General features: G+C 38.6%; 1 protein-coding gene across 3 annotated transcripts; it reads right to left on the bottom strand.

Annotated features, from left to right (window-relative positions):
- Positions 1 to 38,964: 38,964 nt before the first annotated feature.
- Positions 38,965 to 134,330, bottom strand: PELI1 (pellino E3 ubiquitin protein ligase 1). Of its 3 annotated transcripts, XM_044918537.1 has the most exons (8): positions 134,309 to 134,330; positions 118,706 to 118,873; positions 52,919 to 53,058; positions 49,762 to 49,891; positions 46,195 to 46,296; positions 42,238 to 42,435; positions 41,955 to 42,143; positions 38,965 to 41,395 (listed from the first exon to the last, which is right to left on the bottom strand). In XM_044918537.1, the coding sequence occupies exons 3-8, from the start codon at positions 52,987 to 52,989 to the stop codon at positions 40,829 to 40,831; spliced, it is 1,257 nt and encodes a 418-aa protein (XP_044774472.1). In that variant the 5' UTR covers positions 52,990 to 53,058; positions 118,706 to 118,873; positions 134,309 to 134,330; the 3' UTR covers positions 38,965 to 40,828. The 3 variants fall into 3 exon arrangements, with proteins under 3 accessions (XP_044774472.1, XP_021554730.1, XP_021554731.1); XM_021699055.2 differs by lacking the exons at positions 118,706 to 118,873; positions 134,309 to 134,330 and adding an exon at positions 96,998 to 97,316; XM_021699056.2 differs by lacking the exons at positions 118,706 to 118,873; positions 134,309 to 134,330 and adding an exon at positions 69,342 to 69,414.
- Between the last annotated feature and the right edge of the window lie 9,849 nt (positions 134,331 to 144,179).

The raw sequence follows: 144,179 nt of genomic DNA, 5'->3' as shown, positions 1-144,179 counted from the left end.
ATCTCAGGCTTCAAGGGGTGACAGGTGATAGGAAAATGGCTGCTAGCAGCTCCTAGGCTGCAACTTCCCATGTTCAAGCCAGTAGAAGCCCAGGCATATTTATGGGCTCAGCAAAAATCCCAGATTGCCTCTCTCTGGCTCTGATCAAGTGATGGTGCATCCATTCAGTCACTGTGACCTGTGTGAGGCTCTAACTGGCTGGGCCTGAATCATAGCCAACCCTGAAACCAGAATGAAATGGAGTCCATTCAACCAGAATATATAAAATAAGGATGAGGAAAGATTGGGTTCTCCAGAAAAAGAAACAAAACTGGGGCCCCATTTCAGAAGAGGAAATAAATGTAGGGTGAAAACCCAGCAAATGTCCACCACCAGTCTCCTGCAAGTGAAAACCCTGATTTGCTACTTTGTGCTACGTCAACTTCCTTTTAATCTCTTTCATTTTACCACACATGCTTCAGGGATTTGGCTTGTTTCTTGCACTGCTAATGTAATGGCAAATGGACTCTGTCTTTCCCTTTTGTCAGCTGAGAAATAGGGTACTCTTTCTCACCACATCTCTGTTTCTCTGGCTTTGAAATAAGCCCAAAAGGTGTATCCCTTGGAGTCCCTGTTTTTGTATTTTGGGGGTAAATACCCTATGTTTATAGCAACATTATTTACAATAGCCAAATTATGGAAGTAGCCCAAGTGTCCATTGACAGATGCATGGATGAAGAAGACGTGGTTGGGGTGCCTGGGTGGTGCAGTAAGTTGAGCATCCGACTCTTGATCTCAGCTCAGGTCTTGATCTCAGGGTGATGAGTTTAAACCCCACATTGGGCTCCACAGAGGGCATGGAGCCTACTTTAAATACAAAAACAAACAAAAGCAATGTGATATATATACATATCATTGTATTATATATATGTATTATATAATCATATATATGTGATATATATATCATTGTGTATATGTATGTATACACACACACACACACACACACTGGAATATTATCCAGCCATAAAAATGAATGCAATCTTGTCATTTGCAACAACATGGATGGAGCTAGAGAGTATAATGTTAAGTGAAATAAGTCAGCCAGAGAAAGACAAATATTATATTATTTCACTCATATGTGGTATTTAAGAAACAAAACAAAATGAGCAAAGGAAAAGATTTTCCTAATTGGATCCTACCTGCCTTCCTAAGCCTTTCTGTCATTATTGACATTCATACGTCTTTCCTCACTACCCCGAAACAGACCTGGGTTTTCCTTATCCCTTCTTCAAGAAGAGCTCAGATATCATCATCTCTTTTACTAAATGTTCTGTTATCACTTAATCAGAAGTGACAACTTCCTTTTCCTCTCAACTGTCATTTATTTCCTGAACCGTGGATGTGGCATTTATGACATACCTGCTCCTGTTCAAACTATTAGTGGACCTCTTAGTTTCCATAATAGCCTACTCCACCATGGCTTGTCTTCTTGGCCCTAGTACAGTGACTTGCACATGGTAAACAAAATGAAACAGAAAACTGCTTGTTGACTTAATGCTGGAAGTGGTGCCTTTTTGCTATGCTACCCATTTTCCTTGCTGTCTAGGGCTTATGACTGTGCAAATCACTGCTAAATCTGCCCTCATATCCTGTATCATCCTCATCTCCCACACCCTGGGTTCTCTCTTGATACTCAAAGGGGTCTTATGCATCAGAACCACCAGCTATTAAGTTGGCAAACTGAAGCATAAAAGGGCTTTTGATAGCTGTTAACAACATGGTTTCACAAATATATTGAAGATATGGCTTGTGAACAATATTTAGTTTAGAAGGACTATTGACTAAGAAAAGAAAAATAAGGGAATTTATTTTGGGTGTTTCTAGAGCTGAGGTAATTTGGTCTGCTAAGAGTAAAACCTCAAATTAACCAGACCCAATTAACTGGCATTAACTGCCATTTCCAGTCACACACACACACACACACACACACAGCAGAGCAGGGGGGGGGGGGGGGGAGGATTTGTCCTTATAGAAAGAGACAAATGACAAGTGACAACAGTAACAAAATGTTGTCAAAGGAGCATTCAAAACAGCAACTAGCATGTGTCTTCCTCTCAATAGCAGTATCATTTCCAAAAGTGAAGCAACTCAAAATTCTGAATTGTGCCATGAGAAAGATACAAGGGTTTCACCAGAAAATTCATTTACCCAGCATGTGTCCTTTTCCACAAATTATGTATACTTAAGCAGTGTTATATCATAAGATACAGTGAGCTACCTAGGAGTTTTAAGTATAATATTCCTTAAAATACAACAACTTTACAAACTTGTTTAAGGAAAGGATTATAACAACGAAACTAACTAGACATTTCAGGGCATTTTCAAAAAGAGACCAGAATCCTCAAGGTGCAGCTGAAGTGAAAGATCCTGGTGTACCTTGTTTTCTGCTGAATTGCAAGCTTCTTCAATGATCAGGTTTCAAGTTGCACTGTAGCAACTGACTCAATGTGATTATTTAGCCTGTAAAAATGAAAAGAATATAAAGGGACATGATTGAAGTACTGAAAATTGCAATTACAGAGGGCACGTGAAAATTGATCTGTTCATCTTTTTATCTGGTTGAACAATACAGGAATGAGAGAATTTAAAATGAAGTTTAATATTAATGGAAATACCAGAGAAATAAATGATTTCATGCGGCATTTTTAAAGTGGAACTATTCACAATGGTGAAGGGGGGCATGGAGAAAAAGACTGGAATAAGATGTATTTTTTTAACTGAGTGATCACACATATTAGCACTGAATGACAAACTCAACAAAATCAAGTTTCCAGTGATTAGAACACAAGAACTTGCAGGCAAACACTGGAGAGCCTGATGGAAGAACAGAATAATAGCTATTATAATAAGTAAGGTTGGCAGCAAATTAGTGTGGTGAGCAAAGCAGTCAATATGACAAATCTGCTCAGATGATGATGATGAGAGCTGGTGTGTTCACAGCTATTTCCCATATTTGTGGGGGGAAAAAAAGCTGAGTTTCTTTTTGTTTTGTTTTGTTTTTCTCTGTTCCTTGGTCTACCTTCCCTGGGCCCTTTCCAACTCTCCCTAGCCCCAACTCTACATATCCAAATTCCAGAAGTGATCTCCGACCTCCCTACTAAGTAAAAGCAAGGCTTTACCCTTCATCCCTCTTCCATACCTCAGGCCACCCTGTCATATTTTGCTTTGTAATATAGGTATATATTATGTGGTTCATTTCCCCTACTAGAACTGAAGCATAAGATTCATGATTTATCTCTGTATTTTCTACATTATCATTTCTTTCTTATAAATAGTAAGCAACCAACAAATATTTGTAAATAATTATAAACATGTGTTTCATGAATGAGATAGTAGGGATGAAGCTGCATTGATGTCTTTGACCAATGTCTCATCTTTTCAAAGATTAAAGATGCAATTCTTATGACTTCATGGACTAAGAATTGCCTGTGTTCAGACAGCATACAATAGATATATTCCAAAATCTTCACATGAATTGATTTTCTAAATTTAATTATATTTCAATGCCATAGAAGTCTTGCTCTCTGGAGGAACCATGTTTAGGATCCTTTTGAAATACTTAGCTCCTCCTAATTTAAGTATTTTGTTATGATTTTAAAACAAAGGGATAGTTTAATATTTTTATTTACACACAATAAAAGTCACTCTTTTGGTGCATAGCATTATAAATTTTGACAAATGCATAATCACATAATCAAGAGACAGAACAGTGCCATCATTCAGAAAACTCTCTCATGCTGTCCCTTTGTTAGCCCATTCCCTCAACCCAAATCCTTGGCAACCACCAATCTATTCTCTGTTCCTATAGTTTTGCCTTTTCCAGAATGTCATATAAATGGAATCAGATAATACATAGCCTTTTGAGTCTGGCATCTTTCACTTAGCATAATGCATTTGAGATTCATCCATATTGTTGATGTATCAATAGTTCATTTCTTTTAATTGCTGAGTTGTATTCCATGGTATAGAGGTATTACAGTTGAAGGATATTTGGGTTGTTTCCAGGTTTGGGCTATTATGAATAAATCTGTTATAAATACTCGCATACAGGTTTTTGTGTGAACATATACTTTCATTTCTCTTGGATAAATATATGGAAGTGGGATTACTTGGTCATATGGTAAGTGCATAACTTCATAAAAACTGCCAAACTGTTTCCCAAAGTTGCTGTCTTTTGTTTTGTTTTAAAGATTTTATTTATTTGTCAGAGAGAGAGACAGAGACAGAGACCACAAGCAGGGGGAAGGGCAGGCAGAGAGAGAAGCAAACTCCCCGCCAAGCAAGGAGCCCGACGTGGGACTCAATCCCAGGACCCTGGGATCATGACTGAGCCAAAGGCAGAGGTTTAACCAACTGAGCCACCCAGGCGTCCCTGAGGTTGTTGCATTTGCATCCCCATTTACAATGTATGAGAATTGCTCTGCATCCTAACCAGCACTAGTTATTGTAGCTTTGTTTTTTATTTTTATTTATTTATTTTAAAGATTATATTTATTTATTGTTAAGGTAAACTCTACACCCAACATGGGGCTCAACCTCAGGACCCCGATACCAAGAATCGCATACTCTACTGAGTCAGCCAGGCACCCCTATAAGCTTTGTTTTTAAAAGCCATTCTAGTGAGTGTGTAGTGGTATCTCATTGTGGTTTTAATCTGTATTTCTCTAATGACCAAATACGTGCCTCTTTGCAGGTACTTATTTGCTATCTGTATATCTTCTTTGATGAAATATCTGTTGAAATTTTTTGTCCATTAAGAAAATTGGCTTGTTTGTTTCTCATGGTTTGCTTTTACTAAATAATCTTGAAAATTACATATTAATTTTATAGAAAAAAGAAGAAAATTTAAATCACCCATGAATCCCCACTAACAGATAATGATTTTCAAATTTTGGTATGTGTATTTCCAGACTATTTTTTCATGTGGGTATACATGTTACAGACATGTAACCTGAATTTCCTTGGTTGCAACAGCCTAAATATACAAACAAGGTCAGTACATAGTAATAACTCAAATGTTACTCACATCCTTTTCTACACCTTGATCACAAAACATTTAAGAAAGGGGAATGGAGAATTCTTCAAAGGAAAAACTAAATACTCTTAGAAAAAAATATTTTCCTACACTGGCATTTTATAATCAGCCAATAAAAAGGCCAGTGTACCAAATGATCACCCTAAGAGAATCCCACCATTTGACCTGCTCCCTTCACCCCAGCAAGGGCTTTCAATTTGCTTTCTTAGTTGATTTTTCCCACTTACAAAAAGAATAGAGACAAGACAATTAAGAAAACCCCACAATATCAAAGGTAACAAACATGATGCAGGATGCAGAAAAAAAAAACCTTTCTAAAAAAGCATTTGAAAATTAAAAATGGGGCACTTGGGTGGTTCAGTCAATTAAGCATCTGCCTTCTGCTCGGGTCATAATCCCGGAGTCCTGGGATTAAGCCTCACATCGGGCTCCCTGCTCAATGGGGAGTCTGCTTCTCCCTCTGCCCTTCCCCCCGCTTGTGCTCGCTCTCTCTCTCTCTCTCTCACTCGCTCTCTCTCTCAAATAAATAAAGTCTTTAAAAAAAAAAAGAAAATTAAAAATACAGGGCACCTGGCTGGCTCAGTTGGTGGAGTATGCGACTCTTGATCTCAGGCCATGAGTTCAAGATCCACATTGGGCACAGAGATTACTAAAAAAAGAAGAAGAAGAAGAAAATTAAAAATATAATCACTGAAACAAAAAATCCAAAAAAGGATCAGGAGAACATTGAAGATACCTCCCAGAACATCAAACAAGAAGACAAAGAGATGGAAAACTGGGGGAAAGGTAGGAAACTTAACAATCAGAAATCCATTTCAGCTAGAGTGCCAGAGACTATAGAACAAAAATGAAGGAGAAAAAGTTATAGACAAAATCCAAGAACGTTTATCTGATCTGAAGAATATAAATCTCCAGGTTGAACTATCCAGCCCAATGAATGAAAAAACGCCTATAACAAGGACATGATTATGAAACAGAGCACTGAGAATAAAGATCATAAAAGCAGGGCACCTGGGTGGCTCGGATGGTTAAGCGTCTGTCTTTGGCTCAGGTCATGATCCCGGGGTCCTGGGATCGAGCCCCACGTCTGGCTCTTGGCTCGGCAGGGAGCCTGCTTCTCCCTCTCCCTCTGCCTCTCCCCTGCTCATGCTCTCTCTCTCTCTCTGTATCTCTCTGTCTCAAATGAATAAATAAAATCTTAAAAAAAAAAAAAAAGATCATAAAAGATTCCAAAGAGGAGAAAACTGATTGCATCAAAATGAAGGGGAAACAAGCAAACCATTAAAAAGGGGGGGGCGGTGAACAATAACTTAAGGCTTTTCAACAGCATCACTCAATTCTAGAATGCAATGGAATATTACCTCCAACATTCTGAAGTGAAATTGTGTTTCACTAAGAATTTTATATCCAACCATCAATACAGTGTGAGGGTAGAATAAAGACATTTTCAGAGATTCAAGGTCTCAAAAATTTACATCTTATGTACCCTTTCTGAGGAAATTACTATTTCAGAGATACGAGAGTCAACCGAGAAAGAAGACAAAGAACCTGGGAAATGGGAGAGCTAAGCTAGAGGATGGGAGGAAGTCCTAGAGTGACAACCATGCCTCAAAGCTTAGGGAGCAGCCAGTCCTGATTAGATCAAGGGGCAGAGGGACAGAGGGTGGTTACACTTGTGGTAAGCATAGTATAATGGATAGACTTTTCAAATCACCCTGCTTTATACCTGACATAACACTGTGTGTCAACTATACTTCAGTATGAAAAGAAAAAAGAGGACAGGGATTTTTTTGAGAAAAAACCAGAACTGATAAATTGTTTCATGGTTTTGTGTTTGTAGGTTTGAAAAAATATATTGCTAGCCATTTGACATTTGAAAATCTTTATATTCATAATTATCTAATTATTGACTAATGAATTAATCAAAACATTTTGCCTTATGATGTTTTTGCCAAAAAGTCTTGCTACGTGACCTTTAAAGATTTTGATAAAACCATAGTGGGAGGAGGTGAGGAAGTGGAGGAGGTGGTAGTTGAATGAAAAGCTAAATCCTCAACTACCATAACAGGATGCCAATAGACTATGTTTTCAGTTGATAAATCAAAAAAGAGCTGAATGACAAAGACGTAAATGAGAGAACTGAAACCATAAAAATCCTAGGAAAGAACACAGGCAGTAATTTCTCTGACACTGGCCATAGCAACATTTTTCTAGATATGTCTCCTAAGGCAAGGGAAACAAAATAAAAAATAAACTAGTGAGACTACATCAGAATAAAATGCTTTTGCACAACAAAGGAAACCATCAACAAAACAAAAAGCTCTCAAAAATGGGAGAATGGGAGAAGATATTTGCAAGTGATATATCTGATAAGGGGTTAATATCCAAAATATATAAAGAACTTATACATCTCAACACCAAAAAAACAAACAATCCAATTAAAAAGTGGGCAGAGAACCTGAACAGACATTTTTTCAAAGAAGACACCCAGATGGCCAACAGACACATGAAAAGATGCTCAACATAACTAGTCATCAGGGAAATACAAATCAAAACCACAACAGCACATCACCTTACACCTGTCAGAGTGGCTAAAATAAAAAACACAAGAAACAACAAGTGTTGACGAGCAAGTGGAGAAATAGGAACCCTCTGGCACTTTTGGTGAGAATGTGAATTGGTGCAGCCACTGTGGAAAAGAGTATGGAGTTTCCTCAAAAAATTAAAAATAGAAATACCATACAATGCAGGGCGCCTCGGTGGCTCAGTTGGTTGGGCGACTGCCTTCGGCTCGGGTCATGATCCTGGAGTCCCGGCATCGAGTCCCGCATCGGGCTCCCTGCTCGGCGGGGAGTCTGCTTCTCCCTCCGACCCTCCTCCCTCTCATGCTCTCTGTCTCTCATTCTCTCTGTCTCAAATAAATAAATAAAATCTTTAAAAAAAAAAAAAGAAAAGAAAAGAAATACCATACAATGCAATAATACCATTCCTTTGGTATTTACCCAAAGGAAATAAAAGCACTAATTAGAAAAGATATATGCACCCCTATATTTATTGTAGCAGTATTTACGGTAGCCAAGATATGGAAGCAACTTAAGGAAGATGTGGTGTATATATATATATACACCTTAAAAGGATGAGATTGTGCCGTTTGGGACAGCAAGGAATGGCCCTAGCAGGTCTTATGCTAAGTGAAATAGGTCATACTGAGAAAGACAAATACCATGTGATTTCACTCAAAATGGAATCTAAAAAAACCAAACAAATGAATAAACAAAAGCAGAATCAGACCTATAAATACAGAGAAAAAACTGATGGTAACCAAGGGGAGTGGGAGATACAGGCTTCCGGTTATGGAATGAACAAGCCACGGGAATAAAAGGCACAACATAAGGAATATAGTCGATGATACTGTCATGGCTTGTATGGTGACAGATGGCAGCTACACTTGTGAGCATAGCATAATGTATAAATTTGTTGGATCACTATGTTATACATCTGAAACTAATGTAACATTGTGTGCCAGCTATACTCAAAAGAAGAGAAGAAATAGTTGAATGAACAAATTATTTAAACACAAAGAGGTAAATAATAGATAAAACAGCTAGATGTTGAAAGTGGTGACCTCTCAAGAGCAGTATGGGTAGGAGATAGAGGAGAGGTCATTCTGTATCCTTATGTGTCTTCTGGAATACTTTATTTTTTAGTACCATGTACCTATATGACTTCCATGGAAAACAATTAAATAAAAAATATTTACATACATTCTTCAGGTAGAATTGGAATTGATGGCTCAAAAGGCCTAACGCTTTTAAGGTTTTGCTATATACTGTAAAATTGTCTTCCAGAAGTTGTAATCACTTATATGGACTCCAGCCTATATGACAAGTATCCATTTCTCTAGATCTTCGCCAAATTAAATTATTTTTAAAAAATCTTTGCCATTTGGGCAGGAGAAAAAGAAAGTCTAGCCATTGTTTGAAGTACATTTTCTTTAAGTGGGTCCTACTTACAGTTGAGGCTAAATGGCATTCTCTCAGTTCGCCTTCTGGTGAGTTCCTGGATTATTACTTAATGAAATTATTAATCTGCTATATGAGCATTTATCTTAACATCTAGACTCTAGATCTAGAGGGACAACAAAAGCTATCTTTGTTGTGAAAGTATCGGAAAACATAACATATTCCAAACTGAATTATTTATCTGCTTGTCCAAACAAATGCCTCCCCGTGATTCCCTATTTCCGTTAACGTCCTTAGTAATTTTGGAGCCTTTTCTCCATATTTAGTCAGTCATACAATTAATCAACTTTGACACTACATAGACTCTTCTACCTGCTGCCTCCTTTCCATACCCACACTCTTTTGAAAACATGTTTTTTTATTTTAAGTTTTTATTTTAATTCCAGTTAGCTAACATACAGTGTTGTATCAGTTTCAGGTATACAATATAGAGATTCAAGACTTCCATACGTCACCCAGTGCTCACCATGGCAAGTCCATGCCCACTCTTGCCACTTAAATGTTGCTTTTGCTTTCAGGAGAATTTTGATAGATATTTCCAAATTACTCTTCCAAAATATTTTATATAAACGTAGGTTTCCACCAGTAGTAGAAAAGAACAACTGTGTCCTCAAAATGTCAACATTTGGTGTTAACAAACTCTTTGATCTTTATCAATCCAACAGGTGAAAAATAGGTGATACCTCACTGTTATTTTGATTTATATTATTTATGTATGTGGTTATAATGTATGATTTCTGCCTAGACCTTCATTACTAGCATTAGGTCAGTCACATAGATGGGCTCAGTGCCAGAGGGCTAGCAAAGCCCGGATTTTACTTTATAGCCTTTATGATGGAAGGAAGGAGCTGGAGTGGATGTGGAAGCCTCATTTCTTTTTCTTTTTGACTTTTGGGTTTTATGTTGTCCTCTTTGCTCAGATTAAAATTTCACCCATGATTTTTTAAAAACTTTTTATTATAAAAGCATTCAAATATACAAAGGTAGGGAGAATAGAATAATGGACTTTCATGTATCTATCCTACAGCTTAACATTATTAAATTCTATATTTTTGTCTCATCTATCCATACCTAATTATTTTTCTGAAGTTTTCTGAAAAAAAAAAAAAAAACCTCAGGTATCATATTATTTTACTCATGAATATTTAGTTTCTCGAACAAGGATTTTTTATTGATGTATATCATGTATACCTTAAAATTCATGGCTCAACTAATTTTCACAAAGTGAAAACACATAACTACATCTCCTGTCAAGAAATAGAACATTACCAGTACTCCAGAAGCCCCTTTTTTTCCTTTCCAGATTACTGCTGTAGGTGAAGAAAAGGTTTTCCTCGACCCTCTTAGGGACCCTAAAACTTACAAAGGCAGATTAACAGGAGAAAGGCATACACATTTATTTAATATAAGTTTTGCATAAGAACCTTCATCAGGAAGTGAAGACCCCCCCCCCAAAAAAACAGAGCTGTGTATTTTTATGCTAGGTTTGATGACGAGTGGACAGTTATGGAGGAGTATGATATAGGTTAAAGAGTGTGAGGTAATTACAGTAAACTGGGGAAACTTAGCAAGGCCTGTTTGTTAGGATTCCTCCTGACATCTCTTTGTCTTCCAAGATAAGGATGAGTCTTTCCTCTGGGTATATAGGGAGGGCACCTCTCACGGGAGTATTATGACCCATTTCAGAGAAGAAGGGGGAATGATGAGGAAGGGAGGTCAGAGTGACCCTCGTGCTCTGTCTTTTCTCAAACTCTTTCAGCTTAAAATATTCAACATGCCAAGATGCCATCTTTGGGGATAGTGTGTCCTAAACCCCACCACTACTGCACCCCTGTAGTTAACCACTATCAGCTTCATTGTGTTTTGCCTGTTTTTGAACTTTATAGACACAGAATTACATTACAAACTTTATATCTGTAAATAGTATATTGTTTGGCATCTGGCTTACTTCCCTCAACATCATGCTTCTAAGATTCAACCATGTCTCCAATAGCAGCAGTCGGTGCTCATCACTACAGAATATTTCATTTAGTTTTAGGATTTTTGAAGAAAGTCAGAGTGCAAGGCTCAAGGATGCTACCTTGTAAACCATCAGTTTTTATTCTCTTCTCATCCTTTCTCCTACCAAATACTTGCCAGGACTGTGAAGAATAGATCAAGATACATAGAGCTGGAAGGATCGAGGAAATAATCAGTCTCTTAACAACGGAGATTTTATGTAGGTCGCTATGAGCTAACTTGAAAAAATAGTGCTGCTGAGTGGTGAAGAATAAATGCTCTTCTAATCAGAGATGCATGCCAACTCCTTCTGGGCACCATTCACATGGATGAGTTTGCTTTGGTGCCCTCCAGCTTGGAATGTCTACTGGTTTTCCTCCTTGCACTCCTGACACATTGAGGGGAAGGTGGGTGGGGCTGTGCACACACTCGTTCAGGGGCCTTGGAAAAGCCCAATGCCAATGTATTACAGCAGGTGGCAGCCTTTCCCCAGGAGACGGAAGAGCTAGGCTTCCCCACGGAAACTTCGTTTTGGTTTTATAGCTTTTCTTTGATATGAGGGTCAGGTGATTTATCTAGAACCTGAAGTTCAGATTGGCTTTATAACAGAGAAGAGAAGCAGGGACCCTGGAACCTGGAAAAGGCGTTGTGAGTTCACCTCTGGGCGAGCCACTGGCTTCGAGTTAGTCGGTGGCTGCCCTCTGGGAGCCAACTCAAGTTCTGACTCAACCCAGGGATGGGAGAAGGCTGTCAGCCTGAGGCCCAGAAGGGGCCTATGAGCCAGAGTCCACAGGGAAGCACAGAACTGACCCAACGACACAGAATCAGAGCAGATCAGGAATAACCCTGCTGTGGACTGTGAGGGAGAGTAGCTGACAGCAGAGATAACCCCTTTTCATTCCAGATCTGTAAAGCAGCTATTCATTCATTCCTTCATTTTATTTTTTTAAATATTTTATTTATTTGACAGAGAGAGGTGCAGCAAGAGAGGGAACACAAGCAGAGGGAGTGGGAGAGGGAGAAGCAGGCTCCCCGCCAAGCAGGGAGCCCGATGCGGGGCTCGATCCCAGGACCCTGGCATCATGACCTGAGCCGAAGGCAGACGCTTAACGACTGAGCCACCCAGGCGCCCCCATTCCTTCATTTTAAAGTAAGCTCTATGCTCAGCGTGGGGCTTGATGAAACAGCCTTTTAAACTGCCAAATTTTTTTTTTTAAAAAAAGGTTATTGAGTTCTTCTCATGCAAGTTTACAAAATACATATGGAAGGGCGCCTGGGTGGCTCAGTTGGTTGGGCTTTGGAATCTTGATTTCAGCCTGGGTTCTGGTCTTGGGGCGGGTGGAATTGGCCTGCCTCAGGCTCCGAGCTTGGCGGGGAATCTGCTTTTCTCCCTCTCCCTGTGCCCCTCCCCTCCGTCCATGCTCTCGCTCTAAAATAAATAAATAACTCTTTAAAACAAAAACAAAAACAAAAAACCCAAAGTGCTTATAGAAGCCAGACTTGGTGGAGAAGCTTGACACTGGAAATATATCCAGTTTGTTTTTACTTTTTTAACTGTAATTTATCTATCAAGAACGTACCATGTAGAAAATGATGTTATTCAAAACTTAATGTGAATGGGGAGATATATGCCTAACTAAAGGCAATTGAAGCGATCAGACAGGAGTAGGAACACATAGAAATCATGGGACTAGCTGTGACTATTTAAATTAATTAAAACTAAATAAAATTAAAACTAAAAATTCAACCCCTCAGTTGCACTAGCCACATTTCAAGAGCTCAACAGCTACATTTGGCTGATGGCTACCATACTGGCCAGCACAGATTATGGACCATTTCTGTGATCACAGAAAGTTCTACCAAACGGCACTGGACTAGAGTCAAAAACCGAGGAGTGCTGCCAAAGGAAAATGTGGGTGGTTAAAAACAAACCCTCCCTGTAATACTAGGTATTGTGATAATAATTCCAAAATGTGGCAGGAGTTTCAAATAGAGCATTTCATATAATCCCCACGGCAATCCACAACCACAACAGTAATGCTACCGACATTTGTTGAAATCTTAGAGCAGGCCAGGCACTAAGGACTCTGTTGTAAGCTCACTGGTCTTTACAAGAACCCGGTGAAGTTGGTATTCTTGTCCCTATTTAACAGATGAAGAAACTGTGGCAAAGGGCCTTTGTAACTTACCCACTGTTACCTGGCTTGTAAGGACCAGCTGGGATTCAAACTCAAGTTTTTCTGGGTTGTAATAATTAGAAAGAAGGCATGGAAAGTACCTAACATACTCCATATATGAGTAAAATTTGCCTTTAAGCCACTTTCTCCTAAGGCAGGTCTAACTCTTGGATTCTGTCATGTAATTGTCTTTCTGGCTGAAGAAGGCGCTATGCCAGTTCTGAAAGAGAAACAATGATCCCCTGTCAGCCAGGATATGAGCCACTTCCTTCCCTCCAGAGCAGAATCTGCTGTCTGCACAAAGGAAATTGTTTCTCAGAAGCTCACCTTTGTAGACACAAGTCTATTTGGGTGAAAATTTTGAAGTAAAATATTCTTGCTTAAGACAAAAATGAACACTAGCAGTATATATAGGAAAATGCTATTTTCTGTAGGTAGTGAGATTATGAAAAATTGTCTCTGTTCAGCTGTATTTTGCAACTTTTCTACATGAATATGTGATAAAATTTTTAAAAATCCAAAAACCAGATACTGGCTTTTGAAAAATCAGTCAGATACTGTATTGTAAAAATCGTTACTTGATTAACAATATTTCAGGCTGTTTATTTTTTAAAATTTGTTTTTTTTTTAAGATCTTATTTATTTGACAGAGAGAGACACAGCGAGAGGGAACACAAGCAGGGGGAGTGGGAGAGGGAGAAGCAGGCTTCCCGCAGAGCAGGGAGCCTGATGCGGGGCTCCATCCCAGGACCTTGGGATCATGACCTGAGCCGAAGGCAGACGCTTAATGACTGAGCCACCCAGGCGCCCCTGTTTATTTTTAAGTACTCTCGACACCCAACCTGGGGCTTGAACTTACAACACCAAGATCAAAAGTCCCATGCTCCACACCGATTGAACCAGCCAGGCACCCCATTAGGCTTTTGATAATATAGCAAATACTTTAATACTAATAGCCAATAGAAGCCTTTTGGTTGAATGCTAAACACTTGAATCAATAGCAGAGGCGGTGTGGCATTTAATTGTAGGGTTAAAAAGGGCAGTAAACGGGGTGCCTGGGTGGCTCAGTTGGTTAAGCGACTGCCTTCGGCTCAGGTCATGATCCTGGAGTCCCTGGATCGAGTCCCGCATCGGGCTCCCTGCTCAGCGGGGAGTCTGCTTCTCCCTCTCCCACTCCCCCCTCTTGTGCTCTCTAATAAATAAATAAAATCTTAAAAAAAAAAAAGGGCCACAGGTACTCACAGCCGGTCGGCAGGGGGGGACTCGTTTTGTATTCCAGGGCCCTGTAGACGGCTGCCTTATGTCCTCCAGTTCAAGACAAAGCAATAGTCTGGGCAATAAAACAAGAAAAGTCTATAAATTACACTAAAGCTTTTATCATCCTTGGCATCAAATGGTCTCTAAACATGAATAAGTTTGGTGTGAAGAAAGAAAGAGAAAGGGGAGCTTTCCAAGCTACGGTATAGATGTTTGTCCTTCTCAGGTGGGACTCCTTATGCCGAAACGTTGTTATTGAGTGTGTTGCAGGGGAAGCAGAAAAGAAAGAAGCTGAGGTCATTAATTGCTAAGGTTCTTTTCTCCTATAATGTGCTAAGAATTTGTGATAGTTTTTAGTAGTATATCGATACATAGTTTTAAAAAGTTATATTCATTCATGCATACATACATTTTAGTTTTCTTTAATTAAACTTGGCTTGCTGCTGAAGGCTATCTTGGTGTACTTTCAATGAAAGCTGCAGGTGAGTCTACTGTGTAAGGATAGCCAAATAAAATGATAGGCAAAAAATGTTTTCAAATAACTAAGTATCCTGATGGAATACATTTTATAGACTTACTCCTTCTAATGGCAAAGAAAGGGGCTTTTAAGTACAAAGATAACTCAGGCAGGATCAAGTGATCATGTAGCACTAAAGAATCAAGAATGCACTGTGGACTCTGAGAAACAGGGTTTTAGAGGGGAGGGGGGAGGGGGATGGGTTAGCCCGGTGATGGGTATTAAAGAGGGCACGTACTGCATGGAGCACTGGGTGTTATACGAAAACAGTGGATCATGGATCACCACATCAAAAACCAATGATGTATGGTGACTAACATAACAAACAAAAAAAGAATCAAGAATTCACTCCTCATTCCCTCACTTCCCCACCCCTCAGGCTTTTACTGGAAAGCAGAATCTGCTAACTTTAGAGTGTCATTTAAGTTAGGTGGCTACAGTTTTAAAGCTAACCAAAAAACCAAAAAAAAACAAAACCCAAAAAAACCCCACCAAAACCCCAAAGACATGTGAATTCCCAGCAATCCACTGTCTAGGCAGGCAGTTGAAAATGAGAAAGAATGAACTGAAAAAGGGCAAACTGATTCATTCTGCAGGTGGTGTATGCAGTCCTCAGAAACAGAGAAATATCTCAGGCTCGTTCGCTCTTGTTCCCTTCAAGAGGACAGACCTGGCAGGTTTAAAAAGGTTCAGGAGACTAAGTAGTTTGGTCAAGCAAAGAATTTTGTCAAAACCTCAACAGAACCAGGGCTGTTTCCTATTTGATTGCAGGCATTTTGAAGCAAACAGAATCCTGAGGTCAATTCACTTTAAAAAATTTTATAGAGGGTGCCTGGGTGGCTCAGATGGTTAAGCGTCTGCCTTCGGCTCAGGTCATGATCCCAGGGTTCTGGGATCGAGCCCCACATCGGGCTCCCGGCTTAGCGGGGAGCCTGCTTCTCCCTCTGACCCTCTCCCCTCTCATGCTGTTTCTCTCTCGCTCGCTCTCTAAAAAATAAATAAATAAAATCTTTAATAAATAAATAATAAAAAATTTTATAGACACAGGCATACATGTAAATGCATTTTTATAGTGCCTACTGATGCCACATTAACCCCCTTTGCCAACTGAACTGTCTTTGCAGATGTCTGGGAGCTACCTGTTTGTCTCCTCTATTCTGTTTTTCATAGCTAAATAACATCTCAAATAATTTTTCTCTTTGCTGGATGGAAATAACCAAGTCGGGTCACTGATTTGCTACTACAGTGTGTTCACTATGGGTTTTGCACTGTGCCTCTAGTTTCATAAATAAGGCTGCATTTAGGCTTCAGTTTCTAGAATTCAGTTTACAGGTATATCCTCCACACTGTTCTCACCCACTGGCTTTTCAGGGATGTCTGCTTTGCTCAAATGTGCCCTGAGACCTGGGAAGCCTGGCTAGATGGATGAGCTATTCACACAGCTGTTAACATGGATTACCTAAAAAAGCAAACATCACATCTCATTTGTGAAATGAAAAAACTTCAAGAAATATAGGATTTAGATTTTTTTTTCTTTTGGACTTCACAAAGACTTGAGTTAATCACCCTCTGGAGCTCATGGTACACAATCATCCATGGGAGGCCTTTTCTTGTTTTACTTTACTATTTTCTTGTTTTATTTTTTCATTTCCCCACTTCATCTCCAGCATCAGCAGCCATTCTGTGCTTGGAAATACATGTATCCCCGAGTTGGATTTTATAATGTTGTTTTATGAATGTATGTGTTTTCAGTCTGTATTGTTCAATGGCTCTTACTCTGTTTATGGCTTTTTTTCTGGAGGGGGGGCAGAAAGAGAGGGAGAGAGAGAATCTTAAGCAGACTCCATGCTCAGCAGGGAACCCAACGTGGGGCTTGATCTCACTGCCCTAAGATCATGACCTGACCAGAAATCAAGAGTTGGACACTTAACCAACTGAGCCACCCAGGCGCCTGTGTTTATTGCTTTTTTTTACACAATGCTGTTTCTAAGTTCTTTCTATGTTCCTTTATGCACATGTAGCTAATTTCTTTGAACTGCTGCATAAGGTTCCAAATTAGGTGTTCAATACTTTTAACATATCCACTCCTCTAGTGATAGATACCCAGACTGCCTCCAACTCCCTTGTATCACAAACAACCCTGTGATAAACACCTTCATGCACATCTCCTTATGAACCTGCCTGAAGAGGGATTCCCGAGTCATCCATTGCATGTGCACATGTATGCAAGCATGTGTGCACACAGAATGCTCATATCTAATTACAGTCATGCCGGCAGCACATGAAGGTTCTTGCTTCCCCACATCTTTGCCAAGACTGCCAAGTCATTGTCCAACTTTCTAATTTTTACAAATCTGTTGGGTGTGAGAGTAATTAGTCTTAATATGCAGTTCTCTGTTTACCTGTAACATTGAACGTCTCTTCAATTCTTCCGGGTCATTCGGCTTTCCACTTCTGAGAACTGGCTATTCATGGGCTCTGTTGATGTTTTGACAAAATTCTTTGCTTGACCAAACTACTCAGTCTCCTGAACCTTCTCCTAGGCCCATTATATGCACTTCCTCGTAAAATCCAGTTTTAGCAAGGCCCCCACTGATCAGGTTCCTCATGCTCCACTGCCCCCAGGTGATGTCTGTCTCCCTGGCCTGCCTTCAGCAAGAATCTTGGGACCTGGGGTTAGCCAGATGCCCCCTTACCCCTGATGTTTCCTCTTAGTAACTTTCCACCCACTGACCCCACCCCCCTCCTGGGTTACGAATTCCCACTTGGCCATGCTGTATTCCGAGTTGAGCCCAATTCCCCCTACTGTACAACCCCACTGCGGTCGTCCTCAATAAAGTCTGCCTTACTGTTTTTAACAAGTGTCACTGAGTACTTTTATTCTTTAACGGTTTCTATTGGGTACTTTATTTGATTTGCCAGAGCTCCTTATATATGCTAGGTTTTTATTTAAATTCCAGTTGGTTAACAGTGTAATAGTAGTTTCAGGTGTACAATATAGTGATTCAACACTTCCATACAACACACGGTGCTCATCACAGGTGCACTCCATAATCCCCATCACCTACTTAACCCACCCCCCACCCACCTTCCCCTCTGGTTGCCATCAATTTGTTCTCTAGAGTTAAGGATCTGTTTCTTGGTCTGCCTCTCTCTTTCTTCCCCTTTGCTCATTTGTTTTGTTTCTTAAATTCCACATATGGGTGAAATAATATATATGCTAGGTTTTGAAATAATATATATGCTAGGTTTTAATTCTGTTGGTTTGAAATATCTCCTAAATATTTTCTTTCTGTCTGTCCTCTGTCTGCATAAGCTTGTCTACAACAGCCTTCACTGAACAGAAATCCTTAATTTTGGTGTGGTCAAATCTGCCAAAATTTTGTTATGGCTTGTGCTTTTTGGGTCTGATTTACAGAGTTCTTCCCCATCCCAAAGTCTCAGATATATTCTACATGTCCTTCTATTAGTGTCATTATTTTATAGATTTCTAAGGAGTCACAAGGTACTGAGGAACGTGTGGTCATTATTAGAGAGTACCCTTAACTTTGGGTAACATAGTAGTGGTCACCTGGTAGGAGCTTACCAAAGAAAGACTTTTCTATCTCCATCTTTTCTTTCTTTCTATCTCCATCTCCAGTCCTGCTCATCTGGTGGTGGTTAACCGAACGATTGCTCTGGTGCAGACTAGAGTGCCCGTTCTGCTCTGGGCACGGTGATGCAGCTGCCTGCCCCCTATCTCCCATGTCCTGGCCACGGTCACCTCATGCCGGGACTTCTGTGGCAGTTTCCTAACTGACCTCCTTGCTTGTAGGCTGAGCTTTTTCCTAGCCATTCTCAGCCCTCTTGTCAGAGTGACGGAGCTTAGTATGTACCCAGTGAATGCCGGCTCTCATTACTATTACTATCATCGTCATTGTTACAGAGTTTGGCACTTAAGAAAATAGTCATAAGTGAGAAACGCGTTCAGCAGCGATGGTATGTTTGGTACCCAGTTAAGTGCTATCCAGAAAACCCGTGTTGCTTCAACCGTAGTTTTTACCAATCTTTTTGCTTTACCAAGTTCAGACTAACAGCCTGTCTTTGCTCATTGTGTATCTGTTAGGGTCCCAAGATCAGCATCCTGAACATATATCCCTGCTGTACAAAATATGAGTAGCTGGAGATTAATCTGCAGGTTCTAGAAAATGTCTTGAAAATTTTTTTTAGTTCAGCCTCCGATTTGCCTTTTTTTTCATAGAAATCAAGTGCACTGTATCAAACTCGTTAGATGACAGAAACCATACAATAATTGGAACAGGGAAAGTTTAATATAAATTAACTAAAAATGGGATTAACTACTATGGAGTAAAGAGGATTCTAAAGAATGCAGGGATAGCGGGTATGGGGAGCCGTTGATGCTTTTGGGCACTGTTCCCTAGCTCTTTTTTTCATTATTGCTCCCCTCAGGAGATCTTCTAGACTTTTTTTTTCCTTTGTGCCTCCCTTCCATTAAATTTTAATACTGCAGATGCACTGTATCTGCACACACCATGGTTAATACCTGAGATTATTTCACACTCCCCCCCCGCCCCCCGCCCCCAGAAGCACTTTTCAACCCCCGCCCCCGGAGGATGCCTGCTCTGGGGCTAGGGCTGCAGGCCCAAGGAAGGAACACATTTAGAAGAGCCCTTCCCCCCTAACTCAAGCCTGAGATGCTGAGACCTCACTGGAGAGGGTGTAGCGAGGTGCTGGAAGGCAGGTGGGGAAGCAGGAGATCACCTACTGGGGGTGCCTGTGAGACTTGCTGGAGGGCTGAGCACACCTGGAATTCTGGTGCCCGTGGCTGCCACGCACCACAGGGGAAGGAAAGCCACCTCAGGACAGGGAAGAAAAGCACTTTCCCCCTGCAGTGGCCCTCCAGTGCTCTTTACTCACAAACCATCAGGCCAGCTACACAGGAGAAATGTTTACAATTTCAGCTGCAGCATCACAAAGCAGGGCAGTGAAGGGTGGATTTGGAGCTGAGAAGAAATAGTTAACTAGAATATATATCAAAAGAAATTCTTTAAAAAAAACCAAAACCTTTAATTTATTACATAATCTCTACCTCCAACGTGGGACTCGAACTCACAACCCCAATATCAAGCGTTGCATGTTCGACCGACTGAGCCAGCCAGGTGTTCCCAAAAGAAATCCTTTTAAATTAAGGGTTCTAATTAAGTTCTGGCTAGTCAAAGTTTTATGATGCCAGGGTTTTACCACGTCATCATATATACACATAAAAAACACCCAGGAGGGGCGCCTGGGTGGCTCAGATGGTTAAGCGTCTGCCTTCGGCTCAGGTCATGATCCCAGTGTCCTGGGATCGAGTCCTGCATCGGGCTCCCTGCTAGGAAGGGAGCCTGCTTCTCCCTCTGCCTCTCTCTCATTAATAAATAAATAAAACATTAAAAAAAAGTTGTAAAAATAAAAAAACACCCAGGAATTTGTAAAAATGCAGGGCATATCATCAGTAAAGCAATTTATTAATAGTTTTATTTATTTATTATTTATTTAATTTATTAATAATAAATGTTGTCATTTACATGTGAATTTATGTCTTTGACCCACCATCAGTGGTATTTACAATTTGAGTTATTTTCTTGAGAATGAGAGTGAATGTCTGATCTATGTTCTTTCTCCAAACAATTCAGCCACAGAATGTTGACCAGCTGACACCAGCCTTGTCTGTTTGACAGTAACACTTCTCAGGCTAATTCAATGGACATTTTGATTTAAACCTGTAGAGAGGTTGGCAAATGCATCAATTCATCAGGACCTGATTACTCTTAGGTGAACAGATGAATGGAGTTTCTGAATCACAAAACTAAGGTCTAAACCTCAGAGCAGAGGTACAAATCATTGAAACAAGGAAGGCTGGCCTAGCCAGTGAGACTTCCCTCCTCACCATATACTGCACCATCTAAGGATAATGCCTGCAGCCAAAAGACAGCAAAGATAGCAAATTAATGTCTTTGACCTTGTTTGAAATTTGCCCCCGCCCTAACTGCCTATGTAAGCCTGTACCTGCATATCCTATAGATGCCTTAAGTCATACTTCTAGTTGGGATTTGGCTGTGAAATGGCTTGCCGAAACAGAGTATGGCAATCAAGCTCTCTGGCATGCGGTTTCATTACCTATAAAAGGAAAATGTTGGTAAAGATGATGTGAGTGGCATGTTGAATAAGCACAAATTTCTGACCTAACCAAAATGCAACCTTATTTATTTTGGTCCCCACTGACTTTACATATATATAAAGTCAGGTGGTGGTCCAGGGGGAGAGCAAGGTCCTCTTTCTCTGCTCTGGGATGAAAATTCTGGTAAGCCCTTAAATTTTCCGGCCACTCTGATGTCACGGACTATCAATTTCCATTATAAACACAGTCTCCATGCAGAAATTAGGTAAGTCTGAGCTATTAATCAAAACTCCAAATCTGATTTTAAGGACACATCCTTTCCTCCAGCCCCCCGGCAGCTTCACTCTGAAAGATCACAGTGGGAAAAGGGAGGGATGTTGGCTGGCTCTTTCTCAGAACTACTTGTCAAGTGAATGGAAGCCTCATTATGCTGGATGTCTTCTACATGCTCCCGAGACCCTCTCTCTACCATGGCCTGCCTTCCTCTCTGCCCAGGGAGGCGGGCCCTGTAGGATTGTGTTTCCTTCCCTTGAGCTTCCAGTTGGGTTTGGCTAATGGGGAGCCCTGGGGGAAGACCAGAGGAAGGGAGAAGGGAGAAGAGGTGTTCATCGTTAGCTTTTTCCCAATGGGCTTGCCTCTGGCCGGCTGTGTCAAGGTCATTACTCCTCTTACTGTGGTCTGCTCCGAATAGCTCTCCCTTTCCAAGTTCTGAAAATCACTCCTTTAGGGCCAAAGGGTGTCAACCATGCTGCAGCTTCTAACTCCTACTTCCTAGACTATCCGGTGGGTTTCCACTGTACCCCAGCAGCCCTTTGTAAATGTCTCTTTGAAAAGAAACTCTCCTCAAATTATCCTAATTTAAGTGTGCCATCTGTTTCCTGTTGGGACCCTAACTAGAAAAAAACCCATCAAAATTCATATTGCATAGCAACACTTAAAGTCTAAAAAATCCATTTTCTCAGATGAGCTCCCATCACAAAACTCACTCTCAAATCATTTGCCCCACAATATTATCCTCCAAAGTAGTTCAACAGCTACTGTACTGGGTCCATTCTCTGTTCAGAAAAGCTGGAGTCGGTGCGTCTAGTGTCTGCATCATGCATCTCTGCCCTTCTCTTTCAGGCTCTCTTACTGGTATCTCGCCCAGTGGAAGGAACATGGATCTGATTAGTTCCAGGATCTTCATGAATCAGTCTCCTGTATTTCCAGGAATACATGCATTTTAAAAGCGAAACCCAGGATAAAAACAGAAGCTCTGAAGGTAGACATTTCAGACTTTGACACCAGGGTAGGAAAAGGATTTTGACCTCCTCCATTCTGACGAAGAGAAGGCCCAATTTTCTCCTATCTTTGTTCTAACACGTGTCACCTGGAGCCGAACTTTAAAGTCCCTGCTTCAGTTTCGTTGCAGCTCTTCCAAGACTTTCCAGTATACCCGTTTTTCAAAATTCGTAGCCTGTATCAAGGAGAGCCTAGTGTTCAGTTCTGAAAGTACAAGAAATACCTAAAGATTGTTGGTCATTGTTTCATAGTGGCTGAGAAATCATTCATGTTGCCACTTTTCTCACATCTTGCCTCTGATCAGCCCTGCCTCTTCAGCTGTACTTAAAATGAAAGAAATCAAGTCAACAACGTTCAGCAATCAGCGACCCTAAAATAGCAGGCCACCACCAGCAGGTTAAGCACACACCCGCACATAGGCAATCATTCAAATTTTGTACCTGGCAAATAAGGCTAACAATTTATACTTTGATCTGACTTGATTATTTGGAAAAATCTGCTTTTCTGTGGCATAAATACAGATGCCAGTTCTGTCTTGCAGCCACATTTCTCACTAGAAAGTCACATTAATTGTAGGATTCCCTTACAAAGAAACTAGTAGAATGATTTCTTGTAAATGGTAAACTAACGAAAAGGTATCCACTAGTGCCTGTGGAGTTTAAAAAAAATATATTGTCTTCCTTCTTTGCCCTTCTGATTGAAATTAGATGGTTTCAGTCCATAAGTATTTACTGAATGTTCACTATGTGCCAGTCACTGTTTGCTGCAAAAAATAACAGTACTGAAAAAGGCAAACTGAGTCCCTGTCCACGGTGGTTGCATTCCAAGTGAGAGGGAGATAGGTAATAAACATGTAAATAAATAAATACAATTTCAGGAACTAAGTGCTATGAAGAAGATTAAATAGGGTAATATGGCAGATGGAACCTGAGGTGTGATGTGGTTACTTGGTGATATCTGAGTTGAGACCTGAAGGCTGAGGAAAGGGCAGCAGTGTGGCCTTCTAGGGAGGAGCTCTGCTAGCAAAGAAAGAGTAAGTGCAAAGGATCTGGGGTAGAAATGAACCTGGTATGGGGCACCTGTGTGGCTCAGTCAGTTAAGCGTCTGCCTTTGGCTCAGGTCATGATCTCGGGGTCCTGGGATCGAGTTCCACGCTGGGCTCCCTGCTCAGCGGGGAGTCTGCTTCTCCTTTTCCTTTTGCCGCCCACCCCCTTGTGCTCTCTTTGTCTCTCTCTCTCTCAAATAAATAAATAAGATCTTTAAAAAAAAAAGAAATGTATCTGGTGTATTTGAGGGCAGAAAGATGGGCAGTGGGGCTGGAGCAGAGCAAGAGGTCGGCTTAGAAGGGGATGAGGAGATGAGGCTGAAGAGGGAGGCCCAGCCAGGTCAAAGACTGACAGGAAATTTATGGAGGATTTAAAGCAGGGAAGCTGGGAAGTGATGTAATCTAACTGATATTTTAAAAAGATAAGTCTGCTACTTTGTAGAGAATGGACTGTAGGAGGTTAAACATAGAAGTGGGGAGACAATGGCCAGGAGGAGACAATGGCAGGCGCTGGTGGCTTGGCCTAAGGTTTCAGCAAAGAGGACATACTGGCCCATACAGTGCTTATGAGAAGATGAGAAAGTCTCCCCTTCCCTTTAGTGGCCCCCAAATACCAGGTGGATTAAATGGGGTGTGGAGAAAAGAGGAGGCCAGATGACTGAGGCTTGCACCTGCATAATGGGGTGGACTGTGTTGAAATCACTAGCTCAGTTTTGATCACGCTCACTTAGAACACCATGAAATGGGTGTACCCAGTTCCCAACATGGAAACATTTATCACACTGACAAAGTCAAGTAGTTTGGCTATGGAGGGAAGTTACCACTTCAACCAGCACTGGAAACCTTATGCTGATGTCATGGAAATAGCATTTGTGAGATATCCAACCAACTTATGTTGCCTTCCCAGTAAACTCTTGTGCCCATGCCCCGCCCCCCCATTGAGTCAATGGCATGTATTGAGTCACAGAAAGAGAGAAAAAAAAAAAAACAACAAACAAACAGCCAAGAATAGGTAAGTCATCATTTAGCTTTGAGTTTCAAAGTAGGATTTTAAAAAAAAATTCATGGCAAGACAACAGTTTGAAATCAAGTGCTTTTGACTAGCAAAAGCCAGACTGTGTTGAAAGAAAAAAAAATGTAATTGTATCTACCAATGAGGCAGAGTTTGGAGAACTGCCCCTGAGCAGATCGTAGATAGTGCCAGGAAGAACACAGGATATGACGTCAGAGTCATTTTCCCATGAGAGGAAAGAAAGATCAAGTTTAAGCAGCAGACAGGAAGTTGGAAGATTCAGAGGGTATCTAAGCACAGGCTTGCCCCAGGTGAGTGGTGGGGGAGTCTTAAAGCTGAAGAGGTGTGTACCCTGCTTTCCATTTGGAACCAGGCCAACTACAGAGAAGTGGAAAGGCCGTGGTTAGGCAACAAGAGGCCTTGTGATCATGCTTCCAGTTCCTGGGGCCTGTTGTGTTTTCCCTGGGAGAGAATGGTGGAAGGCTGACAGGATGAATGGGCTGGAGGAGGCCTGGCTTGGGCCAAGAAGGTGCGACGGTCTTTAGCCCCGTGGGCTGTGGCAGGGACTGTGGCGGTCGGTAGAATGTGGAATCAATGTAGGCCCAAAGCCTGGAGAGACTGATCTGACCAAAGGAAGCTGGGACGGCCTGGATACTGGCAGACAGAATTTCCCTGCAACTTTCCTACAGCTTCCCTTCTACCTGGGAAGGGGATAAGAGAAGCCTGGGATGAAGGACAAACCCTGAGGAAGGACTGAGTGGTTTGCCAAGGGGGACTGTTTTAAACCTAAAGGGACTGAGCTGTGCTTAAGCAGCATCAAGTGCTTTCCACCTACACCAGGAACGGGGGTTTTTAGCAAGAAGTCATTATAGACAATAAAGTGGTTTTGTTTTGTTTTGTTTTGTTGGTATATCTAAGTTTTAGTGCATACATTTCAAGATTGCTACATTAGGAAAGTCTGTATCTTTTTACTGAATAAGGAGAGCTCAGCTTGATGTACCTCAGCCCATAATGGGGAGAAGGGGAGACAGGAAAGAAGAGGGCAAGGGTTGACTGTCAACACTGGTTGCCTCCAGGGAAGGTAACTGGGGGACAGAGGAGGGAAAAAGACATATTTTTTTACTGTATACTTTTTGTACCTTTTGCATTTGTACCAGGCATGAGCATTAACTTTCAAAAAGTAAATTAAAATGGGAAAAAGAAAAGTTTCTGAAATGGAAAAAAAAAAAAAATGCAGGGGCACCTGGCTGGCTCTGTCGGTAAAGCATGCAACTCCTGATCTCAGGGTTGTGAGTTTGAGCCCCATGTTGGATGTAGAGCTTACTAAAAAAAATAAATAAATAAACCAAAAAATGCAGATGCACAGAATCTGATAGTGAATGCTTGACAGCTGACATTAAGTATTTTTTAGCTTGCCAAGAATCTTCTCCATGCACCGTGTGGTTGTTCCTTTCATTTGCACTGATGCTGGTTTTGTAAGCTGTCCATCTTGCCTCTCCAGCTTGCCTGTGCCGTCCGTGCCTTGTACCCCAAACACATACCATACATCCAGTAGAGAGGCCATCACTTCTAAAAGGGAGAACAATCCTACTGACTCAGTCTTGCCTGCCATCCTGGATTGAGGCATGGGAAGGATTGATGAGGGGTATTTGTCCCCATGCTGCTGGACATTTCTTTCCTTTGGCATCAAATAGCAGTGTGGAAGCAGCAGAAAGAATTTGGGCACTGGAGTCAAACTCACCAGGACTGAGCCCTGCCAGCTTCGGTTTCTTGGGTGAGTCTTAAGTTTCTTCTTCCACACAGTAGAGTTGATACAAACCTCATTGGGCTATCTTAACACAATGCTAGAAACCATTCTGATTACTCCCAACCCCCAGTCCAAGAGAACAGAGATTAATATTTGAAAGATCTTGCATCTGACCAGACTCTGCATACCTCTTCTTCCTACCCCCATTCTGTTGTCCCTACCTTGATAAACCCTATTAGTATCTCCTATGGTCTGGGCTCAGGGCTTTAATTTAAAATGAACTGGGCTATAATAAAGTCTGTTTGTCAGTGTCCCCTGCAACTAGACATTCCATGTTCTACGGCCAATGGATTTAAGTATCAGTAGCATATGAGCTTCTCCTGATCCTTCTTTCTTCCTGCTGACTGGAACGCAAACAAAAAGGCTGGAATTGGAGAAACTGCTGGACCAGGATATGGAAGTCAAATCCTGAGGAGAGTAAAACTAGGAGCTAGAAAGAATCTTGGTTCTTGACACCTTGGTGCTCTATTCTAGCCTTATTAGTCTACCTGGATTTTTATGTAAGAGAGCAATCAACCTGTTTCATGTTTACTGTTACTTGGACTTTTCCATCATTTGCAACCTAATCTAACGAATATAACAAAGTTAGATCATTCTAACTTCTTCCCCATACCAATCCTGGGAGCTTTAAATGCTGGTGGTCAAATTACATGACTAAGCAGATCACAGCCAATACCTACTACCTTCTCCAACCTCACCTGGGCCCTCAGTGCTGCTTAGCAGTGTGTCCAATTCTCTCCAGTAGCCACTTCAAATCTTCGTGCTCTTCAAACTTTTCTCGCTTCCTTTTCCCATTTCCCTCTCAGCAGTTGACCTCTCCTTATTTCAGAGGGAAAAATACAAAAATCCATTAGATAAGACTTCCCCCCTCAATCACCCACCTCCAAGGTTACTCATATCCGCACCCATTTTTTTTTTTCCTTTCTTCCAGTTATCATGAGATTAGCTTCTGAAGGCTAATTCCTCCCCTGAGCTAGGGATCCAGTCTCTTCCATCCTCCTCAGACACTACCCTGCTACTGTCCATGATCTTCCTCCTTTATTCCACTGGCACCTTCCTTTCAGTTTCAAACATCCTTAAGTAGTTCTCCTCTGCAAAACAAACACACAAAAACTTTCCTTCAGACTTGCATTCCTGTCCAGTTTTCTCTGCTTTCCTGCTCCCCTCCCTCTTCCCTCTCTAACTCCCTTCCTTCACTTCTCTCCCTCTCCCTTCCTATCTCCTCCCCTCCACAGCCAAACTACTTGACGTTTCAAGGTCTCCACCTCTTCCTCCCTCAGGATCTTCTCAAACCTCCAGAGCATGGTCTCTGCTCCCACCACTCCATAAAAATGCTATTGTCAAGGTCACCAACACCTTCCTTGTAGTCAAATCCATGGATATTTCTCAGTCCTCAACTTGCTTTGCTCCTCAGTAATGTGACTCGGTAGACCACCCTTCCTTAATGCATTCTCTTCTCTTGGCTTCCATATCATTCATCTTTTTTTCCCCCAATGACATCTCTTTCTCAGTCTTTGTTATGGTTTTTTTTCTTTTACTCTACCCCATAAATGTTAATCTTCCTGTCTGTCTAGGTCACGGCTTCCTGGGAAGTTTCATTAACTTATTGGACCTCAGGCTGGTGATCCCCAAATCTTCATTACTCTCTCCAAGGTGGATCTCATTTTGGGGCTTCAGAGTCATACATTCAACAAGCCACAGAGCAGCATCATGGATATCTTATAGTGATCTCAAACTACCTTCATCCCCCACCCCCAGACCTGCTCTTCTGTTATTCCAATTCGGTAAACAAACAACCATCTGTCTAGCTGCCCAAGACAGTCATGGGTCCTCTTTAATCAATCATAAAGGCTTGCCAAGTTTACTCTTCAATGTGTTAAATATGTTTCAGATGCATCCACTTCTCTCCATTCTCACTGCTAATTCTCTCATGCATTTCTCCATCATCTCTCCCTGGGGCTATATTCTAAAACTTTCCCTCTGCTTCCAGTCTTGCACACCCATTCTCTACAGTACAGCTGAGTGTTCTTTCAAAAGTACAGATGTGCTCTTGGCATTCCCCGATTCCCTATGGCCATTAGGATAAAGCTTAATATCTTGGCTTTCTTACGAAAGCTGTCTGATATGTCTCCAGCCTGTGGCTTTGGCCTCTTCTCTTGCCATTGCCCTCCTTTTATTCTCCATTCGGCCACATTTCAACTTCAGTTCCTCAAATACGTGCTACTCTCTATCGGTGCTGAGCCTCTGAACAAGCTAAGCTGTTCCCTCTGCTGGGAATCCTATTCCCACTGCCCTCACCTGTCACCCTCCCTCATCCTTGTCTACCTCCCCCTTCTTTCAGGTCCCTGATTGTTATCACTTTCATCTAGAGAGCCTTCTCTGACCTCCCAAGTTTGGTTCAGTACCCCTCCTATGTGCTCTCTGCCAACCACAAAGACTTAGATCTTATTTCTGTCATAGCACTTACACATCACATTGTAATTGTTTATTTATCCACTTCCTTTTACTAGATTTTCGGCATTGTGAAGGTAGGGACTATGTCTATTTTACTCATCTTTATATCCCCAGTGTTTCTCGCTGACTAGATGCTCAATACATTTTTAGTGAATACATGAATCCAAAGTAGGTATCTGGTATTCAATACATGTGTCCCTTTCTCAGTGGCTAAACTCATCTGACTAGTTAGGCAATTAAGAGATCTTCAGTGAAACAACTCTCATGGTGAGTGAAAAGAAAGAATCCCTCTCTTCAGACATTTTTATAATTACTAAGTTTAACAAAGCTCTGTAAATTGTGATGCTCATTCAGAGAAAAAGATCAAATTAAAATCAGCTCTTGCTTTCCAATTAAGCTGTCAACAGGCTTCCTTCTTTGAGGTTTCCCCAGGAGTCCCACAGAGTAAGGAGAGAGAAAAGGTGTATCTTAACTGTCAGCATAGACCCTTATTACTTTCCTACTCCACTCAGGAGTGGAGTTCCTATCTCCTGTCTTGTGATCTTAAGTTGCTAGAAAATTAAAAATAGCTCTCCATCATTCATGAAGGATGAAGCGTCCACTTCTGCTCAAATATTCAATGAATATTTAACTGCATGCTGACTATATGCAAGACACCCTCTTATTTGTCACAATCTCAGGTTTTATGAAGGATCAAACTTTTGTCTCCTGCAAGTATTTTATTCTCTCGCAGACCTCCCTTCAAGAGGGGAGCCCTTACTCTATTACCAAAGGCCCCCTGGCCTTCAAGAAGCAGAATGAAATCAGAGACATAGTTTCAGTCACAGTCATCCAAGTCCAAACCACATTACAGAGTTAAGACACCAGAAAGAATTTTGCTCTGAGCTGTTTTTCTAATCATATTGATCATGATGCATTGCACTACTTACACACTCTGATCCAGTCATTCCAGATGGTCCCTAACTTAGTGGTTTGACTTAACAATTTTTTGACTTTATGATAGTTCAAAAGTGATATGCATTCAGTAGAAACTGTACTTTGAATTTTAAGTTTGGATCTTATTCCAGTCTATTGATGGACAGTTTGATCTCTTGTGATGCTGGGCAACAGCATCCCAGTCAGCCATGCAATTAAGAGGGTAAACAACCAATATACTTACAACCATTCTGTACCCATTCAACCATTCTATTTTTCACCTTTACTATAGTATAGTATAGTATTCAATAAATAAAAGATATTCAAGACTTTATTATAAAATAAGGTTTGTTTCACCCAACTGTAGGCTCATGTAAGTGTTCTGAGCACATTTAAGGTAGGCTAGGCTAGGCCTATGATGTTCAGTAGTATTCAATGCATTTTCAACTTAAGATATTTTCAACTTATGATGGGTTTATTGGAATGCAACTCCATCGTAAATCAAGGAAGATCTGTATATATTAGCCCCTGATACATGTTTGCTGGTCCTAAAATAGTTTTCTCCATGAGAAGATAATTGGTTCAGAAAGGATCAGAAATTTAGAGCTATTAAAAAACTAATTCCACTATCTCCAACTTTACTTAGAGAACTCATCTCCTGGAATTCTCCAAAAACATGGCATTACTTTGCAGGCACCCATATAAGTTGAGTTTGCTTAGACACAATACCAGAAAACAAAAAGCCAATGTAGACATTTCAGAAATGCTGTGTTAGCTGGAAATAAAGCATGCAAACAAGTAAATGAAAGAGGGCCTTAAAAGTCACGGAGTGTTTGCCAGCCAGGAAGATGATGTCACTGCATAAGATTCCATTTTGTTTATTTATACCTAGTTCTCCAAATAAATAAAGACTTCTATCACCTTTCTACATAAAGAGAAACTGTAAAAAAAAAAAAAAAGCAAAGTCACAAAACAGATTTTCTGGAAATGTTCTCACTTGTTTGTGTGTAAATCTCAGTGAATGCTGGGTCCTGTGATTACTGGTGTACTTACAAATCAGACCAAGGGTATTTCAGAATCCAGCAGGTTGACTTATAGCTCAAAGTATCAGCCATTATGAGCGACGATAATGCATACATCAAATTAATGTAATATTCTTAGTAAAAATTTAAACTACTACATGTCCTGCCCATTCTCTCATTCATGTCTCTCCCATTTTATAGTATATTTCATGGGTGAGCAGGCTTAATTCATCATAATGAAGAAATAAATAAAAAGGTTAAGATCAACTGTCTTCAAATTCCCAGCACAACCAAACATTTTGCAGATCAAAAAGATATTCAAACTGGTGTCATAGATCAACATACAACTAAATTGCAATACAGGCTAATAGGGATAGTTCCTTGGAATCTGTTAGGGGATTTCAAATGTTGCATCACTGCACTGAACTCTGGCCCCTCAAACTACATAGACCCTTTCAGAAGTGTTTCAGCTATGAATAATTTGGAATATCTTTTTCGTTAGCCATTGAATGACTTAAAAAATACTTAAACTGAAGATAATTTCAGAATTTCTTCAAGATTCTCTGGTTCTGTTATATTTCCAAGAGGCTACTGAGCTCTTCAACTGAAGTTTATTAGTCTGGGACCATCTGCTCTGACAAGTCTCATTCCACACAAAGGACCGCACCAAAGTCCTAAGGGATTAAGATGAAGTAGAATGAGTATTAATTCATTGATGCCAAAGAGTCGGATTATCTTGTTCCAATAGGTTAGCAGGTAATGAGATTCTTAACCACAGTAGAGCCAAGGAGCTAAACATAAAAGCATGTTGCAAAATTGCAGGAAATGCTGGCTTCAGTATAAATGGGATCCTCTCCAAAAGGGGACGTCTTATCTCAGTATTTTTGAACTCCCCTCACTCAGTCTCCAGTTTATTTACAGCGAATAACTGCTCATTGTTACCTACTCTGATAAAAGAACATCTAAGGACTGGTATCTGGGGCCAGACTGGATTAAGGCTTGGACTCATGCCTTGTCTGAAGAATTCCTTGTGTTTGTGAAATTCCACCCAGGCATTTTCAATGGTCCTTTTGTACTTAAAGAGGAATTAAAACACTCTGGTAAATAAATATGGCCATATTTGAAGTCAGTAGTAATAATGAAACCATAAAAGCACCTTTAAACAAACTCTTGATTATAAACTCTCAAACTTTTAAACTCCTATAGCACATGCCAAAGCAGTAAACGTTCTTTTAGTGCTTGTCTGCAAAAGGCCATGTCTCAAGAGCAGTGTCTGACTTTCGTTTCATCACATCACAGATATCATTTCATAGTTATATTTGTTACCTCTGCAACAAGATACCGACTTTGCATAGTACACCTCATTCAGGAATTCCTGCCGTAGTTGAGTTCTTTGAATAAAATCAAACAAAAATACAATTAACATTTGCATTCATGCAGTGTGACTAATATAAAAATTACACTAACAAACTTGTTAGAATTTACACACTCAACTGAACACTGTTTCTTTCAAAACATCATCGGAAGCAGCTTGGGGTGTGTGTGTGTGTGTGTGTGTGTGTGTGTGTTTGAGACAGAGGGACAGAGAGCTCCAAGAAACTGCCAATGTGTGTGTGTGTGTGTGTGTGTGTGTGTGTGTGTGTGTGTCAGAGACAGAGGGACAGAGAGCTCCAAGAAACTGCCAATCTCTTGATGTTGTGATTCCTTCCTATAGTTTCCACACCTGGACATGTGGATAATTACTATGACTTCTCATGAGGGATGCACAATAAATTCTGATGCCCCACCCCATCCCCAACCCTTATTTACACTCAACTCTGGAAGTAATTACTTTAGGGATCCTAACATGTTACTAAGACCCCTCCTATCATGTTACTAAGATCTTAACATGTTACTAAGAATTCCTCCCCTTACCCCTTCTCACCTGTACCCGAGCCCATCCCTGCCGTGGGAGCTCTTACCTGCTGTAGATCTTTGATAGCCATTTTGCGGGAAATTCCTTCTTTTGTCCTTGTACAGCTAGGTACTACTGTCAACTCCTGTTTCTCTACCTAGGGATCTCTCCTTTGTGATTCAAGCGTTGGACAACTTTATGGGCACTTAGAGTTTAGGTTACCTCGTGGATTAAAAAAGATTTTGAGTTGCTTGGCAATATAGTAATTTTAACATTTTAATGAGATATTACAATCACCATTTCAACTCATTTTCCAAAGGTCATTTGACAAAGAAGCCAACTGAAAATGAGGAGTATCTGAACGTGCTGCATTCCCGCAGACGTGTGGTATGCAAAACAACTGTGCTAACTTCACAATAAACAGAAAAAGTGACAGAAAAGCCTTGTCATTGAGTGAGCACTCCCGTTAGCTGCATGATTTCATGCAGAGTACCAAAGGGCTATTAGTGAAACTATGGCACAAAGCTTTGATTCTCACTTCCTCCTCTTGTCTTTCATTTCCAAACTAGGCAGCCTTTTATTGGAAAGAATTCTGAAGCAGATCATCCCCTACAGTTGGGACTCATTGTTTAGAACACAATGATAGTTGATGTTCTGACTCTATTGCCACTTGTAATTTAAAAATAGAAACTATTAAAGTGCAACATCGTTATCTCTGCTTCAACAAACAAAACTTGGGAATTTAACTGAATCTTGGTGACTTAAGTCCCTGAATTATGTGGACATAGGAAACAGAGGTTCTAGTATCAGATTTATCAGTCAGGAGCCACTTTGCCTGACTGATAAAGGCTTTGGTTTCTCAACTGTAACTTGATTGCCAAGATCCCTTCTAGTTTCATGTTCTGTATTTTTATTAATAGTTACACAGTAACATGATAGAGTGGAACTTCAGGAAATTCTAAGGTGGACAGATCTTAATTTTCCCTTTCAATCTTCAATTGCTTTTTGCGCCCTTCCTACCAATGACAGGCGCTCAAGTCTGGATGACATACTTTTGGGCTGTAATTGATACTCCTTCTCTTTTCTCCAGGAGAATCCTTTTTGTTCTCTTCTGGCATCATCCCTGGGTTTCTTCTTGTTGCCCAGTCACCTACTTATTGTCACTTTTTGTGATGTCTCCACGTTTTCCATTTTTATCTTTTCAGCCAATAAGAACCATTTTCTGATCAAATAGCTTCTGTAACCTTCATTCTTTTGACTGTTTTTTTAATGCTCCTACTTAGAGACCGTCTTGGTAGCTTAATGGTTCAGAGTTCTGTTTCCTACAATTACCTAAGAAATAGTTTTTGAGCATCTACCACAGACCAGGCACCATGATAGCTCATCAACTTGGGAAAGAATTCTTTCAGTGTGTTCTATCATTACAGTGGGGAAGGAGCAGATAGGACACCAAGAGCACAGGCAACAAAAGCAAAAATAAACAAGTGGGACTTTTGCACAGCAAGGGAAAAAAATTAACAGAATGAAAAGGCAACCTGTGGAATGGGAGAATTTATTTGCAAACCATATCTGATAAGGGCTTAATTTCCAAAATACATAAGAAACTCGTATGATTCAATAGTTAAAAAAACAACAACTAATAAGTCAATTAGAAAATGGGCTAAGGACTTTGAATAGCTATTTCTCTTAAGAAGATATACAAATGGCCAACAAGTATATGAAAAATGCTCAATGTCACTAATCATCAGGGAAATGCAAATCAAAACCACAGGGAGATGTCATTTCACATCTGTCAGTTTGGCTCTTTCTTTTTTTTAAGATGTTTCATTTGTTTGAGAGCGATAGAGTGAGCAAGAGCACAGCAGTGGGGAGGGACAGAGGGAGAGGGAGAAGACGAGTCCCCGCTGAGCAGGGAGCCCAACACAGGGTTCGATCCCGTGACCCTGAGATCGTGATCTGAGCCAAAGGCAGACGCTTAACCGACTGATCCAGCCAGGATCTCCAGTCAGGTTGGCTAGTTTCAAAAAACAAAAGACAACAAAGCACTGGCAAGGATGTAGAGAAACTGGAACCCTTGCACACTGTTGGTGGGAATGCAAAATGGTGCAGCCACTATGGAACACAAAAAATTTTTTAAAAATTCCTCAAGAAATTAAAAATATAACTACTGTTTGATCCCGCAATCCCATTTCTGGGTATTTACCCAAGAGAATTGAAATCAGGGTCTTGAAGAGATATCAGCACTCCCATGTTCACTTCGGCACTATTCATAAGAGCCAAGATGTGGAAACAATCTGAAAGTCCAACAGGTGAATAAAGAAAATATGGTATATACATACTCTGGAATACAATTCAGCCTTAAAAAGGGAAATTTTGCAATATGCAATATGGATGAACCTTAAAGACATTACGTTAAGTGAAATAAGCCAGTCACAGAAAGACAATCCTGCATGAATCCACCAGTATGAAGGAATGGTTCTATTTCCTGGATGTGAACTTCTCTGGTTGCAGGACTAGAAATGATCATGAGTTTTTGCATCAGTGAATTTGCTGCTGCTACCTTCTAAGCAGCTGCCTGGAACTTATAACTGCTCATGTTTCCCTTACTGAATAACCTGCTAAACATCTTTGTGCTAAACTGATTTATGACTCACATTTAGCAAGTTTACAGGTCTTCATTAAATCCATTCATGTATTCACACCACTTCTGGTTCTATCTTACTTTGTTATAATACCAAACCCTTGTTTTGTTGTTGTTCATTTAAAAAATTTTGCTATTGATGTTTTAATCTTTTTTTTTTTTTAAAGATTTTATTTATTTATTTGAGAGAGAGAATGAGATAGAGAGAGCATGAGAGGAGGGAGGGTCAGAGGGAGAAGCAGACTCCCTGCTGAGCAGGGAGCCCGATGTGGGACTCGATCCCAGGACTCCAGGATCATGACCTGAGCCGAAGGCAGTCGCTTAACCAACTGAGCCACCCAGGCGCCCCTGATGTTTTAATCTTAATTATAATTTTGGTTAGCTACCTTAAATCATTTTTTTAAAATTATGAAAGAAATAGACTCCAAATCCCACTCAATAAAAAAGGAGGAAGGAGCAAACATGGTGGCTGCGTACACAGGAATGGAGCAAGACTTCCAAGGTTCAAATTCTACCTCCTGGAGTCGTGAGCCATGTGAACCTTGGGCAAGTTACCAGATAACACTGTACCTGGTTTTTGTCGTGAAACGGAGGCAAGAATTCCTACCTCACAGAGCTGTTTTCAGCTTTAAATAATATACTTAAAATTGTGCATTTATAACAGTGCCTGACACATAACAAATAGTCATATGTTAGCTGTGAGGAATTTATCTTATGCTTTGGTTTAACTTTAACATACATAGCTGAGTTTACAATCTAATGTCAACCAAAACAGACCAGCATTCCCATCGTATCATCTAACAGAATGTTTGGACATGATGCTTTACAACAATTCCTAGGAAAACTCTGATACTCTGAGATCTTATTTACTCCATTTTCTGCTGACAATATTATCAAAAATACAGGCATATTTCTTTAAGGGAAGCTGAATATTGAAATCTGGACTTACAGGTTCAAGAATTCTTTGTTTTCTGTAAACATCTGAATATTCAAAAAATTTTTAAAAACAAAACACAACTTGTGCTTTACCACTGCCAGAAAGAATTTGAAGCAGCAAAATATTAAAATTCACAGGACTTTTTTTTTTTTAAAAGGCAAGAGCTACAGAAAAAGATGTACATTAAGGGAGAAAAACAGTATCAGAATACATTGGTTAAAGGAAATTACTGTAGTTGAAAACAGAACTTGATTTCCTCAGAGGGCAGCCAAAGCAAAGAGCGAAACATGAGAGGTGTCCCAACTCTCTATTTAATGACAGGGAGTTTGCCATTCATCAAGGAGAAACACTTCTTGTTTCTAAGCTAACAGAGCGTGTATGGAGAACTTTGTTCATGATGGTCAAGAACTTTGACAGCAGCTTAAACAAAAGTGGAGACAGCTTACCTTTGGCAAGTACCTTGTCTAATAGGGGAGTCTCAACCTAATGTCCAAGGCTACGTTCCTGATTCCACAAGCAGTGCTCCCTCCCCCCCAATTTTTCCTCTCATAATCTCCACTTTAAATGGCAATTCTATTCTTCCAGTTGCTCAGGCCAAGTCATGCTTGACTCCTCTCCTTTTATGCCCTACATCTGATCTGCCAGCAATAATTGTCAGCTCTGTCTTCAAATATATCTAGGTTCTGGTCACTTTTCAAACCAGCTCCACCACCACCACTTTGACCCATGCTGCCATCATTTCCTTCTAGGGTTACTGCAAGGGTCTAACTGGTCCCCCCATTATCACTTCAGTCTATTTGCATCTATAAAAACGTGAGTTGGATCATGTCACTTCCCTGCTCAAAATCCTCCTATAGCTCCCATCTCACTCAGAATAAAAGTCAAGCCTCAGGAGGCACTCCATGATCTAGTTTCATTCCTTTTCCTCTCTGCTCTTACCTATGAACTCCTCCCTTTCACACTACAGAGCTACACTGCCGTTTTGCCATTACAGCAATATTCCAAGCACACTTTTCCTTCAAGACTATTGCAATTGCTATTCCCTCTGCCTAAATGCTCTTCTCCTAAGTGTGGCTTTCCCTTGCCCTCCTCTTTAATATTGCAAACATTCCACACACATCACCCATGACATTTTGTATCTCCCTTTCCTGCTTTATTTGAACCTTCAGCACTGTTCACTATCCATCATGCTGTGTCTTTTATTTTTCTTATTCACTTCTATCTTCCCCACTAAAACATAAGCTCCATGAGGGCAAGGATTTTTTTCCTGTTAAATCACCCAGTGTGGCTTGGTGTGTAGCAGATATTCAAATACCTGTTGCAAGAATGTGTAGATAAAATTTGAGGGCATGGTCTTAAAGTATACTTATTTCTGAAAGTGGGAGTGGGAGACAGAATAATATAGTTCACTAAGCAGTACTTTGGTGATCTGATATGCCACAGGGTTAATGCTTGGAACATAAATATGAAAGAATAGATCATAGATCTCTTAGCCAGTGGTCTCTAAAGTGGGATAGCACAAGATGATCCATCAGGATGAGGGGCCCAAGTGTTTAAATTGATATGTTAAATATAGTTCTAAGAAATAACGGATGGATTTTCACTGGTGCCCTCACTCACTCAGTCTACGTGTCAGAAGATCATGCATCACCCATGGTTCTTGAGGTATCCTGAGGGAAGACTAGAGTAGGAGTACTCATGTTAGATGTAATTATATACTTATTTACATTATTATATATTCCTATCCTGTTTTACATATACCAGAATATTTTTAAAGTGGTAGAAGTAAGCAATGACAGCTTCAAGAAGATAGTCTGGTAAAAGACTCCTCCTTCTGGATATGTACCCTGTCTCACTTCATGACCCTAACATGTTTGATGAAGGGAAATTCCCTATACAAATTAAGGAACATTTAGATGGTAAAATCACTTTGATATAAGAGTTAAGCCGTAAAGATGATCTTTCTTTCGAGTACATTTGGGAGACCTAAATACAACTTTTTCTCCTTGGCCAGAATACTGATATTCCCTTAATACAACTGAGTAACTAAAAGTGTTCCATTAGGCATCAACAAAATGACAGAACCAATATTCAAAATGCTTGAACAGAAAAACACCTAATGATTTAAATTACCTGAGTTTTCAAAACTTGAATTTGATAGGGGCGCCTGGGTGGCTCAGTTGGTTGAGCGACTGCCTTTGGCTCAGGTCATGATCCTGGAGTCCTGGGATCGAGTCCTGCATCGGGCTCCCTGCTCGGCAGGGAGCCTGCTTCTCCCTCTGACCCTCCTCCCTCTCATGCTCTCTATCATTCTCTCTCTCAATAAATAAATAAATATCCTTAAAAAAATTATTAAAAACAAACAAACAAACTTGAATTTGATAGAAAATGAACCAGACTTTTCATAGTTGGGAGGAAGGGGGAACCGAGGCACTCTGGGAAGAACATGAACCTTTCATGGTCAGTGAAGCACTGTTTCAAAGGTCTAGTATCCCACTCTTGCAGACAGCCAACTCCCTAGCAGGACTTTACCAAAGCTTCAATTATTCAACCACTAAACAAAGTTCCTTTATTAATAAGTCAGAGATGCTTTCCCAAGAGAACCAGAGATTTAAAGTGTTACATTAAATGCAAATTCTTCATCTATTTCAAGTGAATATTTTTGAAGTGGGGGGTAGATTTGTCCAAGAGTTTTCATTTCTGGTTTCCCACTCTCAGTTATGCAAAAACGAACTCACGGAGACAAATTCAAGTATCTATTTTGAAAAGTATTTACTTAGTTTGAATAAATTAATTGCAAATAAAAATTAGCTACAATATATAGCCTGAATAGAAATGACTAGAACAAATACAACACTGGACTTGATTTCCTTGCATTAGTCACAAAGCATGTGACTATCTAGAAAACTTCAAAATCAATTACATTTCTTTGAAAAGGGGGTAACAGCAGTTACTGATACATCACAACTAGTAAACTTATAATACAAGTTTCCTGACATGCATTTCCTGAGTGAACCCAAATGACCGTTTTTAAAAACAAGGAAATTTTGACAAGTTGAATTAAAGTAAAATAGTTCATGGCTTCTAAGCAACAGTTTTTTTTTTTTAAACCAAAAGAAAATTCAGAACAGTATAGTAATAGTTATGATAAATTAAAGCTATACTACCACATACGAAAATTTGCTAGAGTCAATTATTACACAACTTGCGAACTGAAGGAAAAACAAATCAAAAGATTAAAAAAAAAAAGATTCTGTCTAATCTAAAAGTGTACTGATTTCTACAAGTGTCACAAAGGGTTTGATGTAGTGCAACTGTCTATACTTCCTTTGTGGTGCATTAAAAAAAGGGGAGGGGAGGGAGTGAAGAAACGTCTTCTTGCTTCTTTAAGCAAAGAACTTACTGGAATTAGAGAATAAACATACCATGCAAGTATGTTCCCCTACTCAGCTGTCACTGGTGCTCATCTGCCAACCAAACATTTCCTTGAGTCACATGGTGGCAACTCTCCTTAGGATTCAAAGCCCACAAAGTTAAGGCTGGTCTGCTAGGTTAAAAAAAGGGGGGGGGGGCACTACTGTCATTGAACCCTTTATATCTCTCTACATTTCTTAATGCCTGGATAAGACCACAAACAGAATAATCAATTAAGTATTTCTTTTTCTAAAAGCAAATCAAGTCACTCTCCTCCTTGTTAATTTATGCTTTTTCTCATGAGAATGATTTTTTTTTCTAGAAACAGTGAACAGATGAACCACAGTTTATATCTAAAAAATAAACTTGCCAAATGTTGCTGATACTAAAAACAGATTAGTTATCATGGGAGAAAAATAGATAATCTAGATTAAATTGCATATTCAAAGGAGCATATAAAATGTTTCTTAGCATTAAGTTTTGTTATATACTACACTTGAGAGAAACATTAAGAAAAAAACTTTCCTGATTATATTCAATGTGGTTAAAAACAAACACCTCTTACACAATAATAATTAATATGAATTTGGTTTTACAAAGTATTTTAATTTACCAAATTCCATATTTAGAAGGGGGCAGGGAGAGAGGCTCTCTTGTCCTTCTTTCTAAGCTTGTAAATCCTTGAGCTATGCTCGCTAAACTACCATTCACACCGAAAGTGTGACACCATCGTTACCATGCTACTCTATCGAGAACATTCTAAGATGTTTTCTATAATAAAGATAAATAGAAAAAAGTTAATATACATGTTGCTGTATTTTACAATGTTTGCAACAAACTGTAAACTAACATAGTTTGAACCAACAGTACCCTCAGTTATATAAAACAATTTTCCAACACTGAGGATGGGTGATTCAAAAACACTAAAAGGAAGGCAACAAATTAGATTGCATCTTTTTATCCTCAAAATATATTTTCAAAACTCAGAATTCAAAGTCTGATACTTTCAGAAATTCTTTTTCTTGAGTTTCCCAGATTTTTTGATCAGAAATTGTTACTACTTATTATAAATGTTTAAAAAAATTCTTCATTTTAATGCAAATGACCAGAGCAGAGAAACTGTGACATGGACAACAGGTTGGAAAACCCAACTCACTTAGCTTATAAATTTTATAATATAGTCCTGGAGGACAACTGTCTGTTAATCTAGAGGTCCTTGGAAAATAAGTCTGATGTAGCCTTGTTCACCAGCCAACTGATGTGCACAAAAGGGGCAGGCTGCATGAAAAGTATGAGTACCATGAGGAAGCGGGATCTGGGACCAATAGGCAGTTGTCTTTTCTGAACACACATGCCCACATGGGCTGAATGCATGGGTTGGAGGGCCGGCGTCCACATAAAATCCAGCTTCACATCCAAGCCACAGAGGGACATAGGGACCAACAGACCTACACATGGGACATTCACGATCTTTTCCATCACGTTCTTCTTTGTTTCCCCAGTTATGATAGCCATGTACATGGCCGCAGTTTAGATACACCCATGGTTGTTTTTCATCGACAACATCTTTCCTCTTCATACTAGGAAATGCTAGTGTGTTGAACCCTACAGGGCACTGAGGTCGTGCTGCATTGATTTCCTGTCTTAAAGCTTCTAAATGCTTCACTGTAGGAGTGTGGGAAAGGCCTTCTGCAGTACGCCACAGCAATGTTGCACCACAGAGGTCAATTAATGAGCCATCTTGTAACTGATTGGTTTCAATTTCCACCTAGAAGAAACAAGAATCAAAAAACATTCAACACTGTGTTTTCAATTTTTACATGAGAGTTTTGGTCTTACATGCTCCTTACTCAAGAATCGAGATTTCCTAGGATTGTTACTAAATGTAAGAAACTCTAATGGCAGTCATGAAAAATATAAGTTTGAAAATCAAGGATAAAATGTGCAGCAGGAACATATTTCTTTTCAGCCTGATAGTGAAGACTACTTATGATTAAAACATCTGGCTACTCAGTAAGTCTAATATTTCCCATATACATCATGGTCAAAGAGATATAAATAGAAACTACACAGTGCTATTTAATTTAGGAAAGCTTAGGTTTTAAAATATATTAACGTAATATGAAAGAACAAATTTTTAAAGTGTCCTGATTGAAACATTAAGATATTACCCTCTAGTATAATATTTAGTGGTCAGTGTTTCTGATAGTCAGACTTAAGCACTCTGTGTCAGCATTTGAGAGTTTTGGGAATTATGTAATACATTCAGTCCAACTCACCCAATGTGTTTACTGGAGCTAAATAAGAGGCTACACCTCAATACTTACCATTTTTCCTCTCTGCTGAGCTGATCTGGTTTCCCGCAGGCTGAATACATTTCCACACACTGATATTTCTCTCCATATTCCAGGCTTGGAGTCTTCTGTGAACCCATTGCGTGGATGCATAACAAGAACGCCATTAGTGGTCAAACCATCCATCTGCCCATCTGATGTCTTCCACTTGGCAGCCTTCTCCTAGTAGCAATAAGAACAGTGAGCTTCCAGTTCTTTGTAATTTGGAAACAGAAGTGGTTAAAAATAATGCACCATTTAGGAAAAAGCTTTTTACCCCAAGAAAGATGTTTTTTGATGAGTCAAATCCTGCAGCATAAATCCGTGCTGTAAAGGGCGGATTCCGTTCACAGATGATTCTACAGGCAAATCTTGATATAGTGCTTTGCACTGACTGTGTATCAGAATTACTTTGGCTTCCAGGAACTGTGTCAGTTACTACAAAATCAATGGGACTTTCAGTCGACCGACCAATCTAAGGGAAAAAGAAATATCTATAAACCTACTGAAAGGAACACAGTGGAAAATCCATTCAAGAAAGGTACAAGAAGATGAAATCATTAAGCCTCTGAAATTTCTAAAGCTCAAACTTATACTTAACTCTGAGGGCATCTATACCCTAGAAAACTAATCTGTCAAACTTGTTCTGACACAGTAATTATTTAGAGCATAGGAGTAAAAGGGAACTTACCATCCAGAATATATGAAACCCTCAGGGAATGCAGAGTTTAGGATGGCTGAGATTCCTAGATGGCTGCAGATTTTAATTTTAACCCCTTTGGATGGAAATATGCCTACCATGTATTATTCTGCCTTCTTTAACAGAATATAGTGAACATACAAGTAAATCTTTTATGATGTCTCCAGGACATTAAACTATAAATACCATTTATATTACACTGAATGCAGTGATGTCTTCAGGTGCTATAAAGGTGTACAAGAAGGCTGATCCTTATGTTATGGGCTTACATAGCTTTCTTTGAGGTCTTATATATACTTTATATTCTCATGTGTTCTGTCAGGTTGTCAGCTATCACTTCTTGCTGTTGGGCATACTTGACTCTGGCAGCATACCCCTCCTCTAACTAGTCACTATTATTCTGCTGTGGGCTGAGAAATCAAAAAAACTAAACTTTAAAGGATAGCATTTCAAAAGGTTCTTGGTAAGTTCCTAAAGGATTCTCCAGGGAGCAAAGAAAAGGAATTTTAGTGCATGGCCTTTTGTGGCCTTTATTTTATAGGCCTAGATGTCCTTTTTATTTTCTTCCTGGTTCTTGGCCATATTTAAGAGAGACAAGGTTCCCAGATAAGAGTTCTGGTGGATGGGTTGGCAAATTAAAACATCTTCAGAGGTACTAGCTAGGAAATATATTAATTTTCATTTTGAAAGATGAAAGTTGAGAAGAAAAAAGGAAATAGATGACAGAACTGATTGTCACAGGGTTTTAAAGTAAACATTTAAAAATGAAAAGAAAAAAGGAAATCTGTGGAAGAGATGACAGACCTGACAAGTGTCACAGGGTTTTAAAGTAAACATTTAAAAATGATGAGTTCATTCATGTATTTGTTATAAAGTAGTATAAAATTGAAGGAAGTGGATACTGAGAAAAAACACTGACCCTCTACAATGATGATGACACTTCAAAGTCATTCTTTGCATAGTTGAGCCTCAAGAATTCCTCATAAGCACACACTTTCGGATAAAATCCTTTTAGCATTTTTGTCCTATCAAGTATAAGTCTTTCTTTAGTTTGGATAGTTTTAGAAGAAAACTGGCTGGTTAGAAAACTGGATGTCCCTTTTCCTGCTTTTTAAGATAATGATATACAAAGAAAATGGTCTCAGACTTTTGAAACTAAAAATATTTCTAAGAATAAAAGGCTATTTTAGATCTAAAAGATGTAGGCCCAGGAATGGATTGAGGATTGATTTTTTGAATCAAGATATTCAGAAGTGGCATTTATTTGGGAGGAGAGATTGTTCCAAGAGAGTTGAGATTTGCTCTGGGTCTTAGAGGAGATTTAAGACATCAAAGCAATACTGGTCAAGACAGGTAAGAAGGAAGAAATCTTAAGTATCTATAAAGAGCAAAAACCTATGTGATCATGATCAGATGCCAAAAAAATAACTGTGCGTTCAGATAAATTTTAGTAATTCCTCTTCTAACTGCTACTATTAGCTTTAAAAATATAGATCTTATCATGTCATTCCCTCCCACTCTCATTAAAAGCCCTAATGGTTCCTTACAGACTATCCAAACTTCTTAGTTTATTTCTGTAATAATTAGAAACTGACCTCACAATTTGCTTCCCACTGATCCAGCTTAATTTCCTATCATTGCTAATCACACGAAAAGTATATTCTAGCTACAAGCAGCTCACTTGTCAATCTTCTACCACACTGTGTACTTTGCCATCTCTTTTGTCAGAATGCCTTTCTACTGGCTGGACTGACAAAATCCTACTCAACTTGATTAAAAAAAAAAAAAAGTCTGGATAAAAAGGCACTGCTATGAAGTCTTTCCCTCACCCTTCTTCAACCCAATCAGAAGCTTGTACTTCACATTCAGACTGCCAGTGTAGCATCTATGAATACAATCAACATGTAATGTCTTTATTTACTTCATAGTGTTAACCAATGCAGAGTTGGAGTTTGAACAGCTGATAAATTGAACAATAAACATTCTTGTTCAGTTTGGAAGGCAGGCAATCCCAGAATGATTATAAAACCAGTTCCTCAAAGACTGGCTAATTTATCAGGGTAGTTTTGGATATATCTCTGGTTTTTAATGTAGAAATGTTTGGATTTTCCATTGGTATAATGCTTTGTAGAAGGAGCATCATGACTACTACTTAGGAAAAACTCTCTATTCCTTTATGAAAAGGAAGAAAACAAAAATGGTGCAACTTATTTAAGGACCTTCATAAGATGGTAAAGACACTGTTCTAGAAATCAGAATGCCTGGTTTAACCCCAATTCTGCCCCCAACTAACTTTGTAACCTTTAACTCACAAGATTTCAGTAACTTTACTGACAAAAAATAAGGGATAAACAAATTAATTCAAGGTATTTTCTGAAACTAAAATTCTAGTCTGGGGTCAAACATCTAGGTAGCATCTTGATTTTTAAAAAAGCTAATTAGGCATATTTATTTTAACTGGTTGTCAGCGAAATAAAATGTGGAAAATCATCCTAAAGCTTGTGTTAGGTTCTCATTAAGATCCCAACCTTCATCTTCATTAAGGGTGTTATTTATCTTAAATTTTTTTGGCAATAGCAAGAAAGATAAACATACACCCATATTCTGATATCAGAGACACTATTCTAAAAAATTCAGTATTCTACTAGAAGGGCTGGGGCGGGGGGATAAGTGACCTCAATGAGAAATACTTTGCTATTGGTTATAATTAAAGACATCTCCAGGCCTTTAGATTTCAATCTTGATAAAAATAAAGAAAAATTGAAAAGTCATTGGGACAGTAATTGTAAGAGCAACATTATCAGGTACTTTATGTCCTATTTGTTTCCAAAAAATCCAGGGCTTTACAAAACCAAACAAGGGAGAAGACAGCATGGATTCTGTTTACATCTTTGGGTTTCACTGTTCTATCATCTATCAAGTTTATAAAAACATCAGCACTGGACTGGTACAAAAAGGAGAGAAAAAAAAACAAACCTTTTACCGCATTAGTAGCTTGGAGCAAATGTGTGCTGAAAAACAAGTCTGATCACAAACGTGATATGGACAATTAGAGACTGCCTGTACATTTTCCTACCTAGAGAGGAAGGTGGGAAATAGTGGCAAAAACGGTCATAAATATGTGCAGAATATTTCTTGGTTCTTTTTTTTTTGGATAATAGCTAACTGAGCTATTATTATAACCACTATTATTAATAGCTAAGTGTTTACCAGCTCCCTGGCCCAGCTTTGAGCACTTTACATGTACTAACAACACATTTAAGCCTCCTAAATGTCATATGAAGGAAGCTCTATTATCTGCACTTCATAGGAGGAAAGTGAGCCATAGAGTGGTTAAGTAATGTTTACCAGAGCCCATTTCTTAACCATGCTATGCTGACTTCTATATATGAGATTTAGAAATCAATATATATTTTAATGTAATACATGACTAAAATAGGATAATCATGAAACTGACCACAGCAAAAGTCACTGAAAATAGGTTTTCAACTTTTTTTTTTTTTTAAGACAAAAATAATTCAGATGTTATAGTACCTGAAACATATCAGTGTTGCTGTCATGAGTATATTCAACCACCACTGTCTGGGCCCGAGATAAGGTATATGATATGCTGTGCTGGTCCTTGTTGCTTATTGCCTAAGAAAGAAAAGATTAATAGCAAAAATTAGCTGGTAGGCCAGTCAAATCAAATTCAAAAAAGAAAAGTAAGCTATCACATGTTTGACATATTTTCCTCCCAAAATTTAAGGTAGAAATTAATAACTCTTCTGTAACCTCAGCTGTGACAGTAGTTACTCAGGTTGAGTGGGGTTTCAAGAATACCTTGAAGATGTTATACAATAAGAACATTAATTTCATTGTATAAAAACACTGTAAAATCTAGGTCTCCCTTATAAATATTTTAAATTATAAAGTAATCAAAATCAAAGCCCATGCAGAAACTGAAAATAATACTCGATCATGCTCTAATAAGGAGGAAATACAGAATTTTGCAAGATAAGAAGATTCTTATTTTTAAAGTAACTCAAAGAGTTATAAACAAGTTACCAACAAGCAGAGTTAAATGGTTTTCTTAATCATTCTGGGACTCTACAGGTGACAAACATTTGCCATATGCTGGGCAAATACAGAAAAATTCATCGGATGATTAAATATTACCAAAGGAAATGGACACAATGCTTACGACTGTATTTTTGACTTATCCCAAACTAAAACTAAAGACATTGCTAAAAAGAACTTTTCGGTTTTGTTTTCAGGCGTTTTCTATGTATATCAGTTGAAGATAATATCAGAAAGGGGGAAAACCTGAACAAAGGAAGTGGAAATAGGTTACGTAAAAGGAAAACAGATACAAAACAGATACAAAGACACAAAAGAATGATTATACAAAGCAAAGAAGCTAAATTCAAAAAATGTTTTTTTTTTTAAAGATTTTATTTATTTGAGAGAGAGAATGAGAGAGAGAGAGCACATGAGAGGGGGGAGGGTCAGAGGGAGAAGCAGACTCCCTGCTGAGCAGGGAGCCCAGTGCGGGACTCGATCCTGGGACTCCAGGATCATGACCTGAGCTGAAGGCAGTCGCTTAACCAACTGAGCCACCCAGGGGCCCTGTTTTTTTTTTTAAGATTTTATTTATTTACTTGACAGAGAGAGAGCACAAGTAGGCAGAGCGGCAGGCAGAGGGAGAGGGAGAAGCAGGCTCCTCACCGAGCAGGGAGCCGGATGTGGGGCTGATCCCAGGAGCCTGGGATCATGACCCGAACCGAAGGCAGACGCTTAACGACTGAGCCACCCAGGCGCCCCCAAAAAATGTTTCTTAATTAGAACATTGGCATTATAAAACCTTACTTGGTTTCAATTTGTAGGTAATCTGTAATAGATAAAGCCTTAAAATAATAGCTTTAAAATTAATTAAGGCTGTGGAATTTTCAAATATTTAAAGAGAATAAATAAAACACCTGGGTACCAACTACCCAGCTTTATCAAACCGTAACAATGCCATTTTTGCTTCTGGTTTCTTAAAAGAAATTAAATTCAACAGCAGTGTCAAGGCTGCTTACATGTTTCTCTCACTCCCCTCTCTTCATAGAGGTATACAACACCTCATTAACACAATGTAGATCATTCCCATGCACGTTGTTGATGTTTTTAAAATAAACATTATATAATTGTTTTATAGATTTTAAAAACTATAATTACTTTAATTAGCATAAAGCAGTGATTTTCCAATCAAATACTGCCCATAATCTTGGAAGTAATTATTCTTTTTTTTTTTTTTTTTAAGATTTTATTTATTTATTTGACAGAGAGACCCAGGGAGTGAGGGAACACAGCAGAGGGAGTGGGAGAAGGAGAAGCAGGCTTCCCACTGAGCAGGGAGCCTGAGGCGGGGCTCGATCCCAGGACCCCGGGATCATGACCTGAGCCGAAGGCAGATGCTTAACGACTGAGCCACCCAGGTGTCCCAGAAGTAATGTATTCTTAATGGCTAAAGGGATTTAAAAACACAGGTTTTTGTGTACTTTGAGATTGTAATCTCTGGCTTTTTAGCTATTAAACCTAGTCTTAGATTAAGAATAAGAACTATGTCTAGTTAAATTCTCACTGGACTGAAAGGCGGGGTTTAACCTTATCCCAGATGACTGCCAGAATAGGGTATTTTAGAAATAGGGATCATAACTATTTTCCCTCTGCTAGTGGTTCTCAACCAGAGGTAGTATTAGCTGTGAAAGGGGCACCTGGAATTATGTAGGTGCATTTTCTGGCTGTGATTTGCAGGCTTACATGGCATTAGCGGTTGGGGACAACATGGGAGACAACCCTGCACAGAGAAGTGGCGTACCCCAAATGCAAGAGCACGCTGCAAGGGCAGTTCTGGCACAGAGCTCCTCGGCCTGGGTCATTAGCTTTCACTCACTCTCACCACCTGCTTAGCACAACACTTCTCTCCAAAGGAGCAAAAAGAAACACTTAAAAAGAAACTGTCCCTTTTCTATATTCACTGGGTCTCAAACAGTAATAGAGGAGGCCTCATCAAGACATGAGAACTGTTCTAGTCACCATGCTGGATACAAAACAAATTCAATTAACTTCAGGGATTGGAGCTATGACCTAAAACAAGCCACCATATGCCAATTTCTCTCTTGTTTAACTTACAAAGATATACCTCAGATGGTAAAATATTAATGCACATCCTGGGGCTACCTAGCTAAGGATACAATTACTTCCAGAAGCTGAGAGACTCTTTGTAATTTTAGTCACTCAACACAATATCAAATACAAATTCTGTGTTACAAAATTGAAAGTAGAGGAATTCACAGAAATGGAAAGATTTAAAATTCCCTCTAAATTGTCTTTCACTCCAGGAAAAGCCTAAGTGTCCCGAAATGATGGCTCAGGTTCTGGAGATTTTGGTAGGGAGAGAAAAAGGAGCTAAGCATTAAATATACTGGGAGACTGAGAAGTTATACTGTAGATACAACTGGGTATATGCTTTTATAGTTTTGGTTCAATTTAATAGTTAACTGAGGTCCATTTTGTTCAAGGCACTATGTTAAAAGCTTTGAGGGTCATAAAACAAGCAAACAAAAAATAAGAGCATACACAGAATCTTTGATAAAGATCTCTTGTAAGCAGCACACAATTAAACCCTTAGTTTAAAAAAATCACCTCATCCAAACAATGCTTCTAGTACCTGAGTACTCTTATTATATACTACATTCCTTGCTCAGCCCAGGCAAGGCCCCTCTAGGAACAGTGGAAACTTCCTACTTCTCAGGGTAGACAGCTGTATAATTCTAAATACTAGATAAAGCCCTGGTCCCAACCTACCTTTTTAAAAATTTCTTATTAAAAGGGAATGTTTCTTTCTAATTTCCACCCACTGATCCTGGTTTGTCATTTAAAAAAAAAAAAGTCTGATGCCCTTCCATATGGCAGCCCTTCAAATATTGTCTCCAAAGTGTCTGCTCCCATTGAAACAAAAGGGAACTTCTGGTACAGAATGTGAAGGGAACGCTAGAGAACAGAAACAACATGTACAAGTGTTTCAATTTCTCAAGTTAACTTATTTAGTTTAATTTGGGTTTGTTTGCTTTTTACCTTTGCAGCCTGAGGAGTACAAGCAATATGCACAGTGCTGGGCTTCACCCCATTTGCCTTAGGTCTTTTAAACAAAGCAAACCTACTTTTCCTTCTTCCTCTATCACCATTTGGGAGCGATCCATTGTACCTGATGGGAGGGAAAAAAGTGTAGGTGATCTCTTGTAAGAACCGCACAATTCTGAAATAAATGCTTTACTTTGCTTTACAATATGGATCAATCTTCAATTAATCATCTATTAGCACACTGTAAGTATCTCCAATTCCCTTCAGTAATTGCTGATCCCTAGACCAGCTGTCTAAGCATGAAACAAAATGAGATTCTGGTTACACTCCCAGTCACAAAGAAGTATTTTTTGGATTATAAATAGCCTTAAATTATCTGTATTTTTCTTTCCTCTTTTATTCAAGATAATCAAGAGCTGATTAATGGCGTATCTGATGCCTTATTCTATGTTTTTTAAAAGTGAATGTTTGCCTGTGCTAATACAACCTTTAAAAGTACAGTATGAATTGTCTAAAACAATCTCCTTTAATTGTCAACTAAATACTTTAAATAGCTTAACGTCTGAAATTTTCAGACTCATTTGATAAGTCTGATAAGTTTCAGGACTTGAATGTGCACATACACATTCATATTATGTTGGCAAAACTTATCCAACTGAGATGCCTGCTGAATAGTGACTAAACATATTTTTGTCGTTCAGATCTTATGACCACTTCTCCATGATACCATATACATGTGCTGAAAATAAGCAAGTAAGTGAGGACTGGATAGGAAAGAAGTTCACAACGAAACATTTGGGTGTTTACCATGTATTAGGCACTACTGGGTTCTCTACCATACAGCACCTCATTTAATTCATCCTCATAAAAACTCTTGAGATTGGCATCACTCAACTTTTACAATTTGGAATTTAAGTTATTCCTCAGGGGAATAGAATTCCTTAGAGGCTCAGAGAAATTAAGTCATTTTCTGAAGGTCACACAAGGGACAATGGAAAAACTAGAATCTGAATCCAGGTGTTTGTGTCAGGCTTTTTAAAATTCTTCATTGCTTCATTTTGGCATAAGCAATGGCTTAATAATAATCTCTCCTCATTCACTGTTCCCTGCCCCCTGACAAAATCTTTGGTTTGTTTCCTGGTCTCTCATTTATAGTTGGTCAATCTGAGGGAAAATGAGGCACAGACCAGGGACAATTTTGAGGTTGTAGGAGAATGTGATTGTAAAATGGCCTACATTAGTGGCTGACAAGGAAGAGAAGGGACTTTACTCACACTGCCATATGTAGAAATTATACCGATCCTTTATAAAAAATAACACACTGATTTCTGTTGGACAAAGCCCTTGCCAATCTTGCTAGCCTTGCTGAGAGTTCAGAGTCACACTCCTTAGTTAATACAGTACTAATTCTAGGCTATGTGTTGCCACCAGCCCCATTTTGGGTCCTGACTGTTCTGTCTGCCTAGTTATATGACTTGTTTTCCTCCTGGGGATATACTCTCTATTCCCAAACATTGTGTTTCTGTAGCTCAAAACTATTCTAATAAAGTAGCAACAACATCAAACTGACAACCTTATCCAGCTTTATTTTTCCTAGAGGGCTGGAAAGAAGTATTATTTGTATTTTAAGACACCAAGTGCCAGATACAGAGACAACCATTATTGCCAAGGATTAACTGAGAAACTTCTGGGCTAAGAAAGGCAGTTTAAACCATATAACTAAATTTTAAATTCCAGTCTTCAAATGACTCAGATTTCCTGGTAGAAGAATTTAACTTTGAATAATTTTTGGTAGTTAAAAGCTGTTTGTCATTAATACCTTAAGATCTATGTGATGTGAAGTTGGTAACATTGTAGTTACTATATAATTTTCTAATCTTTTAAATTGTTTTTGAGAAAAAAGATTTTTAGGTCTCAAAGAGCCTGAGATGATCTTGTCTGTCATTTTACCGAAGAGGAAACCAAGACCCAGAATGGTGAAGTGACTTGCCCAAGGTCATGTAACTAGCAATGTTGGAATAGGCACTGGAATCTAGCATTCCTGACTTCTAGTCAAGCTCATTAACTCCATATTATCTTCCGACTTTCTCTTACTCTCTGCTCTGAAACAAGGGACATATTCTCACTTAAACAAGACCTTGTACCAACCTGACTCTAAAACATGTTGTTTTAAATGTCTAAAGTCATATAATTGTTCCTAGAGCTGTTTTCTAGACAGAAGAAAAGAAACATCAGGGGGAAAGTAAAATTTGCAATTTCTAGTTTCTGAAATTTCTAGCTAATAGACTATATTGTATCTCTGTTTTGACAGTTAATGCAAGTTTTAGACTGAATAAACGGAATCATCTGTTCCTCATTCTTTAGATTGTGTCTGTGTAAGTTGTATGGATGAGAATACGTAGGAAGCAAATGAGCAGTGAGATTCTGGGCTTCAGAGTCATCATATCTTTAGCCTGTACAACTCTATCATACGAAGAATAGGACCGTAAGCACAAAGCAACAACTACCTCAGAAGGACAAAGGAACAAATAAATACTAACCTACATGAAATGACCTAAACGGGGAAGGGATTTTGGTAAAGTCAGGTGAGGCAAACTTTTCTAAATGATGGGATAGGGAAGACAAACGGAAAAATTATATGACTTTAGACATTTAGACTGTACATTTTTCACCTTTAAGAAGCTTTATTCTTTCTGGGGTAAGGGTGAGGCAAAGTTTATGCATATGTGAGCACTTACAAGAGATGGCATAAAAATGAGGATTAGAAGAGTTTCTTGATTTTTTTTTTTTTTTAAAGATTTTATTTATTTGACAGAGAGAAACACAGTGAGAGAGGAAAAACAAGCAGGGGGAGTGGGAGAGGGAGAAGCAGGCTTCCCACAGAGCAGGGAGCCCGATGCAGGGCTCGATCCCAGAACCTTGGGATCATGACCTGAGCCGAAGGCAGACGCTTAACGACTGAGCCACCCAGGCACCCCAAGAGTTTCTTGATTTAACATTATCAATATTATTTTGAGGTAATATTATCCTGTAGCTTTAAATCATTTTTGGACATAGATAGGATATACAATCTAAAAAGTAATTTTAACCTAGATGTCAAAGTTACTATATATTATTCAATTTTATGTGTCATCAGATGGAGAAAACTTACCCTAAGACAATGAGTTCACCATATTTTACTGGTGCTTTGGATGGATGATTTTCTTGATCAGGAGAAAACATGAGCTTGGCTGTCTTTCTCAAATCTTTGTTCACTGGTCAGGAGCCTTGGGACACCTTTTGCATTATCTCCTAGAGAGAAAAAGTTTTCATTAATAATGTGAACAATGAATTTCAGTTTAAATAAAGATGTTATTTTCTAGCAGTCCTTGTGAACACAATATTATGCAAAGTTATCATATAATATACAAAGTGTATGACATTTTCCCCAATAGTGGTTATATATTTGGTCCAACTGTTTAAATAGTTTAAAAATCTAAATTTGGTAACTTCCACTTCTAGGAAAATGGAGTAGGAGTATTTTTCCCTATTATTTCCACTAACTACAACTACAAACTCTGGATATTATATATAAAACATAAGAAGACTCTGAAAAGTAGAGAGAAGATAGACCAGCTAGGGACCTTGGGGCACAAGGAATTACACAGTGCTAAGTTTCTCTGGGTTTTCTTTATGCTTAATATATCCCAGATTAAGAGCTGAAGAATCCAGCAACCTGGAAATGTCAACTGGCCGAGACAAAAAAAAAAAAAAAAAATCCACCCAAAAGCTTGCTCTCTCTAGTTAAAGGAATGAGAAAGGGGCTGCCTTAGCAAGAGAAATAACTTTTGACAATAACCACTCTACTGTAGCCAAACACCACAGAAAACACTGGCCCTACCACTGCCTATACAAGCAAGAGCCAAGTGGGGAGCCTAGATTTCCACCTCATGAGGCCATAAGGAAGAAACCTAGCCCCCCGCCCCCAACCAGGGTATTGTCAGGGCAGCCAAGTAGGGAGCCAAGACTTCCACCCTGCTGGTTGGTAACATGCCCCCACCTCTACTCTAGCAGCGTCAGGGGAGCCTGGACTTCCACACTCACTTGGCAATAACAAGGATTCCCTTCCCTTTGGGTGTCAACAAAGGCTGACTAGGGAAACTGGACTTCTATGTCTATTTGGCAGTAATAAGGAAGCAGCCACTATTCCCTAGCCAAGGCAGTGACAGAAAAAGACACTGGAAACAGTAGGTGTAGATAACATCCAGAGTCTCAGACCATAACACCAAAATGTCCAGGTTTCAACAGAAACCATTCATTGTATTAAGAACTAGAAAGATTTAAGACAATGCAAAAAGATAATAAAGACAAAAGCTGAGATGACAGAGATCAGAATTACCTGAAAAGGATCAGAATTACCTGAAAAGGATTTTAAACCAATCATGATAAAAATGTGAAATGCTTTAATAAACAACTGCAAACATATCTGGAACCAAAAAAAAAAGTCTGGACAAAGAAACAAAAATTTAAAATAAGCTCACTTTTTAGGATGGGCTTACCAGCAGAATAAAAGGGACATTATAAAGAATCAGTGAACCAGAAAAGAGAAATTACTTCATCTGAACAATAGAGGGAAAAGAGACTAAAAGAAGAAGGAGGAGGAGGAGAAGAGAAGGAAAGGAAAGGAAAGGAAAGGAAGAAAAAGAAAATGAAGAAAGACCAGAGCCTCATGGACCTGTGGGACTGCAGCAAAAGATCTAACATTTGTATCACTGGAACCCAGAAAGAGAGGAAAGAGAGTAGAGCTGAAAAAGTATTCAAATACTGGCTGGAAACTTGCCAAATTTGGGAAGCGAAACCACACAACCACAGATTCAAGAAACTGAACAAACCTCACAGAGCATAAACCTGAAGAATTCCATGCCAAGATACATCACAGAAGCCAGAAGAAAGTAGCATACATTTTTCAGGTGCTGAAAGAAAAGAACTGTCAACCCAGAATCCTATGCCCAGCAAAAATGGAAGGGAAATCAAGACAGTTTCAGGTGAGGGAAAATTAAAGAGAATTTGTTACCACAGATCTACTCTATCAGAATGGCTAGCAGAAATTCTCTAAGAAAAATGATAAAAGAACCCTGGAACATCAGAAAAGAAGAAAAAACATGGTAAGTAAAAATACAGGTAATACAATAAGCTTTCCTTTTCTTGAATTTCTACAGTATGTCTGAAAGTCAAAGCAAAAATTATTAACACTGTCTGATGTGGTTTCAAATATATGTAAAGGAATATTTAGGACAATTATATATGGCACACCTGGGCATTTATCCTAGAGAAATGAAATGAAGACTTATGTTACAAAACCTGTACATGAATGTTTATAGCAGCCTTATTCATAATAGCCAAAAACTGGAAACAATCCAGATGTTCTTTACTGAGTGAGTGGTACATCCATGTTGTGGAATAGTACTCAGCAATAAAAAGGAACACACTACTGGTATATATGAAATAACATGGCTGAATCTCTAGAGAATGATGTTGAGTAAAAAAAGCCAACCTCAACAGGTTACAAAAATGATTCTATTTATGTAACACTCTTGAAATGACAGAATTATAGAAATGGGAAACAGATAAATGCTTGCTAGGAGTTAAGGAGGGGGTGGGAGTAAAAGGGCAGTGGGCATGGCTACAGAAAGACAACAGAAAGGACCCCTGTGGTGACGGAAGTGTTCTGTATTTTTACCAATGTCAATATTCTGGTTGTGATATTTTACTATAGTTTTGCAAGATATTACCATTGGAGGAAACTGTGTAAAGGATACACAGAATCTCTCTTTGTATTATTTCTTGTGACCACATATGAATCTACAATGATCCCAAATTAAAAAGCTTAATTAAGAAATATAAATTTGACACACATATGAAAAACAAAATATTTCTGATAAGCCAGAAAAAATGCTACAATAAATAATCCCCATAATACTATTATGATTATTTCATCCGCAGCTTAATGGGACCAGTTATTTCCTATACCTGTTCTCTCCATGGTCTTCCTGTTAGACCTGTTACAAAGGTTTTTCACAACAAAACTCTTACTAGCTAACCCATGACAGTCTCCTGATTTTATACTTCCATCAACAAGTTCCATAGGAAACTAATGAATGAAAAATGCCTATTTGTATTTTTCTATAGTACAGTGAAATACAGCCTCTATAGCAGCACTTTTGGAAAGAAGGCAACACAGACTATTTGTAGCCCAATGAGTAAGAACAAGTAAAAGGAAAAAGCTTAGCCATTTGACCCTCTTTTATCCGTTGTAACTGACATACACATTTAAACCAGCAATTCAGACACACTAATTTTTATCGTTAGTAAATTTAAAAAACTTATTAAATTATTTTAAATAAATAAAACATGCTTAAGAACTATTAAAAAAACACAATCCCTCCATACAAATACTCTATAAAATCCTCTCATCTCCCCAGAGAAATGTTTTATTTCAATAAAATAAACTATACTGATCATATCCTCCATTTAGAAAAAGAAATAATATGAAGCTAACTAAAACCTTCAATGTAAAAATTTAAGAGTTCTAAAACAAATTAATTCAGGGGCGCCTGGGTGGCTCAGTCGTTAAGCGTCTGCCTTCGGCTCAGGTCATGATCCCAGGGTCCTGGGATCCAGCCCCGCATCAGGCTCCCTGCTCCGCGGGAAGCCTGCTTCCTCCTCTCCCACTCCCCCTGCTTGTGTTCCCTCTCTTGCTGTGTCTCTCGCTGTCAAATAAATAAATAAATTTCTTAAAAAAAAAATTAAATTCAAATTAACCAAAGAACAGTTTTGGTTCCATATTACAAGACCTTCTGATCTATATTAAATCAGACTTTACTATACAAACAAGAATTCATACCCTCTTACTCCCCCCTCCAAGAAGCATCCCATTACAAAAAGCTAAGCAAAGCTTAATTAGAAGCTTTAACTGTGCTTTTCTTGTTAGACAATTAAGGTACTGCCATCAAACACAAAAACATTGCTTTGATACATTTCTGACCAAGAATAGCAAGAATTAAAAATGTAATAACAAGAATTAAATTTAAAGTTTAAATTAAATTTTAATAATGTGGCTTTGTCTTGATTTGTACTCCCATTTAGAGTTACTTTCTATTTTTAGGAAGTGATAATTCTCCATTTATAGTAGTAAAATGTTCCTTTTAAAAACACTTATTTAAAGAGGTAAGTCAATTTAATAGTATTAAATAGTATCAGTAAGTACACAGATATGGCTGAAATCTGAAAGTGATAAATGTGAATGCCCATATTTGGCTGATACTCGTGTATAGCAGGGCTAGCAAATATTAGCTTATGTTCTAGTTCTAGCTCTCTTTGAACAAAGCAATGTTCCCTCATCTCTAAAAATGATGAGACTAAAGTAGAATGAAGAGAATTTTGGAGCTGGAAAAAATACGAGACCATCTGGTTCTAACATAAGAATTTATAAGTAATGTACATTTAGGACTATAGATTTAGTCCCATCACCTCGATAGCAAAAGAACAATTTTTAGCTTTGACAAGTAACTGGGATAGGGCTAGCATATATCCACCATACAGACCTTGGCCAAATTAGCCAAGAAAAACAAGAGATTTCCAATTATACTTATTTTTACTCTGCTTAGGTCCCTTAGAAGGCCTGATTTTGGGATATTTTATCAGTGATATCAAAGTTTCAATACAGGAACACACTCAAACTTGGCTTTTATTTCTGTATCTAATAATCTGAAACCTATAATAATCAAACACTTTAGTAGTACTGTTTATACACTTAAATGACCCAAGATAAACAGTTTTCTTAAATTCAAAATGGCATATAACCAATGATCTATAACTGGAATTCTTAAACTATGAATAACATATGCTATGACAACTACTTCTCCTGGAACCTTTCATTGCAATTCTAATACATGTTTACATGTGTTTGTCGGAAAGAATTGTTAGAATCTTTACATGTTCTGAAGAGTCATGATTTTTACAGTGGTTTAGAATCTGTAACAAAGCTAAGTTGCTAGATGGTGCTCCTGTACCCACCCTCCTTGTATATTCTCTATATTTAAAATCTGAATAAAATATAGAATTCTTCAAAATTAATTCCTAAAGTCATTCCTAAATTCACTTGAGACCGTGAAATGGGTATCTATATAAAGTATATTCTAATGCCTCAATTACTGGCCCCACCTGTTGATATTCAATTAAGTTAGTTGGTCTGACCTCATATATTCAGTTCTTTCCCAATGTGATGATCTAACAAAAAGAGTATTAAATAGCACCATTAATTCTACCTGAGACTGGAAAAAAAGGATAGCAAAAAATCCTACTAATAATAAGGCTGTTTTCTATAATACCTATTATTTTAAAACTCTGCTTGATCCTTAGAAAGTAAGCATGTTCTCATCAGCAGGGACCTTCCCAAGTTAAACAAATTGTTTTAAAGAAACACATTCAAGAATATTATTTTCTGTGTAGGCTTGGAAAACATAAAAAACGAGCCATAAAATATATATTTCTTAGAAATAGTCTCATTAAATTTGACTGATAAAGGACTCTAATCGAAGAGTTGATGCAAAAACAATTGTACTTGGCCTTTAAGGCCAGTGAAGTACAATTGTTTTTGTATCAACTCTTCCCAAAGGAATGACTTTCTATAACATATAATTGTCAGTTTCACTTAAAGAAGGAAAACTGGGAAATCAATCTTCGTTCAAATTGCTCCCTCAACGTAACATGTTTTTTTCTTTTATTTACATTGCACACAGCCTTTTGCTTACTACCTACTAAACACAAGTACAAAATTCCTGCCCTGAAAAATAAAAAGAAGCAAAACAAATACTAAACAAAGAACAAAACTGATCTTACATAGATGTTTACATAATCTTTTTAAACACTTCTATTTTGGTGGGGAAGTGAGTAGGCACAAAGGGTTGCAGAGGAAAAAAGAAAAAAGGAAAATGTTTTAAAACATGAAATGCTTCTTTATGGTGAAAAATGGTGTGGACTGCATATATTATCTCTAATGAAACAGATTCCCATCTACACTAGAGTTCCCCTTTGGCTGATTTCAAAAGGATGACTCAAACAGAACTGTTTTGGTATATTTGTGGTGGAGCCGTTTTATGAAACCAATTAAGCTATGATTGAAGGGAGGTGAATTTATAGCAGTTTCTTGATAATAAGAGTGAAAATCTAGGGCGCCTGGGTGGCTCAGTCGGTTAAGCGACTGCCTTCGGCTCAGGTCATGATCCTGGAGTCCCAGGATCGAGTCCCGCATCGGGCTCCCTGCTCGGCGGGGGGTCTGCTTCTCCCTCTGACCCTCCCCCCTCTCATGTGCTCTCTCTCTCTCAAATAAATAAAATCTTTAAAAAAAAAAAAAGAGTGAAAATCTAATCACCTTCTTCCTTTTTTCACAATCAGCAGGATTAATAAGCAGCATTCTTCCATAAAAAGAAAGGAGAGAAGAAACAATGGAGCCTGCAGGAATATGAGGTTACAATACTGCCCGTCAGTGACTTTAAACTTTTTAATACAGCAATGGAGGAAGTGAAGTCCGTGTTCCCCTTCCCAAAATACAGGGCACCCCCTGTGCAAACACCTAGTCTTTCCCATCAGGACAGCCCAAATGACATGCTGATATTCTACTACTTACAGGGACAACATATTTTCATCCTGATGGGAAAGCAGTTAACATCTTTCACATGGACAGTATTTGCTCCTCGAAACTAGGGTTTCTCAACCTTGGCACTACTGATATTTTGACATTGTGGGGTAGCTGGCCTGTTCACTGCAGGAGGTTCAACAGCACTCCCAGCCTTTACACCCCAGAGGTACCAGGAGCATCCCTAGTTGTGATGATCAAAAATGTCCCACCTTCCCACCCTTCACCCTGTGAGAACCACTGTTCTAATCTCAAATTGAGGATGACAGCTTGTTCTTAGGAGGGGAATTTCCCCTATTTATGGCATAGTGCTTGGCACATAGTAAGATATTTAATAAATGTTTGCTTTCTTACCTCATCATACTGATGTCTTAAATGGTTATTACTAAGCCTTGTGTTAGTGAAGGCAATGGCTTTGAAGGTAGCTGTAGTTTCAGTGTTTTATTAGAATCGGTAAGTGGCTGGAAGTGAAAATTGAAGAACTATCATCTTACCTTGATGGTGATTAATTATTAATATTTCTGTGCATTTAAAATATTTTAATATTGTAGCAGCCTCTCTTAAGTGGTGGAAGGAAAGGGACTGGAGCTGGGGTGGCCACTCTAGTCTTACAGGCCAGTGCTGGGTAGTCTGACATTTAGAGAAAGGCTAACCTGTGAAGGCCAGATAAGCAAATATCTTCTTGACCTAGGGGGCCCGTATCTGGAGAAATTAAAAGCAAGCTTTGGAAAGCATAGGGGAATCTTTTTAAATCAAAAGGGGTGTCAACTTGAATCAACCTTGGATTAAAGTCTATCTTGCACTTGCACAGAATGTTAATTAGCAAAGAGCTTTCACATAAGGTTATTTTATTTGACCCTCACAAAAGCCCTGTGAATTAGAAAAGTCTTATTAACTCCATTTTCCAGATAAGGGAACTGAGTGTGTTAATCAGAAAGGCCACTGACTGGGTTCAAGGCCAAACAGGTAATATCTGGCAAAGCTAGAACTGAGACCCATATATTAATTCAACATATATTAACTCATTTATCCCCATTTTATAAATGGAGAAACTGCGGCTCCTAGAAGTTAAGTAGCCTGGGTTTTCTGATACCGCAAATCAAATCCCATACATGATTGGCTGGGACTAAATCCTAAATAAGAATAGGATGCCCCTACTATGGGATCATTTAGGAGAGAGACTAGAAAGTATACCTGGGTAAAATAAACTAAACAAGTTACACTCCAATACAGACTAGTAACAACTATGCAACTATGACTAGTGTTTTTTGAGATTGTTTGAAACTGTGACTTCCTCACTGCTCACTGTGTTTGTCAATCCTGTTTCCTGGTAGCGACCAACAATAAAAACTTCAGTAAATGAAGTGGACTTTGCATGGTTGTTTAAAAAATGGAAAGGGAGACAGGAAGCCAACATGAGAAGCAGGGTATTTCACTAAGGCAAATTCCTGGTACCATCGGAAAGAAAAACACATATTGGAAGTAAGTCAAGACAGCTTATGGACAGAAGCCTTCATGTACTCTTTAAAAAGTAACAACCAAGAAAAAACTGCAGGGCAGTATTCCTGATCGGCTGACCTCAAATGATCACTTAATTCCCTACACATAGAAATGTATTTTAAAAGACACAAATAAGGCCTCAAACATTTTTACTGTCTCTGCCCATACTTGGCCTGTGTGCAACCCTTTCATGTTACCAAAGTTCCTAAAATGAGAATATGCTTCTCAAAAAGCAAGACTAGAAATTCCCTTAGGTTTAACCACTAAAATCCCAAACAAAAGTCTGCAGAAAGCAGCAAATTCAGTGGGATTTGACAGCTATTTGGAACAAAAACATCGGATAAGAGTATATTCATGGAAAAGTCCATCATTTTCTAAAGTCAGCACTCAACACTGGCAGTCAACTCATGCTTATGCTACCTTTTTTTTTTTCATAGTGGCTAAAACTTAATGGGTTCTGTCCCTGTGCCAAGCACTGTTCTAAGCACTTTACATGTATTGACTGATTTAATCCCGAGAACAACCTTAATGAGGTAGGAACTATTACAACCCTTACTTTATGGATAAGAAAACTAAGGTTCCAACTCAAGCTCCCTATTATAGGCTACATGTTACATGCTATTGTCCCAACATGGGAATAAAGTAATACTGACTAGCCACTTTTAATTTTCTCAGTAATTCAATTAATTGTTTAAAGCTGAATTTAAAAGTCCCTTGGATAAAATTTAAACATGGAAAAAATGAATAAAATGGTTTCTTTCCAAACTTTATTTTTTTAAAGATTTTATTTATTTATTTGACTAAGAGAGACACAGCGAGAGAGGGAACACAAGCAGGGGGAGTGGGAGAGGGAGAAGCAGGCTTCCTGCGGAACAGGGAGCCTGACGCGGGGCTCGATCCCAGGATCTGGGGATCATGACCTGAGCCGAAGGCAGACGCTTAACGACTGAGCCACCCAGGCGCCCCCCAACCACTTTAAATGTATACTAACCATGAAATAAAAAAAAATGGAACACTGAGCCTATCATCATCTTTTTATATTCCAGCAGTTAACAATATTAATCTTATTGGTTATGGGCCCTTCCAAAAAGAGTATTATGTAATAATTATTTTGGACAGTTAAATTACTCCCAGAAAGAGAATAACCTGGGTTTTCTCTAGTCCTTGTTTTTATTGGAACACTGACCAAGTTACATGCATTTTAAAAAAGGCAACAACAGGGGCGCCTGGGTGGCTGTTGGTTTAGCAACGGACTCTTGATTTCAGCTCTGGTCATCATCTCAGGATCTTGTGGGATTGAGCCCCAAGTCGGGCTCTGCACACAGTGGGGAGTGAACTTGTCCCTCTCCTTCTGCTTCCCCTCCACCACTTGTGTGCACGTGCTCTCTCAAATAAATTAATAATAAAAAAGGCAATAATAATAGTCTCAAAATATCTCCCCAAGACATTAATTATACAGGAGAAAACAGAAACTTCCCAGTGTAAAAGCAGGCAGACACCATTTTAACCAACTGATCAAGGATAACATTATCTGTAATAAGACATTTTGATATCATGTATCCTCTGATTAGGATGCACCAAAAGACACATTGCTTCCATAGTATGTTACCAAAAAATGCATAACCTCAATCTAATTACCAGAAAACATCAGACCAATGCAAACTGACAGACATTCTACAAAATAACTATCAGTACTCTTCAAAGTGCCAAAGTCATAAGAGACCGGAAAACTCCCAGATTGGAATAGATTAGGAGATGAAATAACTGCCTGGGGTATGGGATCATGAACTGGATCCTAGAACAGAAAAAGGACATTAGTGGAAAGCTGGGTAAATTTGAATATGGTCTATAGTTTAGTTAATCGTATTGTACCAACCTTAATTTCCTAGTTTTGATAAATATAATCTGATTATATAGATTGTTGACATTAGAGGAGGCTGAGTAAAGGATATATGTAAACTAGCTGAATTAGTGTTCCAATTTTTCTATAAGCTAAAATTACTTCAAAATCAAAAGTAAAAAAGAGAATAAAACCAGAAAATACAAAAAATAGCTCCTTAAATTAATAAAAGGCATTAAAATGAATTCAAGATTCAAAGTTGGCCTCCTTTCAGCCTTCTCACAACCTAAAGGTACAGTATTTCCACGTTGTGCTGGTCCTATCAAGTCACAGAGCCTCCCAGGCCTCCCATCCTTTCTCTGATGTGAAACTGCCCATCCACAGCCAGTTGGTCAAGAAGTTTGTTACTTCGGGCGCCTGGGTGGCTCAGTCGGTTAGGCGACTGCCTTCGGCTCAGGTCATGATCCTGGAGTCCCGGGATCGAGTCCCGCATCGGGCTCCCTGCTCGGCGGGGAGTCGGCTTCTCCCTCTGACCCTCCCCCCTCTCATGTGCTCTCTCTCATTCTCTCTCTCAAATAAATAAATAAAATTTAAAAAAAAAAAAAAAAAAAAGAAGTTTGTTACTTCAAGTATGGCCACTCAACAGACTGAGTGATACCAGACCCAAAGTGACCCATTTCCCACTGACTAGAATTTTGCAGAACCATGCTTCATGGATTTTTAAGAAAAAAGAAAAAGAAAAAAAAAGTTATGACACAGAAGGGCAACTTCATTATTAATCTACTGTAGGTGGCTTTATTAGAAAATACTCTGTATATGCAGTAATATCATAGCTTCTGAATTAATGTATTTACATTTATTTTTCTTATCTATAAAGTCAGGGTTATAATAGTGCCTACCTCATTAGGTTTTTCTGAGGATTAAGTCAGTTAATACATATAAATTCAGTTAATATATGTACATTTACATGTAACTGAAATCTTTAACAGTGTTTGAATCTGAGTTCTGTCCACCTACACACATGAATCCTCATCTTAAATAGTTTATGAAAAGGAATAGAAGGGGAGCTGGGAGGAAGAAGAATTAGGAAAAAGCAGCATCAAACTGTAATTCTGATACATTTCATTAAAGTAAAATCTTGAAGTGCGCCTGGGTGGCTCAGGCGTTAAGCGTCTGCCTTCAGCTCAGGTCATGGTCCCAGGGTCCTGGGATCGAGCCCCCCAGCGGCTCCCTGCTCAGCAGGAAGCCTGCTTCTCCCTCCCCCATTCCCCCTGCTTGTGTTCCCTCTGTCGCTGCGTCTCTCTCTCTGTCAAATAAATAAATAAAAATCTTTAAAAAATAAAAATAAAAATAAAATCTTGAAAAGCTAGAAAGTCAAGGACTTCCCTGAGTTATTCACTAGATTACTTCATTACGATAGTGTTTTCTTCAGACTAGAGAAGACACTGAAAGTCCAAGCTGTGACTGTGTAGGGCCAAACCTGAGCATTCTGGCCCTTGACAGTCATGAGGGCTATATCCAGGGTCCTTCATGAATTCTCGAATCTACAAAACCTATTCTGTAGCACATGATTTTCTCTACCTATGGTGACAATATTTTCCATACTTCATAGATTTTGTCACCAGGGCTGAATGAGAACAACAAAGTGGCTTTGAGATTTGGACATTGGGCAATCTGCTTGGTTCAGTCACTATATACATAAGTCATAGACTTTTGGGTCTCTTAAAATTATTTAAACTGTGAGGGTTAAACCAGGGATTCTCAAGGACCTAATGTAATGTAAAAAAAAATTTTTTTTAAGTACTTGCTAAATACCCACTAAGTATTTAGTTAGGCATACAAAGTAGGTCTTACTAATACTTAATAATACTGCTCCAACATTTTATATTTATTTTCTCAGAGACTGATCTTTTTTTCTTGGTATCTAAACAAATGTTTATAATCTATTACTGGTAGATAACTTTGACACCACGGAAGTTCTAGTTTTCTACTACTCATAATATGTAACAGGCCCTGAAATACAATCAAAGGCCTCAAAAATCACTGCAGTTAGTGTCAAGGTTGAATGTTGTATAAATGTTTGATTTTCAAAATGGGGAAAAACAGTACACCTAAGTCAAGTCAGAGTTAGTATATGTATTCCTTGCTCTTATAGGGAAGTTAACTTTAACTCTTTTATAGTTTCATAATTCCATTATAAATTCTATTAAAAAGGAAGGGAAAAATGTAGTTGAAAATTCAAATTACAAATGAATCTTCAATACTGTGTCTAACAGTAAGGTTAGCTACCTATAGAACGAGATCATTATTAAAAGATGACAACTATTATTCATCTAACAAAAAGAAGGTTCGGGGAGCCTGGGTGGCTCAGTCATTGAGCGTCTGCCTTCGGCTCAGGTCATGATCCCAGCGTCCTGGGATTGAGCCCTGCATCGGGCTCCCTGCTCGGCAGGAAGCCTGCTTCTCCCTCTCCCACTCCCCCTGTTTGTGTTCCTGCTTTCGCTATCTCTCTCTCTGTCAAATAAATAAATAAAAATTTAAAAAAAAAAAAGAAGGTTCATCTTATGAGGATTTTAGTTTTCTCTTTGGTTCACAAAAAGTTCTCAAAAGTAGCAGCTGATCTTTCTTTGACCAAACCATAATGTTTTCTCCATAAATTTTTATAGCAATAATTTAGAGACATTGTGTGTGGGAGGCTAAGAACATCTATTTTTTAGCAGAGTGACTATTCAAAATCACTCAGTGTGGTATTCCTACTTAACTCTTCTCATTAGGAAAATGATACATACATACAGCTGAGGTATTTTTACAAATTTCCTCTCTCTACTCTGTTATTGTTATATTATCACATTATAAATACCCCAATTATGCAAAATTACTATGATCAATTTTTCCTAATTTGCAACTTTTCTCGTTACTTCCATTTTATACATGTACAAGAGTGAATACTTCCCCCTCACAAACAGATTAGAAAATCTGACAAAAAATGCACACACATTACTGGGCAGCATGTCAATATTCTAGCAAAAAGATTCAATTTTTAATAAATTTCCTATAAAAAGAAAAATAAAACTCAATTATAACCCTTTCTTTTAATGAAAACACAATGCTTTAGAAAAGAATACTGGGAACTTATGATTGTTCATTTTATATCAGAAAGAGTCCCATCTCATCAAAATTAAGATCTAAAATTATTAAATCTCTTCCCATCATATCAGAAGAACAACAACAAAACATTCAGGGTAGGAACATTACTTAAAATCTTTATAAAGCAAGACTCTCAATATTGTAAAAAATTTTTTATAATTTTTCCCTACCTTGTGAAAATGTCTAAATAGTAAATTGTAGTTATTTCAAAGGCCTAGATCTCTTTGAGAGAACCTCAAGAGGAGATTTATAGTCAAAAAGCAAGATTCTGAATAAGCTGTCAATAGCTAACCAAAGTACAATGACAGCACCATCATTCTGGCTTCCAAACAATTTTCTTCAGAGAGCAACATAATTCACAAATTTAATAATTCAAAAGAAAACAATGGACAACATTAAGTTCTAAAGCATGTAAAAAAAAAAAAACACCTACATACACTAGCTTGGATTGGAAAAATATTACACATGAAGTTTTCAGGTTTCTGTTGACCAACAGTCAAGAGGCAATAAACACCTGTAGATATTTTTCTTAGTACTGATGGAGGTGAGATTAACAGTGTAAAGCCTCCCTAAAAAAACAGAAGCCTCAGAGCTAGAGATTTATTCAACCCTTTCTCTAAGACAGAAGGAAATGTAATTCATACATAACACTTCTAAAGCTGAATGTGAAAAAATTAAACATAAGCAATCTGATTATGATTCAAATCATTCCTCTTCAAACCTTACCTTTAACCTGAAGCACTGACAATGTGACACTTAAAATAAGCTACAGAATACCTACCTCTTTATTCCACTGCTATCAGCTTAGCTAGATAAACAATCTTCTCACCAGTAGATAAAATCCAGACAGTATCAAAGCATCTCCCAATTACACTTGGAATCACACACTGAATAGCTGTCTGCTCAGTGTTCTTTCACTTAAGCACCTCATAATGTGTGTGGGTGGGCCTGTGTTACGCAAAATAGGTAAACACTATATAATTCTAAATTCTATTGGCTGAAGTGAGAACTCAGTTCTCCCTCACGTCCTCCCTAAGGAAGCTTGTAGCCCAAAAGGGAAGAAACGGAAGTAAGAGGGAAGCACAGAACAGTTTTTAACACAGGCTTAATTTCAAGTTATGGAATAAGGTACCTGAAAAGGCAGTATTCTATTTCTTAAATGGTTGACTGAATTAACTATATAAATGCTCTAGAAATGTCAGAAGTATCACTAAGATATTGAACTACCTTCTCATGATAGTGTAATAATCTATTTTTAACAGATTTAGTATAATAATCTGTTAGAAACATTCCATTAAAAAAACCCAGAAAAATCAATGCAATTCACATATAAAGAAATAGTGTCCATTTAGCATTATCTAATGAATCAGATTTTTTTGGTCTTGTTACAAAACACTACATTATCGCAGGCATAAGAACAGGTGAACATTCAACCACATTTTCAATTGATCATGCTTTTTTATTTCTAGCTTTGTATTTTAAAATAAATTAGATTCATTTGGTGCTCATGAAGAGGAAGAATCGATAGCAATACCCAGCAGTGAGCTGGGATTGTTTAAGGTTCATCAGAGAGCTACTGAGGGCACCCTACTTATTGACTTGTAAACTTCATTTGAAGAGTTAACTCTCTGCAGCTCCAAATTACCCCATTCCTCTTCTTAAGAAATGTATTTTCTTAAGGTAAAGGGTTGTGCATGGAACTCATCTATTCCTCTACACAGTCCAAGATGAACCTGCTTTTGCTTAATTACATTGAAGATTTTTTTTAAAGCATGCTAATTAAGTCACAAGAGTAAAGGCTGGTTCATACCTGATCAATGAGCTGCACAGGCAAATCATCTATACTCTCCACCCATTAAACTCTTGCCCTACTCCAGTCTAGGGGCTGATACTCCCCTATACAAAAATGGTTTTGGTCGGCCTAAGTCTAATAATACCTTGTCACCTAACATCCTGGCATAAAATACCCCCTCCCTCCTATGTTATTGCTGCAAGTTTACTTCTGTTGCTTCCCAGCATTCCATATCTGTGTCATATCCCCTGAAGCTGTTCTTCAGTAAATCTGCATAATGTTTCCTTCGCCCATTCAGCTGGCAGCAGGCCTGCTCCGGCTACTGTGAAGTAAGTCTGCTCCAGTAGTCTGCTTTTGTCTAACCAGTGTAAATGCGTGTCCAGTTCAGGAAATACATCTGTAAAAATGACCTGGGCATATTCTAAGATTTTGCTATTTGGTGATCCTGCCTTGTCATGTGATTCCGGGCCTATGAAACTGCTCAAGAAGCCGGACATGACAGGTCCAATACTCATACTAAATAGAATGTAGTTGTGACTATTCCTTAAACTTGAGTCTACAACAAAACCTGAGGACCTGACAGTCTTTAGACCAACGTATCAACTCTCTTAATTTGGGGAGTGTGTTTCTTGCTCAAAAACTAAAGTAACTGAGGTATCAGTAGCTCATGAACTACCTTAATGATTAAAATTAGAGCATTAAGAGTATAAAAGTTCCTTATGTATTTCAAGCTCTGTGTTTATACTATATAGTGTCCTGAGGGAATATAATTTTCCTAAAGAACTCTAAGAAAACATTAAAGACAAAACCTCTCTATTTTCTAAGTGAGTATGGTGAGTTATTTTTATAATGAGACAAAGACCCATATTCATAAGGGAGAGAAGGCTAGAATTAAATCTCCAAGCTCTTCTTTCCCAGTCTGAATTCTACTTTTTTCTTTCTTTTCCTTTATTTATTTATTTATTTTTAAAGATTTTATTTATTTATTTGACTAAGACACAGCGAGAGAGGGAACACAAGCAGGGGGAGTGGGAGAGGGAGAAGCAGGCTTCCCGCGGAGCGGGGAGCCCAGTGTGGGATCCCAGGACCCTCGGATGATGACTTGAGCTGAAGGCAGACGCTTAACGACTGAGCCACCCAGGCGCCCCTCTTTCCTTTTTTTTTAAAATTCTATTTATTTAAGTGATCTCTACACCCAATGTGAGGCTCGAACTCATGACCACAAGGATCAAGGGTCGGATGCTCTACCTACTGAGCCAGCCAGGTGTCCCTACTTTTTGCTTTTCACATGTGCTTTATTTATAATAATGTCTGATTAATAATATCATGTAGACCAGTCAAATACAAAAACAAAAACTTTAAGCACTTTTCTTAGGTTAGTGGGAATCAAAGTTTCCAAATGTTGGCAAATGGACCTGAATTTCAGTGACCTTCCCCCTCTCTTCTTCCATATCTAGCTTGGTTTACAGGTGTCATAAACTTCCTGGTCTCTATCTACAGTGTCTGAACTCCTGGCAAGTACCTCAGCTGAGCTTTGGGATCAATAATAAACTTTTAGTACCCTGAAAACTTTTAAAAATCATTCTGGAACAAGGCTAAACAAAACAAAATACACTTACCTCACAATTTCTAGGCCTTTTCAGATGTTTCTTTTCTTATGGTCCTGTTTTTCTTCTTATTAGTTGTAGTCTAGGTTTTGATTTCACCTTTGGACACAACTAACCTCTGAGAGCGTGCTTCTTCTCTAATGATCTCTGAAAACTTCCACGGAAGCAATCAAGGACTTAATCTTCATAGTCCCTTTACCTCTAGCCACACCCACAGCAGGTGTGTAAATTATTTCATCCTTTAGTTCTGCCTCACTGGTGATGTGTAGGTCATGTTCTTCTAATACATAAGCAACTTCACACAGGTGGCATTGGCTATCCTATAATGTCTTTACTGAGTGTCTACATGTACCTGGTTTTTTACTTGCCAAATCCATCTATCTCCAATCCTTTTGAGAAAAAGATATATGGAGGCCTAAGATTTTTCAACAAGGGGAGGGGGAAGGAAAAAGGAATAAGAAGGAGGAGAAGAAAGTCACTGGTATTACTGCACCATATAATCACATTCTAAAGCTGGAAAGAACCTTAAAAATATCCTTCCTATTCAACTTGCACAATTTTCTTTTCAATTCCCTCATTTTATAGATGAGAAAAATCTATATCCAGAGAGGGTAGGTCATTTGATGAAGTTATAGGGCTAAGTAGTGGAGCTAGCCAACAGATCTTTGACTTCCTTCCCCCCACCGCCCCCCGCCCAGATCTTTTGACGTCTGTTAGTCTGTTTCATTAGTTTTGGAGGCAAGACCACAAGCACTAAAGAACAGAACAGTCAGCCAACAAGTAACTCATACCTTGTACTGTGCAAGTATCATCATATGAGATAGCCAAGTATTCACCTTTAGCTTTATTATTTGCTGTGTTGGTTGTTATAATAATTTATATCATAAAGAGAGACCTGAAAATTAGATAAATAAAAGTTTGATGACAGGCATACCATGGAGATTGGTTTCTTTTTGCTCATCAGAGGGGCTATGCCTCCCTGAACTGTCTGTTCACTCTCCCACTTTGTGGGCTTTTGCTAACCTAGAAGTCTCCTTAAACAAACCAAAGAAACCTAGATATCAAAAGTACTGCCATAGATAAGCCACAGAATGGGAAAAAATATTTGCAAATCACTTATGTGATATAGATCTAGCTATATCTAAGTACAGATATATAAAGAACTCTTGCAATTAAATGATAAAAATATAAACCCAATTAAAAATTGGTAAAGAATGTGAATAGACATTTCTCTAAAAAAAGATAAACAAGTGAGCAATAAGTACATGAAAAAATGCTCAACTCACTAGTGTTTAGGGAAATGTAAATCAAAACCACAAAGAAATACCACTTCAGAGCCACCAGGAAATGTTACCACCATAATAAAAGACAGATAATAATAAGTATTGGCAAGGATGTGGAAAAGGTAGAATCCTCAATCACTACTGGTAGGAAAGTAAAATGGTGCAGTCATTTTGGAAAACAGTCTGGCAGTTCTTTAAAAGATTAAACATTAAGTTATCATACGACCCAGGAATTCTACTCATAGGTATATATCCAGGAGAAATGATAACATATGTCCATATATAGACTTGTGGATGAATGTGCATTGGGCAGCATTATTCATATGGTCAGAGTGGAACAACCCAAAAGTCCATCAACTGTTGAATGAATAAACAAAATGTGGTGTCTATACAATAGAATATTTGGCAATAAAAAGGAATAAAGACCTGTTAGAATCAAACACAAATGGTGACCAGACTTGAAAACTCCCTGAGCAGTCATACAAGCAAAGTTTAATTTAGCTTATTAAGCAAGGTAAGTGAAGTTACCTTGACCTGGGTCACTTCTAAAAATCATAAGCAAAATAGTTCCCCCAAACTGATAAGGAGTGAGCAGTAACCAGTTCTCTTTCTTTTAAGAAAATTTCAATATTGCAAGTAACCACCATAAAGAATAAACACTCATGCCTTCACACTATATAAGCTGCTTTATAACAATATACCTCTGAGCCTCATTCCATGTTTTGATTTGAGTGCTCCTGGTTTGCAAACTGTCTTTTTGATATGTACTCAATACACCTTTACTAATTTCTACTTAAGTGACTGATTTTACTTCTGTTTTCTTTATGAACTTTTGTGACAGTACTAATAGATGCTACAACATGGATGAACTTTGAAAACATCATGTTAAATGAAAGAAGCCACTCACAAAGCACAACATATAATATGATTCCATTTATATGAAATGTCTAGAATAGGCAAATCCAGAGACAGAAAGATAGGTGGTTGACTAGGGTGAGGGTATAGGTAAGTGAGGTTTGAGGAGTGATGGCTAAAGGCTATGGGGTGTCTTTTTCAGATGATGAAAATGTTCTAAAATTGATCGTGATGATGGTTGCACAACTCTGTGACTATACTAAAATCCAGTGGAGTATATACACTTTAAAGTGGGTAAACTGTATGGTATATATATTATGTCTCAATAAAGCTGTTACAATAAATAACAAAGAAACAAAATATTACCATATAAAAAAAAATCTTGCCATAAACTTGAGATTACTGAATGCTGGTGTACATCTGGAATTCAAATACTAATGTTCTGAAGAATAAAAGATCAGAAGAACTTATGCAATTTTAGAACTTGCAAAAGTTAAAAAATTCTAAATATTTTAACTTCTATTACTTGTTGAACCAGAGAAATGGAGGGAAGTAATTATTTGAACATTCTACAAGTTTTCACAGAGCTTAAGACTTTCCCAAACCAAATGTTTTTTGTACCAGAAATCACAAAATTGACAATTAGGCTTGGAATTTCTAACCTCATATTGTTTCAATCTAGCTTTAATTGCAGACATGAGTTTTTTTGGTTTATGTTTTGCTGACATCATACATCACCCTTCAATGAATGCAACTGAGCATGGTGTATCCTCTAACACCAATCAATTCATCAATTCTCTGACACCAAGTGGGTGTCCAACAATTCAATTCAGTTGATGCTACCTACCTGGGGTTAACTCAGATCCCACAAGTTAAAGAGCTCAGTCCCAAAAGACCATCCCATTTCTAATGCCAGTTGCAAATCCCAGGCTATCTCTACTTCTGACTAACAGGCTATAAATTGGGGGTTTCCATGCCCCACTCCACATGTTCCATAATTTATTAATATGACTCACACAACTCAGGAATACACTTCACTTACATTTACTGCCTTATTGTAAAAGGAAATATTAGCTACAAATATTAGCTTACAGTCCTATTGGTTAAATAACTAAAAAATAGTTTTAATGATTTTTTTCTACTAACAACAGCAATTGTAGGCTTCCCTTGCAATTTAATTAACTTAGATGTTTGAGTAGTTTTCAAACTGAGGGCTGTGGTCTCCCTACTTTTTTTTTTTAAGTAGGCTCCACACCCAGTGTGGAGCCCAATGCAAGGCTTTAATTCACGACCCTGAGATTAAGACCTGAGCGGAGATCAAGAGCTGGATACTTAACTACTGAGCCACCGGGGCGCCCCTCTCCTTACTTTTAATTTTGTGCACCTAAAATAACTAATAATGCAATTACTAATCCAACAAATTATCAGTGAGCATTCACAATAATACCAGAAGCTACGGGAGTATTCAAACGAATGCAAAAGGTGTGATTCCCTATACCACCACTTATTTCCTTATTGTTAGCAAAAAGGGTATAAATCAATCAGCCCAACCCAAATCAGTACAGGACAGATACTATATTAAAGCAAAAGACCATAGGTATTGTAAAACCTCAAAGAAAAGTATTACCACTTCAGTGGAAGAGGATCCAGGGAAATCTTCATAGGAGGGGTATTTGAGTTGGGCCTTGTGAGACAGACTAGATTTTGATAAGCAGAGAAATGGCAGTTCAGGTGGAAGAAACACATGCATCAAGACAAAAAAGGCAAGGAGTAAAAACTATAGTGTGTGCTCAAGAAAGGATAAGTAAGTAGGTTGCCTGAAACAAGGGATTGGTTAGGAGACCAATAAACAGTAAGTCCGCGGAAATCAAGGAGCATGTCTCTGTAAGCTCAGTCACTATCAGCAAGCACTGAATAAATGTCTAATAACTGAATGAGATACAGCTGAAAGGCAAAGAAGTGCCCAATATAGTGGGCCTTAAGGGTCAGGGTAAGGTAAAGAGACTGAACTTTATTCTGGAGTTAATCAAAAGTCTTTAAACAAGGTTTCAGAGAGGGGAAGAAAACAAACGTGTTATCTGCTGGGTAGCAGGTATTAAGAACTTAATACACATTAAACTCAAATTTTACAACTGTCTCATAACAGATGAAAACAGGCTAAATAATTTGCTCAAGGTCATTTTGAAACTAACTGGCAAAAGTTATGATCTGAACTTAAGCCCCTGTCCTTTCCACCATTCTACACAGCAAAGGTCAATCAATCAATCAAACCAGGGCCAGAAGCTGTCTGCCAAAAATGTCTGATAATAATAATGTATTATGTCAAATTCATATTTTTAGTCTGGATTATCACCACATTATGGAAAAATAGGTTTTGCCAAATTTAGGTGGAATTTGGGATAGTATGACCCAAAATAAAGGCTGCAGTAGCACACATAAAACTCACTTTAGGGATTTTTGGGAAGTCATCTCAAAGAAAGAGTTACCTTTCAGAATAGAGTAAACCAATATGAGTGAGAAGTTAATCTGAATATGGAGAGGGAAATATATGCCATATGCATTAAGACAAAATGGAAAACCCCAAAGGCACAGGCACGTTACTGATTCTCCTCACATGTCTTGTCAATTTTTCACTATTTAGGAAAATCTATATTGATGAATATAGGGGACTGGTGTGGGATCCCTCATCATTTGTGTACTGTTGTGTATTGTGTATTGTTCAACATCTCTCAGAGGGAGGGCTCTTTTCCTAAGGAAGGTTACCAGAGAGGGATGGGTTTGTATCTTTATTTTTTCTCATGGTGAATGGATTAAGAACAGGCCAGTAATGTGGCTCCTCAAGTGAGATGAGTTACATAGATGCTTCTGCAATGCAAATATGTAAAAGGAATAAGAAACTGTATATGCAGCTAGAAGATGCTTATGAAACTATCTGAAACCAGCCAGGTCAAACCTGATCAAAAGAAATCTCTGTTCTGTGTTGGACATGGTCTTCATACTTTAAGGTACTGAGAACCAGGACAAATTTGACTAAGTCTGAGTTTACTCACAGGAATGAGAAGCTGGGTGGGGTAGGTTGGAAGAAAACCAAAGAAATCACCAATTATAACTTTTAGTATTATACACCAAAATAAAACACTTATTAAAAAAAAAATCAGTTGAGTGCAAACAAAAAGTATGATAGCAACTGATTCCCCTTTATAGCCTCACAATAGAGAAAATTCTTGACCTCATATTTTTTCAACGATGGATAGACTACCAAGACCAGAAAAAACATCCCCATATTAATTTGCAAAAGCCCAGGTTGCTAATAACCCTTTTGCTGATGCTTATTAAACAAAAAAAACACAAGGTAGAATGAAAGCATAAAACCCATCAAATTCCATGCCATCAAGAGTTGATTTGAGGGGCACCTGGGCGGCTCAGTTGGCTAAGCCTCTGCCTTTGGCTCAGGCCATGATCCCAGGGTCCTGGGATCCAGCCCTGCATCAGGCTCCCTGCTCATTGGGAGCCTGCTTCTCCCTCTCCTCCCTGTCAGTCGCTTTCTCTATCTCTCTGTCTCAAATAAATAAAATCTTAAAAAAAAAAAAAAAAAAGGAGTTGACTGGAAAACTTTTCCGAGGCATGATTCCATCAATATACACTTACTGGGAAACTATGCTTTAGTAGATTACAACACCATAGCAATGCTTCCTAAACAATGTTAAGTGAGTCGGGTTTTTAACATTGGTGAATATGGCTTGAATTGGTAGTGGGTATCTTCTGGAACTTTGTTGTGCTAAAAATATATTCATTTAGTGCTGTTTTAACTGTTTTTCTCAAACTCTATTTCCAATTGAAGCTTGACTGAAACAACTGCAACTTTGCTAATCATAATCCTTGTTGTCAAAGGATTACTGTACCTGAAATTGGAACTAACCTGGAAAATCTAGGCTTTTGCCTTAGTTAACATTTGAAAGTCAGAATTTAGCTTCCCTCTAACTACATTTATTAGGACTGACCGCTAGATAGGAGTAGATCCTTTTGGCAGAAAGTTTCTCTACCTTGGTTGATTGACTTTTTTCCATCAGGCATCTCAGATAAAAACAGACTCTTCCCATTCATATAATTTAGAAACTATATTCTGTAGATACCTGAAAAGATGGTATGCTGTTAAATCTAGTTCCCTTTTAAGTAATTTCAGCTCAAGCTAAGATTGGGGAGATGAAAATATCAACCAGTTTTCTTCACACTCAGAACTGAGAACCTATCTGTACCAAAATTGAGATACAAAAGTCGGTGTGTGGGGAGGGGAGAAGTATAGATTTAAAGCCCAGAAAGGTAACATTGTCCTATTCTGGAATTTCTAAAATTGAGGTTAGTTCAATACACATTTACATGGTGCCTACTATGGTTCAGCTACTGTGCAAGGAGTTACAGATACAAAGATTAAATGAGAAATATTCCTCTCCTAAAGGAACTATTAAAATTAGGGAAAACATTTTTTTTTGTCACTAGAATTTTTCTGAGATACCCTTTTAAAATCATGTAATAGTCTTATAAGCAAATAAAGTTATACATGATATACTTCTATGCTTTTAAAACTGTAAAAATGGATTCGCAAATGTACTTTTTAAAAGTACTGTAGGGCAGCTAGGGTGGCTCAATTGGTTCGGCATCCGACTCTTGATTTTGGCTCAGGTCATGATTTCAGGGTTGTGAGACTGAGCCCCGTGTCTGCTCCATACTGAGCATGCAACCTGCTTGGGATTCTCTCTCTCCCTCTGCCCCTCCACCCTCCCTCCCTGGGCTTGTGTGTACTCTCTCTTTCTCTCTCTCACATAAATGAACAAATGAATGGATGGATGAATAAAAGTACTGTATGCATTTTAATTGCCATCAACATTTCTTCTCCTCCTCTAAGGAAAAAAATTTTTTTACAGGACCTCAAAAATTCCCTAAAATTTTACATTTTTAAAGAGTTTCAGACTGAGCTAAACTAATGTGACATCTATAATGAATTTTTTAAAAATTCTTAATTTGCTTCTATTGTCATCTTTAATTATTTGTCCTAATAATGATTCCTGCTTTTACTGGAGTTTTATTGTAGAGTATATGACAGTATGTTTAAACGTCTACACACATCTTTAAATTTCATATAGCTTACAATTCTCAGCAAGGCTCTCCTCTATTAATATTTTCACATATTAACATTTGTCAAAAAATTGGGTTTTATGTAAGTTAACAATTATTTTTTAATAGAAATAAAAAGTATTTTAATTAACATATTGTTCTTTCTCTTTGAAGGCCCTGACACAGACATAAAATTGCTGATATTTGGATCAATAAGTTTACTGGATTGTCTTTTTCTTAACCTTTGACCATAAAGTGTTTGGTCTATCACTGTGTTTACTGAGCCAAATATCTACAAGGACAAACAGCAATGCTTCCTATTCATTCTAGCTAAATCAATTAGGTTATTCACACATTTACTGAACACTTGCCAAAAGCCCCCCCCCCACCTTTTTTGGTATCAATAAAAAGCATTCTTATAATAAAGGTTTATTTTGTTTTGGAAAAAAGCCAGGGTTCTTAAATTTACTGTGTTACTTTGTAACTCCTGCTTCACTTGCCTTCTACATTGTGTAGGTGGAGGAAAGAAACCAAGACATTCAGAACAAAATGTGAAGTCAAGGGAAATTTTTAGACAGCAATAAATTGTGAAAATGACTTAAACTTACTCTCAGAACAATCTTTTGTAGAGAAACATAAATGTGGGAACTTTAACATACCCTTGACATTCAATGAAAAAATACTAGGCTCAGAATACCACAGATTCAAATCTTATTTGTTTAAACCAATTTGGGCTCTTTTTTATGTAACTCAAACTGCAATTAAAATAATATTTGAATAGGTTTTGTCTAATTACTCCTCTTAGTACTTCAAAAGAAAGGCTTAACTTCTTAATAACCTATGAAATATATTATTCTCTTCTTTGTGGTTATGAAAATGTTCTTCAGTAAACATTTAGAGTATTTATAAATTTTCCAAGACCACTCATTTAAAGTCATGCTGTATTTTGGAAAGTCCACTTTAAATGATATTACATTTGTAAAACACATTAATACATACATAAAAACCAAGCAAATTAATATGTTGTTGATTCTAGAAGATGTAGAGAGTACAGACTACAATTGCTAATACTGCTGATCCATATATAATCACAGGAATTTCTTTAATGACTAACGTTAGAACATTAATCTAGAACCTTCTAAGGCAATGTATGTACTATTTTTTATTCAAATCATTGATTACCTCTTGAGAAACAATGTAATTTTTGTTAGAAATGATTTTCAACTTTTATTTATACTACAAAGAGTTATTGTGGTGGCTGAAATAGAAAGCTTCTCATCTGATGTGTCCCAATAAGCTCTATTACTTTTGGTTTTTAAGTTTTAAACCATGTGTCTTTAGGATCTACCACAATTCAAATTCTTCCAACTTTTCTCCAGATTTAAAAATGATATATCACATATTTTTGACAAAAAAGTGAAACTGAATATAATAAATGCTCAGTAAGTAACAGTTGTTTTAATGTTATCACTATTTACCTGTAATGTTTCAAGACCCATATGATATGCGTTTTCCAATGAGGAAGTCTTTCCTTATCTCCTAAACACTTATCCTTATATCCAGCTTTGCATTACAGTAGGTATGGATCTTGTACCATCTCCTATTAAAGCTGAAAACATCTATAAAGCTGAAAAAATTGTTTTCTCATTTTGCAGAACTTAATAATAAAAGAAAAGAAAATGTTAAATATATGTTTAAGTTAGATTTCATGAAGTCTTCATTTTATTTATTTTTTAAGATTTTATTTATTTGAGAGAGAGTGCACGAGCAGGGGGGAGGGGAGAAGCAGGCTCCCAGCTGAGCAGGGAGCCCCATGTGGGGCTCCATCCCAGGACCCTGGGATCATGACCCAAGCCAAAGGCAGACAGACGCTTAACCAACTGAGCCACTCAGGCACCCCTAAAGTCTTCATTTTAATTTGGTGAGTAAAGCATAAGTATTTCTATGGTGTCAAGAAATTTGGGGGCATCTGGGTGGCTCAGGTAGTTGAGCGTCCAACTCTTGACTTCGTCTCAGGTCATGATCTCAGGGTCCTGGGATCAGTCCCTGAGGCAGGCTCTGTGCTCAGTGTGGAGTCCGCTTGGGATTCTCTCTGCCCCTCCCCCTGCTCTCTCTCTCTCTAAAATAAACAAAATCTTAAAAAAAAAAAAAAAGAAATCTAAAAGAAAAAACCCTAAAGTTTCCTAAATACTATAGGATGGTAAAACCTTAATGGGATATTTGTACCCATTCACATATATATGAATGTAATGTAAAAAATGGAAGAAGTGGGACACCTGGGTGGCTTAGTCGGTTAAGCGTCTGCCTTCAGCTCAGGTCATGATCCCAAGGTCCTGGGATGAGTCCCACATCAGGCTCCCTGCTCAGAGGGGAGCCTGCTTCTCCCTCTGACTGCTGGTCCCCCTGCTTGTGCGTTCTCTCTCTCTCTCTCTGACAAAATAAATAAATAAAAGCTTAAAAAAAAAAAGAAATGAAAGGAGCTATCTAAAGATTATATTAGAGACTGAAATGTAAATATAATTTTCCACTTCATTTCACAATTTTGATGTTAAAAAGAATAAAAGTACAATAGGTACTTATTTGCCTTTTCAGTAATAACTGAATTTCCATTTTCAGACTAAAATCAGTTACAGTAATGAATACATAAAGCCTTTTTAGTGTCCCTCATCACCCCTTACTGCTCCTCCTCTCCCCAAGGCCCTGAGTGTCTAGCAGAGAACCTTAGATTTCATGGTTCTTTATGAACTTCTTGGTCTAAAAGCCCAGTCTGCTTAAGGCATTAAAGAAGTATTAACCTAGAAAAACATGTGAATCCATAAAGACACTGTTGTATATCATAAGAACTAGTTATCAGCAAATGTGATTACTATAGCTAATAGGAAAATTAATAGTATGGAATTTATTAAAGTAGCACCAAATTTTTTAAATTTTGATATTCTCAAAGCTCTTCAAAGTTGAAAAGTCCTAAAACAGTAATTTGAAGGGAAGTCATACAAATTCCAAATTAGCACTGAATACTAAATGAATAAAAAAAAAACCAATCAAGCTGGTCTTCTTTAGTTGAGACCTAACTCTTAAAATGGAAAAGATACAAGAGTTAAGGACATCTATTTTCTGTTGCCCAGCACACATTCACCCTTCCTGTAATATAATGGTATCCTCATTTCCTTTTTGGAAATTACAGTTTATGTATATCTGGTGGAGTTGACTATGCCCTCAAACTCGATGGCTGGGCATATGGCTCACTCCTAGACAATCCAAACTTCACATTCCTGTGGCCACAGAGGGGGCCAGTCTGAGCCAATAAGATGCAGTGAGACTTTTGCTAGGGCTTCTAGGAAAAAGATGGTCACTCTTTCCAGATACAGATGACCCTGCAGGTATTTAGGGGCTGAAGGGATTAAAGTTATCTTCTACTCAGATCAGGCTGGAGAATAAAGCCAACAGGGAGGAAGTAGTGCCAGGAAAAGCACAGAAATTGAGTCTTAACATTATTAAAGCCTTGGGTGGAGCCAGTCCTGAAGCCACACCTATCCGGGTCCAGTTTACACAAACCAATAAAACTTTTCCCTCTTAAGCCAGTTTGAGTGGAGTTTTCTATCATAATAGAGTTTGTTTCCCCAACAGTAAATACGCTAGGCCACAGAATTCAGTTCCAAAAACATGGTAAAACAGACTCTTCTTCATAAATGATTCTTGTTTTTCATAGTCCACTTTCCTTCTCAAGATCCCCTCCTGGCTAAGTTTAAAGGCTATAGAAGACTTTTATCTTCTGCCTTTATATTGTCTTAAAACAAAGGAATTTCTTTTTTTGCCACAAAAAAATAAGAATAAAAAACCAACAATGGAAAAAAGAAATAATAAGCAACCGGGAAGTGGGGGAGTAAATCATCTATAGAAACTGTAACCAGATGTACTGTTTTTACTAAAGGCCTAAATGAGAGGGACTAAAACTTACACAATTAAGCAGAATTCAACTACATACAGAATCTAATACAAAGACCTCAAAATATTGAAATCAAAGCTCCTATTCCAAAAGCAGCTGAAAAAATTAATAGGAAAACTTCTCCTTGGGAAATTGAAATGTCTATGACTTTTAAAAATAGGCAAATAACTACATGATTTCAAAAGAGGTAATAGTTAATTATAACCATAAAAATTACTGATTTTAAGCATACTATGTGAATATGACATGCTATTGACTTCCAAGTCATTCTGAAAATATTTAGCAAAAGAAGATTTAAAAGAATAAGTAATTCACAACAACTAAAGACACTTTAGAGTGATATATAAAATTAGTACTCCCACTTTCTAGGGATTTTGGTGACTTAACTGCTAACAAGAAAAAGAGAAAAACAATGCATGTGGAATAAAATGGAATTAAGATGTATATCCTTGCATTTCTCGTAACATATTCAAGTGAGCTTTTAACTGCATATGTTAGATCTTTCACATTTTAAACACCAGGTATGAGTACTAGAGTGAATTATAATACTCCTATGATCACAATGAGATCATTAATACAGAGTCTTGTGTGCAAGAGGATGAGATACAATATTATTAGTTGAGATGAAATAAAATAGAGTGGTTAAGGGAGTTCTGGAGTCAGACTGTCTATGTTGACTCTGGCACTGTCATTTAAAAGCTGTAAGTCTTGGACCAACCCTACTGAGGCTCAATCTCCTCAAGTCTAAGATAGTAAGTAATGATATTAACATGTATGCAGTGCTTATCCTAATAGGTGCCAGGTATTTTTGAAAGAGCTTTACATATTAGTTCTTTAACTCCTAATTATGTTCTTGGGAGATAAATAATATCTTCTCTGTTTTATCCATGAGGAAACTGAGGTCCAGATCAGTAAATTACCAGAGGTCATACAGCTAACCTGAGAAGTCTTGGTTAAGAGTCAGTACTTATAAACACTACAATCTACCTTTCAACAATATAATATTACCCACCTCAAAGGGTTGTTTTGAGAATTAGACCCAAGTGTTTAGCACATAGTAGTACTTCAATAAAGATTTATTGTTATGGTTCTTTTGATAGCCAATTTCTATTTACTTGGATATTTATACTGTCAAATAATTATTTTAGTATAGAAACTATTTTTTGCTAAAGAGAATTTGGTGGGGAGAAAGACAACCCTGGAAATTAATTTTTATGAAGGGTAATAAATCACTCTTCAACAACTTTTATAGCCAGGAGGCTCCCATAAGTTTGACTTTGAGCATGGGAATCTGAGGTGCCTTTGAGACATCCATGGAGCATTAGAAGCAATTATATATACAGGTCTGGAGCTTGGGCTGGAAATATAAGCCTGGAAATCTTCAACATACAAATGAAATTACCTAGGGAATGAGTACAGAGTATGAGAAAAAAGCCTAAGATTAAGTTCAAAAATTTAGGAATCTGAAAGAACAGGAGCAACTCCTAAAAGAGATTTTAAAAAGCAACAGCATCAAAGTGCTGGTCTATGGTGTATGGCATCCTGGCAGTGAAGAAGAATGCTTCAAAAAGTAGGAAGTAGTCAGCAATGTCAAATGTTGCTGAGAGGTCAAGTAAGATAAATAAATGAAAAAAGTATCATTGAATTTAACAATATGGAGATAGTAAGTGATCTCCATAGCCATTTCAAAGGAATAATGGGATTTCATTTTATTTTAAACACACTTATGTACCTTTTTATCAAGAACAGCAAGCAAACATTTGAGATATGTTGATAATTATATTGGGTCTGCCTTCTTCCCACCTCCAGCCCCCATAAGGCCCATCCAAGGAAGGCTATATTGGTGAGATATTCTGCAATGACACTATAGTCTACTGCAATTTTCCTGATTGCACATTAGCACAGTATCGGGATAAATAAGGAAAACCAAGACTCAGTTCTTGTCCTTAAGAAATGTATGTAAAACAATTTAATGTCAATGTAATATGGTAAAAGTAGTATCTGGGCCCCACGGAAGCAAAGAATACTCATCCCAGTTCAGGGGGTAGGGTCAGACTGCTTTGTATAAGATACATATCCACTCATTCATTTTGAGTAGCTCCTATGCACTAGATCCCAGGAACACAAAAACAATAAGCTTAGATCTCTGGATCCACATAGCTCATGGTTTAGTGAAATGTGTCCAGATGTGTCAAAAGAGAAATTCTAATACAATGTGATCAGTGCTATAACAGAGGTATTTTTTTTTAAAGATTTTATTTATTCATTTGAGACACAGAGATAGAGAGAGAAAGCATGAGCAGGGAGAGAGGCAGAGGGAGAGGGAGAAGCAGGTTCCTCGCTGAACCAGGAGCCCAATGTGGGGCTCGATCCCAGGACCCTGGGATCATGACCTGAGCCGAAGGCAGACGCTTAGCCATCTGAGCCACCCAGGAGCCCCTATAACAGAGGTATTAACCAAATGTTAACCAAATGACAATAAAAAGTAAAAAAGCCCGAGACCCTAACCTAAACATGGAGAAGTTGGAGAAAATTCTATAGAAGAATAAAATTCAAGATGGGCTTTGAAGGATAAAAAGGCCTCAGCCAGAGACGTTTATTCTATGCAATAACATATGCAAAGGTTCAAAACTGTTTTGAGAACAATGAAAATTTCATTATGACTTATGCACAGTAATGAAGGGAAGTGAGAGATAAGCTAGAGGTAGATGAGAGTCAACAATTTAAGGACTTTATAAGCCAAGACAGAATTTGGAGATTTTTTTATTTTTAAGATTTATTTATTTATTTGAGAGAGAGGGAGTGCATGCACACACATACACAAACTGGGGGCGGAGGGAGGGGCCAGGCTGAGGGAGAAGAGGAGAGAGAGTCTTAGGCAGACTCCACCCCAGCATGGGGCTTGATCTTACCACCCTGAGATCACGACCTGAGCCGAAACCAAGAGTCAAATGCTTAACTGCAGAACGAGAATGGACTGACATAACTATATTTATTTTTTTCAGACTCTCAAACCTGACAAACTAGAGTCATGATCCTACCCCCTGCTCTAACCTATCCTATCCCTAATCTATTTCAGTAAATGGCACCACTATTAACCCAGTAATTGCTCACACTGGAAATCTGGAAGTCCTTAATAACTCCTTCTCCCTCATTTTCTATATTCTGTCTACCACCATGTCCTACCATTTCACTTTTAAAACATACTCAGCATCTTTGCTCATGCTGTACCCTCAGCCTGGAGCAATATTCCCTGCTCTTTGCCTAGCTGGCTCCTCATTCTTGAGATAGCAGCTTAAATGTTAATTCCTTAGAAAGTGTTCTCTGACCATCCAATATACAGTATAACACAGGTCCCCTCCTATTATTCTCTCTCAGCACCCTGTTCTGTATTTACTTGTATATTTACTTGTTTTTAATATCTACTGCCCTTCCTAGTCTGTGATTTTCATTAGGAACTGTCTCATTCTGTTCTCTCACCATATACTCAATGCCTACACGGTGCCTTCTACTTAGTAAGCCTTTAAGAAATACTGGTTGTAAGAAAAAAAAAATTTTTTTTAGGAAAATAACTTTGAAGGCACTATGGAGGATGTGTGAGGAGAAGGAGGATGTGAAAAACATGAGGAGACTAGAACCAACAAGATCAGATAAAAAGAGCCCAGGTGAAAGGATAAAGAGCCCAGGCAAAGGGGAATGTGGAAATGAGGATAGAGAAAAGCAGTACTTGAGAAACCAAGGCAGAACTGACAAATTCCTGGCTTGGGCATGTATAGAGTGAAACCTTAACTTCCATCAGGATTGAAGGAGGCAGAACAGATACTGAAAGAAGAATGAAGAGATCTTCTTGACAATGGTAAGTTTGAAGAATTTGGATTAGTAGGTCTGTCGGGCAGCTGAAAATTTAAATGTGGCACACAGGAGAGAGGTCCTGGGTTGGGGAACAGATCTTTTCCTCTCTTCTTCCACCTCTACAAATCAAGATGCCAGGAGGAATAAAAACAGCTTCCAATTTTTGATCACCTACATTATGCTTGACATTGTGCTGAGGGCTTTATATATTATTTCTACTCCTTTCAACAACCCTATTAAGAAGGTTTTCAAAGCTTTGAGAGGTTAAGTAAACTAAGTCAACTGCCCAAGGCAGCAGAGCTGTTAATCGGTGGCAGGATTTAAATCCAGTTTTCTAGGGGTGCCTGGGTGGCTCAGTCGTTAAGTGTCTGCCTTCGGCTCAGGTCATGATCCCAGGGTCATGGGATCGAGCCCGGAGTCGGGCTCCCTGCTCAGCGAGGAGCCTGCTTCTCCCTCTCCCACTCCCCCTGCTTGTGTTCCCTCTCTTGCTGTCTCTCTCTCTGTCAAATAAATAAATAAATAAAATCTTTAAAAAAAAAAGAAATCCAGTTTTCTTTATAGCAAAGCCTCTTTTTGTACACTACCTTACTTCTAACTTGAATGACCCTATGAAGTTGGTTCTGGGAAGGGAAAAACAGCAAAACTAAAGGAGCTATCAGACTGAGAAAATAGGGAATGAACCTAGAGAAATGAGGCTTCAAAAACAAGTTTAATAAAATTTCATGTGAAGGAGTCGGAGAAAAAGAAGTAGAGTTAAGATTTAAAGACCCAGCCAGAAGAACATCAAACCATCATAATAGTTTTATAAAATATGTTCCATGGTATACAGCAGCAACACATTTGGGAGCTAGTTAAAAATGTAGAATCTCAAGGCTCATCCAGACTTATGGAACCACAAAATGCATCTTAATATGACCCCCAGATAATTTGCATAATACATTAATGTCTGAGAAGCAATGGTCTGATACCATTACATAGATGAAGACACTAACCAGGTTAAAAAATAAGTTTGCAGAGCTAGAAGTCAGGCCTTTTGCCTCTCCGGCTAGTATTCATTCTGCTTCACTATGTGCCCTTCAAACAGACACATCACTTTGAACTTCACTAACCTGAAGTTTTGCCATTGAAACATTTAGGAGTTGAAATGAGTTTAAAACAAGTCATCACTAACCACTGTGAATGTTTCCACTTCATTTGTAATTTTAAGTGTTCCCATGAATTTTCTCCAGTATTTGTTTTTGTTTTTTTTAAGATTTATTTATTTATTTTAGAGGAAGGGGGAGGGAGAGGGAGCGAGAGCAGTGGGAGGGGCAAAGGGAAAGAAGCAGACTGCTGACTGCCGAGCTGACTTGGGGCTAGATCTCAGGACCCTGAGATCATGACCTGAGCCGAAACCAAGAGTCAGACACTTAACCAACTGAGCCACCCAGGTGCCCCCTTCAATATATGTTTTTAACATCACAATATATCTTAGCCCAATTTGGCTGTTCTAACAGAATACCACAGAATGGATGGCTTATAAACAAGAGATTTATTCCTCACAGTACCGGAGACTGGGAAATCCAAGATCAAAACTAGCAGATTAGGTGTCTGGGGAGGGCCCGCTTCCTGGTTCATAGATGGTCATCTTTTTACTGTGTCCTCACATTGACAGAAGGAGTGAGGGATATCCGAGTTCTTTTATAAGATCACTAATCTTATTCCTGAAGGCTGTGCCCTCATGACCTAATCCTGTCCCAAAGTCCTACCTCCAAATACCATCATATTAGGGATTAGGTTTCAACATGTGAATTTTGGGGAGATACAAACATTGAGTCTACAGTATTACATGAAACACAAACATGTTATCTCTGACTACAAAGAATTCTTAATTCACAAAGTTTCAACTCTGATCGTTCAATGTGAAAAAACAGTAAAGACTAAGAAAAAGACTTTCTATTGGCAAGTCATTTAAAATCATGGAATCACGGAGTTAGAAGAGACCTTATAACGTTGAGGTGACAGATTTCATCTAGAATGCCAACTATCTAGTTGCTGACAGTGTAGTACCAAAAAGGGAGTATGAGATGATTTGGGGTCAGCTATTAGGTATATCTGCCAGGGGTTGGTTCCAAAGAGGGCTACCATAGAGTTGCTAACCTTGTAAAGATAAGGAAACTAAGGCCTAGAGAGGTTAAATGAAATATATGAGTCACACACCAAATAAATGGACCAGAACTCTAGGTCTCTTGACTCCTGATATACTGGTTTATATCCAGAATCCTCCTGCTTTTCCTCTCTGATACATTTATTCAATAAAAAAATAGAAAATCCTTTTCATGTAATAGCAAAAATCAAGCCAATTAAAATTTAACTGAGAATAAACAAGTCCTCATAATTTATAAGTCCTATAACAAAGACTTACATTTTAAGTACATTCAAAGATTTAAATGAAGCCCACAACCTCTAGGTTGTATCACTGTGATCAGTGAATGATCTCTGACTCAGATTGTTTTCTGACAATTTTACTTCATGGTGAGTTTTTCCATGTGACAATTCTTTACAGAGTTTAGCCAGGATGACTCAGGGCACCTAGATGCTATGAAGAAGCTTTCAATTTAAGAAGTAGGAGGAGAACGAGGGGGCATATTGAATCATTAACAACCTACTCAGTTCTGAAATGTAGCAAATCCTTTTTGGAAGCCATTTTACAGACAGCTTCAGAAGGTAGGTTCTGGCTAAAGCCTTTAAAGACTGGTCTTTAAGAGCTGAACTATATACAAATAAACTGGTATACCATTTCTAAAAGAGACACAACCAACAAGTTTTAACAAAATGTGACTTTCTTTTTGTTAACTATCAGTGATGAATTTTAAAAAAAAAGGTCTGGTGTCACTGAAGTTACAGACATGATCTAGGTTGAACAGTTTAAGGGCCTAAATGAAAATTCATTGCTCCTTTGGTGAACCAATAGGACTTAGTTCAGAGGCTGAATCATCCCACTTTAAATGAAAATTACAGTAAAGCAGTAAATAAATTTAAAAAGCTTTCAGATACATGAAGTTTGTCTATATGACTGTGGTTTCTAATTAGAAGCAACCACTACTTTATGAAACAAATGCACATTTAACGCATTTTCTCATGAAAGATAAACTTAACTAGTTTTGGAATTTGGATGTTTTGGTCCTTTGTTAAATTTAAAGAATAGTAGTGAGAAACAATTCAAAGAAAAATCTATTATGTTATCTGTAGCCTAAATTAAAGAAAATCAGCTTTTAGTGCTTCCAGTACATGCAGTTCATTAAATCTGGCATAGACCCAGAGGAACATGAAGTACTGTGGATATTATCTGCCAAGAACCAGGAATGCAACACTAAGGTTTTGAGGAACCAACAAAGCACCTCCAATTGTTTTAACCTATTGTTAAAAAATAAAATTAAACTTTTTGATGCCTTCTAAGGATTAAACCAACTGATATGTTGAACACCAGAACAAGCATCTAAGTGGCAAAAAATCAGGGCCAATCACCTTATAATTTATTCCATGAAAGGATGGAGAAGTTATAAACTTCTTTACCATATTACTGATCTTTCTATCCTTTCCTCTTAACTGTCAAAAAGCACCTTATCAGAAGTCCAGACACAGTTTTTTTCCAAGGCCATTTATTACTACAGTAATGATGAAGTCCCTGAATGATGTTTTTGGAAAAGACAACATACACCAAGAGCTGAAAATGGCCTTTGAAATTCTACTAGGCTGTTAATTCTACCAAATTTTGCTAGTTTAGGTATAGTTCTGGATGGATGCAGAACTCATGAGGCTTTCAATTTAATGAGTTTACTACTACTCCCTACATTATTCAGTTCAAAAAGTACTATATCCTCTGGGTCACCCAGTTATCTCTTAGTGCCTAGCTGATGGGATATACTATCTCTCCACTAGAACACACACCAAAAAAGGGGGGCAAGAAAAGATAAAAAGAAGCTAAGTAGGTAAGACACAAATAGGACAAGCGTTATATTTGTCATCTACCTGTGACTTCTTTAAGACCCTTCATTCATTCCAAGACCACTTTGTAAGTAAAAAAATGGCAGACACGTAGAAAACATGGTGGAAGAGCAATGGGCACTAAAGCAAGCAAAGGAAGATAAACAGAGCCAGTGAAAAAGTGAGGAAGAGATGAAAGTAAGAGAGAGATGAAGTGAGAGCTGCAGAGATGTGGAATACTAATATCTTGCAAATCACAAGTTGAAAAGAACATCCTGGAACCTGATGCTGCAAAAATCTACAGAGTTTAAGTAATAGAGTGAATTTTCTTTTTTTGAAAAAGGTTTATTTATTTGAGAGAGAGAGAGAGTGCAAGTGGACATGCACTAGAGAGCAGGTGGATAGGGACAGAGGGAGAGAGGGAGGGAGGGAGGGAGAGACAGGAAGAGGGAGAGAGAGAGAGAGAAGCAGACTCCCCACTGAGCACAGAGCTTGACTCAACTCATGACCTGAGAAAAAATCAAGAGTGGGATGCTTAACCAACTGAGCCACTCAGGTGCCCCAACAGAGTGAATTTTCAAATAATTCTTCATTACTGTTAATTATCATCACCATCATTATTAACATTATTATCAATTCATTATTGTTATTGCTTCCCAAAATAAGTACAGGCTTTATCATGATCACAAAGTTTAAGCCAACATGAAATTTAAGATGTCCCTTTCGCAAAGCAACTTTTTTTTCTTGAAATGGAAGCTGTATTATTATTACTATTCTCTACTTAATTTATAAATTTGAGTCTTAGAGCTCATTAAGTTATGGACACTTAAGTAGATCCAAGTTACAAGAATTATCTATGGACATGTTTACTATTTTGTGACAGCCAATTTTTTTCTTTCCTTCCTTCTCTTCCCCTCCCCCTCTTTCTCTTCCTCCTCCACCATAAGTTATTTATTTATTCCACAAAAAGGGAAATGAAAAAGAGATTCATAATCCTACTACCAAATCAAGAGACTGAAAGCAATTTCTAAAATGAGCCACACATCACAATGGTCCCATCATAGAATTTCAAAGTCCTTCATGAAAAACTATTATTCTTTTTATTGTATTTTACAGATGAATCAAAGATAGCCTGTAAAGACCTTCAGAGTTAATGGAAAGCCTAAGAATTAAACATGGGCTCTGTGTTCCATGCCAGTAGGCTAGTGTTTAAAATACGTTAAATAATCCCGCCTAGCATCTAAATCCTGATAGTATATACAGTATATGAAGAAAGGTTCTATCTATCTACATATACACGTATGCTATATACACACTAAAAGGACCAAAAACCCTGACTGAATTAAAGAAATTAAAGATTTTTCTGAAAAATGTTTAAAATAGGGAGCTTTGTTAAAGTATTCCTTATACTGTTACATACTTATATTCTTAGTCACTTTATGCAACTCATTTTGTTATTATTTTTTTTTTATTTTATTTTTTTAAAGTAATCGCTATACCCATCATGGGGCTCAAACTCACAACCCTGAGATCAAGACTGCATGCTCTACTGATTGAGCCAGCCAGGTGCCCCTGCAATTTATTATATAATAAAAGTTCACAAATTCTACTTAATCCCATTAAATCCTACATATTATTGATTAAAAATACAAAAGAAAACATTGTGCCCCCCTATTATGCATAATTAACTAGAAAAAATGGTTTTTTAAATTCAATGTTATCAACAAAGTAAAAATCATTGAAATAAGTTTAGTTTCTCAGGTTGGAAAACTTATCCCTACAAAAAATGAAAATCATTCGTCATTTTAAATCTTTTAGTGTACAATCATTCAAAACTAGTAATCTCCACATGTATATTGTCCTATGAACAGACGATTTTAAAAATCCGTATTTATGGAGGGTTTTTTTGAGGGGGCCTTTCAAACATTTGGAGGATAAGATCAATTTTTCTATAATAATAAAAGATTTAAACACAGTTCTTTATTATGGCAAATCATCATGTTCCGAAAGCAACTACTAATCTGAGAACTGAAGCATGAATATAAATCTTAAGAGCCAGATTAGTCTCTTAACACTAAACGTGTGCTAGTCTTTTAATTCCCCAAGTATATGCCATAGCAACAAGAAAGTTATACAACTGGGCGCCTGGGTGGCTCAGTTGGTTAAGCAACTGCCTTTGGCTCAGGTCATGATCCTGGAGTCCCGGGATCGAGTCCCGCATCGGGCTCCCTGCTCGGCGAGGAGCCTGCTTCTCCCTCTGACCCTGCTCTCTCTCATTCTCGCTCTCTCAAATGAATAAATAAATCTTTAGGAAAAAAAAAAAAGAAAGTTATACAACTTCATTACATTATAAATGCCATCTCTTCAGTCTTGAATACCTAACACGGAAACTTATCTGCAATGATTGTTTTGAGTACTTAATTATTAAGAAGTGTGCACAGTCTTGTGTGTATATGTGTGTTTTAATGCATCAGACAAAACTTAAGTATTTCAGTGAGTATAATAGTCTCTTCCATATTAGTCACTCTCAGAGGTTAGATCCTTATTCTAAATGATGCTACAATTGTCCACAACATTATTAAAACTCCTTTTCAGTCTATGGGTAGATTTGATTTTTAGAAATAGTAATTGCCTTCTCAGAGTGGATGTGAATTTTAGAAACAGCCTGAAGTTATTTCCTATTTTCTTTCTGTCCAAAATCCTTTGAGTCATATCTGATAAATGAAATGAGGTATCATGTGGTTAATACCCCCTTTTTCCTTAAAAACAAGGAACAAATATAAAGTACTGAGCTATTTTCATGTGTGGCTCCTAAACTGGCTTAGAAGGCAATTACCAAAAAAAGGTAGTTCCAAAAATATTTTGAGTAATGCTAATATTCTTGAAATAAGTGTATAGCTTTCAGGGTGACTAAAGTAGACTTATTTTAGTTAAGTGTATAAAATAAATGTCCTTACTTCAAAGCAAGGATGGATAACCAACCAGGCCCTGGCACCTCCCTTTACCTTTCTTACCCAATCACCTGCTACTTTCTCACTCTAACCCAGTCACACTGGTCTTCTTGTAGTTTCTTGCATTCTAGACAAGATTTCTCTACCTCAGGACCATCATACTTGCTGTTCTCTTTGCCTGTGTCCTGCCCAAGGGTTATCTGCAAGGTTTACTCCCTCACCTCCTTCGGGTCTTTACTCAAATTTCTATCACCTTCTCAATGAGGTCTGTTCTGCAACTTCCTCCTATCACATCCCACCTGTCCCTTTTCCCCCTTCTCTGCTTTATTTTCTCCTGTGTGTGTATAAAACTGTTCATTACAGAAATTTTCAAACATACACAAAAGTAGAGAGAATATGAAAAATCTCAGGTATCCATCATCTACCTTCAACAACTTTCTTTTTAAAGATTTTATTCATTTATTTGACAGAGAGAGACACAGCGAGACAGGGAACACAAGCAGGGGGAGAGGGAGAGGGAGAGGCAGGTTCCCCGCGGAGCAGGGAGCCCAATGTGGGGCTCGATCCCAGGACCCTGGGATCATGACCCAAGCCGAAGGCAGATGCTTAACGACTGAGCCACCCAGGCGCCCCGACCTTCAACAACTTTCAATATATGGACAATCTTGGTTCCTCTATGCTCCTCTCCCCTCCAAATTATTTTAAAGCAATAATCCAGATATGATATTTTAATTCATAAATACATTAGATCTCTAAAAGGACTCTTGTTTAAATCCCGTAATACATTATCACACCTACAAAAACTAACAATTCCTTTTAATCAAATATTTAACCTCTAAATTTCCCCAATTTTTCATAAACATCTTTTTACAGTTAGTTTGCTCAAAGCAGGATCAAAGGTCCATACACTGCATTTGGTGGATATGCCTCTGAAGTCTCTTTTAATCTTAGAGCTTCCTCTCCCTTTCTTATTTCTTGTTATTTACTTCTTGAAGAAATGAGATCATTTGGGCACCTGGGTGGCTCAGCCGGTTAAGCATCTGCCTCCGGCTCAGGTCATGATCCGGGGGTCCTGGGATGGAGCCCCGCATCAGGGCTTCCTGCTCAGCAGGGAGTCTGCTTCTCCTTCTCCCTCCACCCCTGCCCTTCATGGTCTCTCGCTCACTCTCTCAAATAAATAAATAAAATCTTTAAAAAAAAAAAAAGAAATGAGATCATTTATCCTTAAAACATGAAATATTTTACTTATTTATTTTATTGCCTGTGTCTTGGTTTAGAATGTAAACACCATAAGGCAGAGGTTTTACTTTTAGTCTGTGTGAGTGGTATCAGCCTCTATACCAGTGCCTGACACATAAAAGACATCCAATAAATACTGAATGAATGAATATTTGGCATTCATGTCAAAAGTCCAATGCCCACCCAATAGCAGAAATTGCTAATCACAGCACTCCCAGTTTTCTAAATATAGTGCAGGGAGCCACCACCAAGAAAATGGTTTGGTACCTAAGGTGAAATTTATATGCTATCTCTGCTTTACCTCCCCCGTTTCAAAGTAAGTGTACTTCTATCTCCAAAACAAATTCAACGCACCCTGTACAACGAAATTTAGCTGAAATTCAACATAATTAATAACTGTATTTCTTGTCAAGTATGTGTAAATATTTCTTAGCTTATTTTAGACAACTTAGGGGAGAAAGCAAATTGAAGCCAAAAAATGATAGGAAAAGAAACTGCAGAAGATGGTGGGAAACTAGGGGTATTATGTATTTTTCGAATTAGCAACATCCCAAGGGTCCATTATAAAAGAAAAATCAGTAATAAATTCTTTGAAAAGGAAGTAAATTACAAGTGTATTGAATTTAGATTTCTTTTTTTTTTTTTAACCCCATGAATGGTCAAGATTAATGGGAATGACAAATGTCTGGATTTTCCCATTTATAGGCAACAGCAACACATTCTATTTTTCTGTAAATGGTATTTTGAGGTTTATATAAGTCTTACAGGAGTAATATAAGGAGTATTATATAGAATTCTAGTTCTTTGAAACAGAGTTTACTGCAGCAAAGAAAAAAATCTAAAACATCGTCTACACATTCTGAAAAAATAATCACATTTTCTTAGACTCATTTACAATTCATTTCTCTTAAATTACCTGACGAAGCTCTTTTCCTCTAAGTTTATTTCTGAAGGAAGCTATGCTAATTGAAAGGCTCCAATCAGATATTCATATGTTTCGATTACTTATTTCTATTTAAAAAGGATATAAAAATCCACAAATTCCCTGATATTCCCTCAAACAATCATTGCTGCTTCTTTATTACCTGCAAATTAATTCAGCAACAACAACAGAAATTATGTAGGACCTACTAAGTGTAATATGTTAGGCAATTATTTTCAACCTTTGAAAGGAAAATTAAAAGTGGTCTTTCAAGATAATGTAAGAAAAAGCTAGTGGCATAACTTGGAATTATATCTAGTGGTTTCAGTGACCAATATTTCTTGTTTTTAGATTCCCACACATTAGTGTGGCCTTCTCTGGCAGAGGTCAAACTTAAAGAAAAACAATAATGGCCCACCCTCCCCCTTACCACATGTGTAAAAACAATCTCCAACAACCCAAATCCCTTGAAAGAATGATTTCTGTTTACTTTTCCTGTGTAATATATTTAGAGGGAATCTGGAAAAGATGGCTAGAAATCTATAAACAGAAAGTGCTAAGTGGAATTCACTGTTTATAGATTTCAGCTAGAATTTTGTCCCTTATATAATGTTGCCAGGAATCTTTTATATTATATACTCTTTAAAAACATCTTCATCAGGTTTCCTTCTTTCTGTTGTTTTTCTTCTTTCCACGGGCTCTTAAATTTGTTTCATTCTTTTTAATTAAATGACATAAATGTAACTTTTGGAATAACATGATTTTTCCAAAGAAACTCCTGGAACTATCTTAGTACCATCATATACCTGGCATTTTGAAACTTTAATATATTATATACTGTACAGTTAAAATATATGTAATAAAATAATCCATATAAATCTTTCTGATTTAATAAATACTAGGGTAGGTCTATACTGATGTGCAATGGTAAAATGTATGTGTTTGAGAATGTTAGAAAGATAGTTTTCAACTCTAAGTCTGGGTTAAAATCTTCATCAGCCCCAGAAGTTTCTGTCTGCAAACAGCTGTTCACAAAGCAGGATTACTATAATATAGTCCTTATCATCTGACCCACTGGGCAACTACCATAAGGCATATTTTGAATCAAAGGATTCTGAATAATATGTGACATTATGACAACCTGAAAAGATGCTGAAACAAAGTCAAATAGCAACCTACGGAGGCTTCCCCTTGAAACCTGCCTGATTAGCATTCAGTGGTACCAGACTCCATTCCCTGACCTGTGCTTTTCAGTCATTTCTTTAAGGGTTCCCAAAGATACCAGGACACTGCAGGGCAAGCCTTTGCCAGTCAACACTAACTTCCGCCTTTGGACTCCAGTGATTGAGCAAAGATGCTGTGTCAGTAGCTTCCTTAAAGTACAAATGCCTCTGGCAAATCTGGTTTGTAAAAGCTACAGAAAAAGTTCAACATAACCAACTAACTGCAAGGTCACTGAAATGACAATTTTAAGGAGAGCACAGCTTTTCCCCCTTCACCCCAAATCTGTCACTAAGACACAATGTCCAGCTTTTTTTTTTAAGTCAATAAATACTACCATTATTGCACTGTAGCACCTCTAACACATTAATGAAAACCTAGGTGACAGTATTCTCCTTAAAAGGTGTAAATTTATTAGATGGGGCATTAAAACCACTTCACTACATGCAACTTTCCATACACTTAACTGTTCTATTTCCAATTGTTTGTTTTAAACTCAAGACCTCTTTAAACAGGAAGGGGACAGGTTAGAGGATTGGAGAGAAATATGAAAATAGCAAATGTCTCACTTTCCTTTTCTGACGGAACGACCAGAATCTAAAATCTGGGGGCATCTATATTACACAAAGTTAAATTCAAGAGTAATTAGGATAAGTGAAAGTACTCACTGTTACTATAGTTCTGATCATCATTCACCTCAGGAAATAACTACTAGAAATGATGCTTGATTAAAATTTTTGGTACCCTCCAGTTTGGTTCAACTACCAAAATAAATAAGCTTGTCCTCAGAGTTAAGCATTTTCCTCCAGAAAAGGTTGTTGGTGTGAATAAAAAACAAAAGGAATTCATATGATATATTTGTACAATGAGGACAATGTTTTGAGAGATGTAAATCTGATCACTCTGAGAAAACATTTCCTGTTTTAAAGGAAACATCATAAACTGAAACAGAAGAAATGAAGAGACTGAACCTTCTCCACAATTGAAAAATTTAAATTCACACTACAGTGCAAAACAAACAAAAACAAAAAACCCAGCATCTTACATCCCTCTTCTACTATAATACATATTCAATGTAGAAAAAGACAAAGCCAGTTCTGAAACAAAAGATCAGCTGCTACAAAAACAAAATAACATTTTGCAGAGGAGGAAAAGTACACAGCCTTTGAACCAAAACAAACAGATGACCTTTTCAAACTTAAAGCTTCAGTCCATGGCACAATCTGCACCTTATGGATAAAATGCTCCCTCAATTATCTGTTAACATACTGTTTGATGACTACACGATGGGAAGGTTGTTGATGCTGTTAAAACGAAGACACATTTCCTTCTGTGTAGTGATTAATATCTGTCAAATCTACATTAAAAAAAAAAAATCTCTGCCCTCCCGCTCCCCATCTTGCCTCATAAGAGACCCGAGTGTACAAAATTAAAAGTAGATGGTGAGGTGAGTTTATGATTTACAGCATTTTCCACACTCGAAGCATTTTTCAAGAGTCCTTGAGGTTTTAAGATTCAAATACTATGCAAGAAGAATTATTATTTGAACTACCTAACAATTACCCAGACTTCTTTTAGACTTCAGTTAACCTGTAACTAAAATGAGCATCTTTAACTTTTCCACGGGGCATTGGAGAACGAGTTCTTACTCATAAATGCTTTCAGGTCCTCAGACACTAGGAGCGGCGGAAGATCAAGAGTATCCATCAATTAGAGAGCTCTTCCGGACCTCAGTTTACCCACTTAGGAAAACGGGCGTATTAACTTGTTTCGTAGGGACCCCAGAGGTGTAATTAATTAGTGTTTTTAAACGCTCTGAGATCCAGAGATGAAAGGAAATGCAAGAGACACGCAGAGAACATGACAATAATCACAACAATAAAAAGAAATGACTAACTTGGAAGTCTGCGTTATATAAGGAAGGAGAAATAAGTTAGCAGATTCGCACAAACAAAAGAAAAGCCCACCGCCCCCTTTGTTTCTCTTTCATTTCTCTCTCCTCCCCGCCCCCGCGGAGCTCCCCTCCCGCAGCATGCGGCCGGGCGCGGGGCTCGGAGTTGGTCGCCGCGCGCCGGACTCCCGGGCGGAGGGGGAGGGAGCGTCGGGCCGGCCTGACAAAGGCTCTTCCTCCTGCGAGAGCGCGGGATGTCGGCGCCGCAAACTCCGCTCCCGGCCGCCTCTAGAGCGGGGGCGCGCAGGCGGGCAGGGAGAGCCGGCCGGTCGCCCCGGGCAGCCGCCGAGGAAGTTGCGCGCCCGCCTTGCCCGCACCCCTCGCCAGCCCCGTCACCCTCCCTCCCGCGACGCGCCGCGGCCACACTCACCGGACAATTGCTGGTGGCCGCAATCCCAGCACGGCCCCGAGATCCGGAGCGAGGGGGTGAAGTGTGCGTACGCGAGGAGCGCGAGCAGAGAGCCCAGCGTTCTGTCGCCGCCTTCCTCGCCAGCCGGCCAAGCCCCGCGAGGGAAGTTGGCCTCGGAGCCGAATGCTGAGGAGCCGCGGAAGGGGGGAAAGACGGGGGCCCGCTTTGTGGTGCGCTCCCGGAGGGCTCGAGGCAAATCCGAACGCGCGGCGCGGCTGGTGCTGCTGGTGGAGGCGGCGGCCGCGGCGGCGCCCCCCGACGGTCCCTCAGCCTCACACCGCCTCTGGGTCACTGACACACACTCGGAGGGAGGGAGGGGACTAGGAGGAGGGCGGGGCAGGAGGGAGGGGACCGGGCAGGGCCACAGCGGGAGGCGGTGACGCGACGCCGAGTGGTCTCTTGGGAGTTGTAGTTTTCCGACTGAAGAAAAAAGGGAAACCTCGTTGAAGATGCTGCCCGGCTCTCTCTGCACTGCGCATGCTTGGAGAGGGAGCGCGCGCGCGCGCGAGAGAGAGAGAGAGAGAGGGAGGGAGAGGAGAGAGAGAGAGGGTCGGCCCCTACTGTTACTATGGTCACCGACACACCGAGGGAGAGAACGTGTTCTTTGCTGCTGCGGGCTGAACAAGGCCCTTCTTGTCTTAGGTGCTGTTAGGGATCCCGCCCTCAGCTAGTCCTTCCTACTTCGCTCCACCCCCAGCTCCTAGCTTCACCACTCAAATGTGCCCCGTGAAATCTGACTTCCTGCCGATATTTCGGTCTTCCCTGCTGCTTCATTTTCTTTCAAAATTCTGAATCAGAAATACCCATTTTGGGGCGCCTGGGTGGCTCAGTTGGTTAAGTGACTGCCTTCGGCTCAGGTCATGATCCTGGAGTCCCAGGATCGAGTCCCACATCAGGCTGCCTGCTTGGCAGGGAGTCTGCTTCTCCCTCTGACCCTCCCCCCTCTCATGTGCTCTCTCTCATTCTCTCTCTCTCAAATAAATAAATAAAATCTAAAAAAAAAAGAAATACCCATTTCCTTCCCTTCCCTCAAACGAATCCTCTCTGCTTTAAATTCAAGGTTTTTTGTTTTGTTTTGTTTTTTACTTAAGACTTGTAGAAATGTAGTTCCTTCCAGTAACTTAACAATTAAGTGATAAAACTATTAGGAACACGGTCGGAATCCCATAGTTAATTTTTTCACTTAGTCACATCATACTTTAAGACCAGCAAAGGTAAAAGTTCAGGATTAGGATTGGTATTTTTTACTTGCCGGGTGTAAAATAATCCAGATTTGTTTATTTTAGGGTCTACGATTTTTAAAGAAATATACATAAATTCAAACGATACGTGGGAGGTTGAAAATTGTTTACTGTACTTATATTGGTAAACTTTCATTTGGCAATAACAGAAGTCTGAACCAAGGTCTGAATATGCTGTTGGGCTGGTCAGCTAAGTCTACACCCATATCGGGCACCCAGGTGTGAACTGGTGTTGGAGGAGGGTGGTGAAAGGCAGGATACAGTTACTGGATCTCTAAAGGACTAAAGGCAACCTGTCCCAAGCTCTTTTGTTTTCCTTCTCTGCCTAGCTAGAAACCCATACCCTGGAAGAAAAAGATTAATGTTTATAAATCAGAAACACATGTCACGGAAGAAAAATTGGAGGTTTTCAAATAGAATCTCAAGATCAGAAATCCTTATGTTTGTACAGCAAATAATTACTCATTCAAAAAAACATTTATTGAGTATACTCTGTCCCAGGCACTTTATTAGTTCTCAGAAGTAGAGATACAAGAATGTAAAAGAAACATTCCTTGTTTTCAAAGTGCTTGCTATGCACAGAGGAGACAGGTAAATAAAGGGACTCAGTGTGATAAATACTGTAACAGGAAAGCACACCAGGTGCTTTGGTACATAGCTGCCCCAGACTCAAGCAAGGTCAGGAGATGCTTCCAAGAACATATGAGCTTGAAGATGACTACACATCAGCATGTTTGTGCACTTTGGTGGAGGAGGGGGAAGAGAGAAGTGGGTGGAAGCATTGCAGGTGGAGGTGGACAGCAGCAGGAGCAAAGTGCTAGAGGCAGGAGACTGTACAGTATTTTGGTTATGCCAAGAGTTCAGCATTGTTGGTAGAACAGGGTTGAGGGAGTGGTGAGAGGAGATGCATAAAAAGTAAGGGAAACTGCTTAGATCATGAAGAATCTTATACAATATGCTAAGGAATGTGAACTCTTTTCTAGAAGCAATGGAAACTCATGCTAGGATGTAAGCAGATGAAATTTTGATAAGATATGTATTTTAGAAATGCATTTTAGGCATTTAAAAAAAGAGGAGAGCCTGAACTAAGGCATTCACAGTAGCAGGAGACAGAACTGAGGGTACTCAGGCACTATTTAAAAGAATTAATAGAACCTAGTGAGCAATTGCCTGTGTTTGGGGGTGAAAGGTGAAGGAAAGTTATAGTTATGATGCTTTTGGTTGCAAGCAGCAAAAACCCAACTCTAACCGGCTTAACCAATAAACCAATATTACCTATCTAGATAGAAAGTCCAGTGAAAAGGTGGGCTACAGAGCTGAATGATTCAACAGTTCAAAGATGTCATGTTTCTCTCTTGTTTCACTGCTTTTCCTTACTTAGTATTAGCCTATGGTCAAATGACAGTGGTTTTAAAAATTCCTGTGGTTTTAAGTTTCACCATCTAGGCACATGAAAAGAAAAAAAAAAGTAAAATTTTTGAAAACTCTCTTAGAAAGGAGAGAAAACACCTTTCCCAGAAGCCTCAAGAATTGGTTCATGTGTCTATACATGGCCAGGGGATGACATGAGGCTAATTATCTTAGGATAAAGACATATGCCCTGCCCCTAGACCCAAAGGAGTCAGATTCCCCCAAGTTGTGATGAGGAGGTGTGGATATCCCAATGAAAACTGAGGTGATTGCCCAGAAAACGAAGAACAAAGGCTGACAAGGCGGGAGCCACAATATCTATTACAAGGAAGAAGAAGGATGAGTCACAGATTTATGAGCTAGTGATGCCATTCACTGAGTTAGGGAATATAGGAGATTGAACAGCTTTTGAGGGGGAATTTGATGAATTCACTTTGGATATGTTGAGTTTGAGATAATTCTGGACATCTCTGTGGAGAAGTGGACTATATATATGTGTGTGTATGTGTGTGTGTGTGTGCTCTGAAGAGAGATCTGGACAGCAGAAGTTATAATTGGAATATACCATCATATAGATGGTAGTCAAAATTATGGGAATGGATGAAATAACCCCACCGGGAGTATGTACAGCAGAAAAGGAAGAATCAATAATAGCATCCTGGGGAACACCAGCACTTAAGGAGTAGTCAGGAAGATCATGAAAATGCCTGGGAACTAGCAAGGGAACTAGAACGTACAAAGAAGTAGGAAAATGTAATCTATAACCAGGAGAAAAGTCAGTCAATGTAAACAAAGCCAGAAATGACAAAGGTGGTAGAATGATCAGTCAACAACATTAAAAATTATCATAAATATTCTCCATATACTGAGAGAAATTAAAGATATAAAAATATGGAATTTCAATGGACATAAAAATTTCACTGGGTGGGATTAACACTCAAGCAGATTAGACACTCAGAAAAAAAGATTGGTAAGCTTGAAGACATAGCAGTAGAGTCTAGCCAAAGTAAAGCACATGAAGAAAAAAAAAAAACTAAAACAACAACAAAAACTAGAAAAAGAAAAACAGCCTCAGTGATCTGTAGGATAATATCAAGTATTCTAACTTTTGTGCAACTGGAGTTCCAGATAAGAGAAAGGTGAGAAGGGCAACAGAAAAATTATTTGAAGTAATATAGCTAAAAATTTGATAAAAATTATAAACCCAGAGACTCAAGAAGTCCAACGAGCCCTAAGCAGAGTAAGCACACACACTCACAAAACCACTACAAAAGACATCATCATTAAATTGTTGTAAACTTGTGATAAGAAAATATTAAAAGCAGCCAGTGGGAAGAAAGGTACATTATGTATAAATAAAGACAAAAATTCAATAAACTTCTGATCAGAAACTATGCAAGTCAAAAGACAATGAAAGGGCATTTAAAAAAGTGCTGAAAGAAAAAAAAATCTGTCACACAGAATCCTATATTTAGAGAAAATATCTTTCTAAAAAAGGAAAGCTAAAGAAAACAAAAGCTGAGAGAACGTTACCAGCAGAGCTGCACCACAAGAAATGTTAAAGCAACTTTTTCAGCATTAAACACACACACACACACACACACAGAAGCTTGGATTTATACTAAAGAATGAAGAATTCTGGAAATGGTAACTATATAAGTAAATACAAAAGGCTTCCCACCCCCACTTAAAAATTTTTAAAAAATGATAATTGACTACTTAAACAAAAATATAACACTGTTTTATGGGGTTCATAACATATGTAGAAGTAAAATGCTTGACAATAATAGTACAAAGGATGGAAGGGGGAAATGGAATTATATTGTTAGAATTTATATTATATGTGAAATGTTGTACTATTATTTGAAGATCAGTTGTGATAAATTAAAAATGTGCATTCTAAATCTTAGAATGCCCATCGAAAATAAAACAAATGGGTATAGCTAATAAGTCAACAGTGGAGACAAAATGAAATCCTAAAAAGGTATGCTTGAATGTAGAAACAGAAATATGAAGAAATCTGCATCCTTAATGACCATAGAGCTGACATAAGTTCTGGACTTTCTATCTCTTCACCTCTTTTTTTTTTATTTTAAAGATTTTATTTATTTGACAGAGAGAGACACAGCAAGAGGGAACACAAGCAGGGGGAGTGGGAGAGGGAGAAGCAGGACTCCTGAGGAGCAGGGAGCCTGAGGCAGGGCTCAATCCCAGGACCCTGGGATCATGACCTGAGCTGAAGGCAGACACTCAACAACTGAGCCACCCAGGCACCCCTTCACCTCTTTTAAGTGAGAGAGAAATAAACTTCTTTCTTATTTATAGGCATTGTTATTTTTGTATTCTATGTATGTACAGCTGAATATAATCAGAATAGCTACATGCTTATAGTAGTTTCATGAAATAAAGTATATTTCCCACAATCAGGCAGACCCATACATTGCTCAAAATTTGGTCTCATTGGCAGCAACTTCAACATAATTCTGGAGTTCGTGTACTTGTCACTAAAATTGCAGGAATAGTTTATCTTTTGTATGAACATCCCCTACTATTAGTTCAATCAACTTTTCTTGAAAGAGGAAATACATGTAAAGTCCTTGGAATAGAGTAAATGCTCAGTCAATATATACTACTTTGAAGCAGCCACCATAATAAGGTTGAGATAGCCCAATTTAGACATATTATGGGGTTCGTACTCCAAAGTTGGGTAGAAAATCAAGGTGGCATTCATTTACCTGTGAAAATCAGTGACTCTCTTTTTTAAAATTGTGTTCACCATACACTTCTCTATAGTTCTTCAAAATCTGCAGTGCTTTGAATTCAGGAAATTTCAGTCACAGGAAAAGAAATGAGTGTACCTTCACTTACCATCATCCACTCAGTCTGTGTATCTAGTTTAATACTGAACATTTCTTTGACCAAAACAGCTATCCTTTTGTTGCTTATCTGCCCTTTCAAATTTGGTATATTCAAATATCTACTCATTTCAGTAAGAAAGTGGATCCTGGGGGATTAATAACTTAGGTTTTGTTAGATGTCTTAAATTCTAAAAAATTCTTGATCTTGGGACTTTGCTCAGTAAATTCCAATGTTTCCTCCACATCTGACTATATAAAAATCAACTAAAACTGTATTTCTACCCTCCTTCCAAACATACATGAAAATGGTATTTAGAATATGAATATAAGGAAAAGATCACAATATTGATACCCTTCTCCAAAACATCATGCAATTAATCTAATTTGCTAGTAAATGATGTAGAGGGAATTGGATATACCAATCTTTTCTTATGACTTGAAAAAAACTTACAAACTTATTTTTCTCCTTTTATTGCAAATGTTTCATCTGCAGCATATGAACATACCTTTTCATATTTGTCCAAATTTCTCGTATTTTATACTGACAAATGATTATATCCTGTTAGTTCATGTACGTTAAAAGTTGTTTTTTTACTAGAAACACAGGCAGTCTTGTCTTTGGGATCAGGAAGACCTAGACTGCATATTGAACTCTTGCTAAGACTTTCAGATTTGAGAGTAATAATGTGTGTTGGGGCGGGAGGGAGGCATGCATTTTAATACTCATAAATTATGTAGGTTATCTCTTAAAACTTCTACCTTCCAATAGTCCTCCTCCCTAAAATAAAATTATTCTCTTTTAATGTTCTCAGAGTCTCCAAATAGCTCACAGTCAACATGGAACATGTTCCTATTTTAAACCTGTGAATGGCACACAATTTGAAGGCCTGGGCTTTCACTCAAAAGATTTGTAGGCCCCAAATGCTGTCTCTGACATTTTAGATATATTTGGAAAATGTCAAAGACAAGCTAGTTAAGATTTTAATGTTTTAAAGGAATGTGCTTATATACTGAAGAATGCAGCCTGTATATTCTCAGTATTAGGCCAACCAACATGTATGCAAGCAGTTATTTTGAAACTTTAAAAAATACTAAATAATGAGAGAAGTGGAAAACTTGTGGAGAGAAGATTTAGATTGTGTTTCCATCCCTATTGATTTATCTGCTCATAGAATAATTACTTGTATTTTTATACCTCAAATTTAATGCATTAACTCTTTCATTGAATACTCATTGAGCATAATGCCAAGCTATTGATGTAAAGATTAATTAGTCATGTTTCCAACCCTCAAAAAGCTTATAAGCAAGGGAATAGATAAGTACAACAAAATTTTATAATCACTTTTCTAGAAGTATGTTTTGGAAATAGTGGATATGTAGACAAGGGAATAATCAATTTTACATGAGAATACAGTCAGAAAACACTTCAAACAGGAGGTAGTGGTTGAGCTGAGTCCTGAAAAATGAGGACTTTTCAGTAGAGCTTGCACTATAAGAAAAAACATGGAAGTTGAAATAGCATGGCCCACTTGCAGAACTATAAGCAATTCAGGCCAGATGATAGGGTGTGATGTGGGCACCCTGAATCATGAAGTTAGGTAAATTTTCTGGGATCAGATTACAGAAGTCTTTGTATGCCATGCCATGCCAAGGAGTTTGGCAATGAGAAACTGTTGGAAGAATTTAAACAGACGAGTGATATAAATCATATTTGTGTTTGACCAGGGTGACCAGTTAAAAGAATATGTAATAATTCAGGTGAGAAATGATGGACAGACTAAGTAGCTGTGGGAATGGAAAGAAGAGAACAGATACCAAAGACATTCAAGAGATAGAATGAACGGGACTCAATTGCTGATTGGATGTGGGAAGTGAGGGAAAGAGGAGAGAAGGATAATTTTGAGGTTTCTGGCTGTGTAACTGGACATTATACATTGAAGTTACTCATTAATATAGTGAACACAAGAGGAGAAGCAACTTTGTAGAGAATAATGAATTTCATTTTGGACAACAGAGTTTGAAGTGAATGTGATGATATCTAGCAGGCATGAGATAAATATTGAGGACTCATGCCATCACTGAACCTGAGAGTGGGTAAGATCCCCCAGGGACAGGGGTGCCTAGGGGTGGCTCAGTCAGTTGAGTGTCCAACTCTTGGTTTTGGCTCCAGTCATGATCTCAGGGTCGTGAGATCGAGCCCCGCTTCGGGCTCTGTGCTCAGCGGGGAGTCTGCTTCTCTCTCTCTCCCTCTCTCTTGCCCCTCGCCCCACTCTCTCTCAAATAAATAAATAAATAAATAAATAAATAAATAAATAAATAAATAAATAAATCTTTAAAAAAAGATCCCCCAGGGAGAGTGTGTAGAGTGATAACGATAACAACCATTAACATTTATTGCATTATTAAGATCTTACTTTGACCAAGCATCCTGCTCTATGTTATCTCATTTAATCTTTGACACAACTCTATGAGATAAATACTAGTGATTGTTAATTTTATGTGTCAACTTGACTGGGCCAGATATTTGCTTAAACATTATTCTAGGTGTGTCTCTGAGGGTGTTTTTTGATGATACTAACATTTGAATCACTAAACTGAGTAAAGCGAATTGCACTCTAATGTGAGTGGGCTTCATCTGATCAGTTGAAAGACTGAATAGAACAAAAAGGCTGATCCTTCCACAAATGGGGAATTTCCTTCTGCCTGACTGCCTTGAGCTTGGATATTGGCTTTCAGCTATTTGAAAGTCCTGGTGTTAGCAGGGATCCCAGTTCTAATCTCTGCATTGCCAATACCAATACACATCTCCTGTCCCTATATGGGCATTAAAACCCTGGCCCCAGGCCCTTAAGGCCAAGATTTAGGTCTCTGGCTTTGAGTCCCCTTCTCCTGATACAACGTTTTTTTCCCCTCTGGCAATAAGGATTTCTCTCAAGCTCAGCTATGTTGTTATATTTACCCAGGATGTCTATGTATTTGTATGAGAAAATGTGGCTACAATTAGCCCAGTCTGCCATGTTGTGGGAGCCTATTTTTCATTCATTTTTGAAAACGGTTTCAAATACTTTGCCATAACTACCTATATTCCTCCTTTTCTAAAATCTTTTACTGATACCTTTAAGAACATACCTGACTTTCTAAAATACTACTTTCTTAGCGTTCAAGTACAAAAGAGACACACTAACTGTGAAGCATTACCACTCTATACTACTGGAGTGGTAATATAGACACTCTTGAGGCATGGTTAGGGAATACTGGGGAGCCAGGCTGGGGTACGGAGGGGGTTTAGGGTAAACAGCCATATTTAAAGTTGGCAATACATGGTGCTCCCTCTAATTCTCCTTGTTTTGCTCTCCCAGCTATGTTGGTGCCCCATAACCCAAACCCTCCTTGGTAGTCTTCTTTAGTCTACTCTCTATATCAGTTTTTGTTTTGTTTCGTTTTGTTTTAACATCTCTTTGTTGGCCTGTGTACAGGAATCCTGGACTTTGCCAATAAAATTTTCCTAGTTAAGTTCTGCCTTTTTCAGGATTGATTCCTCCCAATGAGGTCTCCTGAACTGGTACTGCTTTAATCTTTTCTCAGATAATTCCCCCATTCAGTTTCACAACCTGCCTTAAGCATCTGTCTCCTGCTGGTCCTGCCTCCACAGTTACCTCTCAGAGATCAGTTTCCTCACAACCCCACCCTGCTGTGTCACTGTATAAAACTCCCAGCCTCCCAACCTGAGTCACCATACACCCCATTCTAGTGTTACCAGCCGGGACTCCTGCCCCCAGCCTGTCTCTTCTCTGATAAAATCATCATTGCACATTAGCGGAGTCACAAGGTTCCATCCATTTGACCAGACTTAGCAGCCTGGAGTTTTTCAGTTTACGGGAGTATGTTTTTAATGCATTATTTATAGATCTTTTTATTATAGGAAATTTCAAAATATACGGAAGAACAGAGAATAGTCTAATGAATCCCATGTATCCATCATCCAGCTTGAAGAATTTTCAACTCCTGGTCAACCTTGTTTTGTCTCTACCTCCACCACACCCACTGGTTTATTTCAAAACAAATCTCAGATTCCATATAATTTTATCTGTATATCCATATGTGTCTCTTAAAAACTGGGTATCTTTATTTTAAAAATGAAACTATAACGTGATTATCACAGCTAAAAATAATCTCCTGAATATTTCCTTAATATCCTCAAACATCCAGACAGTTTTTAAGAATTGAGAGCCAAAAATGCAATTGGTTGTTATTATCTCTTAATTCTCTCTTTTTAAAAAACTTTCATATTATGGAAATTTTCAAACATATACAAAGTAAGCAGTATAATATATATGCGCACCACCCAGCTTCAACCATGACCAGCAATCTGTCTCCTTGTATCATCTCTACCTCCACCCACTCTCTAACTTCCATTCCATTATTTTTTTCAACAGTGTTTTGAGGTAAAATATACGTGTATTTATTTATTTATATTTATTTATTTATTTATTTTTAAAGATTTTATTTATTTATTTGACAGAGAGAGACAAAGTGAGAGAGGGAACACAAGCAGGGGGAGTGGGAGAGGGAGAAGCAGGCCTCCCATGGAGCAGGGAGCCCAATGCGGGACTCGATCCCAGGACCCTGGAATCATGACCTGAGCTGAAGGCAGGTGCTTAACGACTGAGCCACCCAGGCGCCCTATACATGTATTTAAACATACAAATCTCAGCTGTATAGTTTTGACAAATGGATATATCAATATAACCCATATCCCTATCATCACATAGGAATTTACATCTCACTAGATGGTCCCCTTGTGTCTCTTACCCCTTCACAGGAAACTTCTATGTTGATTTTTTTTTTTAACCTTAGATTTAGTACCTGTTCTAGGCCTTTATCCTCTTTTATGTCCAGCTTCTTCTTAGTATAATGTCTGTGAGATTCATTTGGTCTACTTCTTAAAATTGCTATCACTACTACAATATGTGTGTCCTTTCTCCTGTTGATGGAAATTTGGTTAATGAAAGTTTTTGTTATTGAGAATAAAGCTGCTATGAACATTCTTCCATAAGACTACCAGTGCTTAAGTCTCTTTTAAGGTCTAAGTGGTCTAAGTGGTGTTTGTGTGTGTGGGTGGGTGCGTGGGTGTAGGGGGTTGGTTGTTGTTGAGGAATTCAGGTCAGTAGAATGTCTAGTCTGGATTCTGCTGCTTGCATCCACATGTGTTTTACATATTCCTCTGTTCCTTGAATTTTGCATAAATTGATAGTTAGATCTAGAGGCATAAAAGATTCAAGTTCAATTTTGTCAAGACTGTTTCAAAGGTGGTGTCGTGTGTTTCCATTAGAAGATTCACAGTGATGGGTGTTCTTTTATTTGCCACTATAACTTCAGGATAGATTTCTAGAAATAAGATTGTTGGATCAAAGGGTAAATGTATATATAATTTCACTAGATTTAACTTATAGGATTTTCAGGGGTGCATTATAAACTCTAATATGCTGTTCAGTGAGGTATTAGCAAGTTGCAGTAATTTTGCTACACAGAAATACACATACACACATGCACACTTGAATCTCATTATTCGTAGTAGTTATGATCTATAAAGCTGCTGTGAACACTGAATTAGTGAATACTGAACCATGCCTCCTAGAGGAAATACAAGATTAAGATCCTGTGAGCATCTGGTCACAACATCTCAGTTAACTGAGCAATAGATAACCATATTTTATGTGTACTTCTGTTTAAAGACAACTTATTTAGTATATATTGTATTGAGCTCACAGTCAACAGCACTATAACTCATGCCTAAATGAAGTTTATCTAACACACATATTTTCTCTGAGGGCAACATCACAGCCTTCCTATACTTAGAAACACTAGACAGCACCTCAGCACCATGTTTGTGGGCCATTTTAAACATTGAAATCACCAAAAAAAGAAAAAAGGCACAAAAATTTGAACAATGTGGTGCTAAATGGACCACAAAAAGGACACTTATTTATACTATGAGAGCTGAGACAAGAAGGCAGAGCATTGCCTTGTTCAGCCTCAGCTAGGTATGAGGGTGCCAGGTGACTCAAATTTTTGGCTACTCTTCCCGTGTCCATGAATGACCTCCGAAAGCACTATGAGCATTGATTTGGGGGTTACAAATAAATTTTAGCTAGTAGGCAAATTCACGAATACATACTCCATGAAGAATGAGAATCAACTTTATACATAAAACAGGGTTAGCATCTTTTTCTAATCCCCCAGAAATTGGGCAACTAAAAAGAAGAATAAACTTATTCTTTTTAGCAAGTTCAATGGGACTATATTCCCATTAGAGCTAGGCTTGATGGGGGTATCCTGCCTCAAAATATGTGTAGATTTAAGTGTAACCATAACTCATTGTGGTAGGAGATGTAGACAAATTGAGTTTTAGATATGCTAACATTTTTACTAAGAAAGAACCCTGCTTGGGTGAGAAAAATAATGTCATATGTAGACGTGGAAACAGCATGAGGTCTAGAAAGATAAATATAAAAGTGTCTAAGAAAACTAGCTTAAAATCTAACTTGAAAGAAAGAAAAGACTGAGGACTTAGTACATAATAAATGCAAAGAATATAGTTCTAACATGTTTCAGTGAATGGGGAGTGAGAGACATACTACCTAATGAAGATGTGTGGTGATGAAGAATCAATTTACCTGGAAGCTGAGAAGTAATAGAAATAGAAAAACCTTTGCCTCACTAATGAAAAGGAAAAAAGTTCTTACTTGGACTTGAGGGTATATGTATGAGAAAATACATAAAATAGTATTCCCATAAAATATATGGAAAAATAATAAAAGTAGACCAAGTGAGTCCAGAATATGGATTAAAAAATTGTCTTACTCTAGGTATGAACCTCAGAGAACAATTTATAAAGAGTCTGATTAATTAAGTGACATCAGATCAGTATAATAAGTAAAACTGAAAATGCCTGGTGATTTACATATTGAGATAGATTTTCTGCTCCCCAAGGCCTCCGTAAATTATAGTCATACATTTGGCTCTCCACATATTAAGCAAATGCTGGTGTAAAGAATTATCAGAGATACTAGAGGCAACACATAGGAAAATGGCCATATTTTCCAAATATACCATAATAATTACTTTCCCACCTCTTATCCCTGATACTATTCACTTGAGCGGCAATAGCAGAAAATATACCACTACATTTTTCTTCAGACTTACCCTTAAAATTTCTCTCTAGGTCAGATATCGGGCTGAAGATACTTCTTGAAGTCAAGTCACAGAGACATTCTATAGTGCTTGACCACAACACTTATATCCCTATGGTGAGAAACTCCAGCCTCCTTCCCAGACTCAACCAGGATTCCCATAAAACTCTCCTATAATTCCCTCTCCTAAGACGCTCTCATAAATAGCATATTCTAAACCATGGGTCACTAGCCTGGGTCTCCCTTTGCTTATTGAACAACTTGCCTGCACTCACTAGTTTCTCTCTGGCTTTAAGAATTTCAAAGATCATCTCTAGGATGTGGGGGAAAAAAATCCCTTGATGTAGAGGGGGAAATGGTACTGGAAAAGCCCATTAGTATTATATACTTTTAAAGAAAGCAATTTGGCTCATATGAAGATTATCATTACTATGACAGACACCTACATTTTAGTTTCTTACTGACCAGACTTAACAATGTTTAGGGAAATCATGAAAAGTAATTCTTATCTCCCAGAAAACTAGAATTCAGGAAAGCTCTGCCACTCAGAAGTGGTCTTGCTGATTGAGAAGAATAAACAGGAAATTCAGTAAAAACCTTGTCCTATACAAATAAAGTAGTAGGATTGATAAGAAATAAAAAAAATAAACCCTTTCATAATTGCAAGTTCAGTTTGAACTTTTGTTTACTCAATTTCTAAATTTCGTTGTTCAATTAGAACCATATAATAACACTCATGAGATTATTTTGGTATCCAAAGCAATTTGTTGCTATTCATTCCTTAACCACAGCTCTCTACCCTCATCTTTCACTCTCCAATTCCAAATTCCAACAGATTATTCAAATGGAGGATTAGCCTGAGCTAGGAGTTGAAGACAAATAGGTGATACTTAACATAAAGAAATGGAATACATAATGTAAGCATCCCATTTTGAAATAAGTTAGATGCTAAGATTTAGAAATATAACTGCTATGAATTTTTACTGATGACATGCCCAATTGTGACCTAGGCTATTGATATTGTTGGCCACACGTGAATAAAAGGCAAACATTTCTATACCTGAACACAGGCAAACTGGTTAGCTTAGAAGAAACTTCAAATCTATCTTCATAAATGGAACAGAGAAAATGGAACCAAATGACACTGGAGGAAAAAAAGAAACAAAAAGATAGGTTATCTCATAGTCCTATAGGGTAAAAATCCTAATTATCTTGAGATCATTTATCCAGCAATCAAAATAGGACCCAATAACCCAAAGGTAAAACTTCTGAGCTGCTAAAAAAAAAGGAAAAAATGTTTAAAAAGCTGTATACTAAAGATCACAAACAATAAAGTAGAAAATGTTCTAATATTAAACTCATCTAAATAAACTTGATATTTCATTCCCCTAGTCACAGAAAATTAGAAGCAATAAATTTTTTTAACCCCCAGTTATTATAGACTCTAACATTTATTGTGTGTTTACTATGTGTGAAGGATAGTTACATAAATAGCTAATTTAATCCTAGGAGGTATGTATTATGATTCCCCTCATTTCTCAGACAAGGAAACGGAAGTAGAGAGAGGTAGTTAAATTTGCCCAAGATCACACAGTAGAAACCAGAAGGGTCAGGATTCAAATACAAGCGTTTTACCAGAGACCACAATTTGGGCATTAAAGGCAGACATCAGGGACTGTGAATACAGCGATGAACAGGTTGGGGAGGTTCCTGCTGTCAAGGTCTACAAGGGCCAGGGAACTGTAAGAGGAGTGAGCTGGTAGGAGCTGAGGCCAACAGCACAACAGCAGGGGGCTGAGGGTTGGGAGCACCAGACCCTTTACAGTTATTATTGAATTCATTCTTTGCAACCATGCTGTAACTTAGAAGCAGCCCCTTTTTAGATGAAGAAATTGAGGTTACGAAGCATTAAATAAATTTCCCCCGAATTGCATAGTTAGTGAATAGTGGACCTGGGATTTGAATCCAGGTCTGTCTGACATGAAAGCTTAATTTCTTGCTCCTACACCTCACTACTCTAACAAAGCCCCAGAAACACAGGAACTTATAAAGCATTTTGTCTACAATTCTGTATAAAAGGAAAGGGCCCTGAAAACACTACACCAGCCTGTGAGGGTTTTGTTGAATACATAAAGTGGTTGAATGTAACAATGGTACAATAAAATATGTACAATTAAGACCCCAATAATCAAGAACTAGTGACATTATGTTGATTACTCTCTGTTTAAGAAAGCAGGGGAAAGTATTGCATATTTTAAAAAGTCAAAAGTAGATAGGGTTAAAATGAAATGTGCATTCAAAGGGATGAGCTTCAAGTATCTGGAAAATTTTCCTAAGTGGAATACCTCTTTTCTAATGATACCAGATAAATAAAGTTTCCTATCTTGGGAAACAGACAAATAGACATATTAAATAAAGGTTAACACTATTTTGTGTCATAGGGCCCAACAAAAATAGTCCCAGCACTTAATACCAACTTGGATTATGTGTTAATACTGAATCATACAGTATCTAAAATGTGTTCTACAAATTATAAGAAATTTTAATTTATCAGGAATTCAAGCTATTAAGAAAGTAAAATATTGGATTTATCCCCATTCTATACTTCTGTGAGAAAAATAGGACACCAGGACACCTGGGTGGCTCAGTTGGTTGAGCGACTGCCTTCGGCTCAGGTCATGATCCTGGAGTCCCGGGATCGAGTCCCACATCGGGCTCCCTGCTCGACGAGGAGCCTGCTTCTCCTTCTAACCCTTCCCACTCTCATGCTCTCTCTCTATCTCATTCTCTCTCTCAAATAAATAAAATCTTTAAAAAAAAAAAAAAGAAAAATAGGACACCAGATGTTCTTCAAAGATCTCTGAACTTAAAATTCAGGTATTCAGCACCAAATAAACCAAGGGTTTACTTTAAAGAGCAGTATGTCTTACATACAATGTTGAACTGGATTTCCTATACTTTCCGTATAGTGCTGTATTGATGATTGGTCTCATGATGATAATCATGATCCACAGTGTGCTCTCTGAGCTACAAAAAGACAAAAAAAGCTAAAAACTACATTCAATGTAATTTGAGAGCCATACATTCAATTACCACTTTTAAAAAAATGAGCCAACTATTGCTTAGCTAGTATCTTTCAGATAACTCAAACACTAATTACAAAATTTCACTCTCCAGTCTATTCATGGGAACATTTGAAAAAATTATTTATGAAAAATATTCTAGAAGTATAAGAAAATCATGTTTTCATCTATTGTACATTACTTTTATTGACTTGCATGTTCTTTTAAATTCCCATGTCCTGCTTAGGTGTTTGATGTATTTTTAATGAAAAATGTTAATAATTTAAAAATAGCTATTAAGAAATTTTCAATTGGTTAATGATCATAGACAACATTCAAAAAACAAAAAATACCATTCATTACTGAATAGCTTTAACATTTTATTTGGGTTGCAAGAAAACTTTGTGTGGGAGATAATTACTTAATTTAGACATATATATTTGTTCACTCAGAAGTGGTGCTTTATGTCAATGACAAAAGCATAATTATGCATAAAGTTAGTTTTGTTCAAGCCCTTTTGCTAATTTAAAAAAAAATCAAAGAAATGGATGTAGTTTAGAGAAAAAGGAAAATATTTTCTTGGGCAAATTCGCAGATGGAGGATGTGTAGCTATGACTACTTTTTGTAGAGTTTTTAAGACAGTTCCAATTTTAATATTCCATTTAAAAACCATGCTAAACCATTCATTTTGATTTTTTGTTTCAAAGTGTTTGGACACCATAGAGGGTAACGATCTAATATTTTTACGAAAATCTTACTTTGGCTTTGTTTCTAAATGGTACTTAGGAACATCAGAGAGTTTTTATAGGTGGGTCCCACACTCATTGAAGACTTAGAGCATTTAATTAATAAAGAGTAACTGATTGTGAATAGGTCTTCTGATGGGCTTCAAATATTTTATGAAATATGATCTGAGTTTATAACAACATAGAGAGATCTATTTATGAAGTTTTATTATGCCAGAGATGCTCTGTCCTTTCTTCCAGTTTAAGGCTTCAAATAGCACATATATACTGATTAGTCTGTAAGTTGGAAAGAGTCCGTCTATTATTAGGACAGCATTTCAGCCATGTAAGAGAATATACTTCTCCTTTTAAAAACATTTCTCTTATTTTATTTTCTAAGAAATCATTTAAATATTGAATCAGTATGACAGGACTTGTCAAAGCAACAACTGAGCAATTGGCCTAGAACAGTCCTTTACACACCTAGATGAGGCTCAGATAGCAGATTCATTAAAAGAACACAATGACCTGTTTTTTCCCCTTTAAAGGAAAGGAAGCATTCTAGCAGCAATAGTGTAAAGACAGGACGGATCTATTCCTTGCTTATTAAAAGAAAATGTTGAAAGGGAATCTTATCTCCACCTACTTGACAGCTCAAGAAAGACTAATCTTTTAATTTCCTTTCCTTTTTCTCTTTACAACTTTTAATTGGTTCACATGTTCCAGACCTCAGGGGACAATGCGATCTCTCATTTTTAATGTGGCGCAGCCTCAATATCCAAATGCCCATGCACACAAATGGGTGTGATATTGGCGGCTCCGAAGACATACTTGTTTTTGTGTCATACTTGTGTTACACATGCTTTGTGATGGTTATGACATACTTCTTACCAAATAAAGATTTTAAATTTACTTTATTTTTTGAGATTAATGCATATAGTGGCACAGAAAGTTCTATTTTAGTGTCATTATTACCACCTCATATTGTGACCCTGAAGGTGTTTTTTTAATGACAAGTTCACACACATGTACCCAACAAGAGAGTTCTTACAACCATCTACAAATTCATATAGACTAAAGCTAAAAACTGCCACAGAGAGCCCAAAACTCAATTCACGTCAGAGGACTGGAAGTGAGAGAGCATTTCTGTTTGTATGTGATTTCCTGGTCCTGTGTCTTCATATAACTAAGAAATGATGCAGATTCACATAATCATGGCCAACAGCCAGATCTTCCCTAAGCACTTGCGAGTGTATGTGTATGTTCACGAAAAGGTATATCAAAGATTTCTATCTTTGTAATTTATAAACTTTTATGTCTAGACAGAAACAAATACAGTGCAGTATTTGAGCATTATTTCTGATGTGTAGGATACTAATTTGCCCAGACCATTTAGACAGACTAAAAATATATGAATTAAATGTGGTGCTTCTAAAAAGACCCCTCTGTTTTTCACTCTGGAGAAAACAATTTGCTGTTTTACTTTACTATTTTTTTTTCTTTGTGACTCAAGGGAACCCATGACTTGAATATAATTTTCTTGTAGGTATTTAAAATAACATACTATAAAAGTATATAGTATTTTACAAATTTAGTGAAAAAGGGAAATATTTAAGAGTGTAACTTTCAGACAATACTCTTCCTTAAAATTTAGGCAATACTCTTTTTTGACATTATAGTGAGCTTCAAAGTTCGTGTATGTTCTTGCCCTTTATTGGATAAAACATCACCCAACATGTAATGGGAAAATAAAAACTTACATATCACAATATTATCATTGTGTCTATTCACTGCATATGACACACTATATTTTGTGATTGACCAATTTAATCTGTAAAAGACTGTGTGGCCACTATTAGCTGCTTAAAACAGTCAAATGAACTAGATATTGATTTTTAAACCTCAAGAGAGCATTAATGGTTTACTAAATTTTCTCAGCTGAAGTTCATCATCTTGGCAGAGCAAGACCTTTTTTCATCCTTCATGGGTCAAATGTCATTCTTCTGCTACGTTACTCCACCTTTCTCAGTGTTCACCAGAATGAGATTCAACTGTTGCTCTCAAGCGCCCATTTCACCATCTTTCTGTCTTGCTCAGCTCACAGAACTGCTTCTCTTTGATGCACCTCTGATATCTCTAGAGAGCCTCTCTACTGGCTCTCTCCTCAAAATGCCCCCCAGGACCCTACACCCTCATTTAGCTATTACCTTCTCTCTCTTCTTCTCTTCCCAACCAAGCTTCTTGAGAAAGGGCTGTATTCAGTCCCTACATTTTCTCATCTCTCATTTAATCATTTTATTCTCTCTTTTTTCTTTTAGTAAAATATACATAACATAAAACTTACCATTTTAACTTTTAAATGCATAGCTCTGTGGCATTAAGTACATTGACATTGCTCTACAACTGTCACCACCATCCATCTCCAGAACTTTGTCATTTCCCAAACTGAACTTTCTATACCTGTTAAACAGTAATTCTCTATTCCTCCTCCCTGCTTGCAGCCCCTGGTAACCACCATTCTACTTTCTGTCTCTGTGAGTTTGACAACTCTGTGTACTTCATATAAGGGGAATTATACAGTATCCGTGCTTTGGTGACTGACATTTCATTTAGCACAACATCCTTAAGGTCAATCATGTTTCCTTTAGTGTCTTTGTTTTGTCTTTTCCATGTCATTGAACTGTTCCTTGCCAAGGTCTCCAGTGACCCCCAACTTACTCAATATTCTGGAAAATTGTCTTTTTTTAAATCTTTCAGTGGCATTCAACTGCACTTGGAACTTCTTAACACTCTCCCCTCTTTTCAATTCCAAGACATCTCTCTCTCCTGATTTTCCTCCTACGTTCCTAGCAATTCTTTGTTTTCTCCTCTTTACCTTACATACTGTTTTTCTTCTGTGTCTATGTACATTTTAGAACACGCTTTTCCATTCCCATAACTTCTATTGTCATCCATACGTGGACTCTGACTCTGTCATCAACTAGACTTCTCTCCTGAGCTCCAGAGGGCAGATGGAGCTCCCCATGCTGGAGATCTTCACATGAATGCTCCACAAATGTTTAAAACTGAACTTACCATGTTTTCCTCTGGATTTATATCAACAGTACATGGAACCATCCTCTGAGTTACTCTTGACTTTAAAATTTTCCCTACCCACAACACATAATTGATTTCTTGAGTTTTCTCAGTTTTGCCCACTTAATATCTCTGCAATATCCTTAATATTCACTTTTATCTATCCTCACTGCTACTGCTACTTGTCAATTCAAGTATTCTTCTCTCTGAGATCACTGTCATGGCTTCCTAATGAGTCTGCTTCTCTTCCTTCAGTTTCATCCCCATCTGATATATTCTTCACCTATTGTCAGAATGATCTTTCTACAAAGCAAATCTGATTATATCACTCCCTGAATAAAAGTTTTGAATGCCCTCCCATTGCCTTCAGGAAGAAGATCAAACTCCTTAGCATAGTGTGTCATGTTCTGCAGAATCTGGCCTCTACGTCTAAACCTCAGCATTTGCTGGTTTCCCTTATGCATTATTTGTTCCCAAGGGCATGGTAAACTGTCCTAAATGTACTCTCCCCAGGCTGTCATATCTTCATATGTGCCATTCTCCTAGATAACTCTTACTTGTCCTTTAAGACTCAGCTCCAGGGCCATCCTTTCTGGAAAACCTTCCACGAAGGTGGCTATGGTGGGTCCAATGGTGTGCTGCTTGGATTCCTCTATGACCTCAGGAATGAAACATTCATTTCCTAACTGCAGAGAGTGTTAGTAACAGATACATCTCAGCTAAGTGTCATTTTGGAGATTGACCTTGGTTGAAGAGAGCCACTTGATTAAGGTCATGCCTTCCTTCCTATGGGCAGTCCATATGCAATGACTAGTTGATACAGAAATATAGAGGCCTCGTCCTATTGCCCCAGTCGGGACAATTTGCAGGCCATCCTAGCCCGATAATCCTCCTGTGAAAGGTCTGAGGACTTTGTTGTGACTGCATCATAGTCCAACTTCTTCTTCTGTTCAGTTCAGTTTCTTTCACTTTCCCTATAGGTGATTAATCCTGAAGGCAAGACTCCTGTGCACAAATCTCCATCTTAGAGTCTAAGTAGCAACACTGACTTAGGACCCTCAACACCACTTGCTTATTTCTACAATAACTCTTGTCCCACTATATCATCATAATTGTTTGTTTACTTGTGAGGCTATGCCTAAGTACAGTGAGCAACTTGAGAACAGGGATTTTCCATTTTGTCTTTTTATCTTCACTTCCTTTTAATCTTCATTTATTACATCTTTTTGTATAAATGAATGAGTATATAAATGCATGAGATCACCGTCTTCAAAATCCTCTGGAATTTTTCTAAAATCAATTCAATCCTTCCTGAACTTTATTTCCTTTAGCAATAGCCCCCCAAAATCTGGATTATTTCTTCCAGGATGTATTTGAGGTTTGCTGCTGCTTGTGTTTCATGAAATTGTGAGAAGCATGGATTTGAAGATCTGGATTTAGAAGCCTGGATTGAATTCTCAGTCATCATAGCTGTGTGACTTTGGGCAAATCATATAATCTCTTCATGTCTCAATTTTATCAGCTAGATGATAGTAATATCTAGCCCATAGATACTGCTTGGTGGTAAATAAATTAGGTGATACCTGTATGAGATGATGGCACATAGTAGATACTCAGTAAATTTTAGCCCCATCCCCTCCTTTTTTCCTTTTCAGACTGAACTTACTCTTCCTAGAGAAGCAGTAAATTACAGAATTACAAAGAAATAAATTACAGTAGTTGGTCCCACTGAGATGATCTCAGTAACTCTCATTATCGTCTCACCCCACTCCCCTGCCTTCCCCGGCACGTGGCAAAAATCCATCATTCTCTGCTACTGTTCTTATTTTAGAAGGAAAAAAAGCATCTACTGAAAGCATCTACTCGACAATGCAAGTCCCTGCTTGCTACAAGTTTTGTTAGATTTATTGTGAAGCATCAAATTTGCTAGTGACTAGAGAGGCGTGACTAGGTGTGTCTGACAGTGAATCAAAGGTGAGTTAAATGACATGAATGTAACACTACCTGATGGGTTTCAGTGAAGCATAGGAAGGGTAAAATGATTAACATAAGGCACCAAGAAAAGGTTAAAGATATGGTAGCAAGGTATCCCATATTTAGGTACCTGATTCACTCATATTTCTAGTTTTCTTCTTCCTAGTACTTGGAAAATCACATTTCTCAGTCATTAACTGCACCATGTGATAAGCTTTGGCCAATTACTGGGAGCAGAAGTATTACATCACATGTAGGGAGAAGTATTTGAGTCAGTGATCAGTTCTCAGCTAGAAATCTGGAATTTTGAAGAACATATGCCCTGAACAGCCTTTTAAATCTGGAGCAAATTCTGTAAAAAGTGAAATAACCTTTCATTGTGTTAAACTGCTGAGGTATTCATGTTCTACATTACCTTAACCATTTGGTTAAAACTTAACCATTTCTGACCAAAGCACTGGGGCTCAGGAGTACTCAGAATAAATCTGAATAAGCAAAATATCTCAGGAAAAAGAACCATGGCCTGCTGTCTCAGAAAATAGAACTGGAACGTTGTTCACAAACCTTGTTGCCCACATCTACTCTACTGTTCTACGCTAGAGTAACTTAGCTATTCCCTTTCATTATGCTCTCTTCTGTGTCTGTCTTCTTCTCCCACTTCCAATGACCATTTGTCTTTCTCTGCATCATTGTATCTCTGCAACCCTAAATCATTCATCTTTCAAAGAGAGAACTTGGTTGGTCCAAGTTAGGCAACCATCAAAAAGTGCTCTTGAACCAGAATACATAGGCTGCTCAGTAGTCTACAAACAGGCTTTCCTTGAATTAGATGCCCTCCCCTGGTCCAATTAGCAACAACCATGATGTTGGGTCATGAGATACAAAACATAGCCACCCATGCTTAAAGAAAAGGAACTGTGGGTTGAAGTCCATTTTGGCTTACCCAATAAGCTGGGATATAGACCCTTTAGGCCAGTGAGAGGAGAGTACTCCATTGCTGTGCCCACAGGGCATTGAACTGGTTGCACAAATGCACTGTTCTTGACCTGGAAATTGACCTGGGACTTCTGGGTCAGGACAAAATTTTTGTTGAGTTGATCGATGAATCTTCCCAGATGAGACAGAAAAAGTGGATCCAATGACCCTGGGTCAAATGCAGGAAATCTCTGGCTTCTTAGATACTTTTGATCAAGACCTAGATATTCAATTTTGAGAGTGCTTTTGGTGGTAATAGGCACAAAAGGCAACAGTTGTTTTAGAGCAGTGTAAAAATCAGTGATTTAAAAGTGGTTTTGATGTCTAAATATAAATTAGGGACTATTTCACTTCATCCTGAGCATTTGGTTAACTTATTCATAAATGTGAAATAACAGCTTCCCTTTGCTTACCTGCCATAGTTTCTTATAAATACTCTTATTAATGTATGGTAGTCTCTATTTTGAGTGTATTTATTTACCTTCTTTAAAATGTTTATTTCATTTTAAACTCCACTCCTTAACCTGTCCCTATTGTTTAACATTCCCCTGAGGAACCTTCTTATCTTTCCCACAGTACCCCACTGTCCTCTCAAATGGTATCAACTCCCTCAATGCCCTCCACTCCACTCCCAGTCAAAACCCTCATTGCCTCTGAGGTGATCTAGTTGAGGTTAAGAGGAAATTAGCGGATTAAACTGCTATTAACTAAGCTAAGAATTCCTGATTTTTTTTAAAGATTTTATTTATTTATTAGAGAGAGAGAGAATGAGAGAGAGCACATGAGAGGGGGGAGGGTCAGAGGGAGAAGTAGACTCCCTGCTGACCAGGGAGCCCGATGCGGGACTCGATCCAGGGACTCCAGGATCATGACCTGAGCCGAAGGCAGTCGCTTAACCAACTGAGCCACCCAGGCGCCCCAGAATTTCTGATTGTTAAGTGACAAAAAAAAATAATGCAGAAAAGGATTTTGATCAGATCTGTCTTCCTACAGTTCTTTAAATTATTGCAATTAGGCTCTTTCAGCCTTCTTTTGATACTACAAACAGAATAGAGGTCTCTAATACTAGTTTTTGGTCAAAGGTAATGATACAGGATAAAGATGGTGAATTCAATTTTTTTTGAGAAACCATTACTACATTTCAAGGAATTTTAAAGGCTATCATTTATAAAATGCATTCCTATTTCAGAGATGTTAAGCTGAGAAAAAGGTGTGCCATAATTTCTACCAAAATGTGGCATTGGGTTAGTACACTGTGGGGAAACGGCAGGGGAGTGGAGTGCTGAAATTTAATTGAGACCAGGTTCAGCTTCCAATCATGCCCCTTATTAGCTGTGAGACCCTCAGCAAAGCATTTAACTTCTTTGAGCCTAAGCATCCTCATCTGAAAGATGGGGATAATAATAGCTACATGGTTATTAGATGTTTTACATAAGCTATTGTACATGAACTATCTTGACACATAGCAGGTTCTCAGTGGGTGTTAACTGAATTTGAATCTGCTTTTTAAGCACCCTGTAGCCTTGAGGAAAGAAAATCTGTCCTATCAAAAGGATTGATAGAGGACTGGAAAGAACTCTCTGGTTGGAGAGAAAAGACTTCATCTGTGAATGCCCAACTTCCTTTGGACTATTTTTGACTTGATAATAATTTGCTTGTTGTTCCTTTATTCATTTATTCCTTCACTCAATCGTTATTTGGGGGGTCCCTACTTTTTGTCAGGCAGTGGGGATTAAAAAGATGAATAAGACATGGTTGTCTCCACAGATCATAGAACCTGGTAGAGAAAGAAAGGCATGAAACCAAATAACTGAGAACCATTAAACTATCTATTTTTTAAAAATTTGCAAACCTTTCCATTAAAGAAACAATAAAAAAAAAAACAAGGTAGAGTACCAAAATATTCTATGATTTATAAATTGTTATAGAAGCATGGGAGATCCAAACTAAACTCTATCAAAAAGAAAATTTCCTCTTTCAAATTTTCCCTCTTGTTAGAGTTAATTTTGACTTTGGCATCAGGACACATTTTGTTTCTTTTTTGCTCTCACATTACATCTGTTACCTTCTCTGTCAGGTAAGTATAGAAAGTAAATCATCAGGCAAGAAACAATAAGCTCAGCGCACATGTAGAATCTGAAACAAAGTTGGTAGACATAATTTTAGCTCTACCTGTTTTCACAGTGCTTTGCATATGGAATACTGTATCTATAGAACTTTTAGGGTTTTTTGTTTTTGTTTTTTTGTTTTGTTTTGTTTTTTGGTAAGGCAGCATGGCACAGTGGGAAAATATAGGCATAGGAATCAGAATAAGTTTAAATTTTGGCTTTACCACTTACTAGTTGTATAGGGAAGTCCTTTACCCTCACTGACTCTCAATTTCCTTATTTGTGAAAATGAGTGATAATAATACTTATAGGATTATAGTGAACAATATGCCCACACATATGACTTCAATAAATATAAGTTATTACTCAAACCTTAAGACAAAAAAGAAAATATTTTCTGAGCCCTTGGATAACTGTATAAAATACTCAAATGTTTTAATATAAATTGTGTATAAAGGGGCAGAATTTGACTTGATTATATTAAGCAGCAAATAGTTATTAAGATTGTCTTAACTTGGGATACCTACAGTGACAAGGTCATGACAAGCTATAAATGCCTAGCTAGAAAGGGGAGCTCTAGGAACTGGGCTGGACATAGGTTGGAGCCAGTCAAGATGGGAGTGTGGAGTGGGGGATTAAGCTCTGCCTCCTGGAGGGGCACTGTCCATATATAATATTTGAAGTTCTTTTGTAAGGAAGAGTTGTTTTTTCTTCTTAATTAATTAATTATTATTCATTTATATTAGTATGGACTCACGTATGTTTTATATTTTAGGTAATAATCTAATGCTATGTTATTTATTTTGCTGTTCAAATTGCTCCAGCTTTGTCCATGGGGAGCACTTTCAGGGTGTTTCCTGTGGCCCTTTGACATATTTTGACCCTTTTGTGTTTTTGAGCACTTCTTTGCTTTCTGGTACTATAAGATGCTCTAGGCTCATCTTATATTTTCTCTGCTCCAGTTCTAAAATCAGCCATCTCTCCGAAGAGTCCTGGTTCCTTTTATTAGGGAATGGCATTTAGAAACCAAAATCTGGATCCTATGTGAGCTCAACAAATATTTTCTGAGAATTTTCTATCAGCCTGGAACTGTTCTGGGCACTGGAGATAGAACAGCAAATTTCTCTGACTTCATGGAAATTATTATGGATCGTGAAATACTATGAACAAAACGATGCTATGTTCATGATACTATGAACAAAATGTCTAGAAGAATACTTGGCTTATAACAGGGGCTTAATAAACGTTAGTAACTCCTTCCGTCTCTCTCTTACTATACTTGCTCTAAAGTTGCTCAAATCCCTTTCTTGGGGATTGGAGCTAACTGGACTGGGCTGAGGGCTAGAGTCCCATGCAAGAGTGGGTGTAGGGATTATTGCTGTTGCCCAGCTACGCAGCACGTGTGTTTTACAAAGCATGTTTGAAGTGTTCCTGAGAAGGCAAATCAATGTCTGTAATAGAGGATCACCATCACCTTCTAACCCTAATCCAAGAGGTACAGCTCAAACCATTGCCAGTTGACCAAACCCAAATGTGGAAGCTGAGTACAAGTTGAATCCAGTAAGAAAAAGTCTGACTGAAGTCTATGAATGAGGTAGCAGAGCTGGGTCTTTATTGGGCCCTGCCTCCTTGGTATAGGAAAACTTTACTGATCATAAGCTCAGGCAAGGCAAACATGCTTGATCTCTGAATGTCCATCTCCCTGCTTTGCAATCCCCCCATATTTTCTGTCCACTGCTACCCCACTGCCCTGTCATGTATTCCAGGGTTCAGGTAGAGGAAACCTTAGTGCAGGTATAATGTTGACACCACAATGGCCCCACTATCCTCCAGAGCCCCAGTGCAGGGACTAGAGCAAGCTATTAATAGCTACCCCCAGAATTGAGGCTTACCTAAGGGAACACCATGTCTTTCTGCTTTCTACCTTTGTGTTCAAGTCCCCCTTGCTGCTGGGTGAATTGGGAAGTTGCTACTTGGAAGGGTTTGAGGTAAGGAGTGGGAACCCATGGTCTCACTGGGTATCCAAATTGTGAACAGAGGGAGAGGCAGAGGTTAGCACCAGGGAAGTGGTCAGCAGAATTATGCCTGAGGTGATAGACAAGGAAGTAACCCAGGAGGCTAGAATCTGGGAAGGCTGAGAACTAGTAAAGAGAAAAGATATGAGAGGGGGCATACAAAAAGGTATAGGACAAAGGCTGAAGGTGTTAGGGCTCCATGTGCACAGTTGCACGTGGTGATGGCTGCTGAATGGGTGAGCTGGATGGGTTCAGGTGGTTTCCAGGCCCAGCCCCAGAAGCTCCAGGGGACTAACATTGCCCCTTCTTTTCACAGTGATAGCAAATAATGAACAATTATTTATGATAATGATAATTATAAGATAATTACTTCCTATGTTAGTGGTTTATAATATAAATACTATATAAATAATAAATGGAAATTTGCCTTCTGATGTCATTTTGAGGTTGTGATAACATTTTAAGAGGCAAAACTCACCAAAATCCAGTGAAATGAATCCAGCATTAAAAAAAAAAAATGTTGATTCAAGCCTGCACTTCTTAACCTCATCTTGGGGCAGGAAGAGGGCAACCAGTTGTAAAAGCAAGTTTGGCATCCCCTTGTCCCTTTATAACCTGGTCCCTTGAGTGGACTATGACATCATGGAGCTTAGAGGAGGACAAGGCCCCAAGGAGAGAAGAGATGGTTTTAGGGCAAGATTATCACATCTTCTATCACTGTCCTCTCATAAAACCTGTTCTCCTGGCACAGTCTTGCCAAAAGCATGCTGACCAATGCTTAAAATGCAATTCAGGAGCAATCATTCGGGATGATGGCGAGGACGAGATGATTTGTTCTCAAAGTCAGGCATAATGTCCTCTCACCTCTATACACATCAGGACACTTGGAGAGCACGTTCTGTACCCTGAACAGGGTATTTTAAAAGTATTAGCTGCTTCAAAGTAGAAAATAAAGTCCAACAAGATTTTAAATTAATTTCTATGCCTCCTTGGCAGCTGTAATATTAAACATAGTAAATATCTAGGGTAAACCAAGTAGTCACAGGGGAAAGTGATATTTCACACCTCTATTTTGGAATTATGTGCAAAGTTTGCCACATCCCTCATGTTGAATATCACATAGTTAAATTGATTATCACCCCAGCTGAACATGATGATCTGTAATTAAATTATTAGTCATTGTTCTGTGGCATAAAACTATTTGATTTCTCAATTTATGAACAGTCTATAACAAAGGTTGCTGGCTTACAAGTTGATATTTACCAATGACTTATGCAAGGTTGTAAAAAATTAAATAGCAGAGGCTAAAGAAAAGAGTAATTTGAGACATTATTAGGTCCTCTCTTGGAAAAAAAACCAAAAAACAAACAACCTTTATGAAACTTTAGATTCAGTTTCTAATAGAAGAATAAAACCAAAAGGGCATTTGCTTCCTTAACAACTGAACACTAGAACTGCAGTTCTCTGGCATATATTAGCCATGCTTAAAATTCCCTCTTTGTGCTGAGGAGGACATATTGGCAGAGCAAGTAGAGCTGGGAAGGCTGCTACCCTGTCCCCCCTTTGTATGTTTTTCCTCTGCCCTTTCCTCCCCCTCTCCCCATTGCTTACTATCTAGTTCTCATCGTTTCCCTCCTGCTTCCTTCTCACCCCTTCTAGCCATGTTACCTCTGTTTCCTTCCCTCCTAATTTATAATCCTCTTTTCTTTCCTCCCTTCCTTCTCCTTCCTCCTTCTAGGCAATGCTGCATAGTGGTGATGAAGAGCTGGGCTCTGGAGGCAGATGAAGGCTTCCAATTCTGGCTCCATCATGCACTGAGTGACCTTGAGTGAGCTACTTAATCTTGCCCTGATGCTACTACCTTGTATCAGTCGAGGTTTGATTAGGGAAACAGAACTGCTGGTGTGGGAGACCCTGCGGAAGTGAAGATCAGTCCCTCTGAGATGACAGCCATGACTAGCTGCTGGAATGGGCCTATGAGTAGGGAGCTGTAAAGAAGTCCATGGGGAGCTTCTGCCTTGCAAGTTTTGCATGCAAGCATCTGATGATGCTGCCTTTCATCAGCAGGGCCAGAGGTCCTCCAAAGAGCAGGATGTGGAGTGGAGGAGAACCTACTGGCATCTCTGGGTCCCCACTGCTGCATCTAACCATGATGACCTCCAGAGAGTAACAGCTGCTGCTCTATTTCTGCATTCCAAATCTCATGTGAATTGCACTTTTGGCCAAATCAAACCCAGAACCATACAAGGAAGTGGCTTCTGGGAAACCTAAGTCTAACCTAACCAGGTTTTTGTAGTACAAATCACCATATGAGTCATTTTCAAAATGCAGTTATTAAAAGTTCATAGCCCATGGACATGTTGTGAAAAGTAGATGAGACCTAATACATATAAAGAAAGCACTTATCATAGTATCTGACACATTGTGAGCACCCAATAAATAAATTCTCCTTTGTTTTCAATCCATTTCCTCTTATGTTGTATCTTCTAACTAACCCCTATATCAGATTTCTCGCTGTCATTGGCATTGTATCATCAATGTTCAGGATTATTAGCAAATGATGTGGGAAGTGTTACAATAAAATAGATATTATTTATTGAGTACTTACCAGGTGACATGCACTGCACCTTTATATGCATCAACACATAGGATGCTGACAACAACACTATGAGCTAGGTACCATCATCATTCACATTAAAAGTTGAGGAAATTGAAGTAGAAAGATTATTTTCTTGCCCCAAATCTCATAGGATTTGAATACAGTACCTGTTTGTTTACAGTGGAATAGTGTAAGCCCAACCATTTTAATACTCTGTTCCCATTAGAAGTGGGAATACCACCTGTCGGAGGATCATCTTCAGGAATACAGCACCTTCAAAACTTGCAAAGGATCTCAGAATTCCCTTTCTGTTGTTATTGTTTCACACAAAATTGGGGCAAATTCTAAATCTGCTCTCCATGATATGGATTACAACACCAGTGGTCAGAAAGGACTTGGGATGTGGCTGTGTTGGGTGAAGCAGCTTTGATCAAGCCAACCGAAGGTTGAGGGATTTGAGAGATGGAGAAAAGGTGAAGAAAGGTTAAAGTTAGTTTGTAATTAGATATAATTTTACAACCTAAAACTTGAAAAACTTGTTCTAAATGGACTCTCTGGCCCCTTTTAAAGCATGGCCTTGTGACTTTTATTGGAATGCAAAGTCCAGCAAGGAACTCTGGTTTCTGCCCTATGCTCAAGTAGAAACTTCAAATATGCACCTCCATAGATTGTACTCAATGGGCTTGTGCTATCTTTTATGTACTTTTAAAAAAATTTAAATGTTTTCGGGTGGGGCTTATCACAGTTCCCACTCATCCCTCCTTATCTGTCAAGTAGCCTTACTTCACTCATCAAATATTACATCCCTTAAGCTAGAAGACATTGAGTGTCTAATTCCTGCAAAATAACAGTTATTAAGACAGATTTCTAAGGAGTGGGCTGGTCTTGGAATTCCACATGGAAATCAGCAGAGATGAGGGGCATGAATCCTCTCAATTCTTTTTTCTACTCATCTGGCCTCTCACCTCCAAACCCATTCTTTAAAGTTCTTTATTGATAAATTTGCTGTGTGGCATTCTGACAACTCCTAGGTTTACCTTCTAAGAAACGAGATCTGAGTTGCTTAAAAGCCCGGTGGTGGAACCATACAATTTCGTCTTTGCCAAACGTGACATGCATTTTGTAAACAAAAAGTCCTGAGACATAAAGGCTAAGAGTGAAGCAGAGAATCTGAGGCTGTTCACAGGTAGGCACAGGTGCAATCCCCACAAATGTGCCTAGAAAAAAGTTTATTGTGTACTTTTCAGTTTGTAGGGCTTGAAGCATTAAAGTGTGGTATTAGGGAAATATTTGATTTCCTATGGTTTGGAACACCTGTGGTATGAAAATTTGAAGTTATCAGAATACAAAAAATGATAGTGTTTTAGCTATGTTGACAAGCATGTTTGGCATTGAGGTTGTTGTCTGTCAAAAAGAGTGCTAGTATTCATTGAATGTATTAACTGTCACTGAAACCTGGGACATGATAATGATGGTGTGGTAAAATGTATTTGGTTCAAAAGCTGGTTTTGGTATTTTACGATGCAGATTGACAAAAGTTTGTGATATATAATTTAAATCATGTGGGTGTAGTTAAGGTAACCATAGTATTTATTGGAGACCCCCTTTTTAATAGAGATGGACAAAAATGGGACTATATAGAGTCTAGCTTGCTAAAATGAGGCATAGAACCTGGTTTTTTACTACAAGAGACAAAGCTTCCTAGAAATTTGCATATTTCTCCCAGTGTGCTCGGTTTCCTGGTTTGTGTCCCTGAATCTGAACATCATATCATCTTCACCAGTCTCTTACCTTCTTTCTAGCACTTGTATCATCACTAAAGATGCTTTTGTTTGTATGGGTACTTAAATCAAATTATTACTTTTAATTAATTATAAATGTTATAGTTTTGTTATCCTACCCCCTGGCAACTTTCTAGTCTCTGGTCTCAGAGACAAAATATTTGCTTATAGTGTATGGGATAAGATGGCTGTAAGTACAGTCTTACGTTTTTAAAAATGCTTAATTGTGGAAATAAAAAAAATCTCGGTAAACATATTGAATATTATTCATTTGGAAGGCTATACCAGTTTAACACATAATTACAATTTCAGAATGCGTACAATCATGCACTTAACATAATTAAGTAAATTAATACAAATCCAAATTCCTTGTAGACTAATGATGACTTCTAGAGCACACTAGATCTTTCCCATTCTTATTCTCAGTATAGCACATAGAGACCTGCCCTGTATAATAAATGCACTTTCAGAACAGTGGATTTTCTCAATTTCAAGGATTCTTTTGGGTACTTGGGAAAGTATATAGAACCACCTAGGTGCTTGGACTCTTACAAATCAAAGCAGCCAAATGGTTTGTCGATCATTCGGAAGAAAAAGAGGTGAAGATTATGCTCAATCATCAAGTGGAGAACAGTTTTATAGGAAAGGGGTCTAAGTCACCCAGTTAATATTAGTGATAGCAGCAATAATAATGAGCTGATTGAGCCTGGAAGAATAATACTCCTCTTGGACTAGAATTTTAGCTTTCCTTGAGCTGTGCTGTCCATTAGGACTTTGTACAATGATGGAAATGCTCTGTAATCGGCGCTGTCAAATATAATCTGTGCTATCCAATAGCCACTAGTTGTGTGTGACTATTGAGTGTTGGAAATGTGGCTAGTGGGACTGAGGAACTGGATTTTTAGTTTTATTAATTTTGATTATTTTAAGGTTAAATTTAAATAGCCACGTGTGGCTAGTGGCTACTGAATGGAGAGTGAGGTTATGAAGTATCACGGATAAAGCCTCTTTGAGCAATTTCTTTACTTCACTTATTTATCAATGCACACACATATATATATATATATATATATATTTTTACATTCATTAATTCTACAAATATTTTTTGAGCTCTTTGTTTCAGGCACTAGGAATATAATGGTGCATAAAACTAACCCAGACTCTACCCTCATGGAGTTTATAACGTCCCATGGAGTAGATGAACACCAATCAAAAGATCACAGAGCTGGTGGAAATTAGGAAAACATGAAGGTTGTAAGATCGTCCCTTGAGGCCAATTTCTGTGAGGAAATCCAGGCTTTTCCACTTCTTTAAAGTCTTCTGATTTCCCCCAAAGAAGTGACCACTGACCTGGGATCTGAAAGCTGTTTGGCCCTATGAAAGGGATAGATTTTGTCAGTTGACACTACAGAGATCAAGCAGGGTTGGTAGAAACACATTTAGAAAATTATCATACTGACTGTATATGTAAATAAAATCACAGTTTCTCTTTAGAAAGAAAGAAGAAGAGTATCAGGAGCCTGGTGTTTTAAGAAGCATTATAGCTGTCAAAATTGCAAGGAGAACAGTTGATCAGAGGATATCCAGGGAGTTTCTAAGTCATTTTGTCTCCATATATAAAGGCGGAGACCCTCTGAAGAGCTTCTTTCTCTTTTATTAAAATAACGTGTAGAAAACACACACAAAAACTCATGCACACACCTGGGTATACTTAAGAAGTTAGAGGTCACGTGAATTACATTGCCTTAAAGAAATATTTTAATATTCTTGGAAGCCTATACTGCTACTGAATGCTAAGTTTCTGTTATAGACAAACTATGTCTTTTACATACATGCCATATGAAATAGTGCCGATCGTTTCCATTTGAATATTCCCCAGTGTCATAGGATGGTTATCTGTGAAACAGATGATCTGAAGGTTCAGGAAATAAAGCCAAGCAAAAGGAGCATAAATAGTGATCAGAAGAACCTAGTTTGCATGTAGAATTCCAATCTCCCTGAAAGTTCTAGCTGATAATCTAATTCAACCATGAAAGGATAAATGATGATTTGAAAATAATTATGTACTCTTCAATGAGGAGCCACTAAAGAACAGCAGCTCAGAATTAAAGTAGCACGTGACACTCTCTAATTTTACTTGCTGTCATTTTAATTTGGGGTTTGGAGTCAGGGTGGCAATGCCTCTCCAAAACATCCCGATCCTGGCAAAATATCCAGGCAGAATCTAAGGGAAATACACTCTCTCATCCTCAAAAGGGTATAGAGTTGTATCTACCACTTGCCCCAGTGCCACATTTTATGCTGCCAGATGGCTGAGCTCTATCCTTCCCCCCACCCTTTACCCGATGTGCCTGAGAGCATCTGAATTAGGCTAGGGGCAGGGCTTCATCAAAATTATAACACATTTAATTAATAGAAATCACTACATAACATACCTATGGAGCATTCTGGGGACGTGTGTTATACAGAGCCATGGAGAACTCCTGGGTCCATGCAGTACTGAGTGTTTTTATCTCATCTACAAATACTGACACATATCCCTTCCTGAGCCTACATGTAAGATCTTCATGAGTGACCGGAGGGATGAGATACTGCCTCAAAATTCAAGTCTGCAGATACCCTGAAGCCCCTGAGCTTTATTGATTGTGCTTTCAATTTACTATAAAGCCCACACTGACTGCTTTCATCAGGATATGTGCTCATTCTGTCCCCAGAGGTAGGCATTGGTTCTAGGGGAGTCCCCAGGTTGTTATTACCCTACACTGACTCTGTCTGGCCTACCTTTTTTACATGAAGGAGTTTCCGTGGCACAGGCTTCTGTGTGTGGAGGGGGAGGCAGGGAAGAGGGGCGGTTAGGGGAGCAGACTTCCCTTCATTTCGCCAGTGGTCACTAATGGCCTACCTTCCAGTCAGTCCTGTCAGTTACTGTCCTTTTTCAATGAAAATAGTTCAAGGATTTGTTCTTCCAGAAAACGAAGCCTAGCCTGAAAAGCTGTCTTGAAGGTTGAGCCGGAGTGGCTGGTCCCTACAAGTTTCCACGTTCCGAACACAAATCTACTGTAGTAAAGAAAAATGCAAGTCAAGTGTCTGAAGAACACGGTGTGATTTAGCTAAAATTGCCAATTTTGTTACAGCATGTTTGGAAAAGTTGCCCCCAAACCAGCTGTCATGAGTATTTCTTAAATTGAAATAATTCCCACTGAATCTTTCGAAAGTAAATAGTTGATGTCCAAGAATCCTCCCAGAACAAGCCATCGTAAAGTCTCATCAGGACAGGAAACGGTGTCTGTAGTCCTCACCTCTGCAGGCCCAGGGCCTGGCACCTGGCAGATGCCATAAATCTGTGTTGACTGTGGAATGAAGAGAAATTATTCATGCCACAGTTCAGCCTTACCAGGAGCCTGGCTTTGTGCTTCATCCTACTGTTAAAGCTCTCCCTAAGTAGGCTCTAAAACTCCTGGATGTTAGAGTACACATTCCTCAAATAAGTTTTGGAGGATAACCTCAATATGGTCCAAGTCATACGTGGCAAAGATAAACCCATTCTAGTATGGACCCATCCTAACACTCCCCATGAGTTCGGATGCTGGCAGAGATAAGGCAGACCCCAAGATGGTCTCAAGTGGACAAATGTTGAATGGAACAATTGTGGTCTCCAGCTACTTTTGACACAGGTATTTGGTGGGGTGGGGTGCAGAGGAGGACGACATGTTTACTATTCATGGACAGGCTCTTTTCTTTTTTATCCTGTCGGCTTTGTCAGCTAACGATAATTAATACTTCAGGGTCCTTAAGGTAGGACACACAGGTCAGATACCCCGTATCCACTGGGCGCTCATATAAGGGGAGAGAGGAAGGAGCAGTAGTCACTTGCCTTTATTAGAAATGGTGTGGTGCCCTGGCAGTGCTCTGCCAGTCTGCTTTGGCTTGGCTGTGGGCTGGGCAACTCCCCACCAAGAAGTCCTCAGGGGAGAAAGGCTTGAGGGGAGGGGCAGTGTGGTGGATGAGCCACCAGATTGAAACATGAGTCCAAATATATCCATCTCATCTTTACCTCATCTGCCAAGCATTTGAGGAATTAAGTTGCTCCTGCACTGTTAGCGTGCCTCAGTTTCCCCAATTTTAGCCTTGGGCAGGGTACACGATACCCTAGGGACTGCTGCTTGCAGCAGGAGATAATGCTCTTGTATGCATCACTAAGCACAGTGTGAAATTAGTCCCCAAAGGGAGGAGGCATGACCAATGTGTGTCAGATGTTCAGACTTTCTGCGTGACTCCAGCCAGGGGCGGGGATGTGGCTAACCAGGAACGTAGGATTCGGGGAGACCAATGAGCTTGGAGGCAACTGGGGCTCCAGGCTGACCCCACAGTATAAAATGCATGGGGTAGGGGTGGGAAGGAGGCCTAGTGGGAGGCAGTGAAGGAAGAGTGAGGGTGGGGGAGATCTTTGCAAGTGGCATATTAGAGCTCTTGTGAGTTGGCTTGGCCACCCCCCCAGCAGTGTGACCTTGTGGAAGTTAACCTTTCTGGGCTTCACTGTCCTCATTTGTAAAGTGGGGATAATGAGAGCACCTGTCATCAGGATGTTAAGAAGTGCAAATTCATACATGGAAAACATATAGGTCTGTTCCTTGGCCAAAAAAACAAAAAACAAAAACTAAAAAGGTCAATAAACGTTAGCTCTTATTATCTGTAGCTCAAACGTACTTTTATGATGTGGTTTGACTTGTTTATCTACAGTTTGTACCAAGGCGCCTATTTGGGAACATAGAGGTTCCACTGGATATCATCACTTCATAGTTTGAATAAAATCAGGTACACCTTGAGGTTGGCGATCCTTATGAAATGTCCTTAAGGAGGATTACACCTGCTATTAAGTGTGTATTAGCTGGCTAATTCAGTGTTACAAATAACAAAAAGAATGCAAAAAAAAGGCTTTCCTTACATCTGTACTCATTTGATAACATAATAGAACATTTAGTGACTCACTGTCTCACTTGTTCAAAAAAAAAGGCAAGTAAAGAACTTCACAAAAGAGTGCACATCTCAAGAGGGGTTCTTTTCTTCTGCAGGAATACATTCTCATTAGGTCGTTGGTCAGTCTGCATCTGGGGCTTGGGAGTGAGCGCTGGCTTGAGGCAGACCTCTGTACCCAGGTATAATAGTATCTGATTAAAAGCCCACGAGAAGAAAGATGCTGTGAGCTTTCAGATAACTGCACAGATCTGAAATTCAGTGTGTGATCTAGGCCAGGATGAGCCTTTGAGAAACACAGGGGAGAAGTTATTGTAAAAGTGATATGTCACCTGGCCCAGTAGGAGAAAGGGGAATAACAATATAAAAAAGAAATCCTGGGTGTAAATGTAAATTTAAATCCTGGGGTGCAGGGGAAGCCAATAACCTTCTAGGTTAATCCTCACTACCTCCTTACCATGGGAATCAAAACACTTGATACAAGGTCATTTTAGATGTAAACCAGGAATAACATGGAGGCATAATTTTTATATCCTAAACATTAATCACAGCAAACAAATTTTTAAAGAAAAAAAATCCTTGGTGTATTTTCACTGGAGTCTACCTTCATAGTGTAACCTGGGGGAGGGACTAATACTGGAGTGGCTGGTGGAAAGTCCTTATTCTTTAGAGTTTCTTCTATAATTAGTCTGTGATTAGTAGGTCCCTGATGGAAGTTAACTCTGAGAAAAAGCATCATCACGAACCTGGGTTTTAATATAGGGTTTTGCAAGCTCATACAATATGCAGGGGCCTACAGAGCAAAATGAGCCAAATTCAAGTCTGTTGTTACCAGATTGTTTGCATTCAACCTTAATTTACCTCTTATTAAAAAGGCAATATTTTTCAGGACAAATATTATGAATGTTTCATAAGTAGAGCAAATTAAAGTTATACATTAAATTGCTATAGTTCATAAAGAAGGAAAGAATTAAAAGGGAAAGAAAAAATTGAACTTGATACTTCACAAGTTTAGAATCAGAATCTTGGAGCTTGGATCTTGCCCATCAGTGATGGTGTGATCCTGAATAGGCAACTTAGTTTCCCAACGTAGAGATTTGAGCAAATACCTTAATCTTTCTGCTATGAATTAGGAATACTTTATGAACATTTTGTCAATGTCCACATAGCAAAAAATAAAGAAGCAATTGCTGATCATTCAGTTTGGGTGATCAGTGAAGATAGCAGAACCAGCCACGTCTGAGATTTATTGTCCCTGACTTGCTTGCCTTGATTACTTACGTGGCCTTAATTAGCCAGCTTCGGGTAGACTTCTCTCCATTTTGTACTCAGCAAATATGACTGTCGAGTTGTTTTCCTTGCCTATGAAAATGAACAATGTTTATATTAATCAGATCTGAAAGAAAATTTTAAAAGATGACTAAAAACTAGAGAGTAGGACATTTTCATTTACTGAGGCCCCACTTTGTACTTCCTTCTATCACCTAAAGGATGGCTCCACTCTCTTGGGTCACCTGCCTCTAGCTCAGGGGCTCTCAAATTTGACTCACTATAGATCACTTGGAGGACTTGTTAAAACAGATGGCTGGGCCCCACCTCCAGAGTTTCTGTTTCACGGGTCTAGAGCAGGCCTGAGAATTTGAATTTGCATTTCTAACAAGTTGCGGGTGATTGCTGACGTTACCCATCTTGGGACCATACTTTGAGAACAACAAAGGCGATTGGCCTCCTGTCAGCTCCTGAATTGTCCCACGATATTCTCCCCGCCCCCCCCCCCCCACCAGTGTTTATCTCTGCCTTGGGCCGCTGCTTCTATCACTGCCTGTCCCCAGTGGGATCCCTGGCCTCTTGCTGCTCCCTCTATGTGGCCCCTCCTGGGAGCCCACGTGAAGGGGGCCTATTTCCCCACACCTCCTCTAATACAAGACTTGTGTGTTTTTTAATGGAAGGGTAGAAGTGACTAGAGGGAATTACAAACAGAAGTGGGTAATGTGAAACTGAAGGTAAGTATGATTGTTCTAGTACTCCATTCCTTGGCACTTTATCACCCCCTAAGGAGACTTTTTAGACCTTTTTTTTCCTCTTACTTACACCCCATCCCATCCCTCATCCCTGCCCATGAAATTTAAACACCACAATACACTGTATATCTGTTTATTTACTGTAGCCTTTTAGAGGGCCACAAACCACTGTGATAGCTAAGATTTTATACCAAGATTTTATATCTACCAAGGACCAATTTTGCCCCCTGGGGTGATACCACCCCTGCCGAAAATGCATGTTCTAGCAGAGTAAGGTAAAATCACGGAAGCAATTTAAATTGTCCATAAGTTTTCTTTGTAGGCACACTTTAGTTCTTCACCTTGCTCTAGTGTTTCAAAGACTCTTCTTGTCTCCTCTCTCTGAGAGGGGCCCATTCTTCGGTTTTGCCAGTGCTTAGTCCAGCTTTTCCCTGACCCTCCTCTTTTTAGGAAGACCCATTCCCATTTCTCCCCCTCAGGTCTAAAAGGTATGAGATGGAAAGAGAAACAGTAACACCACCTAAGAAATCAATAATCCTGTGTTCTCCTTCTTAGTTTCTCTACCAGCTGGCCTCGGGTGAAACTTTCCGCCAAAGGGGGAAATTCAATTTAAACTCACTACCAGATGCTTCCTTTTGTCTGACCAGGTAGTCTAATGATGCCACAACAGCATCTCCCAAGGTGTGAGTTATTCAGTTAAGAATAGTCGCGTAGGGGCACCTGGGTGGCTCAGTCGTTAAGTGTCTGCCTTCAGCTCAGATCATGATCCCAGGATCCTGGGATCGAGCCCCGCATCAGGCTCCCTGCTCAGCGGGAAGCCTGCTTCTCCCTCTCCCACTCCCCCTGCTTGTGTTCCTGCTCTCGCTATATCTCTCTCTCTCTGTCAAATAAATAAAATCTTTAAAAAAAAAAAAAAAAAGAATAGCCCCGTAGGAACTTCCGTAGGACGGTCAATAGCAGGCCCTGGCCCTCCAGGAAAGGCTCTCTCCACAGTTTCTTCACTGCTGGGATGTACGGACGTTTTCTATTCTGCCTGCAGGCTCTGGGTGTATGAACAGGAGAGCATCTCCTTTCTACCCCTCCCCCCCACAACACACACACACCACAAACACATACATAAGTGCGGGCGCAGCAATTGTCAGAGACTGAGTAGCCCAAATTCAAATTAAGAGCAAGAACCATCCCCAACCCTGTTTCCCTTCTAAATACAACATATATGCCCAAATCCCTGTGCCCACAAGGGAGATAGAATTTTACATTTTCTATGCAGAACACTTTCAGTTCCTTTCTCCTGTTGCCAGATAATGCCCTAACTCCTATCGTGAGAAGCTCACTAGAACATCCTGCCAAACAACAGAACCCCCTGCTCCAACTAGAGCTCAGAAATTAAAGCTTTTTCTTTACTTGGGACCATTATTTACTTTTGAGCTCAATACAGAAGAGAGGAAGTTTAGGCCTTGTTATCGTTCCATCCGGAGTAAACAGTTGGAGAGATATTATCAGGTGGTGGTGCTGGGAAGGTATTGTTCCACTAGTCACATTTTTTAAAAAATGAAAATCTGTTTTATTGGGGTGGGATGTGTATTTTTGTGCTTCTTCTAAATGGAAAATGGGAGAAATGTCACTTAATTCACTGGATAAGATTTTACATCTAGCCCAGGTGATGGGTTGGCAACCAACATGCAAAAAGGCAGATGGCAGATGCTTGGATTGAAAACCACACCTCTGGTAGACTGGAGATGGTGGGTCCAGTATAATGGCCATCACCTGCCTAGTTAGTGTCTCCTACTTCCTAGCCCAGAAAGGACTGTAGAGGTACCCTAATGAGCTTGCGCATTATATACTGAGGAGTGAGATCCAGAAGGGTGATATGGTTTGTCCAGGGTCAGCCAGATGAAAAAGAAAAGAGCCAGAGATCAAACCCAAAGTCCTTTCATTCCTGCCTAGATGGTTCTTTCCATCACGTCATTGCTGCTTCCCATGGTTCCTTCCCTTTCCTTTGTTGTAACGTTGGATTCTGGTTTCTTCACAGATACTAGTGAGATGTGTAAAGTCTCACAGTAGAGAAGTTGGAAAGGTCTGTTTGGGTTTAAATTCCAATTTTCTAAAGAATTGAAGGAAACAGGATGACCTTTCTGGCTTCTGAATGTAAGGGTAAGGAGAGACCACAAAGGAGGCCCAGAGATTTAGGAGGCTTCTCTACGTTTTTAGAAGCCTTATAGTGAGAACTCCAAAACATTTTCCTATGTTTGTCACATGACCAAAATGGAAACCAAGAAAGGAAAAAAGGAAGCTAAGGGTGAGGTCTGGACAGAGATTTCCCTTTCCTTCTCAAGTTCCTCTTCTTAGCACGTGAAGCTGTAGAGGCAAAATTCAGTGACATCAGCACCTTTGTTGAAAAGGAAGACAGGGGCCGCCTGGGTGGCTCAGTCGTTAAGCGTCTGCCTTCGGCTCAGGTCATGGTCCCAGGGTTCTGGGATCGAGTCCCGCATCGGGCTCCCCGCTCCACGGGAAGCCTGCTTCTCCCTCTCCCATTCCCCCTGCTTGTGTTCCCTCTCTCGCTGTATCTCTCTCTGTCAAATAAATAAAATATTTAAAAAAAAAAAAAAGAAAAGGAAGACAGAAGTGGGTATGAGGGTATGAGCAGCCTGAAGGCCCTCAACCTAGCAAATGCAATGTGGGTGCCCAGCAGCCAAATTAGTGGGAACACCATCTGAATGTGGTCTCAGTTGCAGGTTTGGGCCTGGATTAATCTAGAACTTGACCTAATTCACATCAACAAATAAGAATTAAGGGTTGATTATGTGCCAGGTAAGTGTTGTGGGAAACAGGAAGATAAACATGGTGTGGATCCTGTTTTCAAGGAGCTTGTTATCTAGAAGGAGATGGAAGGGTTGTATACAAACCATTAAGGTACAAGACAGAATGTGACTATGCTGTTAAAGAGGTAAAAACAAAGTTCTCTGGGAGTCCTGGACTATGTCTGCGAAGAACTCTGGGCCAATATCTTGTGCATCTGGGTTACCATTAGGTTTGGAGAAGGCCAAAGTAGAGGGCTCATTAGAGAGTGAGTGGCAGTTAGTTGGGGGATTTAGTGATAAAGAGGTTATCGGTTGACTGCAGAAGCAACTACTTTAACTAGGTATTTGTGGTCACTGAGGCCAATTTTCAATTTAGTCTATATATTTGCATCCCCGATTTTGTGAGGCCCCTCTTCCTACTCACCAGTCTTGTAAATAACCAGTCAGTATTCTTTTCACTTGGGTAGGTAAGCAACTGAGTGATTGCATGTGCAAATTCAGGGGTTTGGAGACAAACACAACTATGTTAGTGGTTGTGTTACCCCAAAGTGATGATGGAAAATTAGCAGGCAACCTGTGAAAATCATTACTAATATTTTCCTTGTGAACTATCAAAACACAAAATTCTATACTGGTCTTTGGAACATGATAGATAGGATAAACATCTATCTTAGAAAAGGAACACAGCAATTTTCTAAGTAGCTGATGCTTTGTTATTTGAGTAAGATCTGTATTAATAACAACAACAAAAATAAAACCAAACCATGAGATCCTGAATATTTTTTGGCCATTCCAATTTCAGCATAAGTGGGTCTAGAAATAAAGCCTAAGCATGTCCAGGATAGGGAGCTTGAAATTTTGTGTGGCAGGAATGGTGAAGAGATCACCAAAAATTCATCGTCTTCCTTCCCTAGTGGAGTTGTTGTGGGAGGTGGCTGTTCAGGCAGAGGCTACATTTTTCAGTGTGCACCATCTTTCTGACTCCTTGCATCCAGGTGGTCACCAATAAATGTGACAGAAGGGATATGTGTCTCTTCTAGGCCCAGGCTTTTAAAAAGTGAGTTGAGCTTCTTCCCATTCTTTCTTCCCCATCTGCTGGCTGGATACACATGGTGGAACCACGTGATGGAAATAGTCTGAGTCTGAATGATCACAAGGAGGAAAGCTGCCTACAAACCAGGAACACTTGTACTGAACTGTCATGTGAGTGAGAAACAAAATTCTACTGTTTGATAGATTGTACTACTGTTCCCAACTATCTGCTGCTGTACAGCAGGGGTCTATGGTGGCGAGTTTCCCCGGAGAAAGGTTGTACTTCCTGTTCATTGATATTGGACTTGGCCATATGACTTGTTTTGGCTAGTGAAATGTCAGCAGAATTGATATAGACCACACGTGAGCAGAAGCGTCAAGAGCGGTGGCATGACTCCACTGTTATTCTTTGTCCTGCCCTGAGAACAGCAAGCTTCACGTAGAAGCTGCTCCTTCAGGCTACAGGCTTTCAGTCTGGGTTCCAGATGAAGAAGACATATGGGGGCAGGGCTGCAACTAACACATAGTCAACATACACCATGAGCAAAAAATAAGCCTTTGCTGTTGATTTGGGGATTGTTTGTCACGGAAGAAGACCCTAGCAAAGGCTGCCCAGTATATTGTACTAACCCACTGACATTTTGATAGTTATCTAGTATAGCATTAGTGTTACCCTAATTAATATACTCTGAAATTGAAAGAACTGAGTGTGTGGAAAACTGGAGAGTGGGGAACACTGAACAAGGTATAAAACATTCTTTTAAAGTATGGTTAAACATGAAATACTCTAATGGAATTAAGTCTTATTAAATATTAATTGACAATTCACAATCAGGTGAAATTGCAAACCAATAAATTAATTTCCAAACACAAATTGGATAACAAACCATTAAGCCAGTGGGATCACCTTCTGGCTCCACTGAGCTATCTGACTCCTCCTGCCAATTGAAAATTTTGGCAGACTCTGAAGAGGTAGGTTGAGGCCCAAAGAAAGAGATGATCCCATAAAGATTCCTATGTTCCTGCAAACCCAGGACCATCTCCCTCTGCCTGTTCCTCCTCCTTGTTGGAATGTCAGAGGAGAGGGATATGAGAGGGGGCAGATGGCATAGAAACAAAGGAACATTTCAGCTTCTCATTTTTGCATGAGGCTGGACCCTTCACATGGCTGGCCTCTTTGTATGAGGCTTAAAAAAAAAAAAAGGGATCATTTTGGAGACCCAAGGCCCTCAGAGACAGGCGTGCTGGGCTGGTGTGTGGGGACAGGGCATTGTGGGAAGAGATGGAAAGGAAACCTTGTGACAGAGCTACAGTGGTACTATTGCCCAGAGGCCTAATCAGCTAATGCCTGGGCGCCTCAGGCAAGGTACCCCCTCTCTCTCTCGCTCAACAGGATGGTTAGGCTCCTGAGAAGTGAGTAATTTAAAAACATAAAAATGGATTGTGTCATAAGAAAAAAAAATGAGATATGCGCCAGTAGGTTGAAAAAAAGTCTGTCATTTTTGTTTATCTCGTTATCATGACCAGGGAATTTATTTTCACAAATGATAAATTTGTGGAAAACGACGAAAGCATAAAAATGATTATTCACAATCCAGAGAACAAAAAGGCCCACGGTGATGTCTGACTGAGTTGTAGAAGGCAGTAGGTTGCAACCATTAGCTCTGCCGTTCTCCATGCTCTCCACCGCATTGGCCACAGGACTGTGGGATGGGAAGTCTTGTCACACTCAGTGCTATGTGCTACTCAGGTCTTTTGAAAATCTGGTTGGCCCTGTCTCATCATCCTCTGGTTGTGGACTTGCTCAGGTGATATGGGTCATTCATTAAATATATTCTGTTTGGCAGATAACTTCCATTTTTACCCTGGCAGCCTCTTGGTGATATTAATGGAAATGTTGTATAACATTGTGATTTATAAGAAATATATATTTGGTCATTTGGATGACCAAAATATATTTGTCACATATATTTGGTCTTTGCCCATGGTTCTAGCTCACAGTTCCTAAAACCCCTAGAATTTCCTAAGTGATGAGAACAACAAAGGTGTCTTTTGTTATGTTAATGATGTGCCTTCTGGATCCTACCTAAAGATGGAGGCTGGCTGCCAGTGGAGGCTACCGCGTGATTAGAGAGTTAAAGCTTTCAGTCCCCTCTGACCACCTGGGCCACCAGCACCATCAGTTCCAAACTCAAATGTTTTGATGGATGGTTTAAGTCTATTATTCCAAAACTAGTCTTAGTTTTTTGTTCTATTGAAAAATTAAATTAACGCTATCTAAACATTCATGCCAAATGTTTATAAGGATGGTAGTACTGGATATGAATAAGTGCAGTGTTATTTCTTTTAAAGATGTGTTTGCAGCACCGTTCGTAGATGACACTATGTAAAGTCACATAAATGAAAGGTGTTTAAAGTCACATAAATGAAAGGTGTTAATAATAAATACACAGTTTTTATATGTCTGGATATAGTTTTTCAATAAAAGAAGGTTTTCAGCCCATGTAAAAAATTAAATTAAACGTGTGAAAGTTAGGAGGTTGGTGTATTGCGTGAGTTGGAACTTTGGCAGCAATGTATAAAGTCTATATCTGGGAATGGTTGAGGCCAGGAGTTTAATTGCAATGCTTAGGATTGCGGGGTTCCGTGAATAAAATGGATATAAAATAATTAGGTATAACTTTTGCTTCTTCCTTTCACCTGAGAGTTAATCAAGAGTAAAGTCCACCTGGCTTGTACTGAAAGTACATTGAAAGGTTTGAAAATATATCAGCAAAAAATGTATTTAGGAAAAAAAAGGCAAACCTTGGTGTTAACAAAGCACAAATATTGTGTGATCTAACTTTACGTTTTGTTGAAAGTGCTTTTATATTTGTATGACTATTATTTCTAGTCTGACCTTTTCATTTTCCCAGAAGAGCAATATGGAGCTAGAAGTGAGGGAAGTGGCAGAACAGGAGGCCATAAATGTGATGGAATGCCCAGAAGGAATATAAGAAACGAAATATTGATCTTTGTTCTTCCAGTGAGGACTCTCGTGTTTCTAAGGATGTCGTTACATCTATGGTGGCATTGGTTAATCTGATCTGCTATTCAGCTGTGGTCCTGCTCAGCCCTGAAAGAACACTTTGTTCATGGGCTTCAGCTGACAGCCAGAGAGTTTTCTAAAGTAAGGGTTATAGTGAGAACATTCCTCTCCATGTGTTATGTAAGATATTTGGGGCATGCAGGACTCTGAGGCAATGAATAAAACTTGCTTTAAAAACAGACACAACTAAAAAAAAAAATGACACAATTTATACATTCAAATTAGTACTATCCTTCAAAGAGTCACACTGGGAGACATATACTTATTCTAGCAACGACACTATTGCTCAAAGCATTTTGGAACTTTTTATTTTAGAGTTGCCTTTAGAAGCAGGGGTAGGGTTTGGGAATCACGTAAAACTATTTAGTGTTTCACCTCAATTTTTAGCCATTTCACAGAAAGTTGATTACTTCTTTTTCTCCTCCATAGACTTAATGCCAAATAACTTGAGATATTAAAAAAAAATCAGCTCTGCTCAGTTATTCATTCATCTATTGATTCATTTATTCAATAAATATCCACTGACTGCCCCGTGTGCCAGGCTGTGTGTTAGAAGTTGAGGATTCAGTGATGCACAAGACAGAAACAGTCCCTGCTCTGTTGGAGTTGATGTAATTGGAAAGACAGACCAAAACCACCCCCATAACAACATGCTGACAAACAAATTCAAAAAACACTTGCCAGTTGGGATAAATGGTAAAACGGAAACAGATAAGGAGCTGAGCTGAGAAGTAACAAGAAGAAACCAGTTTGTTAGATGGGAAAAGTGACACCTAAGCACAAATTCAGCATTAAAGGGTGTCCACTTGCCACCATTGGGAGTATTCAAATGAGTACGTTTTAAGCTTTAATTTTGGAGGACAATTTTGAAACCTGAATGGACTGAGCAGAACCCACTTTTCCCACAGCAAATTTTCTTTCTGTAGGATATGGGAACATGATCCTTGTCAGCAAAGTGGCCTCAAAAATGAGAACAGTTATCGGGGCACCTGGGTGGCTCAGTCGTTAAGCATCTGCCTTTGGCTCAGGTCATGATCCCAGGGTCCTGGGATCGAGCCCCGCATCGGGCTCCCTGCTCCACAGGAAGCCTGCTTCTCCCTCTCCCACCCACCCTGCTTGTGTTCCCTCTCTCGCTGTCTCTGTCAAATAAATAAATAAAATCTTAAAAAAAAAATGAGAACAGTTATCAAATAATCTGTGATATTGAATAGATTGTGTCTCACTTGGCAGCTCATTTTTTTGCTTTTGTTTTTGTTTGTTTTGGTTTGGTTTTGCGTTTGGCTTAAAAACAAACACACACACAGTTTCTTTTCTCTTCAGTCAGTAAAGCCATCTTGACTATATTATCCGTAAGGCCCTGGGATCTACAATGCTTCCTCTACCGAGGACCTCTACCTCTACAGAGCCAACTGGGAGATGTCCTGGAGGCCCTCGTGACTGTTAGAAGTGGTACTACTTTATGCTGTGTTTATTATTTGCAGGCCGAAGTGGGATGACATTGGCACCATGTTAGGTTCTCGAACTTCTTCTCTAGGAGGATGCCATCAGTCTTGAGAAAGATTGTGAGGCTGTGCCCTGACTTCCTGGGCAACCGTGCTGAGAACCATCTGCCATGGGCATGGGATGAGGTCACATAATGTCAGTTTGCCCTTTACTGACCATGGCGTTTGATCATTGGGCTAAGATGGTGTCCATTATGCAGGTATCTTTCCCCTTTGTAATAAAGAAGTACTTTATGGGGTGATTTTTTGAGACCATGTGAATGTCCAACATTTCACTGCCAAAATGACTTGCTCAAGTATGTAGCTATAAGTCACAGAATTCTGACTCCCTGTCCCAAGTACTTTCTCTCTACCATGCTTGTTCCATTCATTAGTTCAGGGACATTTCAAGCAGGACATGAAGACAGGGTTCCTAAAGACAAAATCTAGGTACTATGTAGACCTTTATTGTTTATTAAATGTGTTGAATAATAAAAGTTTCATTAGAAACTCCTATTTTGTGAGAAATAATTAGATTTCCCTGAACGTGGCTAAGGAAGAAATGGCAATATAACTAGGTAAATGAATTATTACTATTACTATTACTACTCAAAAGGAACAGACAGATGTTGTGGCCAATTCTCCTGCCCCCAAATATTCTTAAACAGATTTTTTGGGGGTCCTTTTCTTTGAACACCAGTGTGGATTTGTTGGACAGAAGAGTCTGTG

The sequence above is a fragment of the Neomonachus schauinslandi genome, chromosome 10 (assembly GCF_002201575.2).
Source record: "Neomonachus schauinslandi chromosome 10, ASM220157v2, whole genome shotgun sequence".
Taxonomy (NCBI): domain Eukaryota; kingdom Metazoa; phylum Chordata; class Mammalia; order Carnivora; family Phocidae; genus Neomonachus; species Neomonachus schauinslandi.
This window is presented reverse-complemented; position numbering and strand designations above follow the sequence as displayed.

What these genes read in the sequence shown, in the direction of transcription:
- PELI1 (XM_044918537.1), bottom strand. Translation starts at nt 52,989, where the DNA reads ATGTTTTCTCCTGATCAAGAAAATCATCCATCCAAAGCACCAGTAAAA. An exon ending in GCAACACTGATATGTTTCAG is followed by an intron (nt 42,436 to 46,194) that starts GTACTATAACAT and finishes TTTTTCCCTTAG; the next exon opens with ATTGGTCGGTCGACTGAAAG. An exon ending in CTCAGCAGAGAGGAAAAATG is followed by an intron (nt 41,396 to 41,954) that starts GTAAGTATTGAG and finishes TGTTTCTTCTAG; the next exon opens with GTGGAAATTGAAACCAATCA.